General features: G+C 40.4%; 5 protein-coding genes and 1 long non-coding RNA gene across 10 annotated transcripts; 1 reads left to right on the top strand and 5 right to left on the bottom strand.

Annotated features, from left to right (window-relative positions):
• Positions 1-3229: 3229 nt before the first annotated feature.
• LOC137850184 (uncharacterized) lies at positions 3230-14614 on the bottom strand. Of its 2 annotated transcripts, none has more exons than XR_011092337.1 (3): positions 14051-14614; positions 6446-6531; positions 3230-3328 (listed from the first exon to the last, which is right to left on the bottom strand). It is a non-coding gene; the product is annotated as an uncharacterized lncRNA (long non-coding RNA). The 2 variants fall into 2 exon arrangements; XR_011092336.1 differs by lacking the exon at positions 14051-14614 and adding an exon at positions 7830-8197.
• A 28909-nt stretch (positions 14615-43523) lies between these two features.
• PSMG1 (proteasome assembly chaperone 1) lies at positions 43524-50254 on the bottom strand. Its single transcript, XM_068687909.1, has 7 exons — positions 50082-50254; positions 49882-49991; positions 48305-48456; positions 47855-47917; positions 45701-45899; positions 44705-44841; positions 43524-43709 (listed from the first exon to the last, which is right to left on the bottom strand). Exons 1-7 carry the CDS (start codon positions 50219-50221, stop codon positions 43635-43637), a joined length of 876 nt encoding a protein of 291 aa, XP_068544010.1. The 5' UTR covers positions 50222-50254; the 3' UTR covers positions 43524-43634.
• Positions 50255-50825: 571 nt separating this feature from the next.
• Positions 50826-108939, bottom strand: BRWD1 (bromodomain and WD repeat domain containing 1). Of its 2 annotated transcripts, none has more exons than XM_068687783.1 (41): positions 108718-108939; positions 108522-108580; positions 108249-108278; positions 108008-108067; positions 104781-104931; positions 103489-103587; positions 102768-102928; positions 101952-102173; positions 99047-99147; positions 98180-98250; positions 97099-97199; positions 95514-95554; positions 93140-93238; positions 92338-92488; positions 91581-91715; positions 90148-90276; positions 88661-88886; positions 88046-88228; positions 86545-86728; positions 85581-85665; positions 84697-84837; positions 82634-82719; positions 81566-81761; positions 80556-80672; positions 80340-80447; positions 79851-79975; positions 79662-79744; positions 79099-79210; positions 74618-74679; positions 70766-70921; positions 70362-70482; positions 68406-68531; positions 67684-67762; positions 66384-66428; positions 65626-65769; positions 64379-64531; positions 63923-64092; positions 62511-62749; positions 61363-61554; positions 59948-60922; positions 50826-54324 (listed from the first exon to the last, which is right to left on the bottom strand). In XM_068687783.1, exons 1-41 carry the CDS (start codon positions 108776-108778, stop codon positions 53180-53182), a joined length of 6924 nt encoding a protein of 2307 aa, XP_068543884.1. In that variant the 5' UTR covers positions 108779-108939; the 3' UTR covers positions 50826-53179. The 2 variants fall into 2 exon arrangements, with proteins under 2 accessions (XP_068543884.1, XP_068543895.1); XM_068687794.1 differs by having other exon boundaries at positions 62511-62746; positions 108718-108938.
• Positions 108375-125344, top strand: GET1 (guided entry of tail-anchored proteins factor 1). Of its 2 annotated transcripts, none has more exons than XM_068687953.1 (5): positions 108375-108491; positions 119772-119937; positions 121371-121438; positions 122310-122424; positions 123678-125344. In XM_068687953.1, the coding sequence occupies exons 2-5, from the start codon at positions 119814-119816 to the stop codon at positions 123749-123751; spliced, it is 381 nt and encodes a 126-aa protein (XP_068544054.1). In that variant the 5' UTR covers positions 108375-108491; positions 119772-119813; the 3' UTR covers positions 123752-125344. The 2 variants fall into 2 exon arrangements, with proteins under 2 accessions (XP_068544054.1, XP_068544045.1); XM_068687944.1 differs by lacking the exon at positions 108375-108491 and adding an exon at positions 118236-118396.
• On the bottom strand, positions 111533-118103 carry HMGN1 (high mobility group nucleosome binding domain 1). The gene is made up of 6 exons (XM_068687968.1): positions 117784-118103; positions 117489-117521; positions 117357-117386; positions 117205-117255; positions 114620-114751; positions 111533-112517 (listed from the first exon to the last, which is right to left on the bottom strand). The coding sequence occupies exons 1-6, from the start codon at positions 117796-117798 to the stop codon at positions 112470-112472; spliced, it is 309 nt and encodes a 102-aa protein (XP_068544069.1). The 5' UTR covers positions 117799-118103; the 3' UTR covers positions 111533-112469.
• Positions 125284-140880, bottom strand: LCA5L (lebercilin LCA5 like). Of its 2 annotated transcripts, XM_068687808.1 has the most exons (7): positions 140682-140880; positions 137238-137752; positions 135579-135716; positions 134087-134180; positions 130188-130297; positions 129783-129915; positions 125284-127478 (listed from the first exon to the last, which is right to left on the bottom strand). In XM_068687808.1, exons 1-7 carry the CDS (start codon positions 140878-140880, stop codon positions 126901-126903), a joined length of 1767 nt encoding a protein of 588 aa, XP_068543909.1. In that variant the 3' UTR covers positions 125284-126900. The 2 variants fall into 2 exon arrangements, with proteins under 2 accessions (XP_068543909.1, XP_068543918.1); XM_068687817.1 differs by lacking the exon at positions 135579-135716.
• Positions 140881-144179: the final 3299 nt, after the last annotated feature.

Here is a 144179-nt window from a genome sequence, read left to right as displayed (position 1 = left end):
CCCCTTTCCCTTCAGTCATGCCTTCCCTGCAGCTCTCAGTTTGTTTGCCTGGGTTGCCATGGGGAGGCCGCGCAGCGAGCCCTGCGCCACGGCACAGGCGCTGCGGTCACGCACCTACCCGGGGCTGGCGGCTCCGAAACCATTAACACAGGCGTTCTCGCTCTCCTTTTGAGCATCTGACTCCAACGCAATGCAATAAGGCATCACCGCACCTTCCCTCCTTGTAAAATGTTTTCGGAGAAGAGCGTGCCCGTAGCCATGCCCAGCAAAACCCAGCAGATTCTGCTTTCTCTTTCACGCCGCTGTGCCAGCACTGAAACGTGGGGGCTTTGAATCCTCCCAAATTCAGGGGTGTCAGCAGTGCCTCGAGCTGCTGCAGCTCTTGGGGAGGTTTGGGGAGGGGGATACACGTGGGATCTCCCCATGGCAGGGAACCTAGCAGTGCTGTGGTCGTGCTTCCAGCACACATCACCTTGCAGGGAAATAAACGCCTCTGGTGTGTGCCCAACAGCAGCACTGACAAGTATTTGCAGGCAGGGGCTTGCAGCGCTCGCTTTTGTCACCCTTGCTCTATTCATAGGCTGCTTGCGGGAAACACCAGCCTCCTTCGTGCCCTCCTTCACCTCTGCCCGTGCCCTCCCAGACGTTTGGTGCCTGCAGTCACTGTGCTGTGGATGCAGCACTTTGCCTCTCGGTGTCTGCTGCCCGGTGCCACCCGTGCTTTGTGGGGTGCCTGCAGTCCATCACCTCCTAATAAATGCATTTTGGCACCTCCTTTATTTGTGAGTTTAAGCATTCCTGTCTGCAATAAACCTACCTTGCTAGACCCACAACGGTCTGAAGGCCGTATTTCCCTTTCCTGCGGTGTTCAAACACGCGGCTTGGCACCTGGATGCCACACATTTGTATAACACCTCCTATGTTTGCAGCACTGTGCAGACATTCATTGCCTCTCCCACCTCACCAGTGAGGTCGGCAAGCAAATATTATTCACTTTTCTCACACAGGAGGACCGGGACGAAGTGTAAGGGGCTTGCCCAAGCCCCCACAGCTCAGTTTCTGCAGGCACTCTGGGGCTCTGGAGCCCCTGTCCCTGTGCAGGAGTGCTGTGATCACGCTCGGCCCATGGAGCTGCTCACACCTGGAGTCCATCCGCGTGGCTGGCAGAGGCGTCTGTTCTTCGTGAGCTTGGCTGCCGGCACAGGGCATCATGTGAGCATAGCATGAGTAAGAAACATTTCCTGCCGGAGACTTGACTCGGGGCTGCTGTTTCACATCCACCAAGCACGCTGTGGAAACACCCAGCTCCTGAGAGCGTGCCCAGCTTTCTCTGGCCAGCCAGCCTGCGAGTGCCGGAGCGCAGAGTTGCAAAGGCAAGTGTGAAAAATGTGCAGGCTCTTTCCAGAGCTCGTGGGTGGTTTCACTGCCATGTGGATGCAGACAGTGATCTGAGTGGGGCAGCAGGAGGCGGGGAGGTTGTAACCCCCCAAATCCTGGTCCTGTGCTAGCCCCAAGTGCCAGGCCAACAACAGTTTGTTTCTACACAGAACAGAAGGGGGTTTTGCACATCAAACTGCCTGTCCATTTGAGTCGCTGAGTCTTATTTACGTAAGGATCAGCAGCCACGTGGCTCCAAGAAATGAGGAGAAAGCAGCCGTGGCCGCCCTGCCAACACTTACATGCTCTTACTCCCTCGCCCTGCAGTGGTGAAGGCAGAGCCCTGAACCCAAAGCATCGGGCACAGGCAGTCCCCTGGCTGCGTGGTCACCACAGGGCGAGTGGCTGCAGAAGGAGTGTTTTGTCCTCACACCGAGGACAACTCAGCTCTGCGACTGCCACAGCCAGCACCTGCACACTGGTGGAGGACCCGGGCTCTTCTTCCCGGTGTCCCCCAGGAGGTGGGGAGAGCCCCCAGGAGGAGCTGCGCCTCCCAGCAGCACTGAGCTCTCAGTGGTTTGTAGCTAGAAAGCCTGAATGGGCCACCCCTCATTGATTTTCTAGGGATTGGTTGTTTTTTTTCCTCTCTTGGTGTGAGTTTTGACTCAACACACTTGCGCCGAGTTCACTTTCAATTCAGAAGCTTGCTCTGTTTGTACGTTCGAGGGGCAGGGTTTCTTAAAGTGCTTTATGGGCAACACTCACACCTCACCCCCTTGCCACACCTTTCAGACACATTGCTGCAGCACTGCAACAGCCCATGCCATTAAAACAAAAAAGAGAAAGAGAGGGATGCACCCAAGCATTAGAAAGTTTTTAAGGAGCATTTCAGGCACGTTGGTGGTTCAGCAGAAAATTGGTACCACATCTACGCCAGCTACAAATTTACCTGGCATTCACTGTTCCAGATTCCAGGGCATTATCCAGGCTAGGGCACTGCTTCAAGTTATTAGTTTTACAGCCTGCTAGTAACTACAGAGAGCAATTTATATAATTACGTCCTTGCCACAAAAGAGCTTGAAAGCTGGGTGAAAGGAAAATGGGAACGTATGACAACACTGCTGGAAAAGAGATCAGCTGGGGCAGTGGGACAGCCAGCGGGGTCAGAGAGACCCTTGGTGGAGAGATGCTCAGCTAAGCGGGCACCTCGCTTCATCCCTGCTCCCAGCAGCCCCCCAGTTACCTCCCCTCTGGTGCCACCAGCAGCCAGACACCAAATTGGCACATCAAGCATGCTGCCCACGGAGCAGCCCCTGCTTCCTTTCTAGGAAATGCTCTCGGGGCTCAGAAGGAGAGTTCCTGGAGGCTGAGGAGGAGCCCCTGGGGTGTCTCTGGGGACAGCTCGGAGCCCCCCGTGTGGCCCCGGTCACCCACATTGCGCCTCCGGGTACCACACCTGCCAACCAAAAGCACCAGGGGAAATGATGAGGGTTTACACTACAGATCTCTGTTTAGGGCAGCGTTAGTCATCTGCTGTGGGTGTGATTCAGGACCAAAGTTAGCTGACCAAACTCCCTATATAGTCAAGAAAGAGACCAAGAAAGACGGGGGTGTGATCCAAAGTGCCTACGCTACATGCCTAAAGTAAAACAGCGTCAATGCTGCCATTGTATACACAGAGGTATTTTAGTTTCTGGCTGAAATGAATTTTCTGTGGCATCTGCAAAAGCAAAACAGTCTTTTAATACTTCATCAAAGTGGTTTTCCTTTTTCTGCCACCAGCAGGAGGTATCACACGTGTTTTGCTGGTATGCACTCACCGCCAATAAACAGCACCACTTTGGCTGTACTTACCAGGTGTTTGTGAAGGTTTTGTGCAGAACCAATCCAAAAACCAGCCCAAAAATGGCACTGCTCTTCACCGCCTCCAAAGCAGGGCTGGCAAAGAGTGCTGCAAGGCAGATCACAACAAGAAGTTTTTAAAAGACCTTAGAAATCCAATGCAAATATACTGACATGAAAAAAAGTGAGGGCAACAACAAAGGTGCAAGACCCCTGCAAGTTCCTGTGAGCTCAGGTCATGGCAAATAACGGGAACAAGGGAAAACCCTGAGCAGCCACAACCACCACGCAGGTGATGGCAGCAGAGCCTGGAAGGCAAATGCATCCGGGAGATAAAGAGTTAGGATTAGTGAAACACAAACGACAGAACAACTGAATCATAAGTACATCTGCAGAGACACAGGTCACTTACTGCCAGCTGTCAAGGAACTGCGTAAGAAAGAGCTACTATCTTTAGTTATCCATCATCTGTGGAGGCAGAGAAAATGATGCAGTGATGCAGCAGAGATAGACAAGGGTAAGTAAGCATCATAAAAAGTTCATCCACCAGGGAGGAAGGGGCAGGCTGTCTAACCTAACATTAATATTGGCAAAGTAACAAGCCATTCAATTTCTGGGCATTTCTGAAGTTACAAAGAGCACAGCCAAAACTTTGACATGTTCTTATCAGTTTTCCTAATTCCCTTGTTTCCTCCTCCATCAATCACTTTCCTTCAGACTGTGTTGCAGATTCTGGTTCTCCATCCCTCCCCATCCCGTTAAGCCCGCTTCCTGCTGACTGAAGATGCTTGGGTGTTTGTATCAGACAGCTCACCCAGCGATACCACTATTTTCTCTTTGGAACAACCAAGCCTCTATCTATTTCCAAGCACACTTTCATGATCGAAGTGATGCAATCTTCCAGTTAGCATCCATCAATTGTTCTTAAACAGTTCACTGGGAGTATTTGTTATTGGCAATTAAGCTGTGTTGCTCACATAAAATTGCATGCCATTGTTTCAATTTCCTGACCGGAGGACAAGGTGAATAAACTCAGTGCTAATATTAACAGTGTGATTTTCCATTTGCTTCTGCAAGTACTTGTACCTGGAGCTTTGAGCTAATTGCTCTCTGAGCCACCATGATAACGTGCTCCAGCTGACCTAATGGATATGCAAATGGAAGGCAAGAACAGTTAAACAAATTTCCTTAGCCATATGGACAAGTATGAGTGGGTTTTCACTTTACTACTAGCTACCCAGTTCTCCGTCCCTACAGTTAGCTTGCTTTCACACATGTTGTCTTCCTAGTTCTTTTCTTTGTACAGCTTCATCTCATGGCCATTTCCCCTTCTTCCCAGATTCTGCTACTAACAGTAAAACAGCAAACCTGCTGCTTTACCCATGCTGCTCTCGCGTGGTCTGAGGCAGGGCAGAAGCGATGCCTGCCACGCAAGCAGACGATCTGCATGACCACCAGGGAACTTCTGCACTGCTTGGCTGGCCTGGCAGCGGGCTCAGCACCAGCCCTCAGCCCATCAGCAGCAGTCATGCTGAGCTTTTGATGCCTAGAAGCTGCTTATCTGATGTGTCCACACCTAGGACCATTTTGTCCTTTCCACAGGGGTCAGTTGTAAAGATAAGCCTGGCAAATTTTCCTGGATACTTTCAGTAAAAAAAAAAACGCGGAGGGGAATTTTCAGAGTTGAGTGTTACTATAAAGGAAATGTCCTTTATTTCTTAAGGGAAGGGGTGTGACTTGCGGAACAAATGCCCTTCAGCTAAACGTCAGCACCATGAGCTATCAGCAGGCACCGCGTGTTTTCAAGGCATGCGCCACCCCACCAGGATTCCACCTTCTGCCCATGCAACAAGCGGGAGCTCGCCTTTGTTCACGCGGGACGCTCTCAGAATAAACCTTGTGAGGCAAGCACGCCTCTGGTGCCGCTCCATCAAAGCAGGATCTACACACACACACATACACACACACACACCAATAAATAAATAAATAAATAAATAAATAAATAAATAAATAAGGTTAGAGTGAAACTCCACGCATATCACAGCATCATGGAATGTGTGAGGTGGGAAGGGACCCCTGGAGGCCACCTGCTCCAAGCCCTGCCCAAGCAGGGCCACCCAGCGCAGGCTGCCCAGGGCCATGTCCAGGCAGCTTTTGGAGATCCCCAAGGAGGAGCCCCCACAGCTCTCTGGGCAGCCTGTGCCAGGGCTCCTCACCTGCCCATCACAGAAGCGTTTCCAGATGTGCCACAGCCGTTCTAGTTGTATCTCCTTTCTGGCTTTCAGAGCTTGGCAAGGTAGATGTATTAAAATAATAGCCTGGTTTTCATAGCCCTGCTGTCACAATCACATCTAAATAGCGTCTGGGGATACAATACTATCTCTTTATATCTTTTATGATCTCTTACCACAGCAAACACAACATGCAGAGATATATAATAGGCCTAATAATAGAAATCAGGAACTTGAGCCAGCGATGCAAATCCCTAATGTCAGGAACAGCCCGGGCACTTTACAAGATGCAAATTTGCCTCGTGTTCCTGCAGCCAGGCAGTTGGCTGATGACTGGGGAGCCAGGCAAGGGTTTGGAGAGGCCTGCGCTGAAATTTCCAGCACAACCACAGCTTCCTGCATGACCTTAATCTAGTCACTTAATTAATCCTGTCGATCTGTTTACAGTTGGTAAAACAAGAATGCATGCTTTCCCTATCAGAGGGTGATTACGAAGGTAAAATCCCTTAATTGCTGTATGGAATGAAAGGTTTTGAGGGCTCTGGCAGCCTCTGGCAGGACCGTAAACACAGATTTCACCCCTGAGTCTGCAGGCACATGTCAGACAAATGGGCTCACAGCCAGGCAGAGCCGCCTGTTTTGGGGCAGTCGGACGCTGTTTTGGTTGGAGCTGCCACGGATTTAGAGGCAGCCTTACACCCCGGCTGTTCATCGCTGTTTCTAAATCAGCATAGCTGTGCCTGTGCAGACATCTAGTTTTAGGAGAGCTGTAGAGCTACAGCCTCAGAATTAACAGTGTAAAGATTAGTTAAACTGTTGCGCCATCTATGTTTGGACAAGTCCCGTGTGAGTATGCTCAGCCACCCCTGATGGGGCACAGCTCTCACCAAAGCTTATCTCCAGCCACCAGCTCATAGCAATGAGCTCTGGGGGCTGGCGTGGGTTTGGGGCGTCGTCCTTGTGTTGCGGGGGCATTCACATTTGGGTCGGCAAACCTGCAAGTCTCCAGCGATGCTGTGATGTTCCTTCAGCTGCCAGGATCAACATCAGGGAAGGTCCACGAGGCTCCATGCTTGGCCATCTGCAAGGGATAAATAAAAACCTAGTCAATAAAAGCAAAGCTTGTCACAGACACCGAGGGAGTTCTGGCTGCTGCAGGCAGGAGAATCAGCTCGTCATTCCTCAAAAACAAGAGACACCCAAACACATTTTTTCCTCAAACGACTGCCCTTTTCACCACTTGCTTTTTAAAGCGCTGTGGTTTCATGCTCCATTTTCTGCACTGCCAGCCATCCCTATTTTATAAGTCTGCTTCTTTTCCTTGTTGCCCCCTCTGCACTGTCCTCCTCACAGCTGAGCTGCTATCACTACAATAAGGCCATACTGGAGATAACAGAATCACTGCCATCAGCAGAGGTACATAACATCCTTCCAACAGGATGGTGTAGGGGGGAAAAGGGTTTCAGAATGAACATTTGGGTTATTTCTTTCTTACAAAAGCTTCCCACTGGATTTTCACCCTAAAAAGAGGTGATTCAGATCATGGTACCTGTCAATGCCTCGTTTTAAACACACACAGAGCCTCTTAGAGGCTCACACCACGCAAACTCCAGGCTAACCATTTGCAAACACAGTCACTGCATTGGCACTCAGCAGAGGAGCTCTTTGTCCCGGCCAAATGAAGGGCTCTGCACATACCCAGAAGTACCTGTGAACACCACCCATGCAGCCAGCTACTGTTCTGCGTGCACATTAGCAGCCTGAGTGTGAACCTGGCTCTGAATTCAGCAATTCTTTCGCTTTGCTTCTGTTGCTCCTCCTTCAGTGCTTTCCCCTTCCCCTTCTCCCAAAGGAGGGTATGCGGTCTATTCACCAGCTTGTGTCCAAAACTGGCACCTCTTAGAAGAGCAGGTAAGTGCCAAACAGAACCAGCCTCTCTGCTCCAAGCTCCAATCCCTCTCCTCCACTTCCCTATCTCACCCCCATGGCAAACCCTCAAACCCAGTCACTTTTGTTTTTGCAAAAGCATAATTTGATCCCACTCCTTCTGCTCCTTCCTCCTTTCCCCAGTGGTTATGACAGTCATGTAGTCTGTCGTGGGTCACAGAGACCCACTCCCAGACCTCAGCAGCCTCTCTGCTTTACACACAATAACCTCTGGAAACAGCACAGAAGATGATTTTGCGTCAGCAAAGAGATTTCTGGACCGTGTACAGGCAGCAGCTGTGGTGGCTCCCATGCAGGGCTCTGCCCGTTCCTCCAGCCATGAATGGTGTGCTCCAGATGCCTCCAGGTGGAGAGAGAAGCTGAACAGACATAATCAAGACCACAGTTTCAAACTTCACCCTTAACTGGATTTGGTCTCATCCTCACGCTTACCTCTGCTTTATAGGCCCCTGCCAAAGGAGTGCCCCGCAGCTGAGTGCTGGAGTTGCAAACAAGGCAGATTTCCCAGGGGAGTTTCCCAGAGGTCCAAACAGCAGTGAGATATCCAACCCTCAGTGGCTTTCAGCCCTGCCCATTACTCAAGCGTGGTGCATTTCAAAGCATATTTCAAAGAAAGCTATCTTTCTGGAAAGGTACCGAGCTGTTAACTATCCGAAGTTGGTTACAGAGTGCGGGGGGGAGTTTGCAATCCATTAATGACTCCAGAATCACTCAGCAGCAACACATCCGAGGGAGGTTGGGAGATATATGAGCTGCTTGTGAAAACTATTTTATTGTGAAAAGTGTTAAAAGCATCCTTTAAACTGCTCCTCCTTGGCAGGTTTTATTAGCAATTCATTTCTGTCGCACCTCAGGTCAAGCTACTGTGGATCTTGCAGCGATTTTTTTTTTTAAACGTGTTTGTGTTTAATTGGTGTCTCAAAGAGTGTTTTGAATCCTGTGCATGCCCAGCGAGCGGCTGTCTGGCTCCTCTTCCAAGTTGGCCTCCACAGGGAAGAGTGAAACTTAACAGCGTTTTGCTTCATGTGACTGCAGTTACTAAAGGACCACTGCCACACACTGGCAAACTTTGAAATCTGTGTTTTCTTAACATCCCACTGACGTTTTTTTCCATCCATCATCTCTGCTTCCCCAAGGATTTGAGTGGAAACAAAAATTTCTCTTTTCTTAGCCGGATTCCTGCCTTTGCCTGATTAAATTAGAGGTGCTGCACAATCTGCTCCGCAGGTGGCACCAAGCTTCATCACCACAAAACCTGCTGGTGCGACCTGCAGTGGAGCTCTGAATTTAGGCAGGTCTCTGGGCAAGCAGGTGAGGGTCTTCTGAGACTTGTCAGCTCCTGAGAAAGTCCTGGTGCTGTACCACAAGGACGGACCCAGTTCAAGGATAGCTTGCTACCGAAATCTCCCTCAGGCTTTCAGTGCTCTCTCTGTACAACTGTTCCTGAGAATATGATTGAACTTGTCCTGAAGAAGATGTTAACACAGGCTGACAAGAAAAACATCACTCAGGCTTTGGGTTCAGCTTGTGCCGACACATCTCAGGCATCAGGGAAGGCCGAATCCTGCCGTGACTCCTGGCCCAGACAGCTGGGGCTGGGGTTTCTCTTCAGCATCTCAACTCCATCATTTTGTTCTTCCTCCAGCTGGGTGTTATCACTGACACCGGCCTAACACACAGATCTGAAGAGATAACTCTGCTCTCGCTTTTATTAGCCAAAGCAAATGGCTTATAGTCATGATTACAGAAGTTGGTATAATTGCTTTTGATATCCCGATGTGTTGTTTCCATGAGATTATTTCGCTTTATCAGTTTTCTAGCTGGACTTTTTCCTTCCCTGAAACAAATGTTCACTACCTTTCGTCTTGCTGATAAGAGTTCCTCAGAGCTGTCTGCTGAGTGCTATGGTCTGCAGAAAAAGCTCGGTCAAAACCTAGCGGAAGTTAACAGGACTTCAATGGAACTGAGGTCCACTTTGAAATATTGTCACTTTGACTTCTATTTTAAAATAGTTTCGGTTTCATTCTGTAGTAATCCTGGAATTCTTTTTGTTAACCTCAGATGACCTATCTGAGGCTGGCATCACTTCTTTGACCCGGTTGGGAGTTTCTTGCTGTCTCTGCCACCATCAGTCAAACAGAACTGCTTAGAGCAGCACCTCAAATCTGCTTAAAGCTGCTTCTCAGGTAGAAAACCTTTCTCCTTCTTCAGTAGCAGTAACATAAACAACTATTCAAGGAAGCTATTGACAAGGAGGAAAGCTGATGAGAAGAATGGTTTCAGAAGAAGTTATGCCCCAAGAACACCAGCCTAGCTGAGAGGCCTCCTCATGCATCTGGTTCAGTACAAGATACAGTGAAGTGCAAAAGGAATGAGCACCTAAAAAAAACAAAACCAACCCCCCAAAAAAAACAAACAAACAAACAAACAAAAAACTAGGAGGTCATGCTTCTATTAATCACTCCTAAAGACTTACAATGCTGGAAATTTATTTCATTTGACTAAAAAGTTGGTGCTACCAACACTGTTTCAACCTTTCCACTTTTCAACATTTCTCACCTCGAACACCCGAGCATTAAAACACTGACTCACAGTTCACCTACCACGACTCCTTCATATACAGATCCCCAAAACTGAAGCTGATGCCGTGAGACATGTTTGTTGTGTTGGTTTTTTTAAGCTAAATGGTCACATGAAACTTTTGTCTAATAATTGTGGTCAGTTATAGCCGCTGTGACTTTGTTGTTGTTGTTCCAACATTTTTATGACAGCAAAAGACTTAATATAGAATCAGCCCTTCAAGCACAGAAAAGGTTTGCTCTTGTACATCTCATATTGCTCACCATGCCTGCACTACATATTGGCAAAACATTTTTGCCAGCGTGTACTGCCTGCAGCCAGGGGTTTGGCCAGGGTGGTTACCCTGGCAGAACTTTTAATGGCTAAACAATGTCCCAAAGCCCTAGCCCCCATAATTACTTCATGGAGGCAATGAAGCTTGCATGCTTGAACTCTGTGAGTGGGTGTTTTAGGGAACATGAGTAGAATACAGGCTTCTTTTTCCCCTCTGAATTTAGTGATTTCAAGCGGATATTCAGTATTTTTCTATAGTACGTATAAAGGCTCTTTTGCTGAAGACTGTAGTTTTTGCTATTTGAGTTTTTTTTCAAGGAGTTGGAAAGTAGAAGGTTCTTCTTTTCTGAAATGTCTAGCCTTCAGGGTTTGTTGCACCAAGTGTCAGACACACACTACAAGCCTTTCAAAGGAGAGGCTGCTGCATGTTTTGTGTGTGTGTGTGTTGTTTTTTTTTTTTCTACATTGTTTGTACCATGTTTTCTAGTCCATTTTTTTTTTGTATCAAGTATTTCTTACTTCTTTTAGAAGAATTTTAGCTGAAAGACTTTCTTTCATTTTTCACAAGTTTGTGATACAATCACAGTGTAATAGGTTGCTCAATTAATTAGATCTGCCTAGTAATTTAAGTAGACATTTTATGGAAAGTCCATTTACTTTAGAAACCCCTTAAAGTCTGCAGCCAATGGATCAGTGAGCAGTTTGTCATGGAGCATCAGCATGGTGGGGCCTATTTCCTCCAGTAGCTCAGACTTCAGTCAGAATGGCAGTGAGAGATGTGTCCATTAAGATCCAAAGGGCTTTGCCCTAAAACACTCTCAGACCAAACCCAAACTGCCTGACTGGGAGACACAGTGAGACTGTCTGTCCTTTCCTTGCACTGGGAGAGACAGCAATCAGTGCCCCTGGACCATCTAGGACAAGCAGTGGCTGAGAAGTTTTCTCAATGAGGAGAACATCAATGCATCTGAGAAATCTTCTGGTTTGGGGTTTTCAGGTGATATTCACTGGGAAGCATTTTTAATACTTATCTACATGTCAAAACGTCTACTCTTTTGCAGGCCAAGGGACCTGATGTAGGCTTACCCAGTGGCTTTACTGCTTGGCCTGTTGTTGCTGTCTTCTGTACTCCTCAATAAACTGTTCAAAATTTGTGAGTGCTGATGGACGGGTGCCTGCCAAAGAAGTTCATGCATTCATCTTTTCCTAAAGAGCAGCAGGGCATAGGCACAGCTCTCCGAACTGCCACGGGTGTCTTCTTCACCCAGTAACCATGCCATGCGGCAAGAACGACCTCCTGTTTATCTTCTCGTGTGAAGAGCCAATCTCCTCAGGTTCACACAGTATGCATGTTCCTGATACAGCCCAGCTTTCCCTGGCTTGGATTAACTCTGCATTCCTCAGAGCAGGAGCCCTCTGTCCCCAGTACCACCCAGCCACACAGGGACAGAAGGGTGACCACTGTGTCCTGCCCAGCACATCCAGTTTTCCCATGTCCCGTGTAGCAACCTGAGGCTACCTACCCTGCTCCAGCTTCTCCTGAACACCTTCACCTCTGTCTTAATTGCACTCTGTTTTACTGCAGGATCTCTTCTTGCTCTGTCCTTGAAAGCATCTGAAGTCACTTACCAGAGGATGGTGCCGGAATAAGTGTTCTGACCCAGCAAGTGCTCTTGCAATATTGTTACTGAACTTAGCAGCCAGTAAATTCTGCCATAGTCCTGCTCTCTGTCTCTGCTGTCCGCTTGCCTGCTGTGCTAATTTCTAGCCCTTTTTGTAGTTTCACAATCTTACAGCATCCAATTTTCCTACAAAGCTCAGAAATCCTCCTGCCTGTCTGTGGAGAAGACACTAAAATACCAAATAACAAATTATTGTTGCTACGTGCTGTGCTAAGAGCGTCCTCAGCATTTCCTGGGGCGTTTTTATGTCTGAATTTTAATTCCCTTTATTGAAAGCTGCTTGAAGCAGAAAGCATGTTTGCCCTCATTTCTCACCCCAGCACCAAACACAGTACGTGCCCCTGTGTAACTGTGAGGGGCCGTGCAGGCTGGAAGCAGGAGCTCTCATCTCCTTATTCACAGCTCCAACTCTCCGTACCCATCTGGAGAAGAGGCCCCCAGAGCTGGCTGCAGCTCTGGCAGCTTGGCCAGACTGCCCTCGTGTGTTTTCCAGCTCTGCTTCTTCTCTCTGGCCTCTGTGGCCTCACTCCAACCTCACAGGGACAGGTCCTCACCCCTGTCAGGGCAGCTTCAAGCTTTCCCCAGTACAGGAGCCAACAGGTAGATGCGAGCCTCACGCTTTGTCCCAGGAGTCTGTCTAATGAAGGAGGAGGCACTTGCATAGAGCTCTTCTTGGGAGGGGGCTTCTTTCTTCAGTGCTTTTTAAATTTTTTATGCTTTGTAATGAGATGCAGTTTTCTGGAGGGCGATGTGACCGTGGGACCACCTTTCATCTCAGCGTGCTGGTGTGCAATGTTTGGAGGAGCCGCTTGCTTTTATTAGCCTACTATTCATAGCTCTTCTGCAAAAGCAAGCCCTGCACGGCCAAACTCAACAGAAAATATTCTCTTCTGGAAACCAAAGCGTTCTCCAGTCTTTGTGTCTATTTACAGCCAAAAGATCAAATGCATAAATTAAAAGGGTAGGTAGAGGCTCTGAAGGGTTTGATCCAGCCAGGGCATTCGCACACTGTGTATATGTATTAAGGATTTTTTTTTATTTTTTTTTTTTACGGGAAACATTATTTTTCATGTCTGACTTTTGCAGTTCCAGTAAGATATTTGAAAATGGTGGGAACAGTGTGACACCCCCTCACTTTGACTTGCTCCCCTGGTATGAAGCCTTGGCATTTGGAGATGGCAGGGAGGAAATCCTGGAACAGGACCGAGAGCTGAACAAACGCACAGCTAACAGCTGCAGGATTTAAATACTGTGAATGGGAAGCATGTCTCCAGAAAGTCTCATGGGCCTTTATCTGAAGGAGATATGCCTGGAGGTGGTGGCCATGGGGCGTCATTTGGGGATTTTGTCCTCTCCTGCTGGCGTAAGCTTACTTTCTGCCTACAGGAATCCCAAAGGAGCACCCAGGGCTGGAGGCTGGTCAATAAATACTACCTTCAACATTGGTGCTTGCTCTGTGCTGAAGCAGGCTGGAGAGAGCGTGCCGAGCAGCTGAGGTCCCCGCGCTGGGAGCCAGCCGTGCTTCCACACGCAGCCACAGGCTAAATGGAAACCAGACGGGAACCTCTCCAGCCCCACAGGGCTCGCCTTCCACAGGGTCTGCAATTAATTAAGACTGAAGGGGAGGTTTTGAATAACCCCTTTGTGGAACAAAATACACACAGTCTAAACCCAGCTGACAAACACAACAAAACTGACTTCATGGTTTCTTATGAGAAAACCATTAATGGCTGGAGAAATGAAGAAACACTTTGTTCAAGTCGCTGGTGTGAATGCAGCATATTCAGATTACAAAGCCATCCTGCCCTGCTATAATAAATATCATATAGCTTTATCCATGGGTAACCAGGTATATAAAAGCCAGGAATAACACATTAGGTCTCAAGTTAGCATACAGTACCTACTATTACATTTTCATGGAGCTCACTCACAAAGAGTCAGCATTTCGACACCAGTCAGTGCTTCCAACTCAGCAAACACCAACGGGACGGTCACCTGATACCTGCCACGGCTCTGGCCTGCTTTCAACTCTTTGTTCCTGCTCTCCTCTTATGTCAATGCTCAAGGGAGAGGGGGGGCTAAGCGCTAAAAGGTTTAATAAAGAAATATCTCCTTTACCTCGGTGGCATGTCGTCTTCTTTTCCACTTTGGTGTACGTTAGAGCCTGCTGATGAATAGTGACAGGTTGCTCAAACAGTCAGGCGGGAAGGACTAGGAAAAAAAAAAAAAAAGAGAGATGGTATTTGGGGAAACATTTACAGCCTCCAGACCGCAGTCAGGGTGAAGTCTGACAGCGTGTGCTGTGTGGCGGGTCAGAGCAAAGGCTGTAGCAGGCTCCTCTCCCTGTATGGGCCATGAAAGCTGTACTCACCACAAGTTTTACTTACTGCCAGCACCCGAAAGAGTCTCACAGGTGTCCCAGCCTGGCTGTTTCCTCTTGCATAGGCTGGTTAGCCACTCTCCATGATTCCTGTGAACCTGGCAGAGCACTGATGCACCCAGGGCCAACCATAAGAGTCAGCCTACTAAGCACAGACCCAGCAGGTCCTGGTCTGTTCTCATGTCACATTCTCCCATTATGCATTAGTACCCAAAGCCCCCGTTAAAAAAAAAAAAAAAAAAAAAAAAAAAAAAATGTTAGCAAGCATCTTTTTGCCTGCATCAACCCCTCAGCTCTGTATATGTTCCTCTCCTAAACTGCAGACAACTGAGCTGGAGATGAGACTGCAAAACCCATTGCTTTTTGAGGTCTGATCCAACCTGGGAATCCAGGTCCCTTGTGGGAAAAGGCTGCCACCATGCCAACTGAGCATTTCAGGCACAAATCTGGATATTTTTTTGTAATATCAGTGTTAACATCCAGAAACACAGTAATTTCTAACCTTTTTGTCACAGTCCTGAAATGAAAATAATTTCAAATCAAACAGGTTCAGATCAACACACAGCCCTCAGGTTTTCAGAAAAACAGCACCTTATTTTCTTCCACAGTTCTGCAGCAGTTATCTTTGGCTGTCCATGTTTGTCTCCACCATTCCAGCATGCCAAGTGGGAGAAGAAATAGTTGTTTTAATTCCAGAACATAAAAAGAACCCACTGAAAAAAAATAAAAATAATAATCCTGTTTCTACTTAATGGACAATGGAAACCTTGCCTCATGTTTGACAGCATTCAGGAGCCTGAACAATTCAATACCTGAGGTAGTAAGTGTGCAAATTCAACAAGTTTCTATGGGCTGTATTGCAAAGTAATTAACCACTCCATAACAAGCCCTCTTTACAGACTTACGATTTGGGTTGTTTGCTAACTTTCTACAGCTGTCATCCAATAACTTCAAATGAATTTGGTCCCACCTCTTCACCTTTTCCTGTCATGCTACAAGACTAACTGTTCTCCTCAGGCCCGTTAGCAACAAGATGATCAAACAACCGTTTGGGTAAGCAAGATGTGTTGAAAGTAACCATGACCATATGTCATAAGCCTTCCAGTCAGAAGAAAGTGGCTCAACATCCCAGATTTGACCTACTGAGATCAGGAGACCACATCAGAACCATCACCGGCCCTGTGGTTCAGTACTCACCTGCCCACAGGGTTCTGCCGTCTTTTCTGATGGATGTACAGAGCTCTTCCCTTCACACATGGTAGGAAGTGGTTTCTCCCTCTCTCTCCCTCATTTCCAATGTGTGATCATGAAGTCCGTGGTTTATAAACAGGTTCAGGTCAGGTCTTGCCCTCCTCCACGAAGTGTTGTAGGGATGAGGATCTTTTTTATGGACTCACCAGCCTCAAAAACAACTGGAACTGCTAATACAGGCTTTACCACCTTTGGATTTTCAGTGTTCTCCTGGTCTCTCAGACTCTTCTATTGAGAGACCATGAAGTTTGATTCAGAAAGATGACTTGAACAGTATGGGTGGGAATCACTGCAAGAACTGAAAGACCTGACTTTTCCCTTCCCCCAAATCATTGCAATATTACTGGGTACATAGGTGGCCTTAGAAAGACTTCTCACCACAAGCTATTCATGATTTTAGATTTACAGAAATACTAGAGATTAAGTCAAGCTTTCTCTTAAGATAAGATCGTAACTTCAAAAGGACCACTGAAATCTAGACAAGGTAATCACCCAGACTGAAGCAGCATATATCCAAATGAACACAAAACCCCTTGGTTCCCACTCCTCTCAATAATGCAGGCTTGGTCTTTAGGTCATTTAACATGGATGGTTACATCTCCCACCTGTGGACCAGGTGGCAGGACCATTGACACCACTCTAAATGTGCAAGAGACCTTAATTTCAGTGACTTGTCTTCTCAAGCACTTAAACAAGTTGCAATTAACTTAATGCACAAATTTCCCCCTCCTAAGGTTTCTCTCATTTCTTCATAGCTGACAGGGTGTTCAGCTCTCCACAGCTCCTGTCAGAGCTCCCCTTCTTCTCCCTGGTTACTTTGGGTCTTAGTTTCACATTATGATTTTCTGCTTTCATCCATAGGATAAGCTACCTGTCCTTCCAGCCCAGCTACTTCCTTAGGCCCTTCAGGAAATACTAAGGAAGAGGCTGTTTCTTCTCACCCCACCTCAACCAAACCACAGGCTACTTCTTAAATATCCATTCTGGCAACCACAAGACCACAGGAGCTGTGTCCTCCCTGGCACTGACCCCAGCTCCCTTTGAGCGGATCATTGCATCATCCTCACCTACTGTATGCAAGGACCTACTCAGCGTTTTTACCTTGTGCTGTAATTCTTGTACGTGGTATGAGTCAATGGGATGCATGCAGCCTTGAAAAAGACCAAAGAACCTGCCACATCTGCACATTCAAAACTTTAAAAAGTTTCTGAATAGACTTTCTTCCAGATGTACCACAGGTGTGATGATCATCACCAAGTAAGCTACATGTATTTCTGCCTAACATTTCTAAGTGATACCTGTACATGAAATTTCTCATCAAGTCCTCTTCCACACTACTGAAAGGATAAGCTGTGTTTGCTCTGCTCAAACTTCACAGAACAGAATTTCCCTTTTGCCAAGAGAGACCAGCACAGCATGGAGCAGTTTCCTCCAAAGAACAAGATGGGCAGAGCTAGGAACAGCTGGAAAAAGAGGGGTATGAATAGAAATTAAACCTCAGGCTTAATTATGTCCTCCAGTAACAACATTTACAGTAACTTGGAATTTTCTCTAAAACAGATTTGTTAAAAACATCAACCACTTTGTTAAAAAGATAATAGAAGTTATCATGTCAGAAAGATAATACAGGATATAATTCTGTTCATATGTAGACCTCTTTTTTCACTGAAGAGAAAATTTCTTTCTACAGCCCACTGCCCCCACAAAACAGGAGAATGAAATAAAGAAAGAAATGGAAGAACCTAGTAAAAATGTAGTAGGTAGAAAAAGAGGGGAGAAAAAGAGAGTACTCTTTCACCAATAAAGTTATCATGAGACAAAACAACCTTTGCAAAAAATTAATAGTTGTAGTCTGATCAATTATTATATATAGGTGGCTGTTGGATACTGAAACACAATAAAAACCTTTGTGGAGAAATGTGGTGGATAAGGCCTATTTTTAAAAGTCTCTGGCTTTGAGGTGATCAGCATAAGGTACTGTTACAAAATCACACTAAAAAAAAAAGTGAAAGGGTGATTAGAAGTTCCCAGAAGTCAGGATCTTTTTTAGAGTCTCAAATACAAGATAATTTAAAATTAGTATCAGTACGTTGAGGCCATTGTGACAGTCAAGGTTTTAGTCACCACATTGTTCTTTCTCTGTGTGTCATGCTCTTTCTTCATTGTTATTTTTTTTAAGACATAAGCCCACACATAGATTTTGTCCAAAGTACTACCAGTAGTGCATAAATGTTGTTTACATTTCTATAAATGGAACAGTTTATTACAGCAATTTTTTCGTGATTACTGCTCTGCACAAGAATGTTTTCAATGTCAAAGCAAGAAGGCTGATGAAATTCTGCTTGAAAGCAATTCCTATTGTACATGGAGTATAAAAAGAAAAAAAAAAAAACAAAACACATTTCTTAGCATTTTAATGATTTGATAGTGTACTAAAGCTTAGGTCTGAACACACAACAAAGTGCAATGACTCTGCCCATTTGAAGCCAAACAAAAGACCAGGGTTGTTAAGGAAACAGCTACTGAAACTCCCACTGTAAGACAGATAACAAGGTCATGAGATTTCCTGTTCACTCCATGGACCTGGAGACTGCATCATCCAAAGGGCCCTACTGAAGCTCTCATCTAGGAAGGGCATCCACTCACCAAACCTTTCTTCTTGGATTCATTGTAGATGGCCATGGCAAACTCCTCTGCAACCTTCAGCTTCCAGACTCCAAAATGGAGAGTTTCAAAACTCAATTGGAGAAGAGCTAGAGCAACCTGATCTGGCTTTACAGTTACTCATGCTCAGATCTGGGGACAAGTCCAGAGGCCCCTTTGCAGCCAAAACTCACCACGACTTCATCAAAACATTTTATTTTATTTTTCTATTGAATCGGTTAACATTTGATCCCAAATCATAGAGGTCTTCCATTATGTTGAAATCACTTTTTTCTTTGCCAAATCAACACTGGAAAAATGCTTTGCAACCCTACCAGTAAAAAAAACAGAAGAGGAATATGACATTTGAAAATCATAGAGATTAACTGAACACCTGCTGTCTTATTATAACGGAGGAAGAAGTACTGTGAAATGCATGTAACTCTAAAAATAGGAAGGGACTGAAGAAAACCCATAAGATATCCTCTGTGTACAATTTCTGAAAAATACACTCATTATCTGGCTAGAAACTTCAGCTGTCAGCTAAATACGATGTGGGTACAGGAAAAAACAACTCAGAACTTATTCCTCTGAGAATCTGAAGAATAAATATCTGCATCTTTCAGAGCTTTTTGTACTCCCATTTACAAAGTTCCTATTTACTCCAATAGCCAAATATTCTCAAGAAATGCATATTTATTGGAAAAAAAAAAAAAAAAAAAAAAAGCTTTTGCTAAGCAGGTGAACACCAGGATGAAAAGCTATTGTTTGTGAGTTGCCAGTAGAGCATGGTGAGCTGAATTGGAGACCTTAATGAACATAGCATCAAATCAAATAAAAGAGCAGCAGAGAACTTAAATCTGCTACTGTTTTGGTCTGGGTGTTTTAAGGTGTTTTATTAATTGTATTTTATTTTTAAGGGTCCTTGCAACAGAAATGCATTCACCCATATCTTATTTTGACCACCCTTGGTAAATTAAGCACACTATACTCTTGTTTCCACATGGAGATTACAGTTGATCACATGCTGGTTTCCACCTGTCCATAATCTGTGCCATATTAAATCAAGTTCACTTCATACACACAAAAGTAAAGAGCTAAATCTCTCCCACAAAGTGTTAAACATGGGTAAGCCATTTTTGGTTTTAGCACAACTAAGCTCATTGTTTCCTCCCTGTTTGGCAGTCAGACTCCCTCTGAAGTGCTCCTCAAAGCACCCTCTTTCAGCAGACACCAGCCTTTGCTCTGCCCAAGTGGACAGTAGAGCAAGGGTCGTATTTCTAAGGTTTCTAGGGATTTCATAACTACAGATATTGTAGCAAAAAATAAAAACTGCAAAAGGCTTCAAGCATGAATCTCATGGGAAAGGTTAGATGCACAGTAGACTATAAGCAAGGGGAAAAAAACTCATGCCTGAAAGCTTCTGGGCTTTACTCCCATTATCTCTCCTTCTAATGAAAAGGAGTGTCCCCACATCGTGCCTTTGGCACTGTCACGATAACAAGGTTATCTGCCACAATTCACGTTCAAGCTGGAGGTGTTGGTGTCAAGGGATGCTCCAAGCAGGGCTCAGCACTTGGCGTGCCAGCTGCCCTGTTCTCACACAGCCTGGCTGGAAGAAGGGAGAAGAGCGAGGATTTCCTTTGCAAAACACCTGCGGGTCTCTGGACTTTGAGAGCTGCCTTGAGCAGCAACTGTTTAGCAGTCAGGTTTGAAATACTGTACTTTACAGATTCAAGTAAAGCTGCTTTTATAAAATGCTCAGGGAGCAGGAATGACATATACTGAGTCACTTGATGCAAAGGCTCTCCTTAGATTAAACCATCAGACCAGAAAAATGTATGTATTATCCAAATCAGTTACTAATCTATAGCACCAGATGAGAAAATTAATTCATCCATTAATCAGCAGTTTACATCCCTTGTAATTTCTGAAGAAAAAATCCACCTTTGGCTGTCCCCGGAGCTGTCCCCATGTCCAGATCAAATCGTTGGGGTTGAGGCCCCCCTGAGTGTCCAAGCTAAGCCTGTTGCTCCACCGCCTCCTTAAAATCTTTTGCCTTTTAGCTTTGCTCAACCCATCAGTAAGCACCCAGCCCTCTATCAGGAGCTGCACTACATTTCTGAAAGTAGCCTCAAAGACGTCAGGTTTCTGACATCTTTTGAAGACAAATGTCTGAGCTCTGAGTTACTTACTTACGTGTGCTCTTGTGCAAACTGGGACACTGGAGTAATGTGTCCTGTTTATATCATCTGGCTTGAAAGAAGAAAAGAGGAGAAGGAAGAGAGGGTACTGCAAAAAGAAAAAACATCTTAACACTGTCCAGGTCCTCCACCTTTCTCTGAAAGAAATGCAGTGATGCTGGAGGGCTGTGACATGTTGTTTTAGCTCTCAGATAATTCTTATCAAGCTCTTGGATCAATTTTCTTCCACGTTACACAAGGGAGAAAGTAGAGATGTTGCCTTTTTTTCTCCCAAATCTCAAGGTACCCATTTAAAACCAGGCAGAATTACTTTCATATTTCTCTATTATTATTTTTTAAATCATTCTTTATCTCCTTACACACACACACAAAAAAAAAAAAAAAAAAAAAAGATCTATGTGAATTCTACTAATCTGCATGAGAAAAGGAGCTCACCCTTCCTAGGTTCCTACGGTAGACTTGCTACCCATTGTAAACCCAAACGCACCCTTCTGGAGGTACCCGCTGTCTTTGTTTTCAGGAAGAATGATGGAAAAAGACAGTTATTAAGATTTTATTACTTATTCCACGAACAAGGGACTGGATTCCCTTGAAGAGACAATAATCTTCCCATTGTGCATCCCACTGTGCAAATTACAATATTGACATAAAACAGGAAAATGACTGTCTCTTAGACAGACTGAGATCTTCCTGGTCCTGTGCCTGTGGGATAAAGTAACCAATCTATCTTATCATCTTATGTAAGCTGGAGATCTTGATGGCAGAGCCTGACTCCAAGCTAGATTCCCGCTACCTTCCATGGATGGAGATTATAGAAAAACAATTTATAGAAGATTAATCATCCTATCCTGAAACCAGTGTCTAAAATAGATGGGATTATTCACTCTCTGGAAGTTCCTGTCTCCCTCCTTTGACTAGGGAAGGGTCTTTACAGGAAGCATCATAGTAAATAACAGCCATTTGTTGCGACAGCACAATCCTATTCTACACTACCAAAACACCCATTTAGTGCCATGACTGCAGGGTTTCACGCAGTGTTTCCAGGCAAATTGTGGTTTTATGTCACAGCTGGTCCCAAAGGAGGGGCTGACTGGTTGCACTTCTGCAGGGCTCCAGCTGAGTCAAAAAAAGTAGCTCATCAACAGGTTCCCCCACATCCTGGTGGCCAAAGAAGTTTTCCATCCTTTTATGGCTATAATGTGCACTTCTCCCAGGCCTTGTTTTCTAAAAGCAGGCTGCGTGGTGGTCACGCCACCCACCAGCTCAGCGGTCAAACTGTCTTTCAACATTCTGGGGGAGAGAGCTTACATCCTAGCATGAAGAGTTTACACGCCAACCAGAAGAGTTTCTCCAACAGTCAGTAGAGGTGCTGATGGAAGAAAAGCAAGAGAACTACAAGAAATGTGTACTCCCTTCACCCACTCTGCACTTGCTGCCTTTTTCAGGCACAGAGGTTGGGTTGTAGTTATCATGAGATCCGTGCAGGATTCCCTTCCAGACATCTCCATTTGCAAAGGCAATGGGAAAACCCAGCAGGAGTAGGGGTGCAGGATGGATATTCCAGTACCTGCCTTCAAGACTGAAGCATCCTGTGGTTCAGTGGTCCATGAGGAAGGTCATGAAGGTCCTCTCCTCCTGGAGGCACTTATCTGCACCCAACCAGTGCCAGTTGCTTGACCTGCAGAGGAAAAACCCTGAAAATATGACCTCTTAAGGGGTCAAACTAGGACATGACTAAAATTTTCAGTTTACTTTTTTTTTTGTTTTTAATGCTATGATTTTTGAGGAACAACACTAGTGCATAATCCTGTCTCCACCTCCCTAATGGGTTTATTTTCATCCCAAAGTCATATTACCCTTTGGAGGGATCTCTCACTCCTCAGATGACTATCCTGAGAGGAGAGAAATGCAGCGTGAGAGAGACCAGACCCAGACCCACCCTTAAAGGAACAGCACAGTCAGCATTTTATCAGCCTTTGAAAGCATTGCCAGTTGGAGAGGAACATAAAATAAAAGTATTTTTTTTAAGAGCTGGAAGAACTGAGTAACAATGAGGTCAGACTGGCTCCAGAAAGCATCAAAAATTACTAAAAAAAAATGAAACAAACAGACCGCTTGAACTCTAAACCCACAAACACTTGCACATCAGTAATGCGATTTGTGACTAGTCTCACTCAGGAACTTTCTAGCATGTGTAAAATATTATGCGTGTAGAATATTCATTGTAAAATAAGTATGCTTTTAGGTACCACACACTTAAACATAGATTTGTAATGCAGAACACCACCTCACAGAGCATCCTAAGACTGTACCTGCCGGCAGAGAAGCTTCCAAGTTTCACAACAGCTGTATTCTCTGAGAGAGGCAGAAATTGTTCTCTTCTGTTTGTTATTATGACAGCTATCCTCCCTGGAGAGGAAAGGTTGTTAAAGAAAGCTCCAAGACCAGGCCAGGCCATGGTGAACCAAATGGAGAAACATTCTGCAGCCTCATGCAGCTCCCAACATGGTTCCCCAGCTAGCTGGGCATAGGACAGATCCTGAGCTATCAGCAGAGGACAGAGCTCACTGCCCCTTTGGCTCAGATGGGGTAAAGTCAGCCCCAGGCTACCAGATTAACAGCACCCCCTGGTATCCCAGGTTAACAGCATCCCACGGAGGGGGGGAAGCAAGCCTGCACCACTGAAAGCCAGAGACTGTGCTCCTGCTATTAATGTTGTGTCCTGCACAATGCTCCACACAAACACACACACATATACATATTTTTAAAGTTTGTCCAGCTGTGTACAGCATAAAACTTTCCAGGGAGACATTCGGCACGGAGGAATACTGTAGCCTCATTCACTTCATTTAAGGTCTCTGTTGCTTTCCCGTCCAAATAATACATGTACAACTTCTAAATTGGTTAAAAAAAGCTGAATGGAAAAAATAAGGGAAGGAAAAAACTCACCCCACAAAACCCTGGGTGAAACTTTAGCAACCAAGCTCCAATTAAGACATGCACGAACCATTTAAGCCTGGGCCCATTGGGCTCTATGGATTACTGTAGCACCCAAATTTTTCCAGAAATATCAGACAAGTTTACCACAGCAATTAAGCTGTCTACCATCTGTAAAAGATTTACCCAAGAGTTTTCTTAATGTTTTTTTTCCCCTGAATTACGTTTAACTTAATTCTTTCAACATTTTGCCTATCACTCAAGTCCATATACATTAAGTATTGCAGAGTTGGCTAGATTTTTGAGGGCAACTTTTCCTTCTAAGGATTAGCTGTGCATTGGTGCGCTGAAATTTTATATACAGAGTAACACTCTGAATATGAATTATTTCTTGAGAAACACTGTGCCTATTCTTGGGAATGGAGAAGTAAAAACTTTACTAGGAATTTCAGCCAAGGAACTGAGATTAACACCCTTTATTCTCCTCCCAAATGGTGAGTTATTTTCAGAATCCTAGACCAGCCTTGAGCTTAATGTCTCCGTCGCACTGTATTAAAAGTGCCCTACAAGTGAATAAGCTCACTCACAGAGTGACAATGAAAGACATGGATCATGGATCTGAATTCTTCAGGGCGCTGGAGAGAGTTCACATTTTCTCGGCAACATTTAGTGCACCTTGCAGTCCAAGAAAAACAGTGGTTAGAGAAACTGAAGGCTATTCTTGATGTTTCTCTTCCATCTAGACTGAGCATTAAATGGTTATTCCCAAAGGTCTAACACTTGGGGGGGGGCTCATTTTTCTCTATGGAAACTATTTGAAGGCACCTTTTTTAGGTGACTCTCAAGATGCAGATTGCTTATATGAAAAATAACCTGTCTACACCAATTTATTTTCTCTTATTTATGCTTTTATCGCAGCTTTTGTTCTCCCATCATATGCCCAAATATTGAGTCTCCTAAAATAACCTCTGAACAATTAGCCTATTCACAATTAAAATGCAGCAGGGGATGACCTTGACCTTCTTCTTGTCACATAAGCATGGTGTCCTGTTTGGAACCTGATTTTGACAGAATTGGGAACAAATGTATGCTGCTTCTGTGACTCCGCAGAACCATAAGATTAGGTCAGGCCTTAGAGCAATTGAGAGTATAGACCAGAGCTTTAACAATGCCCAGTAAATGACTATGTAACTGAGAAGAGTTGCAATTAAAAAAAAAATAAAAATAAAAATAAAAATAAAAAATAAAAAGCTAAATCCCTTACCTAGGTTTTGCAGAGCCTTTTAAGTCCCTGAGTGGCAAGATATAGCTGTAAAATATAAAACAATCTGTTGCTGCCCAAAGCTCATATTGAATTTTGGGATGGTGGTTTTACATGATTAAAAAAAATTTGTCAGTCTCAGTGATGCTCTGCATTCATAAAACTACACATTCCTGGCTTCTTTCAGTTTCTTATCATACATTGGTTTTTGTTTTCTGAATTTAATCTGGACAATTGCATCATCTAGTCATGCTTCCAAGGAAAGTACCCGAAATCACAGCAAAGATTGACCCTGTGACCCATTATGGATGAGTGACTCTGAGACCATGGCACTGTGTGGGTTCCTGGAGCCGGGGCTGAAGCCCTGCTGGCCACAGGCCATATTGGGCTGCACAGAAACTGATGGTCCCTCCTCCTAACATCACCCCATTGCCCAACCTGTACTGCCTGGGGGTGTGGAGGCAGGAACTTGGTGTAAGGTGGTGGCCCCAGCCAGCCCCTGTCAGCAGCCACAGGGACATGGCCCAGGGCTTAGCCACACCTGGCTGGTGCACACTGGCATCACATCTACACCAGATTCAGGGCAGACAGCTCGCTCTCCCTCTGGAGCCATCACCCATCATTTCTCCATCAGGAGCTGTCACCAGCCCCTTGGCTATGAGGGCTGGGAGGTCTGTGCCGTGGTTGTGCTGGACAGTAAGCGTCAGACTTTTTACAAGCTGCACTGCAGGGCAGCAGAGAGAGAAGCCTGACTGACATATATCTTCAGTCAGGGTGCTGAAAACCACCCTAACAGTACATTGAGCACTATTTGGTTAAGCCTTGGTACTTTCTGTGCCAAATAGACATGCTTGCTGCTACGCCTCTCAGCTGCTGTTTCTCCTCAGGTTATAGCAGAAGTGCTGGTGAAAGAGGAGCTGACACGGATGCCCAAAGGTTTCAACCAGTAATGTTCTTCGCTGTTTGCTCTTCCCCCTGTACAGAAAGGAAAATTCACAGCATGAAAATGAGGTGTCTGTCCACCCTGCTTCACACGCGCTTTCAAAAATATCGCTGCTATTAAAAACAGTGTGTGCTAGGCACTAAAAAAATTACAATCAGCAGGGTGGTGTTGATTCTTTCCATTCAATTTTATTAAAGCCCACGGACCCAGCCCTGATCCCACGGAACAGGAGGCACAAAAACCATGGACAAAGCGCCAGACAGGCTGTGTGAGCACAGCTGCCCCAGGGAGCCTGGGTGGCAGGAGGAGAGGGGCAGCAGTGAGGGGGAGAAAAGAGGAAAAGGGCGGCTGTCAGGATTGGGAAGAACATAGGGTAGCAACAACGGGGAGGGGGAAATTGTGGCCAGGAGGTCGGGAATGTGTGGGAAAAGGAGGAGGAGAAGGGGTAGACTGAAAGCAATGCTGGAAGAGGGGTGAGGCTGCCGGGCAGGCAGGAGCTGTGTGACAGGCATGGCATGGAGGGGAGCAGGCCTCAGGCAAAGGTCTGAGGTAAAGAGGGAGGAAACCAGGCACTACCAACAGCAGGCTTAAGGCCCGTCACCCCTCCCTGTCACCCAGCAACTTTGGAGAAATAATTTCTGAGATAGTTTGCACATAGCCTCCCTCAGGTCACTGCTAAAATATTCAGTCCCTACAAAGGGACTGGATCAGGGCTCAGGCAGGTGGATCCACAGCAATGAGAGCCCTGTGGAAGCAGCCTCTGGGCGCCCTCTTCATCCATCCGTCAAACACATGCCTTCCTTTCCTTGGTCACTTCTCACAAGTAACTTAAAGTGATCCCACAGCTCCCTGGAGCCACATCCATGATCCCAGATCCCTCCTCCTGAGGCACAGGACTGCCAGCACCCACCCTGCTGTACTTCAAAGCAAGTGGAAGAGCAGCCAGTCATGGTCTACTGCTCACTTTGACTCATGTGAGAAGGTGCTGCCACCAGAAGACCCAGACACACAACCAGGAACAAAACAAAGGCTTGGAAGAGTAGGTTCAGAACCATTTTCTCCTGAGTATCACCACTGAAAGAGGGAGAAGGAAAGTAATGCACAGAGTCCCTCTGAGTGAGTTCAGCTTCCTTCCCACCAGGACAGGCTACCAAACATGTTATCTCCACTGAAACGTCCATAGTCATCTTCCTGCTGGTTTCTGAGAACTCTGCAAACATTGCCACCCAAAGAGGCACAATGAATACATTTCCAGCATCAGATTTACCTTGACCCAGAGGTGCCAGTCCCCTCAGACACTTCCAGCAGATATCTGACACACCAGAGTGAGCCCTTCCTGGCCTCTGTGATTTCCCAAAACTTGTTTCTCTCTTGGAAATGATAGAAGGAACAATTCCATAATTGTGCCACTGACTCATCCATTTCTTACAGTTTTGGTTCACTAACAAGAAGTGTAACTGCTACATCCTTATATCCAAAATGGTCACAGGACCCCTGAATCACTTTCCTTCCCTTGTCCTTGCTTGTTTGTTGTTGGCCAGGCTCTCATGGGAAGGAGGCAAACAGTCTCATACCTTACTCCAGTGTGCAGGCTAAGGAAGGGCCACATAAACACCGAGCTGTGAGTTACCTGCTGTACCTCAGAGCAGAGCCTTTCTTACGAGACAGCTCCTTCAGCTCCATGGAGTCACCCCTCATCTCCACCACAGCAAGGTCCCAGTTCAGCAGAGCATTCAGACCATGCTTATACTGAATGGCAGGCAGGAGGTGAAGGGAGGTGGAGGGACCTTATGGGAGAAAGGAATCGCTGGCTTTCCAGGAAAGGGCTTAAAAACAGAAGGACATAGTAAGGGCAAAAATAGAATAAACCATCTTATGCAAGGAGGTGAAGGGAAAGGAGGTGTGTATAGCATGAATGCCCAGTGAGTAAAGGCTGAAGCTCAGCTGTCATTCCTGCCCATCCCATTAGACCTCTATGTGACTTGAAATGTCCTGGCCACAAAGCCCAGCTGCTACAGCTGCCTCTCCCTGCCTCTCTTCCACTCTGTCTGTACGCTGTCAATTTTATGCACTTCTGCTCTCTCTGTATATCCCAAATATAAATTTCCTGAATCCCCCGAGAGATACATTCTGCCTCAGCTTTCAGTGGTCTCTGTGAGCAGAGCCTGGCTGCCAGGCTGCAGTCACTGCAGAGCTTCCACTACACCTGAGAGACCAAAGACCTGAGGTCTCTGAATACGGCACACGCCAGAGGTGCCAACACTGCTGCCAAACCTGGAGAGGCAGCTTCCAAACAGCACCCACGAGGGGAAAAACTGATGCTAAAAATCCCCCTTTGCCATGTCAACTCAGAGTTCATTCTCCATGCTCATCACAAAAATCACTCTCCAGTTGCACGGCAGCTTTGTCTGTGTGCAACGAGGACAGAGGTTATGTCCTTGGACATCAAGACACATCCTTTCACAGAGATGGGCCCCAAGGAGGCTTGCTTGTTCAGGTTCAGTCTCCACTTCTGCTCAGTCTGTGCCATAAACACTTGCAAGACACTAACCTAGCTATAAGCCTTTCCCAAGTTTTACTCTTACCCCGTTTGTATGCATATTTTGCTCAGCATCTAATTTTGTGGGACATTCAGGCTAGATATCAAATATGTAATGGGCCCATTTGAAAAAGAAAAATTACAGATAGAGTCGAAGTGCCTGTGAGTGACTAGCCCTACATTATTTGGTACAACGCAAAATCTTTACTGGTTTTGCTGTAGGAAATTCAAGCAGGAAAGCAAAAATAATAATTTCTAATATTGGCTTTCAGTTTCACTAGGATGTGATTTGCTGTAAAATTGACACTTTGCAGCAAGCAAAAAATTAACAAAATAAATCTATAATCAGCCTAATATGCTTTATCATAATATGCATGCACAAGCACACTTAAGCATATGCTTATCCACAGGCTGGAGGCTGGCTATTTGAACCCGTTACATATATTATTTTTAGCAAGAGTTAAAATGCTGTCATTGAGGGACAGGTTGTTTATTTTTTTCCTCCAAATGAAACCTCTGGCAAAAGCATATAAATAAAGCAGGTCCTATTTAATTTTTTTCTACTTTAAATATAACTTCCATGGGAATGCACCAAATTCATTTTGGGAAGGATTAGAAATAGCATACTTATGCTAACAGCAGCATTGTTCAAAAGCATAATCTGTAAAACCAAAAATCCAATGTGAAAGAAGTTGCTGGTTAAAATATCATTACATACTGTAGGGAAAAAACAAATTCTTTGACTTACAGATGTGCATTGAAAACCACAATCCCATTTTTCTACCAGCTCAGGCCATTTCCACAAAGAACATGTATCAGCAAAGACCCAAAGCCAAACTTAGGGTAGGGAGCAAGGATGGGGGCTTTGCTCAGCTGTGGGGTCTCCCCAGCACAGAGCTCCATTTAGAGAGACACAAGGGTTTAAAGCAAAGCAGCAACTATCAGAGCACTGAAACTCCTATGATGTGGCAACACTGCCATCCTGCTTCCTACTGATTCCTGCTCTTTTCTCACAGCATACCAAAAGATGTCTCAGGCAGCTTCTCCAACTACAAAAGTGCTAAGGGACTTTGTGACTCCTTCACCCTGCTAAAATCTCCTTGTGCAAGCAGCAAAGAAACATCTCACTATGGAAAAATAAATAAATAAAGATAAAAGCCCAAAACTTTAATTTCACAGTTTTCTTGGTGCAGATACACTCAACTATAAAAACTATTTCAAAATCTGTTGTTCAATTTCTGGGTTCAGCTTCAAGCTCTATAAATCAGCTTACCACTTTATAACTGAATTAACAACAAATAATGAAATGATAATTAGCTCATCTTGTAACTTAAAATGGTTTATTCCTGTTCTTTTCCTTAGATTAAACATAATGGAAAAGGCTAAAATCACAGGGGAAATAAATCATTGGATCAAATTAGACTAACCCTTCTCATTCTGCATTCAGTGTTTTAATGATGGCAGAGAAGGAAACATGCAACACTCTATATCTGTCCAGGCTCTCCCCTGCAACGCAAAAATATTAATCCCAATGAACTGTTATTCCAATTTGCTCCTATTAAGAAGGATGTTTTCTACAGGCCAATGAAACACGCATCCTGTTGATGAAAATGAGAAAAAGAATGGATGAAATCTCCTGTTGTGTGTTCCCAAGCTCCAGGAAGCTGCCATCCAACTTCAGCACAGGTCCTGCAACCAGGAACATCCACTAACACTGCTCCAGGAGAGCTGTGAAGCCCAAAGTGATCAATGGGACGACCTAGTTAATGCAAGTGTATGATGCAGAAGGAAAGGAAAATAAGGATGGACACTGCGCCTGTTACCTGCACATACATGTAATATTTCATAGAAGCCTCTGCATTTTTTCTTCCAGAAACAAAAATAAGCTGGACTGTGAAAAAAAATAATAATAAAAAAAAAATAAAAGGTGAGATGTAAGAAAGGAGCAGCTTGCAAGGCAATTGTGAAAAACAAGTAACAGCCGTAATGAGGGAGGAACAGAAACACTTCTCAAAGAGAGATTACAAAGGATTGGAAAGACTAAAAAGGTTCAGAAAAAAAGCTTGAAAAGGCTTACTGAACACAGGAGCTGAACAAGATGAAATAGCAAAGCGAGAAAAAGGAGATTTACAAAGGGAAAACAAACAAACAAACAAAAAAAAACACTGTTTTTCCAGGTTCCTGTAGATCGGGCGCATGGGAACTGCTGGTGAACGAGCTTAGTCTCTGGTACTTGTTTGTACCTGACTGTCCCAGACCCAAAGCTTGTTTTTCAGTCCCCTCAGTTGTCACATAAATGTCCACATTGAAATGGTCTTTACCTGATGAAAATTGTCTATGTGCTAGATGCTTCAGGAAGGAAGTCTCTATTTCCAAAGACAAAAAACAAGGTAAAAAAAGCAGACATAGGCACTAGTCTTGCCTACTTGGTTGCCTCAAGTTTCCTACAGTTTTGAACACAAATTGTGGCTTAGAACCCAATATATGGTGGATTTGTTCAGACCCAAATTATCCAGTAGAGCCCTCTCTCCCTTATCTCCTTGTCCTCCCTCCTCGTGGACCCGACTGGATGCTTTTCTGCAATTTGCACATTCACTAATTACCACAGCCAACTTCCCTGGTGGCGCAGCACCACAGGCCCCTGACACTGGGCAGGCCGTGCTTGCACCCACCCCAGGGCCTCACGGTGGTGGCACCTGTGGCACTGTCCTCCTCCATCCCTCCCCAAGAGCACAGGGCACTTCAGGAAAACAGGAAAAGGAGTTTTGGGGTGCAGACACGCTGCTTTCGCCATGGTCCTTGCCAAGTGCTCGATGGCATTTTGTGTCACCCAGCACCAGCGCAGCCAAAGGCCCGCTGGACATGGCCGATGCCATTTTCACTGGAGTGTTGCTACTCGCTCCTTCAGCATGTGTCTGCACGCTGGCTTCACGCTGCCCTGCGCCTTCCTTCCAGGCTTTCTGTCCCAGTCGGGCTTTCCTGCCATGTGGCACTGCTTTGATGCCTCCGAACCCGGCTTTGCTCTGCAGGCAGGGGTCACAGAGAGTGCTTTTTCAAAGCATCCTTCGCGTCAGCCCCCTGACAATGACAAATCTTGGTTTATTGCCTCTCCTAAGGCCTCACAGTGCTTCCTAACAGACATCCTAGCAGTATTCTCACATCCATCACTCTTGAATCCAGATGTAAAGCAACCACGGAAAGCTGTACACAGCCATCAAACCATATGAACGGTTTTATAACTACTGGCAACCCACCACACATTAAATATTGGATTAACATTCAGCAGCTCTGCTGGTGCTTCCTGCGCTTTGGCAGCACGCTCTCCCTGGTTTGTCACACACTCACAGAATGGCCTAAAACTCATTTTAGGAAAAAATCCCCAAATGGAGGTCTTCCTTCTGCTGTGCCTGACCTTCACCCTGCAGCCAGAAGGGAGGGGGATAATGCCACAAGGTCCTAGGGCTGCTGATGCTTTTTACACCCAGGTGCTGGCTGCACCATGCATGGCAGAAGATGCTAAAAGACCCCCGATAGGGGTGGCCACTGCCCTCAAAACACCATTTTAAGAAAGGCAACCTGGTGAGTTTGCTTACACTGCAAGGCTTGGCCCCAGAGGACCGCAGCGTGCTTCCAACACATCCAACTAATTGCAGTTTACATTAGTTTCTCTCTGTATTAGCAGTGCTCTGCTTTCCAAGAAAACCAATTTCATCCATGGTGCTGGCTGGACACCGCTTGCTGCATGAAACCGGAGTGGCTCTTTTCCCCAAAAAGGGTAACAGCCAGCGGAAAATGTGCGGCACGTCACCCCGAGCACCACTACATGCCGAAAATAGTCGGGGCTTCCTCCGCCCCGCGCAGCCTGGAAATAAAACATATGGAGTTAGCACGGCCGCTGATTGGATTTTGATTGTCCTGAAACGCTGCCAAGTTTAAAGTGGAGAGTGCGGCCTGAAAGGAAATACAGTAGACACTAGACAATTTATTTGTTTCTGAGCAGGGACCTGGCTGACAGGCCGCGTCGAAGGTGGCTAACAAGAGCAACATGTTCCCATATGGAAACCATATGGGGAAATCAGCCAGGATCTGAAAACATGGCACAACGTGTGTACCGTGGCAAGGGAAAAAAGCGGCGCGCCGTAAAATCGGTGCCAATCACAACAGCAAATTGCTGATGGATAGTGCTGATAAATAACTGAAATAGTTAACATGCCGGGAGGCTTCAGACAGAGCACTCTCAGGGCTGTAAAGGGAAAACGCAAACACGAGATGGACTCGGAAAGGCAGCGGAGTGATGGCTGGCAGCACCAGTGGGATGCGTTCACCGCGTTCTCCCAGCTCAGCATCGCTGCTAACCCTGCAAAAATGTAAACCTCCACAACTCTGGAACACGAAAACAGCCGAAAGCACAAATATTTAGATGCAGTGAGCCCCGGGGTGCCAGGGGGTGCTGGAGAGACGGGGTCAGGAGGAAAAGGGATGGGGACCGGCAGGGGCCGGCCGAGCCGTGCGCTGGGCGACGTCGCCCTCCCGCGGCTGGGAAGCGCTTGGGAGCCTTCACCAAAAGGCACCTGTGCAAGGGAGAAGTGATCTGGACTTAAAAATAAATAAATGACATTTTAAAACCCACTAAAAACAACAACAACAAAAAGAAAACACTAAAAATGAATACTTAATCTCAAAATAAATTAAACTATTCGGTCATTAAAAATCCCTTTTTGAATTTTTTTTTTCTTTTCACCTTGTCGAGACAGCTGAGTTTTTTCGTGTTTTTTATAGACCCCAAAACACTCACTAGTCCGAGGTTAGTTTGGTTCAGTCACTAAAGCAGAAAAGAAGAAATACTTGCACAGTTTTAACTCCGCGTAGAGCAGGGGAAGGAAATAGCAGCAGAATCCTGGTCAATCCAGTAAGCCACCAAGGTCACATTTTGTGCTGCTAACGAGTTGCTGAAACGCTTCCAGGACAGTAGTATTTCGTACAAAAACAGTAACCAGAGCATTAAAGCACATTACTATATATATAGGTTACACTACCCTCATCTTTCAAGAACAAGACACGCCGTTTTCCCATCTCATGAGCTACTAACCAATTTTTTATTTCTAAAATTTATGATTTTAAAGATATATGGAACAGATTTTTAAAAAAACTTTCTGTGGAAAAGGTATTAGCTTTTCCACATTAACTTGAAGATTTACAGCTTTCCTTTTCAGGGGTGACAGTTTAGGAACTGTTTCACTGGTTCTGTATATTGCTACATATTCACTCCGTGTCTTTAGTATTATTAAGACCAAAGCAGTGATTTTGTGTTTATTAAACTCATATATGACTTAAACAAGGAAGCTGGTCCAAAGCCCACAGAGATCAACAGCATTTATGGTAATTCTGAGAAAACCCTTGCAGAAAAATAATATATTTTGTTACAGTTTTGCCTAGCACCAAACAACCCTTTCACTCTTTTTCAAAGATCCTTGTAGAAAGATTCCTGGAATACCATTTCTGGTGATTTGTCTTGATTATGCTGGGTCCTACAGGCACGTCTGCAACATTTATTTCTATAGAAAGTTGTGCAAACTGCTTTAACCAGAACCCAAGCCCAGGCTGCCCCAGCACACAGCTTGTGTTACATCCCAGGCCTCTCAGATACCTTTATAAATGGGTGGCTCATGCTGCAAGGAGGGAGGACTGGTGGTGGCATCAGCCCCCAGCTGGAATATGTAGTGGCTGGTCTCTAATTCTAGCTTTTTTTTTTAAAAAAAAAAAAAAAAAGATAATAAGAGTGAGTGAGAGAGAGAGAGAGAGAGAAATACTTCAGAAAGTGAGGGAATAGGGGTGGGTCTTTAAAACCAACCTTGAAGCTGTCAGTACCTTACCGTACCAGGAAGTCTGAATTACCCCGGTCTTCTCTTGGCCTGGGAGAGACATTCCCAATTTTTTTGGCACCAAAAATCCTTCATCGTATCATCAGTCTCTGTGCACTGGAGCATTCTCAGAAGCATCAGCATATCTGTTGGTGAGCAGAGCTGCAGGATCCTATTCTTCTTGCATTTCCCAGTGCTCATTCTAGGGGCAGACACTACTGGAAATACGAAGTCCTTCACCAGAGATGTACTCTTGATGAACTTTAGGCCCAGAGGTTTGGATCCAAGATTGGATATACAGATGCCTTGCATGGCCTGTTCAGAGGGTGGAGCATGAGCACCAAAACCAACAACAGGAAACATCAAAAGGTACCACACACATGCACACCCTACTTCAAGCCTGTTGCTTTCTGAGCACCTTGGGTTTGCTGCACCTGGCCTGCACAGGTGGTTGACACAAGCTCGGTGAATGTATCCAGAATTTCTGGATATCCCAAACTAATGCACAAACTCTTCCAATTCTGACTGAACAGATTTTAGAGTGGGTAGGAGAGATTTTTTTCTTTAAAATTGTGTATGTGTGTGTTGCTTAGCTGGGATCCAGTAGACGAAGGGAGTGGGTTTTGCACAGCAGTGACTTGAAGTGCATCAGTGGCATACACACTCACATGCCACTAGTGCTCCCATTTGTCAGACCCCAACAGGCATCTTTAATGCTAAACTATGTAGCCAATACATCAAAGTAGACAATTTTGTTTGTGATGATCTACCTGGTTAAATAAACCAGCCTTCAAAAAAGTAACACATATTTAATTCAAAAGATCCAAAGCTGTAAGTGTCAAAAGGCCTCTGAATATAATCTCAACAAATGTAAATTAATAACTACATGGCAAAAACGCATGTGTACATGCAAATCCATATATACACGTGTATGTTCACATTCACATTCACTGCAAATTAGAACAACAACAAATATTAAGGCGAGTTTTAGCTTATTTCAGGATAAAGCAGAAGTTATCACACATTTCACCATCCCCTTGAGCAGAGCACAGCTATAAGATGAATGTTTATTTCAATTGTGCAAAAGTTTGTTTTGTTTTAATGATAGGACAGGAGAAGTCTGCCCCATCCCTGTCTCCAGCTGCAAGCAATTTTTGCCTGTGTAACACCCATGCTCCATGAACAGAAAGGTCACACGGAGGTGGAAATCAAATCTTCTGCAGGAGAAGCCAACTAGACGTATCTTCATGAGATCCAGCAGTGGTGGCACTCATGCTGTCTGTCCTCCAGTCAGATTTCCAGTGGCCACCCGTGATCGCCCCCATTAGTATATTTCACTGACTGGTGTTCTCATTTTCTCTCTAAACTCTTAAAATGTAGCAGAACCGTGAGTTTGAATGAAACAACAGCCTTTGGAGTATTCCACTCTTCTTTTTAAGCAAAACACATCAACTCTGGCCAAAGACATTGGCACCTGACTTGCTCACTCTGGATAAGTTCATGGAGGTTCAGAACAGCTGAGACAATCCAAATACTAAAAGTTATGGCCAAATCATCTTTGGACAAATACAGGAAAAACTGAATTCCCTGTGACCAATTCTCTGTTGAAAGTCCTTTTTCCTACTCCTAATCTTAAGATGAGAGCCACAATATTGTTTCTGTGACTGTACCACACGTTCCTACTGCAGGAAACAGTGGCAACAGGCTCCAAGAGGCAGGGATGGCACTGTGCGGGTGAGGAGCCCTGGCACAGGCTGCCCAGAGAGCTGTAGGGGCTCCTCCTTGGGGATCTCCAGAAGCCGCCTGGGCATGGCCCTGTGCAGCCTGCGCTGGGTGGCCCCACTGGAGCAGGTGACCTCCAGGGGTCCCTTCTCACCTCGACACTTCTGTGATTCTGTGCCCTACCATCTGCTGGCCATCTAACATTTCATCTTTGCATTTAATAGCCTTTGATCAACTTTTGTCTTTCAAGAGTTTGCCAAATCATTCAGCAAACAGCTTGAATCTTCTGGCCTCTGCACCTTGCCCTGCGGCAGGCTGGATGGTGTCTGAAATGCAAGGAGGGGACAGGAGAATGGCAGAGAAGAGTGGACAGGTGGGAGGTGGCAAGCTGGAGAGGAGCAACAGAAGAGTGGATTGAATGCATAAAGCAGGATTTATCCCAAGCTGAAGAAGTCAGAGGTGACATTTCCTATGAGAGTGGCTGAAGGAGTGAGTAGGGTCTTGCCCTTTGTTTATTGCTGGCTTAGAGACATTTACTGATTTTCCTGAAGCCCTAGCTCTTAGGCACAAACGATTTCATCAGAACCTCAATTTTCATCACAGAGAAAGAAAGAAAAAAGTCTAGCCCTCGTAGTTACAGGATAAACTCAAAACCTCCGGAGACAAATCAAAAAAGCAAAATGTTTTCATATTTTAGAAGTGACGTGGTGTCTGAAGCAGATGCACAGCTCACACGCTTGGAGCTAGCTGCATCAAAGGAGACTCTGTGTATGCATTTGCTCGTAAACAACATCTTTATCCTTGAAATCAGCACTTAGCTTTGCTCCTAAAGAGACTTGTTAGACAGCCACATAGTACTGTAATGTTTGCCTCTTGCCAGCAACTTTTTCATTTCTGGCTCTCAAGCTCCGACCAAACGAGTAATTTTTCAATCATCAGAGAATGGGCTTGATACTTAAGATTTAATGCCCCATAATTACGTCTTTAAGGTCAGAAAGTTTAAGTGCAATAATAATAATAATAATAATAAAACCTGGGCCAGAAAATAGCAGCTGAGAATGCTGCTGGAACAATAAATATATACACCAAAAAAAAAAAAAAAAAACACTATCTTTTATACACTCAAATAATTTTGTCCAACTGCAGTAACGACCAAAACTTTTTCCACCTCACTTTGAGCACACCTTTAAAACAAACCACAACAATGGACAAAGCTTCCTGCACCCACTTCCTGCTAGGAACCAGTCTAATTCTTTGAAATAAATATGTTTTGGGTTATTTTTGTAAGGGCAATGTTTAATATCAGTCCCCCAGTGTGTAAATGTGTAGAATACACCAAAGATTTAACATCTGCTGCAAATAATTATACAGAGGATCTCAAGTCCTCTATTTTAAGATTATTAGGATATTGTACAGGTGGCCAAATTATTAAAATATGGTCTAAATTCACCACACATGAATTTTCATAACATGCATCGGATCCTGAAGCCTGGAAGCCACATGTCGGCACTAGGAAAGGCGAGGCTGGCTTACTGCTGCTCCGACATGAAAGGCCACTTTTGGGACGTCGCAGCATCCCGGCCGGGGCCACGGGCTGCTCTGCAGGAGCCCTGGGCTGCAGCCCCAGGCAGAGGTGACACAAGAAGTTGTGACATAAGATGTTAGGACAAGAGGCTTTCCTCTCCGACGACCGATCATTCCAGTGAGCATTGCTTTCTCTGCCCCATGCCGATTAAGTCAAGACCCTTACCAACTGACCTGAATTTTAGGGTCCAACGTGAGGTGCGTGCAGCAAGGGTAATGCAGGATGAAAACACCACAGCCAAAAAAAATGCTTTTGATCCTGTTCACAAAGCACTATAAAGGACTGAAAGCTAAATAAATGTGATGTTATAGCACCCTACTTACTCTTATGGAGCAAGGCTTGGTATTTATTTCCATTATGAGTGAGCTGCTTCCCCGTGGATGAAGAGCTGCCGAGACAGTGCAGAGCTCTGGGGACGGCTCTGGAGCGTTTGGGTCCCATCTGTAAGGAAGTACGTGATTCACACTGGCACACACGTGAAACCCACTTCTGCAGCCTGTGGTTTCACTGGGCTGCTCTGAAGACCACAGAAAGCGTTTTTTAGCACAGGAAATTTTGCACCTTCTTTGGGGGAAGCACTGGCTGTAGTGCTGCCAGGAGCAGACGCCCTCTGCCCCACAGTGCAGCAGCACATGCCATTACCTGCAGCACCAACTGAGCTGCCCGGGTCTGAGACCTCAGCCAGAACAGCTCCTGTTTTATTTCCTAGGAGCAGGCAGGTGTCTTTGTGACTCCAGGTGATCCCTTCGAAGGCAGGATGTGTGACCAGGAGAAGGAGCTGGGATGCTGCTTGGTGAGCCCTGTGCTCTGAGTGCCCCTACCATGAGCCCTTCCATTCAAATAAAAGGTTTTTTGTTTTTTTTTTTTTTTTTTTCCAGCAGGTGTTATAGTCTGAATGCATTCAGGGTAACTACATCAAGGACCAGACTCTTACAGCCTGATGGAGAATAATGTCAGGCATGGCTGAGCCTGAATCAGAACTGAGCTGAAAAACTTCTTGGAAATAAACCCGTACAAAATCTGGGAGAAGTCAGCGCCAGAGATCAGATTTTTTTTTTTTTCTTTTAAATGCAAATATTGAACTAATGGAAAAGGTTAGTGAAAAACTAAAATTTACGTGAGCTCTAGAAAGCAGTGTTGTCACAAATGAATGCCACAGAACCAACCATCCTGCCATTTTGATTTCTGACCTTGTAGTCACCTCCACATGGGCATGCTCCAGAAAAGCACACAATAGGGCTATTGTCCAGGAGGACACAAAACAGAGCATTTACAGTTATAACCAACAAAGTCTTCAATGACAATTATCCCAGACAAACCTGCAACCCAAAGTTTCTTTACGTGCCAGGCAGGGTGTCAGCTGGGAGCCTTGGGGATTCATGCTTAATTTTCTTCACTCCTAAGACCTCAGCAACAAGGGTTGTAGGAGCAGAAGTCCACATTCACAAAGATAGAAAACGTGCTTACCATAACACGAGTGTAAACCTACATGTTAAAAAACCCAGAGATTGAATTATTTTGTTAAAGTCTACGAAAATTCAATAGTCCTGAGAAACTGATCCCCACATGCACCCTCATGCACCTCACAGTGAAGTGGATGAAGTGCAAGCCATAGGGGAAGTTGCTGAATCGCCTTTTTTTGTATCCACTATTGCAGAGCATCTCCTCACACGTGGCACTGCAAGACCACCTCAAACGTGCTCGTTTCCTGCCACTCTACAAAAATTACCAAACTGATGGAGCCCCATGGGGGGCTCTCAATTCCTGTTTCAGGTGAAAATTTGGTACCTTTGGTACCAGCACTTCCCAAGCAGCACATGAAAGACCTGCTCGCTGCTGATGGCAACTGCAGGGTTCACTGCGGGGGCACCCCAGGGTTTAAGGGTAGAAATAGCCTGGCACGGTACTTTGCACTTGCTCTCTGTGCTTATTCTGTACTAAAAATATCTTTCTCAATCCAATTTGGAAGGGAATTAAGCTGAGCAGCACAGAGGCCTCCTCTCTGACCTGTCAGGGTTCCTCAGAGCCAGCAGGGAGCAGCCAACGCTCCTTGCCTCCTGCTCCTTCCTATTTCACAGCAACCACCTCAAATCCCAATTTTATAGGATGATCATGATTTTTCAGCTGTGCCATCTCTTTTTCCATACCGCTGTCTCTGCTCTCACACAACTGCAGCCCTTCTACCCACAGACATTTTTTTAACTGAGGCTGTGTACTCCCCACTCATCTGTTTGGCTGTGATGCTGCTGCCCACAGTGGTGGTGACTCTTTTGCCTTCATTCTGCTGTTAATTCTCTACAGAGCAGTAGATGGCTTTAAAGAGCTGGTGGAAAAAAAAATATACATTTATATATATATAAAATATATTTGGTAGATCATGAAAAAAGGATCCAAGTCTGAATCAGACCCAAAAAAAAAACAAAAACAGAACACCTCAGGTTGTACAAAATGCTTCAAAATGCTTTTATTTTAATCTTTTTTATTATCTGCAACATTTCAACCATTTTCAAGTTTCACTACAATAATTCTGTTCCTCCTTTCAGAATCCTGATCCAGCTTTATTCCCACAGCTCATCTTGCAAGCACTCAGGACGCTGGCAAACCAGATCCCAGGTACCTCCACTTGACCCCCCTCAGCATGCCAGGTGCCCTTCACAAGGCTCGCCCAGCATTACACAGAAAACTTGCCTGAAGCAGAAGAAACAAATTCCTCCTTCAGCCTTGCCCATCTGTGACACTGGACCTTTTGAGCACTCACTTGCTTCAGTGTCAACAGCACTGCCTCAGTGCCACCAAAGGCTTGGGCTCCAGCAGGAAGGTTTGGGCTTGTTTCTGCTGATGAGCCACACGAAGGAGAACTTGTACACTATGTCAAGTCAAAAATGAATAATGAGATAGCGGAAAGGTCAAGGAGAGCAGTTTGTTCCAGCTGCATTTCAAAAAACTACAGCAATTTTATTACTGGAGAGCTGCTGCACTGTACAGGAATACAAAAAAGATGGGGGAAATGAAAACAGAGAAATAGTTGTATTACTGCTTTGGGCTTTCAAATGTGGAGGTTTCATAACAAATTGGAATAAAAAACAGATTTTTCTGTCTTGAATACTGCATTTTAAGTATCTGTACAGTCCTCTACTCTCCATCTGTGCTCAGAACTGCACAGACACCAATAGCGAGGAGCCTCACCAAATATCCCTGCAATTCCAAGACTCATGCATTAGGTCGGGCACACCACCTTTGAGTCAGACAGAGCCTTTGAGGAAAGAGAACATTGCTGTCTACCAAGTGTATTCGCAGCATGATAAAGCAGACCAGACTCGAGAAAAGACTGTGACCTTTGTTTGGAAGACAACATTTGTCAGCAGAGGAGAGCTTGATGTTTACGTGAAAAAATGTTGTCTTCTAAGCCACTTGCTGACATGAAAAGTGGAAAAAGAAAACTCTTCAGTCTAACAGTTTGCCCTATCTGATTTGACCACTTGCATTTAGCACAATGCCCTAAGGAAACAAGTCCTGGGCGGCCACATATCAGACTCGCAGACAAAAATCCACAAGTCACTTCTTCCCCCAGAGCTTCCAAAGCCATCAGCCACATTTGATAAAAGAGTTCAATGTTCATACATTCTTGCATGTATTACAAAAGCCAGTACCTGTTATACACAACAAAAACTTATTGTAGGCTCTAATTTCACCAGAAAGCATATTCAAATATGAGAAAAACTTTAGTCACTACTCAGATCTTAGGAGATACTTGAATCACTAGCCCTGATGCTTCTAGGTGACTTAAGGGGGAAAAGCTGAGCTACTTCATACATATGGAAAAAATAGATTCAAGTCAAAGTATCTTCTTGCACTGTCTTTTACTACTTATTGTGTACCAGAAAAGGTTTCAAATTCACACAGTGCAATCCAGCCCGCACAGATAAGGGACCACTATTACTGTCTTTGTTGTTGATGTGGACACTAGGATCTATTGCAGCCCTAGGGGTGCTCAAGGCCAGGCTGGATGGGGCTTTGGGCAGCCTGGGCTGGTGGGAGGTATCCCTGCCCATGGCAGGGGATGGAACCGAGTGGTCTTTAACAGGCAAATCCAACTCTATTGTTCTATGACTCTAAGAGAGAGAGTGTGAGTTACCATGTGCTGTGAACGTGCCCAGACCAACCAATCCACACCAGGGAGAACTTGACCTCACCTGCAAGGTCATCCACAGAAACGTACCCGGGTGCAGAGCGAAACCACTAGCCAGAAGGTGTCTAACAGAAAAAGCATCACACCCCAGGTAAATGTTCCCACCTACAGAGAGTGATCACAGCCTTTGGCAGAATGCTTCAAAAGCATAATTATTCTAGCTTCAAAGCATACACCAGTTTTCAGCCTTTTAATTGCCAAACTGCTGGAGTTTTGCTTGCTACTTTTATTCAAGGTTTTCAAGAGTGTTCTCACATTTCAGCGTAAGCCCCAGTAGTAAAAGCTGCATGATACTTCCATGGACATTTTAAACACAGTAAATTGCATGGGTAATAAAAGCAATACTAGAAATACATTTACAGTTCTCTAAGAGCCTGCATATTTTTATTAAAGATTTTTCTTGTTCAGTACTTTTATTTTTATTCAAACACGTTCAGTATGCAAGACAACAGTGCAGCTAACGTGCGACTCTTTCAGAGCAACAGAATTCCCAACTTAGATTATGCGTACAAACAGATTTTAATTAAAATGCTGTGTAGAAATGGAAAGAACAGCAGGAACCATGTCCTGCACTTCATGGTTCAAGAGTTTATTTGAAAATACAGTACCATTTAAAGTAACAGTTTCTTTGTTAACTAGTTATATTAACGGAAGCTGAAATCATGTTTTAATAATCTTTATATGGCTAACAATAACCTACTACAGCGGAAACTGATAGAATATGCAGTTAAAAGTTTCAAAAAACAGAATTCACAGTGGGTCTGTTGAAGCCAGGAGTTACTTTCATCAGTGGATATTGACTCCGCCAACCATTTTCAAACCAGGAAGGATGACAGCTCCACGAAGGGAACACGCACCGTTCAGAAACTTCCACTGGACATCCAGTGTAAGTTAAACGAAGTAGAGAACTCTGAAGCCGCTACCCGTATTGCCCAAAAGGACAGGTTATGTGCAATTTGGAGATCGCTGTTCAGTGACTGCACCAGAGACACACCTGGTAGCAACAGAAATATTTTCTTAAGCATCTTATACTTAAATAAAACATTGAATTAAATAGCATTTTCATCAGTCAGAAATACACGCCAATCCTAATAAACAACTTAAATATGCTGTATAAATTGTCATAAACTTTCAGGACTTTTGAAACAGTTTAGAATTTGAACTTCTACTTTTCTCTGAAAATCACACCTTCAGCGTGAGAGACTTCCTACTATTGACAGCAACTAAAATTATTGAAGTCAAAAGATGAAATTTAAAATTTTAAAGTTTGCCCTGGTGAATCCAGATGAAGCAGCTTGCAAGCCCACCACCCTGTTTCACTGGGAGAGGTTCCTGTCTCTGTCAGAGGTCTGGCAGAAGGGAGTGCCTGTGCCTGCACCCCTACAGCTCCAGCTCAACATCTGAAGTTGAAATTGCCTACAAACGTGAGCCCACAGCGAGGTACTGTAAACAGGAATTGAGGCACCTGAACATGGACACATACCTCTTCCCGCCAAACTTACAGCCAGAGTCATCCTAAACCACTGTGACTTTGTGATTTACTCACTGAATCCAAGACACAGCCCTTCCACACAGGTCAAAAGCTCTGTATTCCTGCCTCATCTGTAAAGCAAGCTTGTTGTCCACTAGGAAGTCTTTAAAAGGTATTTACCTTACTTTACTTACTGCATTTTGTATCACTAGGTATGAAGTCTGTATATGCATACGTACATATAAATAATTCATATATATACACACACACAAAATGTGTAGAAAGATGCAGAGAATATTTGCCTCACCACAGACAATTTTTTAAAGAGGTTCACATATTAAAAAAAACAAAAAAAACTTTTGTCTCAAACTGAAGTAAAAAAGGTGCCCTCATTAGATACAGACAGAATACCTGAATTTCTTCATTTGTATATATAGGAGATACATTTAGATTAGACAATTCCTTCAGGAGGAGAAAAAGATTGCTTACATATGTAAGATATCTTTCCTACATAAAATTGCTCCTGAGGAAAGTCTCCCATCCCCTGCAGAAGAAATGTGTGTTTGTAGTGATGAATTAGAAAGTAACGAAAATGAATTCAGAAGTAAAAATTGAGCAGAATTTATTCCACTTTTAAGGAAAAACTACAATTCCAAAGTGTCCTCTACAGAACAAACTGGAGTTTAAAAAAGTGCAGTCTGTTGGAAGTGTCCTCTTTAGATATAGATATTATTATGAGTTTCATTGGTTGTCAGTAACTTCTTCAAACTCTTTGTGCTTTCAGATACATCCTAGGAAAAGGAAGAGATGATCAGCATTAGTTACACTTCTATTAACGACAAAAGCAAACCAAACAGAAAAAACTCACTGTCAGCCATTCCTATTTTCAATACCAAGAATACCAGTTCGGTCAATATGTTAACTGCAAGCAAAGCTCATGTCTTCTGAATGAAGGTATCCAGAAAACTACTAAAGGCTCCAAAGGAATTTGCAATTTAACAATGCAACAGGATTCCTCAATTTGTGTTCCCCCTCCCTTGTATAGTGGAGGGCCGGTCTGCATTTCTGCTGTTGTTTTCCTCCAAACCTTAAACATTTACGTGCCAGTCTGTTAGACTCACATAGCAGACCTGTAACTCCCAATTCCCACACTTAAAGCTGAAGTACTTCAGTACCTAGAAACCTCTTCTGTCACTGAAATAGAAGTCCAAGTGGCAAAACTGAGGAATGGATTTTGAATCAACTATACTTCAATTAAAAACATTTCATAAAATAGGAAGACATTTGCTTTAATAGGCAGAATGCCACGATTTCAGAGCTGTTTGGTTAGAACAAAACTGCAAAATCATCTTCATAGATTGTCTAGTAAGTCTAGTAAAAATCCGCAGGTCAAAAATTTCCTAGGAAGCTTTCATGTATTTCACAAGGCAGTGAGATACAGAGCGAGAACAGAACTGCCTTCCATATGCATGTAGAATGTCAAAAAAAAGATACATATACTGAGACATTTTAGACACTTACAAAGGGAGCTGTAGCTTGAATAAACACAAGAAATTACTCCAATGCCACAATACCAATGCCACTGCAAGAGCCTGAAAAGTTGCAACAAGTACTATACCAGTAATCACTGTCTACATTAAGAAATTGTCAGTACAGCCTGCACCTTTCTGCACAATACACACACTCACTCTACTGGTGGGGTCACATCACCAGCCAACTAAAATTATTGAAAGAATGACCAAGACCAAACCAAATCTCCCATTAATTTTCCAGTATGAGATTTTACCTTGACTAAATTCTTCAGGGTTTCAGAAGAAAGCAGAGGCTTGAATGCTTCAATCGTAACCGTGTCCAATTTGATGACATCCGTGTAACACTGATACAATACTGCAGGAATCTGCCATACTTGACAGTAACTCAGAACTAAATACAAGTGAAAAGAAAAAGCATATTACATTTAGCAGAGAAGCAGCCTTACTTCTTATGTATAAAATCACACTTGATCTTGCCAGAACTTTAAAAGCATGAAAATTTATCAATTAACAGCTCAGGATCCTGACTACTAGAGCAGCCATCCCTCATTCCCAAGGTACACAAGAAAATAAACTACCAAAAAGCAATAAAATGCAGATCATCTTGCTTCCTGGTAAATACCTTCACTGGAAATTACACATTATTAGGAGTAAACAAAAGTAACATGAGCTTTTGCTAAAACAAAACAAAATCAAAGGGCAAATGAGATGAGTTTTCTTTTTCTAGAAAAATCATCTGCTTTTAGCTCTTGCAAGATAATTTTTTCCTGGTGACACTTCCATTAATTTGGTATTCTATAACAAGTACAATAATAGAACTAAATTTAACTTTTCCACGAGGTCAACCAGTAGCATTGAGGAACCTATTTTAACTTTAAAAAGGAGAAAGAAGTTTATAAGCCTCAAATTGGACATTCTCAGAGGGAAATAACTTACTGAAACACGTTTAGTTCACAAGAAATTAAGATATTCCAAAAAACAATATACAGTACACTTCCTGTAGTTATACTAAATAATTTGCTAGTACTGACATCCTGCACGGAAGTGGTAAAAAATTGTTTTTCAGATTTGTCTGTGTTTTTATGAGGCAATGTAAGATGTTGAATAGTTAAGAATTAACTTTCAAAAAGCTAACTTGGTAGACACTTCATATAATTAACTAAAAATTCTAATTGCAATGGGATGCTCTTCAAAAAAAAATTCTATATTGTCACCAGCAGCACAGTAAAAAAGTGAAGACTGCAAAATACCAGCAGCAGGAAGATCTCTCACTATGTTTGGTTGTTCCAGCAGTGGGCAGCAGACCTGCTCTTTGAATTCTTTCGTCTTTAAGGCTTTCAAAAATGGAGATGGAAGTGTTAACGTGGATTCCTGAGTTTTATAATCAGCTACAGGACATGTTGAAAGAATGGTTACTTGCAAGCCTTCCTTTTGTATATGGCCAAAAACCTGAAATAAAAGTGTTAATACATCAGCCAAATTTATCTGCTCACAGTAACAGTGTAAGAACACAAAGATGAATTTCAGTTTTAGTTCAGGTAGCAAACAGCTACCTTCTGCTCTGGATACCCTCCTCTCCAGATCTGTGCTCAGCAATGAAACCAAGGGGAGCTGGCAGGAGGGCTGCTGCTGCTCAGAGACTGGCTGGGCATTGGTTGGCTGGTGATGAGCAGCTCTGCTGTGTACCACGTGCTTTGTATAGTGTTTTTGTTATTTTTTTCTCCTGTTTCTCCCCCCCCACCACCCTTTTCTTATTAAATTGACCTTATCTCAAGCCACGAGATCTTGCACTTCTCTTTTCAACTTTCTCCTCTATCCTGCTGCAGAAGAATAAGGGGTGTGAGGAAACGGCTGTGGGGTGTTTTGCTCTCTGCCAGATTAAACCACAATGGTTGATTTTGTTGGAAACACTAGCCACTGCACACTTCTGCAAAGCTTCACTTTATGTTTTCTTACTTTGTGATCGCTTACTGAGAAAGCACAGAAATGATCTGATTCATGGAGACTGTGACGATGCACAGTTAATGACAATTTACACAGCACACAGAGCAGGTCTGTAACTCACACTGAAAGCAAAAGAACGACACCTCTGCTGTACATTTAAAACTAACAATGACCATAAGTTCTAAAAATACACAGTAACATTGGCTTGGTAAAAACTGTGTAATTCTTCTGTTCAAAACCACCTACGTTTGTAATAATACATATGCAAACAGCTGAAAAAACAGCAATGGAGAAGACAATGATGTCACAATCTTTCTTTTCTTATACCAATTTAAACGAAGGGGAACATAGCAAAACCAAAACATTTAAGGTCCTAAGGTTTCTAAACTCTGAAGTCAACCACTAACCCCCAAAATTGAATTAAACTATTTGTCAAGCCACTGAATGACAAAAAGCTCATTTTCTACCAACCTGGGCCTGAAATCACTCAATGAAGTCACCCCAGCTTTTCATCCTCTTTGCCCTCCCATAATCTCTCTGGCTGTCTCATGTAATAACCTCCTACAGCTCTCCCCTGCTTCCAAGCAATCCTTCTCTGGTGCCAGCTGCCTCAGCTGGCAGGCCGGACAAAGCAGGCATCTCAGCTTGGGCTGAGGCCTTGGCAGACACGCGTCTCTGATCTCAGACCACAGACTTGCACAACTTCAGCATGATGTAACGGATTTCGAATCAAACTGCTTGCTCATCAGCTCAGTACAGATTCAAAGGAAGGCAGGTTAGCAAACAAACAGCAATACAAAATAAATCCTTCTTCCCTGAGGCTAAGATGTGACCCAAATTCATACAGAAATCAGCACCCAGAAAATTCCCCATGGTTTCATGTTATTAAAATCAATGTGGTGCTATCTGGGGCGATCTGAACAACCAGCAGCATTCGTGTACATGGGGCAGCCCACGTAGCAAACAATGTGTGAAAAGAATGGGATAAACACTGCTTTGGAGGCAGCTTCCTTTAGAGTTCCACCTTGTGAATGAAACAGATCACACCCATTAGTAAGGATGCTTTCTACCATGAGTTTCACAGCATGTTTATCTGGCAGCTGTACATATTAAGTTGTTATTTTTAAGGATGAACTCTCCCACAGCTGAAATCCAGTTGAAACAAGCCGTGGAATGAGATCAGAAAACAGAAAAGGAAGAAAACAAACTCTCCAAAAGATGTAACTGCACAGTGAATTACAGCAGATGTAACTGGCAGCACTAAAAATAAAAATTAAGAAAAAAATCAAAGGATTTGCAAATAGATTTGTTTATTTGTAGAGTACTTGAGAAAGAAAGACACAGCAGAAAGTTATTAACAATGCTGTTGTGTTTAGAAGAGTAGAGAGAGAGAAGAGGCAGATGCACCAACTTAAAGACCCCATTTCAATGCTCAGTAAAAGTTGTTTCACCAGTTATACCTTTTCAAGCCACTGGAACTGTTGATCCTCTGCAACGTAGCAACTACACTGACACAACAAAACCTGAAGGGAAAAAAAGAGGTTGTGGGATCAAGTGGTTTAAAGAGCAAAACATGATCACGTGTAGAAGGTGGTATAACTACAGCCAACAAACAACTTGTTAAATATTTTTTTGGCTTCTTCACCTCTATTTCAACATGAGCTTTTAATTCATAACTGCTGTTAAAACGCTCAGACATGCAATGCATCCTCTTTGTACTGAACTTCCCAGGACAGAACTTCAGGTGGTTTTAGTGAGTGTAACAACCCTTCAAACCTTCTGAGTTTAAACCAGAATATAGCTGCCGTAATGCTTTGTGCTCGGTTTGCTCTGGGCAGGGTGGAGGTTGCAAGGAGGCTGCTCTCTTTTTCAGAAAGGTAAAACGCAGAATTCATGCGTAAGTCACTTACTGTTGGATCTGATATTAATCTATAGAACAGGCAGAAAGAATCTGTAGGGAGGACATTTGTTGTATTGGATGTTCGACACCATTCATTCCACAGTTTCACAGCTCCAACTACTTCCCAACATACAGAATCCAGAATAAAAGACGACAGAAAAGCTGCAAAATAAATTCCGTTAATTTATAAAGAATAAAATCTCTGTTCTACAAATAAGCAGCTGAACTGGAGTATTTCTTTACAACCTTCTCAAATTAAAACGTAATAATAGCGTATTTATTGACCATATCTAGCAAAGATCAAGAATGTGAGTAATCTCATTGTATCAAGACTTTAAAGATAGGAGCAGTTCTAGATATAGGTAGAAATCCCTAGCATCAAAACCGTGTACTACTAGGAGCTGCATTGCTACAATCAGCTTTGATTGTTAGCATACAGTAAGAACAAACGCTACTAAATATTAAAGTATTTAATGCTACTAAATGTTAAGTATTAAATGTTACTACTACATATTGTTAAATGCTACTCTAATATTTCTTGACATACCACATTCAGCAGATTTCTCAGACAAAACAAACACTGAGCCAGCAAGGCAGAACTATTAGGCTGTCTCTAGGAAGCAGACACATCAGTACTCAAGGCTTAATGACAAAAAGGATACTAAATCAAAGATCATAAACCAAATTAGTTCCTGTTAAACATATGACAGGTCTAAAATATGTCTTTTGCTACTTTTAAAGGAAAATAAATAAATAAATAAATAAAACAAAACAAGCTAGTAAGGTTTACTATGGATAAGGATGTCTGTGATAAATATACAGTAACCTTAGAACATCTTTATATCCACAAAGGCAAAGAGCTACTCAGAAGCTCAAGACCATTGCGGAGGGAGAGGAGGAAGGGAGAGGTTGTCCTAAGACTCTGGGCCTAATGAATGAATAGGCACCTCAAACAGGGCAATACAGACAATCATGGAATGAAAAGGTGAGAGAAAGATTGATCGAGAAAAAAAACACGCAAAAGAATCATTGTTCATTAGTAATGAAAGAAAGTGAGGAAGAATTAAAGTCAGAAGTATTCACATTTAAGTTAGACTTTGCTGAGGATTTTAAAATAAACTGAAACTGATTTTACACGAGGACATGGAACATTTCCAAAAATCGAGACAATAAAACCTCAGAGACCTTCTCACACTCACGTAGTAGGAAGAGTTAATGCACGTTCAAGAGCTTTTAAAGAAAGTGGCGAGTGAAAGAACATTTGCAATTCTAAGAACGCCAACCAGAACATTTGGTTTAGTCAGTTCTAAGCGCTCTGAGGACAGCAGGAGCGAAGGCAAGTTCACGATGTAACTCCAGGCCCTCCGAAGTGCATTTTGAAGCACGGGCAGAAGTGCGATGGCTTACTGACATGCAGTTTTACGACGCTGATAGTCACCTACTTGTAAACACCCGCCTGCACGGAGCTGCCTGCCATTACACATGGAAACACTTCCAAACTCACAAACAACCCCGGAGAGCCGGACACCCACGAGGACTGTAGCCCCGTGCGGCTCACACCGCGGCCGCCCCGCGAGGACCGCCTACCTGCGGCGTTGTGTCCCACGGCGACGACGAACCTGGAGCAGCGCAGGGGCTCGGCGGCGGCTCCCGGCGCGGCTTCTCCCGCGGGCAGCGCCCAGCGCACGGCCACCTCCCTGCGACACAGCCGGAGGGGCCCTGCAGCAGCCCGGACACCGCCGCCAGCTCCCCCCTACCCCCCCCCCCAAACCTCCCCTCCCCGCTACCTCTTCTCCTCCACCCTCCTGCGGATCTCCCGATCCTCGGGCGTCTCCTCCAGAGCCTGCCCCGCCGCCTCCTCCTCCTCCTCGTCGTCCACGCCGGCCCGGGACGGCGCCGCCACCACCTCCCCGAAGAACGTCGCCATGGCCGCCCGCCCCCCTCAGCGCCCCGCGCATGCGCGCCGCGCCCGCAGGGCTCCCCTCAGCGCCACCCAGCGGGCGGCCGTTGCGGCCGTTAGGGCCGTTACCCCACCCCCCCTCAGCCGCCCCTCAGCCCGTTACCGAGGGGTCGCAAATAACAGAGGGAGGTTGGGGTGCAGACGTAGGGCTTTACTTCGGTCCGCGGCTACATGTACAGCGCAAATCTTCGGGAATAAAAGGGATTTCGCCTAACGCTTCTGGGCCTGCGCTTTTAGTACTGCCCGCTGTTGGTGCTGTTAGCCTAGTCAGGTCCTGCTTTAAAAAGCAAAATAAAGAAGAACCCAAACCACCCAAAACAAAGAAAACCAGCATCACACATTAAGCAGCTTTAAATAAAGATACTACTTTTTTTTTTTTTTTTTTTCAGGTCTACTTAAATCACTTTACTTCCCTGAGTACAGCGAGACCAAATAAATAGTGTTGAATGATTGCGGTCACCAGGAAGAGGGCAAGGGGGCTCTCTGCAACACTCAGGAGACCCAGTTCTCCTCAGAGTAACCGTGCCCCGTTTACAAATAAATAAATAAATACACCCAAACTCATGGCGGGTGAACAAGCAACAAAAATCCCTTTACCATTTAATCGTCTCCCCTCCTCCTGGCTCCACAATCTGGGTATAAAAACAAAAAAAATACAAAACAGTATTTGCTTTGCTTACAAAAGAAAGTGTTACGACCCCTAAGCTAGTAATTTCCTCTCAGATAGACAAATACAGAGGCCAGAATTTGCTCTCAGCGGTCTGGGATCATCACGAACACACAGTGCATGAGTGCAGTATGACAGAGAATACAGCATCTGAATGGCAAGAAAGAAAAACTTTTTTAAATCTAAGGCTGAATTATAAATACAAACCTAGCAGCCCAATTTTAGCTGTTTGAACTCAATAAAAATTGTGATGATCACTTATAAAAGCTCTTATACCAGTTTTCATCCCTATATTGGAAGTTATATTTCATAGAACATTACTCGTAAGCAGCTGCTAAACAAAGTACTCAATTTATGGATAACACAAAAATACCAGTTGACTTGTTCTTTTTAACAAAGATGCTGCTAAGAGATAAAACACACAAAGCCACTTTGAAGAGTCAGGTTTCATCACCAAACAGAACTGTGTTCATATTTTATAAACCAACTTAAAGATTTCAAATAAACATGTATCTTGAATGTACAAAATTCTGCTATTATATTAAAGACTATGCACTAAATAAAGAACATTCCTGGGGCAAGAATGACATAAACTAGGTTAATCTTGGACTTCATACAGAAGTTTTAAGGAAAAAAAATAGTACTTCTCTATACTGAGATGACATTCTAGATCCAAAATGCTGTGATGGTCAATGCACCTTTTGGCACAATGTCAGCAACACTGCTGGAGACGTGGTTCTCACTAACTGCTGGTAGGCAGCATTTGGTCCTCCTTTTTCCATTACTTCACTGCCATTTGCATAAGCACTCATTAACAAGTCTGATTATGAAGCGGCACTAACTTTTTCCCCCCAAAGCCCTTCGAGATACTATTACCTGTCCAATCTGCTATAACTCACAAGCTTGCTAGTTCAGTTAAAATGAGCTGAGTTAGGACAGATCTAATACTCTACCATATCCCCTATTGAACAAGGAGATCAGGAATCGCATGCATCAGCCATGTGAGAAACTGAACCAGCAGAGGAGAGGCAGGAATCCTATAGCAGAGTGGGACAGGAGCTGAGATTGCCAAGCACCTCATGTTGGATTGAAGGCAGTGACCTGGCAGCTTCAGCCAGCACAGCTCCAGGGAAAAGCAAGGGAAGAATTTAGAGGTGCTACACATTCTCATTTGATACACAGGCCAACCAAGAATTTATACATTTTTTCCCTGGAGAAGTTTTCTCTGATCTCCTAAGCAACAATTATTTCTTGACAACAGCAGCCACCTCAAGCATTTCAAAAATTGGTAGATATACTGCAACAGTCCAAACTGATATGTTTAATCAACGCAAAAATCTAACATTAAAGCACTTAGAAGTTTAAATATGGAAGAACAACGGAAATATAGCAAAAAGGTCTGGAATGTAAGAATCCTGCACCTCAAACTTTTCACGCATAAAAAAAACAGAACAAGTGTTTTGTTGGTTTTTCTATTTTATAAAGAAAACACACAAAAACCCTTAGGCCCAAGAGTTCACCTGCATTTCATATTCTTAAGTTTAGTTTACAGGATAGAAGTCACATTAATGATAGTACTACCTGTCAGCATAAACCCTCTCTTCACCAGCACCAATATGCCTTTTTAATTGGCAAATACACTTTTTCACTGGTAACTGGTTCTAGTTGTATGTTTTCAATTACGAGTGTACAGAACATTTAGCATCTGTACTAATACAAGCTGTAATGTTGTTACCTTAGTGACTGCTCATTACGCTTTTGATGCAACACTAGCATCCACCGGATTTTTATAGTGTACATTATTATTTATAAGCCTGTTAATATTGTATATGATTTCATACAGCATTAGAGATGTTTGAAATCAGTTCTTGAATGTTGTATGACCTAGGTAGTATTCCATTGCAGCACCCATAACAATAATACTCAACATACTGCTATTAACCTGTTGCGCAGTGTTTTAACTTTTTTTTTTTTAAACTCTTGTTATATGTAATAAAATACCAGTAAAGACAAAAAAAATTGCCCCTATAATGAGGCACATTTTGGCATCTGTGCTAAATGCTGCTACATGGGCAGGCAAGTGCAAGTCAAAATATGAAAAGGAGAAAGTCATGATCTAATCACATTCATAACTTTTTCATAGAAAAATATAAATATATTCCCTGAAATGTAGGACAAGGAAGAGCCAGCATCCGTCGTGAGTTCTAGTGCTATTACCATAAAAAAAAAAAAAAGTGGGCTGGCTTTTCCTCTTAAGGTTACGTTTCACGAACTACGTCACCTAAACCTCTGTCATCGTCGTCGTCATCGTCACAATCGTCGTATCTCACAGTCCGTCTACCCCTATTTCGAGTTCTTATCTTAGAACGCCGATTAGCTCTTCTATATTTGGTGTAATCCAAATCTTCAGAGTCATTTTCTTGATTAGGTTTCCGACGTTTCCTTCGCTGGGGTCTTCTGGAAGGCTTAGACAAATCAGAATTTTCTTTTCTAATGGTGTCTGTTTTTCTTTTTCTCTTTTTTGTTTCTGTGGCATCACTGTATATACTGTTATCAGTTCCAGAGTCTGAATCAGAAGAACAATTGAAACTGGCTTTTGAGCTTCCTGCAGTCTCAGGTGTTTCCACATTCTCTGATACCGAGCTTTTTTCATCTTTCTTCCCCCCCGTTTCAGATTCTGGTGTTTCTTTTAAGTCATTTAATAATTTTGATCTTTTGAAGCGACCTCTAGATTTTGTTTTTGGTACTCGTCTCTTATTTTTAGTTTCACGTTTACCTAACTCAGAATCCACCTCCTCCTCAGAGTCGCTTATATGATGGTTGTGAGCTGAAGTTGATTGATCAGAAGTTCTCCAGTTTCTCCCGTTTTCTACCTTGTAGTTTGTGGAATCCTCCCCTGAAGAGTGGCACTCCTTTTTAAGAGCTGCAGCACGGACAGTCCTGTGCGTCTGCCTGTCATTACCATCATTCTGCTTCTGAGTCACTTCTACCTCCACCTCAGATTCTGTTTTTTCGTTTTCAGACTCGCTAATATATTTTCTCTTAGGAGCAGATGATTCAGGGCAAGAAAGTTTTTTTCTGCCAGAACACTGTTCCTTCTCATTTTCAGACATCAAGCTAACATCTACCTCTGAGCTGCTGAGCGGTTTCTTCCTGGATGCCGCAGATACTCCGCCATGAAGGTGCTTCCTGTTCTTTTTCACCGTGTAAACACTTTCTGAGCTTGATAACTCTTCCTTTGTATCACTCATTATCTTTATCTTATTAGCTGCCAAAGTGGCACACCTTCGTGGATTTTTTTTCTCCGTCACATTAGACAGCTTTGTATGTTTCTTGTAGTTAATGATGCACGTCCGGCTCCTCAGCACTTTTCCACTTTGTCCAGTCTTCTCAGACGTTGATTCTACAAAAAGATTTAAAAATGCCTTTTAATAACTTCCATTCCTGCAACTGCTAGTTCATAAAGCACAAACACTCCCATGTTTAATGAAATACACAAAAGCATTTTTTGATTTCAACTGCTACGTGCAATTTATCTTAAGCCTTTATTAAAAATACAGCCACCAAGTCCCAAGCATATTTTTAACTCTCAGGATTAGTGTTTTGCTTTGAGATGATGAAAGGGTTGTAAATTAACATTCTTTAGCATCTCTAGAAATTAGCTTACAAGTTACCTAGCTTAGCAAACACCTGCTTTCACACTACTAATACTTCCATCATTAAAGCTGTAATTTTCATACCAAAATTACTTTTCAAAATGAATTATTACACTTTGTAGACTCTCTGTTCAAAAAAAGATTTCATGCAGATACTAGTCCTGGATGGATTTCACAGTTTTAAGTGCTTTCACATACAGAGAAAGCACTTAAACCATTCAGTTCCTTAGGGACTTAAACTCAAGAGTGCTTCTAACAGAGAAACTTCCAATCAGTATTTTTATTTTTAATACAGCACTTGCTTCTTAAGCTTCTTAAACAAATATTCAATCAGTAAATGCCATGAATGATGCTACCAAAATAAATGCTTTAGACATTTTGTATTCTCATGAAAACAGAATTGCTGATAAGACGCAGCCAAAAATTAACACAAGAAGTTCTTAAAATAGATTTGTTGTTTTTTTTTTTTAAATCACTCTTTTGGTAGAAGTGTCTTTGCAAAGTTCACTTTCCTCAAAATTGATGTCTATCTCATATTTCTTTGGAGCCATTACTGATTTACTGATTTTTTCACCAAGATAGGTAAACACGGGCACCATGAAATCATCTACATTATATTAGCCTGTCACTTCAGAACGAGCAGCTGATTTTGTTCTAGCTCAGTCTCATTGCCTTTCATGATTCTCTACCTGTACTCTGCAAACAGGGAAAAATCACAGCCGCTCCTGCGTACTCCTTTGCAGAAACGTTGGCAAATGAATTACTTTTTCAAGGAAACGTTTAGGGAAGAGGAGGGAATGCTATAATTACAGATGAAAAAAGCTCATCTTGCTAATGCTGCTCAACTGTTGGAACTAATGATCCAATGTCTTTTGAGAATGACAGCTCCTCAGGCACTGGAACAGTGGCCTGAGACAAACCTAAGCAAGGTTCAGTTCCTTGCTCCTTCTGGCCAGCTTACTGCACTCAACACTGGCAAGGCATTTGGTCTTTTTGTTCCCCAACACATCACCTGTCAAGCTAGGATAGGGCAACATTTTCCCTAAATTCTGTCAAGAATACATGCAATTAAGATGTTTTCTAAGAGACTGGGAAATGATTTAAGTTAAAAAAAGTAATTGGACAAATACAATATGTCCAACTTGAATGCCAGTATTAAATATCTGTTCAGATGCCAAATCTGGTCTTTAGTTGAAGGTAGATGAGTTTATTTACTACTCACATATCAAAATTCCTTCTTTTGATATTCCCAAAAGTTAATTCGTTTACTGCCTGTTTTAACAGCTTCCAGAAATTACACGTATATTTTACTAGTATTTGTACTGTGTGGTTTTATGGCCAAAATGTAACACACTGCTGAATACTGCATAAAAGCTGAACTAATTCACATAAAAGAAAGTGAAGAGCTGAAACTTAAATTATACACTGTCTTCCAATACTATCACGTAGACAAATGGCTGCTGCTCATAGCAGTTATTATATGAAGTAAGGCTGAACAGGCAGATGTAAGATATTTAATGTGATAAATTAAGCCTGAAACAGGAAAATATTGTGAATACTAATAATGGTATATCATAACATACTAGTGGTACACACATTACTGGTTCAGAGAAACATTTTGATCAGTTACTAAATGTGGAAATGTATAACCCAACTTTAAGATTTAGATTCCCCTATAACTGCTTTGACACACTCCCATTCTATAAGGGCAATATGGAAAGGTGCAAAGGACAGCATTCAGTATTAAGGCCAGGCAAAACTTAATCCCCTTTGGCCACCTGAAGAAAGTATTGTTTAAAATCTTAGATATCATCTGGAAATATCCCAATAGAATCAGCTTTAAAAGAAAAAAACTGCACATGCAAAGATTTTAGCCATTTTTCCACAGAGAGGTGTTTATAGGTTCATACTTTTAAAACAAAAAGCTTTACCGTAACAGATTATGCATATTTTCAAAGTTTCAGCAGCTAATTCATAAAACCAAGTGCAAGACTAAAGGATAGAGCAACATTGCAATCTACCCAAGAGAGGAATCCAGTCTTTCTGCAACACACTACGAGAATATTAAACCTATACTTTGTACACAAATTGGCAGCAAATTAGTAGAAAGCTTTTCCCCCTCCAGTCTTTTTCTTTTAAATTAAAACTTGTTATTAGAATTAAAATCCACTCTGTAGTAATTTCAACATCCCCCCACACCACAGTAGTAAAAGAAAAGCTTGCATCAGCTTAATGAAACTTTACAAAAAATATCCGGAATTAAATGCTGCAAAGGTACAAGCAGATTGCGCAGGCAGGAAGAGGGAGGATCAAATAAAAAAAAATTCCATTTATCGTATGAACTGAGAGCACTTTTACAAGAAAGCCACCAAGATACTAAAGCCTTGTCCATCAAGTTTGCAGCTGTGATAAGGAACACTGGTGTTCTTGCCACCAGACCAAACCTGGTAGTGTGGGCTGCAGCACTGGACAGAAATATCCAGCCATCCCTTGAGTCATACACAGTCATATATTCAAATAAATGTATTATATACATACGTAAGTATTTAAATAAAAGCATGCATGTACTCCAGCAGTACCTAATGAGTAACTTTCACAGGTACAAACAGGTTTAGCTTGTTATTTCCAAGCAGCTATCAGCCTCTCCAGAGAGAGGCATGCACACACCAGTTTGGCAAACCACAGTAAACCAGGCTGTGCTAGCAGCACGTCTGCTGTACCTATTATCTGTTGAGGATTAAAGTGGGCATCTGCTAATATAAAAATAGTTTGTTTGACTACCTGTGGAAGTACCCCAAAATAAAGATGAAATAAACAGAAATGGAGAATAAATGTGGTTTAGTGTAGACATCCAAGTCTATGTACCAGTTCATATAAAGGACAACAGTTCAGCAACACCATGCAGCGAACACTTCTGGGCATTTCCTTTACTTTGGGAAATTGCTTGTCAGGAACTCTGTACAGACAATGACATATTCCCCTTTCACATGAGAGGTCTCCGCTTCAGCCCTATATTTTTAACCATCCTGGTGCCCCACATATTGGAAAAAATGGTGTTTTTTTTTCTTTTTCTCCTTAAGCTAGCAGTATGCTGAGCCCTCTTCTCAGATAACCATTGTTACTCTACGATGAGACCCAACCCATACAAGTATTCAATCACTGTATTTTATCCTTATTGACTTTTAAAGAGCATAGTTTGTCATCTTGTAGAAACTTAACAATGCTTGCTCTTGCCCCATATTTAACTTACATTTAAGAATTTCCTAACTTTAGATGGGGCCTCTTCATTTAATCTAAGAGTTTTAAAAGGGCTTCCCCTTAAAAATGTTGGTAAAAATGGCAAAAGAATAATCCACTGCAAGTGCAGTTCACCATTTGGGAGGTTTCACATGGCAGAGAAGTTAAACATTTCTGTACAAAATAAGACTGTTCTATAAAAAAATGCAAAAATAAAGTAAAAAGTATGTAATTTATTCACTAATTCTTATAAAAGCCATTAGTAATTTTATGATAATGTAACAGATGCAGCTCATTAACTATTAATACATCCTTGACAGTGGCACCAGTTACAGACTAAAAATAATGCTGAATGTGTTATGATTGCTAGTTTTACCTAATAGATGAACATTGACTACTAATGAAGCTAAAGGATAAAGTAGGAAGAAATGCATTCATCATCCAAAGGAACAGGATATTCACTCTGACCTGAAAACTGATGGAAGAGGAAATCAAGGAAGTTTAAGAAAAAAATGTGAGTAAGAGGAGTTCTGCTCCAAGTTATAGCTGGAAGACAACATAACATCACACCCCCAGAGGTAAATGGTACAACACAAGAGAAGCTAGAATTTAACCAGAGTGTTAAAAAGCTGGCAGGGAAAAAAAAAAACAACACATTCTCAACAAGCTTTAACCACTCCGATATACACAATTAAGATACCCACAATACATTCAAAGGGCAACTTTTGAATGAGACCAAACCCTGCAGTCCACACACTGGCTACTCAGTGTGGCAGTTTCTACATATTTCATGGAGAAACATTTACATTAAAAAAAATGTGTAATGAAAGATTTGTAAGTTGACCAGTGTTGATTTCCCCTTAGAAATGCTGTGTTGGACAAATTTGGTACAGAAAATGTTACTGACTACCCACTTTTAAAAAAAATACAAATCTCCACTACATCAAGTATTTGTATAGAAATATCTTCTCTTTGCCGTATTAAAAATCTCTTCATCCTCAAAGGATGCACATCTAGAAAAACTAGTTAGAACAGTGTCATCTGCTTCAGTTAGTTACAACATTGCATAGACACCCATAAACCCATGAAACTCGAGAAACCAAGGAACAGAAGAATCACCGCTGTGTTTGGTAACAGAACCCCATCCACATGCTCTCCAAAAAGAACACCCAAACCTCAGATACTCCTAATCTTAAATGGGGGAGAAGCCAGACAAGCATCAGAACGTTACCATCACAGCATTAAAATGCATCTCTACCTTGACAAGGACACTACCCATCACTGACAAAATCCAAAAGGCAAATTACGTTAGAAATTCCAACGTATGCCATGGAAGTAAAAAAATAATTAAAACGTCTATCAGTTTCATTTTGAAAGATTACAAAGGTACTTCAAATGCAAATAACATGTCTGCTTTAGCACAGAAGTCTTCAGAAAAAAAAGCAATAATCTAAAGCAAGAATTATTATCTTGAGTTTATGGATGAAGTAACAGAACTGTAACTCAGATTTTCATTACTGAAATTCTCCAATCAAGGAGCAGGCTGACGAAAGAGAATGAACTTTTCCTTTTGAGATTTTCTGGTGCCTTGACCTACATGCAATAGCAATATCCTGAAGGTTGCTGTGAATATGAATTCTTAGTTTTGTGTCAACAGCCAGAAAGGTAGTGCTTCTTTAACCGTCAACACACTCAGAGTAATGCTACTTCAACACAGGTATTTTAGCATCAGTTAATATATACTGCTATGTAGGTAAGAAAGTGCAGATTAAATATGAAAACAACAATCATGATTTAATGACAACTTTTTCACAGAAAAATGTATTCCCTGACTTGCTTCAGAACTGCCAGAACCCATCATGAATTCTAAATACCAACAAACTGTCACCATAGAACTGTAATACTTTTCTCTCGGTGCTGTTTGGCAACTCCCCAGTTCTCCTGTCAGCAACACCATACCTTACAATTCACCCTCCCTGATATTTTAGTTCAGATTTTAGGACAGCGAGAAACACTATTACACCATAGAGCTCAAATCCCCTCAGTCATTACCCATTTTAATCCTATGTTAATCGTGTGTTGTTTCCTTCTAGTCACCACTAGAATCAGATGCATTAGCTTTAGTAATTTTACCTTGTCTGAAGATTTTTGTTTTTCCTTTCCTTCTCCTCTTTCTTGTTTTTGTAGAAGTGTCACAATAATTACTGTTATTGGAATTTGTTTCGGATTCTGTATCAGAAGAGTCATTGTAACTGGTACCAGGTCCAGATATTGAATTCCCTGCAATTCTAGATGGCACCAAGGTCTCCGAAATAAGACTTCTCCCATTCTCTCTGCCTTCTGCTTCAGATTCTGCTGAGTCCTCTAAATCACTCAAGACTTTTGCTTTCTTTAAGGGAGCAACAATCTGCAGACTAGTCATTTTTTTGTCATTCCACCTATTTGATTCAGAAGAGACTTCATCCTCAGAGTTGCTCAGTGCAAGCTTATGTGGAGACGTTGACTCATCAGCTTTTTGACTGCTCCCATCCTCTGAATTATGGCTTTTGGCATCATCTTCTGAAGAGTCTTGTATGGAACTTCTCACTTTGGGAGATGCAGAATGGAGTGTCCCACCTAACTGTCTGTGGCCGTTGCTTTCCCAGGTTTTCCGTTTCACCTGCATGTCTATCTCAGAATCTGAACTTCCATTTTCAGATTCACTAACAAATTTTCTTCGTGGAGCAGACGAACCAGGGAGAGAAAGATTTTTCCTCTTGGTAAGCTGCTCTTCCGTTTCTTTTTCACTTTCAGACTTCACACCTACGTCATCCTCAGACCCCTCCAGTAACATTCGCCTGGCTGCAGCTGAGGCATTTCGGTGAGGCAGTTTCCTGTTTTTGCACCCAATACCAATACTTTCTGAGCTTGAAACCTCTTCTTCCACATCACTCATTAGCCTTAACTTATTAGCAGCCACGGTAGCACTTCTGCGTGGAATTTTTCTGTGTCTACCAGTACTATTACTCGGAGACTCAGGTGTCACCACTGACTTATTGTCAGAATCACTTCCATATAACCTTTTCCTGACAGTTTTTCTTGTATTCCCGTTCTCCTGCAGAAGCGTTCCTGTAAAGTACAGGAGGGATTAAAATCTTAAAAGTAAGAGTAGAAGCTTCTTAAGCCTTGTCAAATCTGGAATAGATTCAACCTACAGACAAGATAAATGCAATACACCCCTAGTAGTAGTTACATGGTTTTGTTCTCTAGCAAGAAAAAAATGTTAAATTTTGGATTAATTCTAGCTCTCTGAAAACTAGAACTGCCTTAAGAACTACTGCTTTTACTTTAAGATATAAAATGTTGCAAGACACACCCTCTCAGCAGGGCTTCAGTACTCCTACCCTAAGTACTGAAAAAGATCTGAAAAGTTCAGAAAGTAGTATTTTGAGAGCAACAGACCTACTACTCAATAACACATACACAACACTTAAATACTGATTACACTAAGTTTTATACATACACACCTGGATTATTGTCCATTCAGAAGAAAGCTGCTTGAATCTTACCTGTTTGTTTTCTTTGAGCAGCTCGATTCCTAGTTATCCTACAGTTGATGCTCTTTCTCCTACATACACCGTTGTGTAGTGGAGGTGACACAAGAGCAACAGAGCTTTCTTTGCTTTCTTCCGAGCTGCTTGAAGAGGATGAAGATGAAGAAGATGTAGATGAAGAAGCTAAAGAACCTTCTATTTCACTTTCTGTTTAAAAAAAAAGAAAAGTCAATCAGAATTCTAACCATGCAGTTAGCTTGCATGCCCTTAAGGGCTACGTTTTGCTCATTCAGGAAATCTTCAAGATTTCCTCATAATATTGTTTTACAGTACACTTGTTACCATGCTGTAATGTCTTGTACATCTGAAATTATTAGTTCTACGAAATATACCACTCCACATTTATGAGATTTCTGGCGATAAGTTTCTTTAAGCTGCACTTAAGTTTCAAGTAAAATAGCAGAGCTGCTCCCAAGTAGCAGATTAAAGAGAAGAGAATGTTAAAAAATCCTGAATCATCTGATAGATCCCTTCTTTTACCAGGACTTACATCCTTGTTCTTTGAAAGGAGCTGAACTTTTGCCAAGGTAAAGTGTGTGTGTGGGGGGAAAATGACAGGAAACATTTTATGACTCCGGGATTTATTTATTTATTTTATTTATTTTTTTACCATTTGCTAATTTTGGATTTTAATTTTTATGTAACATGCATGGGTTTATAACCAGTGTATCAAATACACCACATTTTCCTCTCAGATAAGAGGCATCCATTCACCACAACAATTTTCCTAGAAAATCCCCTTGAAGAAATTCTATTATTGTAAGAGTTTGGTAAGAGTTAAGAACATGAAGTAATCATGCTGTTTGTATGTCAACTTATTCTTATCATGTCTTACTCAATTCAGCTTTGCTGTGAATTCCCACAGAAGGCTGTAGAAAAGTACATTTGACTGCAAAATGGATATATAACCAAGACAGCTCTGCTTCCACGTAAATTATGCTAGTAATAAATTTCCGCTTAGGAGCGGGCTTTGTCATTAATAAAATTAAACTACACAGAACTTTTTATAATACCCAAAGATATAAAGAAACACCAGTAGGTAATTCACAGATAAAGACAGATGAAAATCCTCATCTGAAACAGATTTTTCAAACATTTCTTACCTGATGACGGTGCAGAACAGTTTGTTAGTGTTGTAGATCTAGCTTTGCCATTCCTTTCAAAAGATGCCAGGCATACAGAATCAGAGGATTCACCAGAGGAACTATGGTTGTAATTGCTAGCATTTGTTTTATGGCTTGCAACACAGGCTGCTCTACTTGAGGTAGGTTGACTAAAAGCATCTTCCTGCTCAGATTCAATTTTTGCCTGAGACTTTAATGGTTTCTGCTTCACATTTCTGCTGAAAGGGGAAAGTAAAAGCAACATGGGTTGTAAACTATGAAAAAATATCAGCAATTAAGTATTTTTAAAATGATGTTCTCTGAAAGCTTAATTAACCATATACCATATGATTTTACAATTTGGAATGGTAGTTAAGTTTGTGAGCTAACACGGTATGGGACAATTTTGACAAGGATAAGCATTAACTACTTTCATTAAAATAAGTCTACAGTCCTAGTAAAGTTACACAAGAAGAGACTATCTCTAATCAAAACCAAAAAAAGCTAACACTGAATACCTTTTAAGTCTATGTCCTCTTATTGTTTACCAAGATATTGCAACAACAGCCTCAACTTCTGTTGAATTCAGTCTTTTGTTAATTGCACATAAGCCTCAAAGCACAAATTAACATTATTCCATGATAAACTGAGTTCTAAAGACATGAAGACAGCACATTTTTCAACAAAATCTACAGTCTAAAATAAAACGCACATTTGGAGAGGAACTCACTGATTTGATTCTTCCTTTAAATGCATGCTACATGCAATCCTGACATCATATTTGACTAAAGTATTAGTGATCTACATGGGATTATTCCTATCCCTTCACTATCAGACAAAAAAAAGGCTGGTCAGCAGCAGAAAAGTATACGCTCAGTTCCAACAGTTCAGCATGTTTAGTTTTTGTATTTTATCTCACTTCACCCCATATGCAAATTAACAATGAGAATTAATCATGTCACCCAACAGTGGTGTCAAGAGTGTGTTTTCCTTCAAAGGAGGAGATGCATACTAAATTACCAACAGAATGCCACAGTAAATTAACATCTCTATAAATCCACAGGACTACCTTTCTTCTGTTCATAGTAAAGTAACTGCAATACATGCAGTAAGTTTTGCTAATTATTACAGTCAGATTAAACACTGATTTTCCTCACTGAAGTATTTAAAACAAAGCAAACAAAACAAAACCACCCCTATTCTATTTTTCAGTCCTTCCACTGTTTCCTGGGCAGTTTTACCTTACAACAGAACTTCTTAAGCACGTCTATCCTACTGAAAAAGGATTCTAAGAGTTCTCACCAAAATTAGCTAGCCACTTAATAAAACAATTGTTCTCTTTTTCTTATATGTCAGTGAATATGAATATTAGTCAGCTATGATAAGCCTCCACATCTTCATAATTTCATTACCTGAGCATTTTGGTAGGTTGCTGCGTCGAGCTTTGATTCTGAAGTCTTCTAGTATACCTCTGGTTTCTTCGTAGTTTTTCATTCTGTTTTTGACCATTTTTGAAATCTGAAACAATTCTTCTTATTTTCTCTTCAAATAATGCTGACAATCTCAAGGTCATACTGTAAATCTAGGCAAGGAAGTGGTTTATATTAACAACCAAAACTTTCATGCAAGACTAGCATTTCAAAAAATGTAAAAATGGACAGAAAAAGAGAAGTCTGGCACATGATAGACTGTAGCACTAGATAAACAAGACATGCCATGCACAAACTAATGTTTAATATAATTTATTGCACTTCTCACCTGTATCTACTCAGCCAGAAACTTTATTCTAAATACTGATAAGAAAGTTAATTCCAAAATAATGCCTAATTGCATTACAAAAAGCCTAAGAAAACAATATGAACAGCTACCTTGGACTTTTTGTTTGGAGTATAAGACTTGGCATTACTAAATATTAGTCTTATATCTTTGCACAGTTCCATTGGAGTGTCATAATTTCCAGCTTCCAGTGTTTCTTTCACCGTACCAAAGTCCATTGGAGTGTCTATAATATGTCTGTAATCCTAGACAGAACATGAAGAACAGTAATTCAACAAGTTAGAGGAAAAACAACACTTTTGAATTTTACTTCTAGAATTTAAGAGCTCAGGTTATCTTAACCATCAGCTCAAGACACAACAGACATCTAGCAGAGCAGACAGCTAAGCTGTTGCAGAAACTACTTGACTTAGAGTCTACATTAGCGCCTGTGTAACTTCACTCATTTTCAGCATCACCTTCGGAATTTATTAGAGATCATGGTTTAATATAACCTCATGTGCTTGTACATACAATTTTGCAGTTTCCTTTCTCCTGATTTACCTCAGTAACTATTGACTAACAACAGCATGCAAGTTGACTTTTTTTTTTTTATTACTCAGAAAGGGGAAGTAAGACTGCAGTGAATCTTCATTTAATCATTTAATTGATGCATTTTACAATGAGAACTGATCCGGCTATAGAAGAGAGAAATGAAATTCTGGAATTACGTAAATTGCTGAAGAAAGTACACCATGAGGCTGCAGAAGGCCTTCAGCAGCCGAATATTATGTTGATACAAAAGAACCATCAGAGCATAAAGATGTTCTGAGATGCATTTTACACAGAACTTAAGAGAAAATGCAAACCAGACTGGACAGGATCCATACTTCAGAGGTACATATGAACCAATGGCTATATTTTATCCAAATGTGAAGATTCAAAGTGGGGACAGACACCTAAAAACATACTGTGAGCTGAACAGCAGAAAAAATAATAATGGCAGCAGTGAAAATAGGCAAAGTAGTAAATCATGGGACTACAAATAACAAGCTCCTGTTTCACTGCAGTCCATTCATTTATTTTATCATCAGAGTTAACTATTAAAGGCAAAACAAAACTCATTTAACGTATCAGGATATTTGTAGACATTATACTGCTGCTCTGCAATTGTTTTGTACTGTCTCAGTACTTTGATGGATCTTACCCTGATGCAGTCAAGCACCAATGGTTGGGAACTAAAACCCTAAACAAAACAAATAGCTCCAAGAGAAATGTGGAGATCTTAATATGATACCAAACAAACACTAAAACAAACAAATTAATCTTGCAAGATACAAATACTATAACAACAACTTACAGGATATTGATCCAAATCAACTGGCTGCCTAAAAGGTTCAGAATCTTCGCACTGGAAAATTAAGTTCACGAGTTCCATACACTGCTTTTTCCAACAGTTTTCATCATAGCCATTTTTAATGCCTTTTCCTTTTCTTCCCTGTCCCTTGAAAAACAAAGTCAGAAGACACAGAATTTATTACTGAAAAGTCAAAGGACACAAAAGACATTACTGAAACACAGCCTGAAAAACTAAACCTAATAGTCTAACTGGAAATATTTCTGTATTAGAAAATTGTGCTTCCAAACATACTGTTTTTTAACAAACCTTTGCAACTCTACTACTAGAAGATTTTTTACTGATATTTATAAATAAAACTCTGCCAATTCATATAACTTTCTTCAATTTTTTTTAAATACTAAATAAAGCACACAAAAAGATACCTCCTGACTTCTTCCAAATTATTCTTAAGAGATCTGAATAATTTCCATCGCTCAAAATATTTTTTCTTAGCATCTCTGCTGAATAATGCTTTTACTTCAGTATCATATATATAACTGAAACCTGTTAGACTAAATAGTTCTAGTATCAATTTTTTTTACATACAGAAGCATTAAAATAACAAACTATTTAGGCAAAGTGTATCATCAAACAAAAATCTGCTTTATCTACGATTCTTAGAAAACAAAGCATCACTCCCACAGAACTTCAACAGTCTGCTAACCAATCCTGTCAAACCTGAATTGGGAACGATATATGGTAAAGATTAGCCAACTCACTCTTCTTCTCCTATATGATGTTCTTGGACGACATTTCTCATCATCCTGCATAAAATAGAATTATTTATGAAACAATGGGCAATGTTTGCTCAAAGTACCATTGAATTTTACACCACAGTTAAAACAGACTTTTATTGTAATTTCTCTCAATGAGACAGAACATGAGCATATCAAAAACTACAGCACATTGTTTGAAAGACTAGGAAAATAAGATCCTAAAGATGTCCCTCCACTGAAGATTCCTCATTCTAACTCTTGACCTTAATACAAAGGAAAAATCACCATAAGAAGTTGCAAGTTCTCTTTTCAATAAGAATTGAGAAGACACCCACCAGCTTTGAATCCCAATGACTAAAGACCATCAGTAATTCAATTAACAAATAACAGAAGTCACAGAACTGAATTTTGCTTGTCCTGAGTTTAGGACAAAGAAATCTTTGTGATCAAGTTATTTTTGGTAAAAGAAGAACATTACAATATGAAAGTACTAAGATAATGCTGAAGTAGGGCGACTGCTTAATGTAATTTCTTCCCTAAATATTATCCTGAAAGAGAATGCTGCCTCTTTGTGATTTTCAGTAGTCTTGCTGCTGAATTAGAAATCAAAATGTATAAAAGACATTCAGATTTGGTAGTTTGGGGTACGTTGTTAATAAATGTATGGTATTGAAGACAACAGGCACTGTCGTTATGCAGTGAATGCTACCTCTGATTTAAGATAAACATACTTCATTATATTCTCAATGAGGCACGTAAAACTGATGCGTGATCATAGCTGGGTATACAAAGAAACTGCAGCGTTTGCTACTGCAAAGCACCACTGCAATAGTCATAACAACTTGCCAACTTTTAGCCTCTTTTATCATTTACCACTCCATGCCAATTTTACCCTTAGCAATAACTAAGGGTGCATATAATTAAAAACACAACGAAAGACAGCTATTCATACACTCTTGAAATATTACATTACTGCATATTAAAATGCTTCAGAAACGTATCACTCACAAAACATGGAAGTATTGTTCTATTTGATGGCAAATATTCACAGTAGAAAATGCATGTTTGTTGTATTTCTGAACAAGTATTAATAACTCAAATGTTTTCATTAAAACATCTCCCCGCATCACTCCTCACATTCCTAGTATAGTAAAAGTTTGTATTAGCTGCATAGGCATATAAATACATGCAAGGATCTTTATAGTAAAATTGTTTTTTTTTTTTTTTAATAAATACTTGAAGAGAGTGTTATTTTCTTAACACTGCTAATGCATTATTGCAATTATTGACAAGAAAAGCTTACCAGATCATCGTCATCAAGACAATCTTGTTCATCATCTGTTGTGCTACATAGTTCAAAAATGTTTGTGCAGTCTTGATCACTGTAATGCAATTAGATCTGTTACTGGAATAGCAAAAACATACCTATCACTTCCCAGATTAAACCCAGACATGACCAAACTTAAACTTATAAACTTAAAGACAGTAACAAAGAATCAACTGAAATACAAACTCACAAGGTGATTATAGTATTTCCAAAGTAGCCTTAAATCTGGAAAACTGCTATACTATGAATTTCAGAAGGAGTAAGGAAGGAGGGTGAAAATAGCATTAGAGATCTGAAAGCAGTATTCAAAACTTATCTATGGTAGTTAGACTGCCTACACTAGTTTGTTTTTTTTTTAAATAAACCTCTCAACTGAAGCAAAGTCAGGCACACTGCAAAACTTCTACAAAAGCTGACGTTACAGACTGCCCTCCTTTCAAGTCAGTGACATCTTCGTACTATAAATACCAGTGAACGCTACTATGAGAAAAAGTCAAGATGCCTTTTGCAGAACATTTTGATATTTTCCTAGTTAAAATAATACTCAGGAAGAATTCTGCAACTGATTTCCTACTCTTCTTCCATGCACTGCAGGACAAAGAAAGCAGGATTCTCAAAGGGATCTTAAGATGTTTATGCTCCCCCACAGTTTAAGATTGCAAGCATTCAAGCACTATTTAGATTAAAAAGCCACTCACTTGATAAATTTTAAGAGTTGCGTAGTGATCTTTTTTGCAGCTCTAGCAATAGCACTCCCAGGTTCATTGAAGGTCCTGGCATTGCTTTCAATGTATCTTACTTCCCAAACCAATGCAGAGATTCTCCTTAGAATTTAAAAAAAAAAAAACCAACACACATTGCACCTTTAAACTAAGCTGAAAAATTGTAAAGTTATCCTCCTAGTAATTATGTCTATATTAAACTAGGATATATACATATATATACACACACACATGTATTTTTTATATATATAGATTATATATAATATATAGTATTATATATATAATATATATATATATATATAATACTATGTCCTTTTTTTTAATTGAAGTTTTATTACACTAGCCTCACATGGAAAACTGAAGCACGTTCACAAACACACACAATTCAAGGTAGCAATATCAACAACGGACACCTTTGTTAACTGATTTTCCAACTAAATACTGATAATTCATCTTCAGAAAGGTTGCAGAATTCTAGCAGTCTTTGATTTCATTCCTAAAACTCTGTTAATAAAACCAGCCTAGTAAAGCACTGGCTTTTGATACCACTGAATTATGAAATATCACTGAAATAATTTAACTAGTGAGGATTTCCTTGGGTCTTTAAAAATCTATGCATTTTTATAAAGCTTATATTTGACCGTATTCAAAATGGAAAGAAAAATAGAAGTAGTATTTAACAACTACTTTAATTTACAACACTTATTCTGGAAAGATCTAAAGCAGCTGCCTGTGGAAAAGTCCTCTCAAATGGAACACCAGTTGCGTAGTATATTAATAATGCTCAAGAATAAATAAACACAAGACACAAGCAATTAAAAAAGCAATGAGAAAAGGCCTGACCTAAATAATTTTTTTAAATACACCTATGATGATCTTTTCTGCCTTCCCTCAAATACTTTCTCTTGAGACCAACCAACCAGTCATAAAATAATAGCTGTCCTCTGTAAGACAAACTTGTAGAAACTGCTACAAGCTAACACTATGGAAGTGAGCTAGCACAACTGCATAGCTTCTTTTCTATCATTTCACTTTCCAATTCCTTGTAATTTTGAAGCCATAATACCCCAGGTTTACAACTCTTTATCTACAAAATTTCAAACTATTTCCCAAGTCATTATGTCAGGCTCACTGAGGAAAACCATGACAAATATCTCTCCATTTTATTTACAGATACTCTGAATGCAAGTCCAGATGATGAACACCCTTTAATTTCTATTACAAAAATTGATGGGTGCACATCCAACAAATCAGAATTTTATCAACTCCACACTGAAGCTTTTACCCTCTCTCTCTGTGCTGTTTTTATCATTTAAAGCACTGGTGGTAACATTTAACATTTCACCTCTGTGTTTAGACTCATTTCTGCAAGTACTGTCTAAGAAAGAGCTGAACCCTCTTCAAGTTCAAACTAAGTACAGCACCTCAAAACCTGAATGAAATTAAAAAAGTAATAAAACCATCACTGAAGTAAAGTATTTACTCATTTCAAATAACAAATTTCTCAAAGAAAATGTCAATGTTCATTGCAACTCCGAAAACAGCATCAATATAGGCTGAAATCAATTTCCTTGAGAACTAAGAAACTTAATAAAAATGTATATTAATGTTGCTACACAGTACCAGACCTGGTCTGCTACACAGACCAAAGAGTCTAAATTAGTAACAACTTCGCTGATTTTATTCCAGCTGCACCAGCTGTTTGTTTATGTAGATAGCCAAACAGCAAACACCCACAGAGCTGTTAGCTCTGCAAATCTTCAGTAAGTATTTCCTAAACTACTGCTGACAAAGTACCAGTAATGCTGAATTGAGGTACTGGACTGTTGGTTTTTCAAAATGTTTATTAAAAGAATAAAAAAAAGTTTAGATCTTCTCACAAGGTACAAAGCTAAGACCACATTCTCCCTTGTTTCTGTTGCTAGTACTTACCTGTAAAATCGGTTAGCCAGTCTTGTTCGAATAGTGTTCAGGTCTGTTGGGTAAGCAATCACCGTACAGTACTTGGGATATGTACACAGGTCAACTGGACCAGCAAAAGCCGCAGAAATGTCTGTTAAGAAACAGCAAGATTAACTGAACTATTTTGAGGTTTGTATGCATAGGAAAATTGAGTCAGACTTTTGATTGCTATGGTTTTATCAGGAATAATTATACAATGATGGTACAAAACCAAATCTGAGTACAGAGACAATGTGAGAATTGCACACAAGTGTGTGAACATTTACAGTACTTTATTATAGGACATTTTTAAAGGACGCCATGTATATTCCAGAGACCTGTTTATAAATTTAATGCGAGGAGAGAACTCCCTAAAGCTTAGAGGACGTGCTTACCAAGAGTCAGAAGCTGATCAATACCGCTGATAATCCGTTCACAAGCTTCATCACGAGACCGCATCCCCCACTCCCCTTCTTGGGGTTTGTATAGCAGCTTCTCCATTTCTTCAAAAGTCACAGAAACACTAGCGCCTAATTCTTCAGGCTGGTCAACTGAAGAGCGATAGCAAATAGGAAAAAGCGTAAGCAGCAAGAACACAAAACAAGACAAAATGTTGAATATTCATGATTGTATGAGTATTTAATGAGCATAATCAATAAAAAAAATCTTCCCTTAAGTAAAGTTTGACACTAATAGCATGGGGAAAAGGAAATACACAAAGAACATACAACAACGATATAGGTATAATAAGGAGAATAGGTATAATAGGTACAGAGGTGTAATGGGAGAATAAGGGTATTCTCCTTTTGTGCAGTTCTGAATTTCCTGAAGACTTTTTATTCTCTTGATTTAATTACTATCCTGAAAAGACGACTTCACCTCAGAGTTAATCACATGCTTTTGTTTTAAAATGCATGCGCCCCAGACTTCACAGTATCATAACTTAGTTTAATGAGTCCATTTGTGCCCTCAACCATAAAATATGTGCAAGATAGGCAATACACTGTGTGATGGCCTTCCCAGTATTACTGCGACCTTTAGAGCATTTTTAAAAATGTGTGCTTTGAATATGGCAGATCAATTGAATTTCAAAGCAAAAATTACTAGTAGACGCGTAACGCTGTGATGGATGGTTCCACAAAAAGTCACGCTTCCAAAGATTAGTGCAACTCAGCTAATGCAGAATGACTGAGTAGGTAAGATTTCACCTCTGGGTATCTTTCCCCTCAACTCCGCAGACTGTTTTTTAGTATATATTCAGTCTCAGTTTCTGCACTTTATTTTTTAAAAGCCAAATTCCTCATTTCATTGAGCACTCGAAAAGGAACAAGATCATGAAGGGTCCTGATCAGACACAGTAAGTAAGTTCTTCAGTACATCTTTGTACTGATTAGGACAACTGGAATAGCAGATTAAATTCAGCAGGCTAAAGCATATAGGCTTTCAGCTAGAAGCTAACAGTAGGAGCTTCTATTAGCATCTGAGAGTCTGTCCATTAAAAAGAAAACAAGAAAGATGATTGCTAGCATGAAGACTATAATCCACAAATAGGTTATATACAAATTCTGAAACATATTTCAGCTTTAACTGTTATAGAGACCAAAAAAAAAAAACAAAAAACTAAACTAAACACAAAAGATCTAAACACGTTTACCAGAGATCTTCTAAATTTATGAAAAGGACTGTTTTTTCCTTTGGCTGAACATGTACTAATCACCCAAAGTCTTTTCTAGTTCTTTGTTCATTACTGCATTGACAGAGCCCTAACAACATTTGTTATCCATTCAATAAAAGAGATGAAGCAACTCTTCAAAAAACAAATGAATAAATAACAAAAAGGCACTAGGAAAAGCTGAAGAGAAAGGTGACTCACTTATATTCCTTCTAACTCATCTTTGAGCTGAAACACTTCTGCAATCAGATCTCTTGAAGACAACACTAATAGAAAGCAGCAAGTAATTCTTCTACACTTAAACTTGTATCAAGAAGAACTCTACACCGTACGTGGTACTCCTCTGCATAAGCGCTCAAGAGGGACATTCTCCTGCAGGAGTAACATCCAAAGGAGAATGACAGACTAAAACAAATCTCTGTCCTCAAGAAGCACGGGAAGATCACTGCTTTGTGTTTCTTACAGCACCCTGGTACACACGACAGAAGACTTGTCATAACTTGTAGCACTTGAGTGACCATTTGGTCCACTCTTCAGGAGTAAATGGGTCACAGAGATCTGAACCCTCCGAAGTCAGGTTACAGTGTTCACAGTACAAATAGGTAATACAGACTACAGACAGTCCATACCAGTAACAGTTTAGTAAGCAGGCTGCTGAAAACTGAGTTTTCATATGCACATTTGTCCTGGTCTTGACAACATTGTGCCTGACAAGACAAGACTTGGACATCTCATACTGTATAATCATGAGACAGAATTTATGCCTGCAGGATAAAAAAGGTTATAAATTAAAGTTGTGACCTGCTAGTCAAGTCAATCCAACTTCAGTGTTGCTCTTGTCCCACACGTTTATCTTAGTAAACTGAATAAAGAAAAATTTGAGAGAAGAGTGGAAAACATAAGATGCAATTTCAACTCAATTTGTAAGTCATTTAATTGAAGAAGGAACAAAAAGCAAATGAGAAGGGGCATAACCTGTTTTATATTATATTACTAATACAACAATGCTTTCTAGGAAAGCATAAAACCTTTCCATAAGAGCCTTATTTCCCTACTAAATAAAAGAAAGAAGTTGCAATTTGCCTCTGATATAGCCAGTAAAATACAATGTTGTTACATAATACTACCCAGATTTAGCTAAGTGTCTGTAGGATGTCTCTACCATTACACTGTCACTATAGCAATTTCAGAAATTCTGGTTCCTTTATGATATCAAACTTAAGCGGTTAGGAACACTACATTTTATATTTCAAACACAAGAAGGGAGAACTTCATCATTAATACTCTCATAACAAGCAACTTAAACCACCATATAGAATATTCAGAAGAAATTGATGCTGTTTGTTCCGTCAGCAAAACATAAATATTCTGACCAGTTCATATGTAAGGCTTGTTATAGAGCCTCTAACAATCATACATGGTAAGCATTAACTAGATTATGATGAGTAAGAATAAAATGGAGCTTCAGGTTTGAAGGAGGCAAATGTTGGCGATGATAAAATGGAGTGTTTCAACTAAATCTGTGGGGAAAAGAGAACACAATCCTGCTGACTCCTTGCTTTACATAAACTGAAATGTGTAACAATTCTAATTCCATATTTTTAATCCAGACTATTTTGCAGCATTTCTCATCACAAGATGCAACTGAAGCAGCCAGCTCATACTTTAAACATTGGACAGTCAGGTGGCTACTGAGAACATAAAAATGTGTGCAACATAATGGCATTTTGTTTATATATGTGTATATATATAGATGTATATATATAAATATTATAAGCTTTAATATCATAATATCATATTTATATATCATAAGACTTTCTGGCATTTGGGAAACAAGCTAACTCCTGGCAAAGGTGATTAGGAAAATTAATAAATATCCTTTTGACAGCTTATTCAACGATTACTCTCTCAGTATTTTACAAACTTTCCTCCCTTCTCCCAGCTCTTATCATTATCAACAAGCATTGGAAAACTGAACTGAGTAAGACTCACTGCAGTGAAGATCTTAAACCAGGAATCCAATAATTTCTTTTAGAATTAATTTGGATTTGACCAATAAACCTTGCAAACCGCTGTTTTTAAAAGTGCCAGTTAAAATTTGCTGACTGGAAATTATTTCATATATATTCTTTCCTCCTCCTCCCTCCTATACTGTACCATATTACAGGTAACTAGCTTTTTGAAACTTGGAACATTTTTAAAACTTGGCTTTCAGAAATATCAGGCTTCATTGTATTTCAACTATTTCCTTCAAAACTACTTAGGAAGATGGAAAGTTTCAGGAGAAAAAATAGAGATATATTCAAGATATTTAACCAAACCTGAAGTGAGACTATCTTAATGAGCATTCTTGACTAAACACACATAAAAACCCTGCTTATGTTCTTGAAATTTCAAAGGTAACTATTGAAACACCAGTTCCACCTGCTTTGTAGACGTGCATAGTGGATACTGTACTCAGATGATTCAGTGGCAAGAGTTGCAAGAAAGGTAATAATCATCTAAGGTCCTCTACCCACATATTACAAAGGGTCTGGAAAGAGAGAAGCACAAAATTAAGTGAATTTCTACCTACCATTATCAGATATTGGCTCCATGTCCCATGGACTAAGCTTTTCAACTTCACCGTTGTCCCATCTGATTCACCAAGTTAAAAAAAAAAAAAAAAACATACAAGTTAACATTACCTTGAATTAGAAGTATTTCCTCTGAGCATATTTAAAGAAATTCTCCATCACTGCTATGTTTAGGCATTAATAAAATAAACTGCATTAGTGCATATTAAAAAAGCATCAGTTAGTAACCAATTGTTACCAAAAAAAGGAAATATTCTTCATAACGAGTTTCCAACTAAAATTGTACTCCTGATTTTGGCTTTGCACAGCTTATGCAATTTAAAAGAAATCAGTATTACAAGTCCTGTATCAAGAAGCTGGGTAAGAAAAAATAAACCATACATTTGGAAAAAATGAGAACATCAAGGGGAAGACACCAGGAAAACAAAAGGGGAGCAGACTTTTTTTTCCCCCCAACTACAACAGTAGTTGTGCAAGTCTGTGGAATGTTTCAGAGAAAGGAAGAATAAGAATTGAGGTATTGGGTGTATTAATATTTCATTATCTAAGACATATTACATTAAGACAAAGAAGAATAAAGTGTAGAAACTAAAGTTAAGAAACTGGAAGCAAAAGCAGAGTTAATATTAACAGAGCAACTGCATATTCACTCTGACATTTAACTATTATAGCATGAACATAATAGTGGTCTCCCCAAATCACAGAACATTTGGGCAGACTTTTACATGCTTTTATCAACATCAAAGTTACCAATGAATTTCAGTATTTCAAACATAAGAAATGGCCTAGTGGATCAGCTCAGTGCCCTGTAGGTCCAGCTACACCAGCAACCCGTCTTCAAATGTATTAGCTGGAGACCATGTGATCCAGGTACAAGTGCATTGCACTCATACTTTTAATATTCACTATCACTTCGTTCCTCTAGGCACGTTATTGAATACATCCCACGTTACTTCCTTTAGTATCTATTTTTTGGCTAATACCTTTACCAGCCTGCTAACGCTGCCTGTTTCTGTCAATAAGTACCACAACACTTTCTTCCTCAGGTGTAGCTACAACCAAGAAAAATGTCACAAGCATAAACAAGACTACTATTCCCTCAGATGTCCTATCCAACATACCTGTGCTCAGAATTAAAAAACAAAAGTTCCACATAAAAGTCATTCAGTTGTATGAGATCTTTGTTTGTCCTTTCTTTTAGTATTCTGTTTGTCTACCTGAAATGACTTTCACCTTCTAGAGACTTGGGTATCTCACTACTCATGCTCTACAACAGGCTTATGAGGACTCTAGGTAAAGTTGGTCCCAGCTCTGATTTGTGGGGGAGCCCAGTGCCATTGCTCTAGCCTTAAACATGATTGTTATGAACTGTTCTTTTGCTCCCTATCATTTAACCAGTTTTCAGCACAGAAAAGCATTTACTCCAATGCCATAACACCTTAGCTTCTTTAACATCTCTTGGAGAGAAATCCTGCCAAGGGCTTCTCTTAAAACTAACTGAAACCATATAAAAAAAAAATAAAAAAAAAAAAACTAACACACAAATACTATGGAATAAAGTTGATATGTAAGCATATGCTTACTAAAAAGTCACAGAATTACAAAACGGGCCAGAGAGGCAGAACCTCCTTATAGAGATGCAACACCAGCCAGCTTTCTCCTACATCTGGAATAAACCATGTGCTCAATAGTGTTATTCTTTATGATATACTTTATGTATATTATATGCATATACCAGAAACTGCAGTCAAATACATCAGTATATGCTTCACTGATTGTCCTCCAGAGCCTTTTCTGCTGGCAGGAGCTATAACCTGCTTGTGCACTAATGCATGGTCCAACTGTAGCATAGGTTGCCGGGAGTTTAGAGTTCTCGTTCAGAGAACTGAGTTCTTCACATGCCATCTACCTTTTATGACTTAATACACCTAATTTAGATATTTGGTTTAATACTTCCTGTGTGTTTATTTCAAACTGAAACTGAAGTTTTAGTTGATGCTCTTCATAGTATTTATTAACTAAAACCCCTGCTCATGTAAGAAAACCTCTCCGTTATTTTGGACTGTCCACCGATTCAGGAAAATTTTGCTCTATCTACATTCAGCCTGTTTGATTATTTATGAACTAACAGACTTCTGAAAGCTTGTCTACTGAATTCTACTCTCAATTAATTCACAATACCTCAGAAGTTATTGTCACAAATAAATTTATACACTACTTCATAATATTTTATGAAAGACCCATTCAGTTCTGCTTAAGCACCATTCATCCAGACAACACAATTTATATACACAGAGCTGCTTCTATATAAATGCCTATTTTTATGTGGCCAATAAAGCAAAATGTTCAATTTATACACCTTCTATCTATTTATTACCTACACTACAGTGGTGATGATAATTTGAGATGATGCCTATGTGTGATGACCTGGTTACTGAGAAGACTGACTTTAAATCTATTCAGAAGAATAAATCAGGAGTAAGCAATTTGAAGTTACGTGTCAAGTACTCCCTTTCATCTCATTCCAATGAGGTTTCCAACATTCCTGGTCATTGACTGTTCTGAGGCCATCTTTTGAAGGTTGTTTTTGGTATAAAATCAAAAGCACTTCTATTGTAATAAAGCTCTGATTCAGAAGCAGTGAACAAGTGAGATGCCCAAAATCTGCTGGATTATCAAAATTATGCCAGATTAGGAAGCACCTTAACCCAAATCCTGCATGACAAAGACAGACAACTGATTGCAGTTTTTCCAATACAGAGATGCCTCCTCTCTCCCCCCACAATTTAAATAGATGAAAAATGAAGTGAATTAAAAAATTTCTTTGCATCCAATTTTAAAAGCCTGTGAATGCAAATTAGGAAGCCACTGTTACTGAACCAGATGCAGATACTTTGAAAGACAAGACATAAGATTCTCTAATAAAGTATCATATTTACAAGAAGAGCCAAGAATCCAGCCAAGTTACAAAACCTATCTACACCTGCAAAACACTCCAGACATTTTCATACAATGTTTACCTATACAAATGTTAGAAACCTATTCTAGACAAGTTGAGAGTCACATTCTTGACAGAAGCACCACAAGTTTTGGAAGAGCTCTCTTTTGAGAATGATCTTTACAGAACACTGAATTTCTTAACTATTAAATTTTTAAGCCAACTTCAAAGCAGTTCTGGACTCTCCTCTGTTAACAGCTAGTGCATTGAAAACACTGAAATATTCTTCAGCATTCAAAGAAGAAAAGGGTCTGGGAAGTTGGCTATAGGCTCTTTTTCATAATTAAAAATGTGATACTGAACTGGCCAAAAAAAAGAAACCAAAAACTCATCTGAACTTACTTATAAGGAATAACTGTAATAATATAACAAAACACATGAAAGGTTTACTGTACGTTCCCCACTGCAACATATCAAAGGGTTTGAGATATCTTGTAACAGATAAAAAAAAAATCCTGAGTTCACATACCAGAATGAAAAATGGTGCCACCTTTTATTTCAGAGTACTATTTTTTGTTTTTATTTTTTAATTATTATTTCAGATGACTTTTCCATACTGGGGCCTAGTAGGGAGTCATTTTTCAGCACACGCCTACGTCCAAATACCTTGCTACCAGTTTGAATCTGATGTTCTGGCCTTTCCTGTTCAAGCAGGTTTTTATCCCTACTCTAATACCCCCATATTTGCTCAGCTTTGCCATATTTTGAACAACGCATTTGACACTATATGCCTTCACCTATGCAGTATTATCTCTTGACAAGCAGACTGGTCAAATGGATTTCTCTGTCAGACAGTAGCAGGGGGCTAATTTACCTGCAAGTTCTCCTGCTAAATATAACCCAAAGAGGAAAATGCAGGAGAAATCACAAACAGAATCTGCATAATAGCAAATATGATGGAATACCAGTAAGCAGTGAAAGAACAAGTTCTGTCTTCATATTCACGTAGCAAGCATGAGGATAGAGCAACACTTTGAAACATCCTTTACATGAGGCTCAAATGATGGCTTGAAATAAAGTTAGTTATACCTGTTTCTGTAGGCTCACAGCGCTAACAGATCACATAATACACAAAAGACAGAAGTGGGAAAACTTGAAGTGTGAGAATCATGATATAAGTAACAGGAAAGATTCAACATGCCCTACCCAAAACCAATTGTCAATGAAGAATAATAATTTATATACATTGGAAATTGCATGGTTTGCTTCATGGAAGAGATTTAGCAGTAGTTATTACAGATCATTTGCAGTTGTGAGAGGTCAATAACATGTTCTATCCAGTTGTTCTTCATTTAAAAAAAAGTTGCTTCAAATTCATATAGATTCACATTATGCTAGATTAGCAACCTTAAACCATTAAGAAGTGATAATATGGCCAGTAAAATCATTAAACAACTTTCACATTCTTATACCAATAGTCTAGCTACGTAAAAGGCAATCCACACTACTAATATCAGAAGTCCAAAACCCTTTTATACTTACTTTACACTGTAACACTGAAAATGACTATCTGGATATTGAGGCTGATACGGTTCTTGACCCAGCACTGTTCCAAACCACCATGCATCATCAATAATGGATCGGAACCTGTCAGCTAGAACAACACCAACAAAGAAGTCTGATCCTGTGTTCTATTAACAAGAGTTACTTAAATACGCTTCTTCTCTTTGTAATTAGAAAGCTTTTAACAATGTATTTCAGTTTAAAGTCCTAAAAATACTGATACTCAGTAAAGATGAGACAACCTATTATGCCAAAAAATGTTATGTTAAAACTGTTTGCTACTTAACTACAAAACAACAAAAAAAAGACAACACTAGAACCTCATTTTATGTTTTGAAGACTTTATCTTAGATCTGTGATAACACCTCCTAAACACTTAGTACCAGCACCAGTAGTTTCATACTTCAAACAGGCAGAGGAAACTTACAGAGAACCCTTTGAAATTACAAGCAAATAACTAGCATATCCAGTAATTAGACAAGGATATATATATTTTTTTTTCCTTAGAGTTCTTTTGTCAGACTTTCAGAGAACACACTTACAGGCTTGCCAGTTCCTTTGCCGTGCTTCATCATAGAACTGACGTAATATAAGGAAGTCGATAACATCTGGCATATCATGGTATCTAGGTTAAAAAGAAATTACTTTCAGATGTGTACCTTGGGGTTTTAGGAAGAAGCTTGAAGAAATATATTTTTGAATACTTTTCAGGAAAATAAAGATGCACATACTTGATGGAGAACGATTTGTCTGTATGCTTTCCAGTGGCATGATCTATAAAGGCAAGCTTGAGGCAACACAATGTGGGAGGACCAACCTCGTATCTAATTCCAACAATTTTTACCAACTCCTGATCCTACAGGTAAGAATGAACAGTTTCAGAATGTATTACCCCCTGGACTATGCACAGAACTAATATTTAATAATAGGTTAACCAAACACATGAAATGTACACACATCCAAAATGACAAAAATATTGGCACAATTTTTGAGATTCAGTGGAACACACCCATCGGACTCAGCAATATTAGGACAACTATTTATATTCAGGCTTCCCACATGTAACTCTGAAGCTATTCCGGTAATTGAAGACAATTCTCACTCTTGCATTCATAGGAAAATGTTATAAGGGAAATGGCATAGCCTCAGAAATTAAACACAACACTTTTCATTCACAGACTACTAGTACTGAAGTCACATCATCTTCAATGCAGACCTACCCTAAGGACTACTTTTCTCCAAGGCTCCTTGTGGGGATTCAGTTCGTAAATCTTATTTCTTCTAACTGCTTCAATGTAAGCTTCATGTCCTTGTCGAAAATATATTACCTTAAAAAAAAACACAACACCATAAAAACACAATAGTAAATGTTTCTCTACATTTAGTAACAATAGTAATATGTAAGTAGTATAGGAGATTTTAATAAATATTCTTACCTCGTCACCCATCTGAGGGACAAATGGAGATCTCCGAAGAGCTGTGTCTGTTATCCAAACTGGAGGATGCCAGTCATATGACAGTTCCGAGTTTACTGGTTCTGATGGAGCATTAGCCTACATATTTAAGAGACAGCAAAATTAGACATGAGACATTGCTGACAGGACATCAAAAACAACAATTTCGCAGATAAAAGCTTGAGTTATGAAAGACAGACGTATATTTCTGAAACTTGTTATCAAAATTCATTCAAGGCTTTCCTCAAATTGTAACTGTATTTGTAGTACTCATACCAAGTAGAAGACTTGAGTGAGCAAGATAACTATTTTGTAACTCTCAAGAGAATCAAAGCCTTATAATTTAGATGGCATTCTTGGTGCCCAATAAAAATCTTATCAAGCTGCAAGAAACTATCTGAAGATGGAAAATTATGAGAGAGATCACAAAGTCATTTAAAAGGCCTTGTACACTTATATACTTGACAATATACATCTTCAATTCATTCAGTTCCAGAGGCAGACAAGTTACTTCTGCCCACCCGGAGCATCTTAAAATAGAGATACAACTGGATTCTTTTGAAGCAGCATTAGTCTAGTATCAGAAGCAGCAGCGTAACTAAATAAACCAAGTACTTATTCAGTAAATATTCATATTAAAACAGTTGCAAATAATTTAGAGAAATATTTTGAAGAAAGTGAAAGGATTGAGAGAAAATAGCCAAAAATAATTGTTTCAAATTGAAAGAAAAAAAAAAAGAACAACTATTTAACTTAAAACCTTGAGGAACTTGGAAAAAAAGTAATTTCGTAGTTCACAAAAAATAAAAAATTCAACCCAATCAGTTAAGTATCCTGGATTTTGAACGTTATCAAATTAATCAAGAGCACACTATTTAGCGATAACAACATTCTTGTCTAATGGCAAAAGCCATTACTTCAAGAGTTTCCAGTGATAAAGTCTAAAACCTAACAGAAATCTATTAAAAAGATAGACAACATCAGTTGTATACCCCCTCCTGCTTTTTTGGTCTGGGCTTTTTTCTCCTTTTTCTTCTTCTTCTCTTTGGAGGAGATGACTTCTCTGCTGACACTTCATCTTCTGAAGTACTGCAGTATCTGATAGCTTTCCGTCGAGAAGTCCGTACAGGAGGTTGCAGGTTAATCCCTGCATCAGCAATCCAGTCAGAGTACCTGCTTGAAGAATCACTGACCACAGTGGACAGGATCAGGGAAGAATACAAACACAGAACTGAGTTGTCAACACTTGAGAACACTAAATTCTCTCAGACAAGTATCTGCCAATACAGATTATTGTAGAACGTAGTAAGAGAAGAATTATCAAATTCCTTTGAAGTTTTAAAAATTATTTGATGTTTTACTTAATTTTCTGTGAAAACATAAATTTAAAGCATGTTTTCCACAGTAAAGTCATCCAGTAAATTCTAAAATCAGAAATTTATTCAAGAAAGTTGTGCATTAACTATTTCGGGGACTAGTTAAAAGCCATCCCTACAGAAACATTAAAGCCAAGAGTTACTCCAATTTTTCAAAGAGTTACATAAATCTCACAGGTTCACATTTGTGTTTACCAGTATTTTTTAATTCTACTATTAGACAGTTCTAGAAAGAATATTTAGAGACCCATATTAAAATCATTAAAAATATATCTGTTACTTCAGTTCCAAGTAAAATTATAACCTGAAACAAAAATAAAAATCTTGATTTTGGTGAATATTTTCAACCAACCATTTTCTTGAGCGCAAGCAACTGACTGTTGCTAGGTTCTTCAAAAACAAAAAATAAAACCGAAATCCCATAGCATTAGAAACATGCTAGTTCATCACCATTTTGCCTTACCATCTAGCAAGAAAATCCAGCAAGTAAAAGGATTAGAAATTATATCAATTGACAGAAGCGTTTGGGAAAAACAGAAGACTAAATAATGACAACAGTGACACTGCAGTATTGTAACCTTAAAGTATGACATATGAATCACACTAGAACTTCCATACAACTTTAACTTGACAAAATTTATGTGGAATTTGTGACAGCAAAAGCTAGAATTTGTTTGCTTTTACCTGGAGCTATTAGTGTTGCTTTTCTTGTCACTTCTCCACTCTTCCTCTTCATCAGATGAGCCAGAGCCCTCACTTTCTTCAGCTTCCTGAATTTAAAAATACACATCTGAATCAAACCAAAACTTTCTCACAGCATGTTTTAATGGTTTTCAACATAAAACATGTTCTCCACTCATGTATGCCTATTAGCCAAGAGTGGATCTACCTGCTGTAGCCTGTCTTCACAAAGCTATGCTTTCATCCCCCTACCATATGACAGTCTTAGTGTTTACTAATCTAAGTTCACATTGTTTATTAGAATGAACTAGCTGGTGATTTTGACTGTTTCGAATTGCAAACTGATGCCACCACCAGGTCATATAAAGCATACAATAAAATCTAACTCCCTGGAATGCAAAGGAAGAATTTAACAATTGCATCAGGAACAAATCAAAGAAAGCTGTTACATCTCCCATCCAAACACAGCATGGGTATATTCTGCTGCAGGAGAAACATTTGTATATTTTTCTTTAATTCAGGAGTTTTTTTTCTCATTTTAGTATTAACGGATCAGTAATTTTCATGCATACATTTAAGTGCAAAACTAAGTAGTCCGGACATAGCAAAATATATTACAACATGATCAATATCTTGATTATTGTTTAACATCTACATCAACTTCATGTTTAAAGTTTTCCATAACTGAAGTAATATAATGCATTGCTCATGTCTCAAGCCATATACTGTCAAGAAAAAAAAAAAAAAACAAGATCTGACTTGCAACGTCAAGTTCAATACAGTTTGAACTAGTCCAACAGGATAGTTTGTTCATCAGTATGTCAGAGTAACCGAGTCAACAGTTTCTCCCATAAAACCAATGCTGTTCATACAGCATATAGGATCTTTTATCCTACAAATAGTAGGATTAAAAAAAGCAACTCTTTCTCCTACATCTACCAAAGCTCATTTTCATGTCATTCATTTTCTTGTTTTGATTTTTTAAAGATATTATTTTCATAATACAAGAGATCTCAAAAAAGGATTTCTATAGCTTTTCTGCTATAAGAAGCTTGTATAATAATCATGTGACAAATTCTAAAATTAAAAACACAGAAGACTGGATGTCAGATGTTCTAAGATCGCTTCATATTTACTTAAGTATATGTAGTATTCAAATAACAGTGCACATTGCTCGCTCACTTGTTCACAGCTTGAGTGCTTAGAATTTGTCAGATGCCAGAAGTCTTCTGTCAACTCCCTTCTACCCACTTCCCACATTAAATAAATTTAATGAAAAGTTCAAGTTCGCCTTAATGTTATTTTTTTTTGTTTTTAAAGACACTGGGGCTCTTCATTAAGAGGCCAAGAGTCCTTTTCCAAAGAAAAACATCTTTTTCACAGCATTATCTTATCTCCTGAATGTTCCCGCTTTATTCACCATTCTCCACCACAACAGAGACTAGCCAAAAAAAAAATCTGTCCTTGTCAACTCCTTCCCTCTTTCCCAGTTTGAGACTATTTCCTTCTGTACAAGACAAAACAACTGCAATGCAAGCAGTCATAGCACTCATTCACAACATCTGATATCAGAACGGTCAAAAACCTCCTGTTATTTACAGCAAAACTGTGCTTCATCCCTTAAACTCTGAGCCAGTACTCAGCCAATATTAACAGACTGCAGAAGAATTCCTAGACCATAAAAATTCTTTAAATTTAAAACTTTGCAGTTTTCACAAAGAAAAAGCAAAAAAAAAAAAATCTAAAATCCAAATCTCAGCTTAAGCCAACCTCAGCACTGTACACTGTGTTTTTGCATTGGTCTGTAGATTTGACTTAACAGGTTCTCAGCAGAAATAGCTTAGCCATTTCTCAAGCGACATGAAACATTATCACTATTAAGGCAACTGTAATATTTCTCAAACCTAGTTATTTGTTTACATTAGCAAGAATGTTGCTTACAGAAATTCTTTCCCTAATGTAAGAGGTTTTGTTTACTTCTTTGTTTTAAAAGAGAATATATTTTTATGAAACCTCACTTATTAAGAAACTTGAGTTCACAAAACAGAAGTCAAAACAGAACTTACCTGCTCCATCAAACCAAGGCAGTCCTCTCTCTCCTCATCAGAAGAATCAAGTTGTTCAATGTTATTCCGTGTTCGGTAATTTGGATATTTCCGTCTATGCAGTCTACGCTTAGACTGTATTAATGAAGACTCGGAGTCGCTCTAATTTACGTAGGAAGTACAAAGAGTTACACAAAAATGTACACTTGGCAAACATCTTATGGGGGTCAAAGGGTGTATTAAAGCACTGATTAACATAAAAAGTAAAATGGTCTCATTGCACCACAGCCTCATCACATCACAATTCCTTTTCACAAGAAATAATTGCTCTTTTCACAAGAAATAATTGCTCTTTCTACACTACCGCAAGCAACAATTCATATCACCTGACAAATAGCAAGAATCAAGACCAGAAATCCTCAATTCCTCCCATCTAAGGGAATCATGCAGTACAGCTCTTGCATCGAGTTGTTCTGTACTGCAAGACACAGTGAATCAGGCCACAACCTTACAAAGCCAGGGCAGTAACCAATTGGTCCTTCTTATTGATCTCTTCCAAAAAATAGGAAACGAAGAAATTGTTCAAAGTAGGGCAACTCTGATAAAAATTAACCATACACAAAACATTGTAATCTAAAGTAAAACTGCACAGAGCATCACATTATAGTCTATAATTCTCCAAACACAGGATCTTGAACACTCCCACTTGCATGTCAATGCTTTAGCATGGACCTACACAATTGGAAGCAAACCTTGACCTGCAATGAGCAGAAGATGATTCAGCAGGAACCTTTGAAGACTATACCTTCAGGAAGTGTCTGCTTTCATTTTTATTTTTTTTTTTAAGAGCATGATTTCTCCTAAACCCATGCAGAACACCTGTTTTCCTAAAAGATGTTGCATACCTTTTCAAATGACTTCCTTTTCTTCTCTGCTGCATAGAGATCTCTCTCTTCTTCCCCTTTTGCAATTCGATATTCTTCCTGCTTCCTACAAGGAAGTCAAGAAAATCTAATTCTTTATCTCCTTTAACAACATTGAACTTAAACAGTTCATTCTCTTAAAAAAGAGCTATGTAAAAAGCCCTAATACCTAATTCCATTACATTAATTCCAGACATTAATTATTGTTCATGTGCCTAAAACATAACACAAGTCCTCTCACTTCCAGATAGGGTAAAGAAGTTGGATATTAAAAAAGCCTTCCTCACAAATATCAGAATATAATTAACTTCTGCAACCCCATTTTGAATCTATATTCTTCCTTTTGTAATCTTTCTACCTCCAAGTATTCAACACTGCGAAGGCTTTTTAAAAACTTCAGCGTAGTTGGAACACATCGTGGTTGTATCACTAAAAAGAATTGTTTACATATCAATATTATTTCTCCTTTTTCACAGATGTGGACAGAGTACTTTTGAAGTCAACCTCATTTTTCCATTCAAGAACCTGTGCTGTTCTGAATTTCACAGTACACCTCTTGGCTTTAGCATATCAAGTGTGCAATGCTGCGTCTGGTCATAACGCATTGTGCTTTTCTGAGACTTAGCAAGGGCAATCTCTCCAAACTCTTCCACATATGTGAATTTAACCTACACCCCTTTCTTCTGAAAAAAAGCAAGAATCTTGGATATCTGTCCTTTGAAATGACTCAATATTGAAATGTTGGAGAATCACTCTTTATTAAACTAACTTTCCACTCTTTTTGAATAGACTTCACAGTTAAGAGTTTTAATCACAGCTGTCCATTAAATTATTCTAATTCATACCATATACCTCCTTCAGTTTAGTTAATAACACTAGATTTAAAAATAATAGCATGATACATTCTCTCTAGTCATGTCAGCAGTTTAGTCAGCTGTCTACAGACCTGAGTAAGCTTGGTGGTATTTCTGGTACAACAACTCTTCGTCTCCAAGCCTGAAGGTCTCGCTCAGTAGCCATCTGACTTCGTGGAGCATTTTGATGCATCTGACGCACACCTTCAACTTGCCCACTACGGCGCAGACCAATATTGGGAGGAGACTGGATGTCCAGACTTGGTCTTCTAAAAACTAAAATGCACAAGCAAAAACATTTCTTCTAGACTACACAGAATGGGAAACTTAGTTTTTATCACTAGTAAGAATAAACAACACTTTACATATTTATTTTTTTATTTTTATCTCCACGATACTAGAGCCTAGGAATCACATTTAGGAAGTTATCTGTCTTCTAGAACATGTAGTGAGAGTACACATATGCTTTTTAAATGGTTGTTTCCACTACTACTTTAAAACAAGTGAAAGTAAGCATAATGTGACAGGTGTTCTTCTGAACTATTTCAGGCAGTGGTGAGGTTAGTGATGTTCAAAGAAGCAATCTCCCTGTAGTTGACCATATGTAATTAAAAGTACATGGACACACATCGTTAAGTTTCCAGTTTAAATTTGCAAAGATGGAAGAAGAGACCCTAGTTTGAATAATAGTAAAATACTGGTTCTCTTTTAAAGTTTTTGGAATAAATGTAGTTCCTGTAAGTGACATCTGCATACTCTATACATATTGCTAAAAGCACAGCATTCTACAATAAAAATAATGTTTTTTTAAAAGGAATAGTAAAAAGGCTTTGTTTTGCAATTTAATCACAGGAATAAGAGTGTTTTAGAGAAAAAAAAAACATCTTAACCAGTTACTACTGGCAAGGGAATGTTGGTCACCAAAACAATATCAAAGTTAAAGTCCTTTGGAAATAGGATGGAATAATTCAGTTGGAAGGGACCTACAAAGATCATCAAGTGCAACTGTTAAAGTATAAAGTTAAAGTATATGAATGAGGGGAATGTCCAAACATCTCTCGAACACTGAGAAGCATGGAGCAACCACCACCACTCTAGGCAGCCTGTTTGACCACACTCACAGTACAGAAATGTTTCCTAATGTCCATCCTGAGCCTCCCCTGGTGCAGCTTTGTGCTGTCGCTAAGTGTCCTACATTGGTTCCCAGGGAGCTGAAGTAGGCACCTCCCTCTCTGCTTCCCCTCCTCAGGGAGCTGCTGAGAACAACAAGATCACCTCTCAGCCTCCTTTCCCCCAGACTGGACAACCTGTGTCCTCCGCCTCTCCTCACAGGACATGCCTTCAATCCCTTCTAACAACTTTTCTGCACTTCTCGGGACACATTCAAGTATCTTAACATCCTTTTTATATTGTGGAGCCCTGACCTACACACAATATCCAAGGTGAAGTAACACCAATGTTAAATACAGTGGGAGGATTATCTCATGATTTACCTGTCCAGAAGACTCCAGTGGATTTATTTCAAATCCATTTCACAGAGTAATAAAAATGGAGATAAAACAAGCAGGTAAAAACGTATCAGCAAATACTAACCTCTTCTAGGCGTTCCTTCATTCTGTGGGCCACCTGAAGCAGATTCAGGATCTGCTCCATTTCTTTGATCTTGTTGTAGCTGTAATTGCCTTATCATGCCATCAAGAATGCTGGGCTCCATGCCTTGTTCATCCTGATCAACCGTCTGTTGGCCTATAACTTGTTCAACCACTTCTCCATCACCTTTCAAGTGTAACAGAATGACAAAATGCATGGGTTACCTGACTGATGATGGCAAATGATTTAATCTTTGTTCACATCACACTGAGACACGTTCTGCAACTAAACACAAGAAAAGCTCTGGAAATGATTCAACTTACTTATTCTCAAATGAGACATTTATGGAGCCTAAAACTCAAACACTTTATGCATGCCAGCTCAAGGAGGGAAAAAAAAAAAAGACATTCACTTGAGTTCCTTTTTTTTGTTGTTGTTGTTTAAAATAGTATTCACTTTGGGACCCTTCAGCATCCTTAGTGAATAAAACTACAAGTGATAGTTGTAAACATGCTAGAAAAACAGTGTTTTTATATCACATATCTACTCTCTTCCCACTCAGAATTACTGCAGCACAGCTAAGTTTTGGATGTACATCTTTAGCAAGAACGTTCTTACTTGTTGCTACATATCCAAGTTGAGGAATCAAATGTTCATCTGCACAATTCTCTCTTCCCGGCACCAATCTTTGATATCGTGTCGGATGAGGGTTTCCATCCACATCTACTAAGAAGGGAGGGGGCATGAGATGAGGAGCCTGTTGAGTCTGCTCATCTAGGACATAATTGTTAGAGTCTCGAATAAGTGGCCGATAGTCAGTGTGGAAGAACATCTGATCAGGAATCTAGAAAGAAATGAAGGTTTTATGTTGTCAGTTGGAAAGAAAAAAAGAGGTGTGCTAGAGAACATAAAAGAACAAATGACACTAATTAAAATATCTAAAGCCACCTTAAAAGGTAAAAGGGTAAGTTCTAAATTAGAAGAGTTACGCATCACTACTATAACCTGTGTGTTGCAGTGCTCTCATTTTTGATAATACAGACGCTTTTAGAAAACAATAAAAAGAGGTAACTTTACATGGCACTTAAAACCTCTACACTTTAAACTCAGAATATTTTACATCCCATTCTAATTTTTTCCACGCAATTAAGAAAGTTTCCTTGATTTCCGTGCAAGGAAATCATCTGAAGTTCAACATAAGTTCTCAAAGTAAAGTTCTTTCTTAATCATGCAACGTCCACCAGAAAAGTTTTCTGCAACTGAACAGTCTGTTAAGTCCATGCAGCTGAAGGAAAACAGTTACACAAGTATTAGATCATAGTCAGAATCTTTGCTCCCAGAGACGATGAGCAAGATGAAGAGAGTAAGTTTCAATTTCAGCTAAGAATGTAAAACAAGAAAAAAAATCTTTAAAATGACAAACACAGAATTACCATTGCAACTTTAAAAAAACTGAGGGGGAAGTGAAGAAAAGCATAGGCCAGAACTGCACTTTTGAGAGCTATTTCAAGAGAACAGAAACACATGTTGATACATTCAAAAAAGCAAAGCATTCGATCCTATACACATTTTCCTAGTATTTCAAAGTCAGCAATGTTGGCTACTTATTTACTTTTGCTTAGACTGCTACAGTGAATTTGGGTTTGAGTAATACAAGGTCTAAGGAACTGCAAGTTCTAATAATGAAAATAAAACAGCACATTGTTCTTAACATAGAAACATTCTGCTTTTGTTAATTTGGTAGGAGTGCAGTAAACTTTGTGATACATTCCAGTCTTCAAACATAAACCCATTTTGAGAAATCAGAAATAACAGTAATATGTCCTCAAACAATTAACATGCAAATTAGGAGGCTGGAAGATGAATAGATTTACTTCAGGAAAAGTTTACTAGCTACTCCCCAGAGGCATGTTATGACACTGGTTGTTTCTGCCGTGCCAGGACCATACAAATAAGAAAACTCACAGACATCAAGAAACACGTTATATTTAGATCCACTACACATAAAACTCTTCTTATATGTGATGTTTCAGGGGAATTAACATAGCTAATCTAATTTCAGTTAGAAGCTTAAATAAACAGTTCTAATAAAAAGCTGAACTTACCTTTTCATAAGGCCTGCTACAGCCAAAACCAAATATCAACAGATGCCCATGAGAATCTGTACATGCAAAATGTTGCCCATCTGGTGAAAATTTACAGTCAAAAACAGCACCGTGTCCTTGGCCTTCAATCTAGATTGAAGGAAAGAAACTCAAGACGATTTTATCAAATTTTTTGAGCAAACAGAAATGCAGCATCAAAAATCAGTTATTCTATCAAAAGCAGCCAAGCACTTCTCAGATACCTCCATTAAAGCACAGATAATGCCCTATCACTTCAGTTTATTTTGTCTCCCTGACATATTAAAGTTCTGAATCATACAATTTTAAAAGATGGGCACTAAAGGGTATGGAAAACCTAATGCTTAAAAAAATATATCTTTTTGAGGCTTTTTAGCTGTTAGTATACTAATGAAGAATAAATTGTAGCTAATACAAACTGATTGTTAAACCACTTTGAAGAGAAGTACAGGGAGTCTTAAAGCTTAAGAAAAAATCCCTTCCTATTGACAGTAACCAGAAAAAAAAAAGGGATTACAGAAATTAATATGAACACTGGATCAGACTGAAGCCTCAGAGATGACAACCTACTTAAAAGTGTTAATCAAAAAGCTGTTAAATATAGTGAATATCACAGGAGCTCTCCAAAAGCACTAAGGTTTACATTATCATTTTTAGAACAGTTGAGAATGCCAACACTTGTCTCCTGAAATGGTGATCTGAAAGGGGACCCTTTCATTGGCACCCAACTCGTTTCCATTAACAACAGTTACTATGAATGAGGTGCAAAAAGGTCTCTAGGTCACTAGTAACAAGGAATGGAAGAGTCCCGGTGTTAACTATTAGCAGTATTCACAGATTGGGAAGTGCTGAAGAACAGGTAAAATCAGAATAGCTGAGACCTCAACTATGACGAAAGCAGTATCTTACTTTGTTCCCCCATGCCTCACATTCTTCCCACCTGACTACACATTCTCACAATTCATCTTCCTTGACTCAGAAGCTTATCAGAGCACCCTGACCTGACTCAACTCAGAAGCCCTAGAGTAATGAGGTAGTACAAGAAAGAGGGAAATAATTTTCTAGATTAGTGAACTGACTCAGCTTACTAAATGGTCCAGTAGTAGGCACCTTATTCAAAGTAGAAACTGGAAGTTGGGAGCAGACAACGAAGGCTACATCAGCCTCCTTTTCTGCCACATTATTCTATTAAAAACGGATTTTGTTTACACTGCACCTATAGTTACAGTAGCCATGGAATTCAAAGGTAAAAGTTCTATAAACAAACTGAATTGAATTTTTGCTGGTGTTGCTTTCCGATGAATTGTTTTCTAAAAAGGTCCAGCAGGTATGTCTGTTGATGACAGTTAATTCGCTACCTAGGAACTGTGTGCTGAGAGAAAAAAAAAAAAAAAAAGAGTTAAAAGAAGTCTTACCATGTTAAAATAATGCTTTGTTTTTGTGCCTTTTGTAATGTCCCATATGAAGATGTTGCCGTCATGACCTGCAGACAGCATTATCCTGGAATCAAAAGGATGGGTCTCCAAGACAAATACTTCATCCGCATGACCCTAAAATTCAAAATTCAAGTCACATGCAAATCAAAAGGACTAATCCAAATCAACAGGATATTTACAGTAGAGCCTAAAAACACTGTACCATCCTCGCCTCACACTCAGCTTTTTTTGAAAGTGAGATCCCTACAAGTTGCCTCCAAAAAATATATGGACTTTTAGAAAACTTCACAGCAATTCCATGGTATCTGGATCGCTACCTGGAGGATTAGAGAAGCACATAGAAAGCAGGATAAAACTCCAGGCAGCCAGAAACTTATTATCATTTGAAATTTAATCATTTCCTAGATTCAAACAAGAACTCTGGAAATATGGAGCTTCTGCCAAATCAATGTGAATTACTAAAAATAGGCAAGGCTTTTTATTTGTTCGCTTTTTTTTTTTATTATTCATTTTACTGGAGAGGCACGTTCAACACAGCACCTAGGGAAGTCTTGTTCAAAAGCAGGAGAGAGCTGTTAGTTTTGGTTAAAAAACAGCTCCAAGGAACACTACACTTGCCTTACCAGTCATATAGAGCTTTCAAGACAAATCAGACCTAATAACAAACTCAGCATGCACATGCCATTCTAAGTATGGAAAGACCATGTACTTCAAAAAAGCAAGTAAAATTACATACCACCAAATCATGAAGCAATTGCCCTGTAGAAGAATTCCAAACTTTGAGCAGATGATTATTTACAGCCGTAACAACATAGTTATCATTTTGGTTCCAAGCTATCATGGTTACTTTTGGCTTCATAAATTTGTCCTCTTCTGAACATGCATCACTATTTTAAAGAGTTATACAGGTATGAGATTTTTTTTATTAGCCCAAGCTATCTCAAGCTAGAGAAAAATAACCTATTTTTCAGTGTGAACAATCAGACAAGCTATTACTTCCTTATTTCTCTCACCAAACTACATGTATAGGATACCAGACAGTTCCTCTCAGCATCTAAATTATCTGAAGTAATGGGCTGTCCTTGAAACATACTTCCACACAGTATATTTATATTTTGCATTAACTAAATAACCTACCTCACAAAGACTCTCAATCATACACATATATAATTGTACCTACCTACTATGCCAGAAAGATGCCAGTCAAGTCTCAAGTATTAATAACTCTGTTTCTACCAAAAACACTTTATCTTCATGACAAAAGAAAAACTTACATTTACCTTCCAATCACCTAGTAAAACCTAGGTGTCCACCCCCCCCATCTAATCACCTCCAAATTAGCCTCTATGAAAGGTGATTGAGCTTTCTGTGCCCCTGTAAATCATCCACCCTTCCGGTTTATTCAGTGCTGTGTAATGTCCTGATAAGACCACACCACCCGATCATAACATTAAGTTCTAATTTTTAAGTGTGCTTCATAGTTCTTCAAACTTTCTGACCTCACACAACAGATTAAAACAAGGCAACGCTTCACTTACCCTGGTAATCGATCGGACATATCCAACAAAATACTCCTCCATTCTGCTTGTTCAAAACGCCAGATTCGAGCTGTTCCATCTCTACTGCCACTTATAAACCTTGAAGAAGTATTAAAAGATAGTTAAAAGACTTTGTTTTAAAGTATTTTCAGAGGTACACAATGCTACAACTTAAAATATCACAGTGAAATACTGGCAAAAGTGGTATCTTCGATTGAGTGAGAGCTCTTTACTGTTACCTGTTATTAGCTTTCCTTCCAGAAGCCCAGGAAAACCCCCCAGGACTCAGCACTGGGATGGATTCTATGCAAAATCTTTGTCAAAGATCTGGACGAGGGGATCAAGTGCTCCCTCATTAAGTCTGCAGACAACACCGAGTTAGACAAGAGTGTTGATCTGCTTAAGGGTAGCAAGGTTCTGCAGAGGGAGCTGGACAGGCTGGATGACAGGCTGAGGCCAACTGTATGAGGTTCAACAAGGCTCAGTGCGAGGTCCTGCACCTGGGGCACAACAACCCCATGCAATGCTACAGGCTGGGGGAAGAGTGGCTGGAAAGCTGTACAGAGGAAAGGGACTTGAGGGTTTTGGTCAACAGTCGCCTGAACACGAGCTGACAGAGTGCCCAGGTGGCCAAAGAAGGCCAACAGTATCTTGGCTTGTATCAGGAATAGCACGGCCAGCAGGACCAGGGAGGTGATTGTCCCCTGGTACTTGGCTATGGTGAGGCCGCACCTCAAGTACTGTGTTCGGTACTCGACATCAAGGCCCTGGAGCATGTCCAAAGAAGGGCAACAATGCTGGTAAAGCAGACAGCAAGTATTATGAAGAGCAGCTGAGGGAGCTGGGGCTATTTAGCCTGGAGAAAAGGAGGCTCAGGAGAGACCTTACTGTGATCTACAACTGCCTCAAAGGAGGTTGTAGCAGGGTAGGGGTCAATCTCTTCTCCCATGCAAGAAGGGATAGGAAAAGGGGAAATGGCCCCAAGTTGTACCAGGGGAGGTTTTGATTGGCACAACCTAGAGTTGTGAAGCATTGGAACAGGCTGCCCAGAGAGTAGCGGAGTCACCTTCCCTGGAGGTCTTCAAGAAAGACTTGTAGATGTGGTGCTTTGGGACATAGTTTAGTGCTAGGCCTGACAGAGCTACATTAACAATTGGACCTGATGATCTTAAAGGGCTTTTCCAACCTGATGATTCCGTGATTCTATAAAGAGTTTTTCTGAAGTTGAACATCTTGTCAAAACACTCTGAACAGAGAAGCAACTTCCAAAGCTAAACTCAATTCCCAACTTTATCCTCAACTCTTTCTCAGTTACAATTCTCTAAGCACGTATTTTAAGTAACCTGTTCTGAAACTGCAAGGTATCAGATACTGATGTAGAGGCAAGGACAGATCAGAATAACAAAAGCTGAGATGTTCACCCACAGCTGTGCACAAAAGAGAAGACCATCTCCATAGTCCATGAATCGCAACCCTGAGAAAGACCTCCCACAGAAAGTTTGTGTACTGAGTGTATCATGACTACATGTATGCTCAAATTAGCTACAATTCACTTTAGTAGTATTTTTCAATACTAAACATCTTCCACAGAAAGCTTCACCAAGCAAAAGTGCAAGAGAGGCGGTGCCCTCAAAGGTAATCCATGCAAGTGAGATGGATCAGTGCAACACAACAGTACCAAAGGTGACTCATTACAGAAAACCACAATCAAAAGACCAACAGTTACAACTTCTAAGCTGAATACTATTAGCTTTCTTAGTCATAGTTGCTTGGCTTTCCAAAAGAGAAAGGACACAAAAATACAGCTGCAACTGACGTTTGCAGATGGAAGTCTGCCCTGAAGGCTAAAATCCCTATTTTCATTTGTTATAGGCCAATTAGAGATCAATTTAGACAATGCTCTGAATTTAAAGTATGAAGATTTACAAATGGAATTTATGCCACCTTTTTTTTTTTTTACCCCCCAGATCAGCTGTAAAATTGTTGAATTCATTTAGCTAAAGAATAATAGTAAGATAGAAAAATGAGGATTAAAACTTATTTTAGACCATCTGCATTGCATTTTCACTGCTTCAATATTTGGATCCAACACTTGTTGAAACCAAAAGGGAAGGAGAAGGAAAAGGAGGTTTATGAAGCCACAAATGCACCAGGTATTATAAGAAGTGGCAATATTCCTCCAGATAAGTACAAATTCAACTAGTCTGAAGAGAATGTTTCAAAAAGATTAACAGAAAGTTGAGGTGCACAGCTGCAGCTTAACTACACTCCCCTTGGATTAGTCCAAACCTGACCTTTAAATTCAAATAAAATAAAAACACTTAATTCCAAAGCAATGTATTATCTGTTTACATTTGAGCATCTTTTAACATACCTATCACCACTGTTAGAAAACTGAATGCTGTCAACTTTGTCCTGTAAGAAAAACGGTTTGTTAGAAATTATAAACATGAAATACGGTTTTGACAAAAAAATCTGAAATAAGTTGTACAGTATGTATTTTTCATTATAACAGCTTTACTGAAGCTTGAGCCAAGCCAACAGACTTACAAGAACTCACTAATCATTAATGCTGTATTTAAAATGCAAGCTTTACAAAAATGTTTCTTTTAAATGTGACATATAGACAGATTAAATAACTATCCATTAGTAGCTTGGCAGATAGTTAACTTGCATTGGAACATATACTTCCAGTCCTAAACCAATTATAATCTAGAGAAACCCATTGTTCCCTCTCCTACTTACATATTCCTTAAAGAAATGTAAGATTGTATAATAAAAACAATAGGAAAAGCAGATACCACACTCAAATTGGTTTATCTTACAGAGCTGGAAGTCTCTACAGATAGAATATGCATTGATCAAGTCATACCACTTTAAACTCAGAGTTGGTATTAGAAAAAAACTATCAAAGCAAACAAACTAAGAAAGGGGAGTATTTGAAAAGCTGCCTTTGAAAGAGATTTAAGAGTTCAACTAAATCTAAATTCCCTGTATTAAAACTAAAACTGTGTGGAAAAAAGTTAACTGTCTTAACTGATGTTCTGTCACAAAGAACATCTAAACAGTACAGAATTCTGCAGAGATTTTAACTCATGTGTTAAAAATATACCTGGCAGAAAAGCTGCCTTCTCATCTGAAATACAGAATCATTTTACCAAGCTATACTGGCCTACAAGCAGAGCAATACAAATAGGTGTAAGTGACATTATCCAGCACCCTAAGAACCCTACTAATGATCAATTTTACATTCTTATGTTTACATTCAAAAATGACAACGGAGAGCAAGATTAAGACACATTAACAGTGACAGCTGTAAGAAACAAAGTTAAATACTCAAGTTAAGTGAAAAAATCTAAGCATAAAATTATATAAATGTAAGGACCCAAGTCCTATTCATGGGAAAATTCACTGCACTGATTGCATAAAAGACACATTAAAAAATATTTTTTAAAAATTCTTTGAGCATCAAGTACTGGAAAGAAAAAATAAAACGTTACTCAAGCTTCATGTGAATGCAAGCCAAGTTTCCCTTAGATTTTTTAGAAGGCAGGATCTGCTAGACTAGGCTACAGAAAAAAAAAAAAATAATGGTTCTGGAAAACTCTGGAACCTCAACCCCCAGTTAAAGATTTAACAGAAAATGTGTCAGAACATAAATACCTGCATAATGAAATTCATATTCTCAGTATACATACTTCCTGTGTACATAATATAATAAGTGGATAGGCACACTCGCATCATAGAGAGTAACAACTGAGCAAACCACACAGTTTAAAATCAGAGATTCCTGCCACCCTTTAAAATGGTCAAGTCACATTGAGGTAACCGGCTGAAATCTATGTAGGTTCTAAAAATACATCCAATAAAAACATTATTACACATTCACTAACAAAATTAACTTGCTACTTTAATACTGCTTTAAGTGACTAACCAGTAGATTTAAAATTCTTACGTACAGCATGACTCTCCAATTCAGCTATTTTCTCAGGTGTTTCAGAGCCAAAAAAATACATCCTTATAACATGGTCAGTACTGCCAGTTGCTAAAAACATACCACCTGTGGAAAAAAAAAAAAACATCAAGCTACCGTGTAAGAAAATTAAAATAGATCACATTTCTCAGATTCTTAGTTCAAGTAACTAAAAACTTCCACTGACATACAGATGTGGAATGAAACCTCCCTCTCAGCCCAGAAAGCCTTCTCAGACATGGTAAAAACAAACAGTCATGCTCAATGTTACAAAAATTTGAAAATATGTAACTAGAGGAATGCTGAAATATCTACCACCACTGCTTGTGCACACCGATGTTAGATTATAGGGAATATAGCCAATCGTCAGAATTATCTATATGATAATTCTGTAGCACGTGTGTCATTTGTGGCCTAAGAATCGCTTCACAACCGTGTGGAAGTATAGGTACGCCAGGATAAGCAGACCAGTGCAGTACAACAATATTATCATCTGCTTCTTGGCTCCTGCAAGGGTAGTCCAAAACATTTTTGTTGTGAGGAGCTAACAAGCTACACTTTGAGTTGCATTTCATTTCTGTTCCCAAGTTCCTTCTGACATTCATGCTGTCTGGTACAAGCAAGCATCCCCACAAAAGTCACCCACGTGATTAGAATGAAAGGAGGCTAGAAGCAGGACTGAAGAACTTTTACAGATATATTTACGGATTCTTAAGTAAGAAGGGATCTTTATGACAATCCTTGCATACAACTGGCACAGAATCAGGAGTCAAATATAAAAATCCAGTAAACACACGCAAAGAGCAAACAAGCATCAGGTTGACTTTTACTTCAGCAAACCACCAATGGCAATTCGAAAATAGCATCACTTAGTTCCACGGTCTTTCACCGTCAGCTAAGGCAAGACATTTAATTATGTCCCAGGCGAACAATCCACCTATATACAATTACATAGTACATGGTGGCTGTGCTTGTATATTTTAAAGCTGTCACAAGAAGAGTATCGTAGTACGTGCTCATGGAGGAAGAGAAGTCACAGTGCTAAATTCTATCTGCACATTACTTACCTACGCTGAATGAAGAACAAAGCATCTGAACTCCTGGCCTAGGCTTCTCTGTGAATTTCACTGGCCGATTGCTACAAAAAGAAGAAGTTGCTTGAAACAGGACTCGTCACTCAACTTAGCTTTGCACATAATTTCAGAACATCTTTGAACATCTACATAACAGGTACTCCTTAAACAACAACACCTGGGCATCTTGTGCAGGAGGATGAGCAGAAAGGTTTGCTTTTTCAAAATTTCTGTACGCACACAAATGGTATTTGAAGCCCACACATCCAGCAGCTTATGACTCTTCCTGCAAAATGTTATTATCCAGCAAAGATAAGATGATATGCCAAAGAGTGTGTATTCTCTCTCATCCTGTGAGAAGTATGATTTATCCCCTCCAAAACATATCCACGAGGTACTGAACTCGTGCTTTTGCATTACAAATCACCAGTGGAACTTCAAATAAGGCCCTCTAGGTTTTGTTACTGCAGAACACCAGGCAAATTCATAACACTTTACAGAAGTAAATACAAGTTTTGCAATAGTGCACAATGTGATTTAAAAGACTGGTTTCCTGTTCTGCCAGTCATGTGCGTACTCCTCCAGTTGACATGGCCATGATCTCACAAAGTAGCTACTAAGAATGACATTAAGCAGAAAATCCAGCAAACTCGTCTCATTTTCCCAGACAGAGTAACAAATTTGTAAAGTGTTACTAGCAATAGTGCTTTAATTATATCACGGATTATTTCCACAATATTTTTTTAAATCACACAAACAAATTTTTGAACTAGTTAAGCCAAAGTACATTTGCCAAAGCACTCAACTTATTTTAATCAGAGTATGGCAGAAGAGGAGTTCATCAACAACCCAGTTACATACTTGAATTTCATGGAATCTGTATCCCATTGCCAAAAGCAAACAGTTCCGTCTGCACCCGTAGAGACCATGTAACGCATGGAGCCTTTTACCATTGGACTAAACTAAAGAGGGGAAAAAAGTAGAAGTCAGAAACACACAAAACCAGACATTTTAGAACTTTTCAGGAACTTTTAAAAATGCTAATATGAAATATTGCATTAACTAAAACTGTTGAATTAAAGTTTTAACTAAAGTAGTTGTTGATAACTGACAATTTTTTAATGTTTCAGATGTAACACCTCCTATACTCTAGACTAAGTTTGTGTTCAATTATTGCATTATATAACAATTCCTTCACTGCTTTGGTTTGGAAGTTTTAACTAACCACAAGCACTCACTAAAAATTTTTGTCAAAGAAGTAAGAAGCAGACAGAGCACCGGAAAAAAAAGTGAAAGCAGATTTCCATAGATATGTTTGCTTTTTAAATACTGTAATTAAACAGAGCCTAAGGTATGAGATAGTCTGAGTACGTGTAACCAAGCACATACAACTTCATAGGAAGTCTTCATACATGCTTAAAACACTTTTATTGCTGTGCACAAAGCCACCCTTTCAGAAAGCTTCACATGATGAGTCGATTAAATTGTTCATCAATTACTACTACCACTATATTTTTTTTAATTGAACTGCAAAAGCTGGCAGGTAGCCCCTCTTCAGCCCTCCTGTAAGCCTGTTCATCTGCTTGGCAAACACAGCAAATATGGATAATGAGATGCTGGTTTATCTGATAAATAAGTAATTACAAAGCCCAAAACAAGACAGAGTCTAAAGGGCCACCAATAGCACAAGGTATCAAAATGCTTTCAAATTTAAATACATAACATAAAATCATAGAATCACTGAGGTTGGAAAAGGCCTTCAAGATCATCAAGCCCAACCATTAGTCTGACCTAAGTCCAATCAAGAAACAACGTCCTTCATCATCACATCCACCCGTCTTTGATACCCTCAGGGATGGATGGGGACTTCACCACTCCCCTGGGCAGCCTGTTCCAACTTCACAACCTTTTCAGTGAAGAAAGGTCTCCTAGTTTCTAATCTAAATCTCTCCTGGAGCAACTTGAGGCCATTTCCTCTTGTTCTATCCCTTGTTGCTTGGGAGAAGAGACTGACCCCCACCCTGCTACAGCCTCCTTTCAGACAGCTGCAGAAAGCAATGAGGACTCTCCTCAGCTTCCTCTCCTCCAGACTAAATAACCTCAGACTAAACAACCTCAGCTACTCCTCAGAACTTACTGGTTCCTAACACATTACACTAAGCATCATTGCACTTTTGAAATTACACAGCTTTGACAGTAACACAAGTATCTGATCACCAAAGCTGTAAGAATGACCTACTGGACCAGAACAGCCATCCACATAAACCAGCACACCACATCTCCAGGAACTGACACCAGGGGGGCACAATGTCACCCAGAACATCACCCAGTGTCACTCCAGTTCCAACAAGTCAAACAGCACAGGTAGAGGGCTTGGTGGTTGCCTGGGAACAGCTCTCAAAGTATTCTAACAAACTGGCTTTACGTGTCTTTCAACATCAAGGTAGTTCATCTACAAAATTATAAAAGCTAACGTCGGGGGGATTCAGCACTACCATCTTTCATTTAGTGTCTATAAGCGAAGACGGATTCTTGTCTTCACATTAACTATTCAGGAACTTCAAGGAAGCAAGGAACCTATTTTTAAATAAGTAGGTTTCTCTTGTGGTTTCAATTTTTGGCATCAATATTTAAATGTTCAGATCTTAATATACACAGTAACACCAAAATAATTTTAGTCATGTAAAAACCACAGAGACATACACAGTGAAATTTATTTGCCATTCACATGCCAACTGTCATGGTAAACAGAACATCAGTTCCTTGCATTTGGATGTGAGCAAGTAAGAACACTTGGTGAACTACTTCTTAACCCAGTAACAGCAACCACAAAGTACTTTTCTCCACAACCTGGACACGAGGCACTGATTTTCCTCTCAAAGAGCTAATGACCCAAAGAAAAATGGCTGTATTCATGTCAGCATGTTTCCCAATTTCAACAAGCAACCAAGAAAAGTGGTTATTTCCCTACCAATATGATAGCTAGCTAATCTTAGGGCATCCCACCAACCTAAATCCTACTACCACACCTGACTCTAAAGTCAGATGCAAAAATCCCAGCCCCCTCCCCCAAATGACTTTGTGTTTTCTACAATTTAAATACCTTCAAACCTTCCATACCATGCTGTCAAGTGAAACTTAGCTTTGAGTCTCATGACCTGTCTGCTTCTTACAATCCATCCACATCTTAAGAGTTTCTACATGCTGAAGCACGAATAACTAGGTTGCATGTATAGTCCTCAAGGCCAAGAGGACTTTTTAAGATTTAAGCCGTGCACAAAGGTTTTCTAAAAACCTCTCCAGTCACCCAGTGGTCTGGCTGTCCTCACAGCACATTGGCACGCTGGTGCTGTGTAGGAGTGCCAATTGAACAGTAAGACAGGAGGAAAAAAAAAAAGAAGCAAAACCCCAGAACACCCAAGGGGTATATTCAGTCAGAGCCGAAAACTTCACATTCAAGTACAAGTACTAAATTCTGCTTATGGACTCCTCTTTCCACTTCTGTAAATTTACCACTCACTTATTTGTATGCAAGTACTGATTTTTACTTAGAGAATCTGCAGTACTTACTAACAGAAATAAAATTAGCACTAGGTCAAGTTGTGTTCACTGTTTTATTTTACAAGCCTGCAGCTTTACTTTCAAATACTTTTAACATCTAATTTGTTCCACATTAAGAGAGCAAACATTGTTTGTTCAATACAACTTCTAATGCTGCACAAAGTATGTACCGATCAGCAAATGGAAGGATTAATGCAAAACATACCTGTAATGAGGTAATGGACCCTGTGTGCCCGTGGAGGACAGCAACTGGCGCACAAGTCCTCAGACACCACACTCTGATCATTTTATCACAGCTTCCAGCTGCAATCATAGTGTTCTCATAATTGACAGCCATGTCAGAAATCTCTGCCGAATGTCCACGTAACGTGGCAAATAACCTGCCATTATGAGTTGACCAGATCTTTACCAGACAGTCATCTGAACCCTAGAAAGAAATATTTATCATGCTTAGCAAGGAGTTAAAAGGCATTCAGGGTGTTTAGGTGTTCTTTAAAGAACCTGTGCTTTTTCAGAGCTTGGTAAGATTACAAATCTGTTTAAAACTCTGTATACTACTTAAAACTGACAAAAATAACATCATATGACCCATACTAAGAAACAAAATTTTAATTATGGTTCAAGATTGCAGACCTGTGCCATATAAAGCAACAAGCCTGGACTAAATTTGAGGAGATTCCTTACAGAAATGGCAAGGACCAAAAAAAGGACTGTAAAACAATTTCTCTTCTACCACTTTATGAAGAACATGAAAGATGCTGAACACACAACTACATCACTGAAGAAAGCTCCTGCATCTGTACCTAGTCAGGTACTGACAAGAAGTACAACTATTTCTTAGATGCTTCTGACCTTTTACTTTACCAAATCATCACACTTCAGCACTGAGACGGAACTCATCAGCTCTACTTTAACAGTACTGATATCCACCTCAAGAAGTTTTAGCACAGCCTGCATTTCAAAGTTCTTTCCCTAGCATCCAACTATGATTACTTTCAGATTCAGATTTATTTCAACTCACAGTAAATATTCTATGTCCAGTCCTATCGAACGCAACACAATACACAGCAGAAAGATGGCCAAGAATCCGTCTGTGCATCTTTACGTGCTGATACATGCTTCCTGGAAACGAAGTACTGAACTTTGCATATCCAGTTAAATGCTTTGCTCGATATACTTCCACTAGAACACAAAGAAATCAAAGAATTAGCATATTGACATGTAAAACAGGTCTACTCTAAAACACCATTATTTACCTTCAGTAATACATTACTTAAGGATTTACTACGAGTGACTTTAATACTTCACAAAGTCACGTTTGTTGTTTATTTGAATTTCCAATTGTTTTGTGTATATAAGCATGAGAGTACTTTAAACTTGGTTGAATCCAAACTTCTGCCTCTAAATATGAAGTGCTAAATGTTATCTTTATTTTCCATTGGCTTTCTATACGTTAAATCACACAACAGCCCTTCCATCCAAAGGTGAAGGGTTCATAAATACTTGTTGGTTTAACTACTGAATACACAGGCTTTATTAAGAGACAGACCTCACCTAGAGGCTACTATCTCACTAGTGCTGTGGGCAGGCCTTTGCACCTAACTCCACCGAAGGCATACAAAGTTCTCCAGATAAGCCTCCAGATCCAGCTGAGGTGCAATTTTCAGTGTCATAGCAAGACCCATATCAAGATACACCTCATAAGCTCATATCAACAGAGATGGATGTTGAACAAGGCTTACCAAGATTTGGTGGTGCGCCATAGTTTACAGGAACTTCAGGAGGTCTTCCTCTATGAAGAGCAGCAAATGCAGAGCCCTTCCAAACAGTGTTCCTGCAATCTTTAAAATCAAGTGGAAGTTTGTCACAAGCTCATGATAAAAATGCTGTTCAGAAGGTCTTATACACAGTATTAAAATAACTCCAAAAAAAAATTAGAAGACTGAAAGCCCCCAAACTTTTAATGAACAGTAAGGCACCAGGGAAAGGGAGAGAAAAATTTTTATAATGATGGAAGGGAAGGGGGGAATAAGCTTTGATACTACTTCTGAATGGTGACACCTCTGCAATTCACATAACGCAAAACTTTGTCTGAAATTTAATACTCATTTTCAGAGCAAAAGTATTTAAGAAAAAAATTGTGCAAAATATACAGCACGTTTATTAACGTGAAATTATCAGACTAGACAATCTCAAGAGCTCCCTTCCAATTTTGCAATTCTGTGATTCTTAACTTTACCACAAAACCATTTTGACTCACTCATGTTGAAATAACTGCAATCCCAACTCTAGGGATGTAACAGTCACTGCATCAGTGTACGTTCTTTAAAGCAGTTAGAACAGATAACTGAAGAACAACTGCATCCAGTGAACTAGTCCCACAACACAGTATCTAGCTACCCAACAAAACTTTCTACAAACACATGAACATGCCCCTCTCTCCCAAAATGATCAAAGAGGCAAATTTTAAGCCAAAATCTACTCTGTACATATAAAATAAACCACATGCTTTTGTATTGCCAACCATTCACCTTAAATTATGGACATGGACTTTCTTTCTGCATACGTACAGAATTTGCATGTGCTAATTTTGATGCCATTTGCATTAACCAAGAAAACTTTCAGAAAACTGGTTTTACTGCCTCAGATTTGCACTGAACACAGTACAACAGCAACCACAATCAAAAACCACAGGGGCCAGTGTGCTACTCAGCATGCTGGGAGAGGGGAGAGAAGTAGCACCTGTCCCCTGATGGTTCACTGTATTTACACTAACACTAAAAACTGGCAACATTCAGCACTCAGAGTAACAGTAACTCTCGTGCTACAAGTTAAAACTTCCTTTTCACAACAATCAGCACGTAGTTACCCTATTAAGACATAAATCACTGCTGTTCTGGTTCCTTGAACACAGAGCAAAAGTAGCATGGACTGCTTTGGTGAAAAAGCTCACTGCCTTTAAATAACCCCAAAATCTTTACCAGGTACTTATGAAAATGCATCATACCCATTTCAAACAACAAACAAACCATACCTTTTGCTGTACGTAACAAGGACTGCCTCCCTGCACCAAGCAAGGAATTGACTCTCGAAATGCTGGGTGGTATCTCTTTATCCAGTATTGGGCCAATACGCTTGCAAATTTGTAATAAATGGTCTGGAGCCACATGTTTGTTGGATAGCACCTGACAGATATTAAAGTTTTAAACATATATATGGGTACAGATTAACAGAACAGATTAATCTAAAAGCATTAAAATTCACATAAATATTTAAACAATGTTTAATATACCCAAATTCAAATTACAAAACAACAGTTCTGTGAAGTTCTCATCTACTGAGCTAAGCAAGTGCTCTTCGGGAATGGGAGAGCTGTAGTAAAAACACCTTCAGTAAAATTACCTACTGCACATCAGTATTTTACTACAGAAAGTCTGCAATATTCTTGTATATGGCAACCATTTATGTGGCACCCTACAACGGGTGTCTTCTAACTCACCCAATTACTTCTTTATTAATAAAACTCAGGCACTTTAACTCAAAATCATGAAAAATTTTGTTGTAATCAAGCATGAGAATTTATGCAACTAGTACTTCAGTGCACAGTACTTGTTCAGTAAAGTGCAGTCTAGTAGGTCTGAGTACAACATAGTTTCCTTGAAGAACCAGTACTACACAATATGAGACTGCCGTGCTTCCTTAAACCAAGTGGATCAAAACAATCATCCGTCAAGTCGAGGAGAACCCATGTTATTTACATCTAGCAGTCTAAAAATAAAAATAAAAATACTTCCCCGCATACACCCAGATGCCTCCATCAAGAACAGATTTGTGGTTTGGGGTTCCCCCACCTGCCCCGGAGGTCAGTCAGAAGAACTCCTAAACTAGCGATGAAGTTAATCACAGTAATGCAGAACTTAAATGCGCAGAGTTTATACAGACTTGAGTACACCAAACCAAGAGGAACATAACTTTAAGCTGCTAGTGGCAAGCCTGAATCAGCAGGTACAAACATACCCATGTACTGTACTCTGTGATCGGGCCGCATAAGAACCAGCCAGAGCCAGAAGCCATGCTGCTGCTCCAGCAACAAGGCAATTCCCTGACATTCAAGAGAGACAAAGGACCACAACATCGTCTGCATGTGGCCTCTTGCCTGTGTTGCTGAAAACACAGGCAGAACTAGCTCATGATGCTACTCCCTCAGCCTTGTGACTGAACATAAATGAGAAAAGTCTTGATAAGGCTGATCCCACAATCAGAAGGGCATGAAAAAAATACCATGTGCTGCCAAGTAAGATTTGCTCAACAAAAAGTTGCCCAAACGTAAACAGAGTATTGAGAACAATATGATTGAAGCCACAACCCAACATGCTTTAAGAATTAAAAAAACATGTAATGTACAAAGTCTGGGGGGCTTTAGGGTATATTCCTCAGGAAGCAGCTGGTAACACCAGTGAAACAGTTAGCATTACTACACAACCAAACATACTGCAGTAAATCAGCTCAACAAACGGTTATGGTTGATTATGAGAACAAATATAGTTGTTAAGGCTATAAAAATGCACTTCTTCGTCATTTCTTTCTAAATTTTGCCTCTTCAACTGGCACAGAGTAGTACCAGCCAAGATATTCAAGACAGGACGCTCAGCATAATCTATGTCAAGTATTATAAACCGTTCTGCTTGCACGCCATCATCAGGAATCACTTACAGAAGCATGCTTACCAAACCTAGCACCTTTTTAAAAGTAGCTTTATTCAGATTCCGGAAAGATGGTTATTTTAAACTCTTGCTCCTTTTCCATGACGAACAAAAAGGAAAAGAAATAATCATACCACTTGATTGTTACTTATCTGCAGTCAACGCAAATTCAGAGTGAGACAGGCAGGACAAGAGGTTCCCAAAGCACCTCAAAAGCAGAATCTAATAGTTTCATAAGATGAATTTTGAGTATTCTGAAATACAATTATCCTGCATAGATACTTCTTGTGAATTGTACAGGGAAAAGAAGTAGAAGTGGCACATATTAAAGAATTCATCTGAGAACTCTATATGCGTGAACACAGGAAACTCCTGAAGTCCCAGAAGAGCTGGGGTCAAAAAACAAACAACCAAGCAGAAAAACAGACAAAGCCCTTTTAAACTCAATGCTACTTTCATGTCTGCTAAATTCAAGTCAGAGCTTGAAAGTATTCCTGTTTAGCAAGACTTGGCCTTTTAGTGACTTAAAGCATTAATTTAAGTCCTCGTTTGCTCAACTGACCACACTGACAACTAAAAGAAATGGAATCCAGTTTATCATTTTAGGCAGCAGTTAAATAATTAAGAAAACGTTATACACAAAATATCATTCTCTCTCTACACAAGCACTACCCAGAAGCATTCAAGTGTTACACTGAAGGGACAGGGGATCTAACTGTAACAATACACAAGCTGACAGGTAAGGGAGAAGTCCATTAACCTGGAATGCCTAACCGGGGTGGGTGGTGAATAAACATTTGTCTAAAGAAAACACAAGAACAATAAACCAGCACAGAACTACAGTAGCCAGGCACCACCAGGCCATCACCTCACAAGGTTCAAACCGCCAAATACATTCTGCAACTGAAGAAGCAGATAAACAAACCGCCAAGAAAAAAGCAGGTTTCCATTCTGAAACGGGATGGAAGAAAACATTTGTTGCAAACAATATCGGCAGCAGAAGGCATTTAAGTACATGCCACTGAGAGGTCACTTGTATCTCTGCAATGTTTAGAAACAAAGCTATGACCAGAAATAAAGTGAGTGGCCAGAGAAAGAGAGCATGCTCGTAGGGAACCACAACTGCCAAGCCTTGATTTCTGAACAGCGGTTTCATTTCCTAATCTGTTGAAGGGGACCGATGAAGGAAGACAGGCAGAAAATAAATACCGTCAAATCAAAACGTGCTTGACAAACTTGCTCGCGAAACTCTGAAATGAAACCGTGCTGCAGATTGGCTCCTGCCCGTCTGTAGGCAGCGGCATGTACCACTGCACAACGCCAAGCTCCACCTCTACTATGTAAACAATATCCTCAATTTAAACCACCACTTGTGTTTTTGTTAGTCTAATGTATAGACATCAAACGCCTTTTCCACCAGGGACTCCAGCGCCTTAACAGAACAGGCATGAATCTGCAAGTGAAAGCTTTGGGCCTACTTTTAAAGGTTTAAACGTCTTGACACCAGCGTTACCGTGCTATTTAAAAGGATTTATTTAGAGGAAAAAAAAAGTCTTACCAATTCTTCATAACTTCTGTAATGCTCGTTTCCTTCCCAATCCAACCGTTTAGGAAGTAACTAAGCAGAGGAAGAAGAAAATAAGTTAGAGGGGACTGGGGGGGGGACGAGATCACATCCACAACAACAACGTGTGTGGAAGGGGGGGGGGGGAGGGGGTAAAAAGTTGGGAGGAAGAAACCCGAGCGACTTAAGAAGCTTTTCTACGACAGCGAGAGAGCGGCGGGGATTCCACACAGACCTGGTGCTGCTCCAGCTCCTGCACCAGCACCTGCGGAGACACGGGAAACAAGGAGAGGAGAAAAAAAAAAAAAAAAAAAAAGGCATCAGCGGGGACGAGAGGCCGGGGGGAGGGGGCCGGGGCTCGTCAGGCGGCCGCCGAGGGGCGGGGGGACGGGGGTACCGGCCGCTCACACCTCCCCTGCAATCCTCTCCGCAGCAGCCACCGAACGGCCGAGGGCTCCGAGCGAGCGTGTGCGCCCAGGTGAGCGAGCGGCGGCGCCCCGGTACTCACCTCCAGCGCTCTCCGGCAGGGCCCGGTGGTCAGGAACCGAGCTATGAGGAAGTAGAGCTCTGCGGGAGAGACGGGGACAGACACAGAGACACGGGGAGGGGAGGGAGGGGGGGGGTGAGGCTGAGCGGCGGCGGCGGCAGCGGGAAGATGGCGGCAGGGAGCGGCGCCGGCTCCCGCCGCGCCCCGCCGGCGTTACCTGATTCAATGAGCGGCACGGGCGCGCCGCCGGAGCTGGAGGAAGGCGAGGGCTCGGCCATGGCTCGCTTCCCTTCCTCCCTCCCTCCCTCCTGCGGGCGGGCGGCTGGGCTCAGGCGGCGGCGGCAGGCGCGGGCCGGGCCCGGCTCGGCAGAGCCCTGTCAGCGCCCCCTCCCCCTCCTCCCCTCCTCCCTCCTCTGCTCTCCCCCGCCCCCCGCGCTCGCTCTTCCCCCACCCCCCCCCCCGCGCCTAGCGCAGCCTCAGCGCCGCCATCGCCGCCTCCGCCTGCGCCACCCGCTGCCGCCGCCCCGCCGCCTCCTGCGCCGCGCCGGGCGGAGGGGAAAAGTAGTCCCGGCTGCCGGCTAGGGCGGTCGGCCGGGAAGGAAGGCGGCCGGCGGGGACCGAGCGCCTCGCCGCGGTGAGGCGGGCGGCGGGGGAGCCGGAGGGGGGAGCGGGACGGAGCGGCGGCGGGAGGGAACCGGAGGGCAGGGCGCGGAAGGATCACGGCCGCGGGGTGGTGGTTATGCGGCTCGGCGGGCGGGGCCGTTCTGTCAGGAGCGGGCGGGGCCACGGCGCGCGCCGGGGCGGTTGCGGCCGTTAGGGCGGTTGGGGCGCTGCGCTCGCGCGGCCGGCGCCCTGTCAGCACCGCGGCCCCTCAGGGCCGCCCGCACGGCCGCGGGTGCCGCAGCGCTCGGCAGGGCGCTGCCGCGGGGAGTTACACAGCCCCCAGCCCAGTTCTCCACACGCAGGGCTGAGAGCCCCTGCCAGTACGCACAACTCCTCGCCCTCCCGGCAGCTGAAGCGCTGTGCTGTGCTGTAACATGCTGACACCTCAAACCGTGCGGATAAAAGCCGGAGTAGCCCCCGCTTCTATCACCTTGCTTTTCATGGGGTGTGACTGCTTAGCTTAAAATTTCTTCCACCTTGAGTGTTCTGCTTGTGGTGACAAACACTGCTTTTTTGGGAGCTATCATTTTTCTCCCCCTCTTCTCCAAAGCCTGCCCCACCAGCACCTCTCTTTATGGGTAAAGCTGAGACCCCTTTCAGCCCTGAACTACAAACTGACATAGCGTTTCCACGTTCCTGACACAACTACCCCGTTCCTTCCCTTCTTTCAGTGAGACATTTCCATCCTGTGAAAGGTGGGCTGCCCCCGATTTACCTGATTGCTGAATCCTTTCACTTCCACAATAAAATGAGATTTAACTTTGTCCCCAAGGGTAAATATTAGGGAACAACCATGACAAATATGTTTGAGAGATGTTGGAAGTCAGCAGGGTCTCAACATTAGAGACTCAAAACACATGAGAAGTAGGCATTCAGTAAGAAGGTAAAAGAGGTTATTTCAGGATACTCACCTGCAAGTTTATTACTCATTTAACTGATGTTTTTGACCTGGTAAAAACACAAAGAAAGCAAACAGGCCACATAAGCAGCCATTGCACCCTACTACTAAATTTAACAAATAAGCATACGGGAGGTGTTGTAAGCAGTAGCATAAACTTAGTTCAAGCCTTTTAAAATACCACAGAATCTGAAGGCAAAGCCAGGTGCGTTCTGCTAGGAGCACGCCTGTGACAGGATTGGACCAGCAGCACTTTGTGGTCCAGTGTAGGAAGACATCCTCTGTATAAGCTGAGGGAAAACTCATCTTTTCTTAAATAGGTAAGAAGTAAAAAAGGTAAAATGCTTTATTGTATGAAAGCAGGTGAGAAATTACTCAGATGAAAGCATTCTTTGAGAAAATAAGTTAGAGGTGAAACTTGTGTGTCTTTTTAGAAGTAACTCTTAGAAGATGGAGACAGCACCAAAAATGAAGAGAACACATACTTGCAGGTGTTAAAAGCATAAACATCATCAAGAGGAAAAAAGAAGAAACAAAAACAAAAAAAGTGTTACTTTTTGATCTTGACTCCTCCCAAGACAAGGTTGACAGCTGACTGGCATCACGCTGATAGGGTAAAGCCCTGCTACTACACACAGCTGCAATACAGCAAAATGAAGTGTGGCTATGGGGGGGAAACAATTGCACTCTGGGGGAGCAGAAGTGATACTGTCAGAGGTTCTCCCAGTCATAGGTTTCATTTTTTAAGCTAAAGTAACATACACTTAATATGCCCCCTTCTGATGAAAGGCTGTTAATTTATTTTGAATACAGTGAGGGAGAATCAGGGCAGTTCTGTACTATATGAATGAGCTCTCAGCATGGTTATGTTTTTACTTTTGTTTGAAACCACGCTCTGTCAACTTGCAACCCTACATAGCAGGCACAGTTGCTCACACCATGGTTAGCTAACCTAGCAGATCACCAGCATGAAGTCTTCTCGCTCTTCACTTGCTGCTCCTGCCTGTACTGTTCCCCTGCTTTTCTTCTACGGGTTCCACCGCATGACCCCAGCTAGCTACTTGGGGAAGTTCACAGCCTAGCTTCATTCCCCTGACGAACAGGGACATCAACAAAACATCAGATGTTTTAAAGTCAAAACTCAACTTTTCCCCAGAAGTTGATCAGGGAAATTCCAATGCAATTCCAACACATTCCAAAAGAAGTTCCAATACAACAGTTAACACAAGAGGATTGCTTTGCACTTCTTCCTCAGAGAACACACGAGCGAGCACACGGGCCATCTCTCAGATGGCAGACAAGAAGATCTGATGCTGTTTTTTTAAAAGCCAAAGCAGCACCACTACACTATCAGCTTTCAATCTCTAAGTCCACTCAAGATTGCAACTACAGTTTTCTACTTGCTGCTCACTGCCTGCGTTACCACCAATCTCATGGAAAAGCATGGGTTTTACCAACATTAAGAATACAGTTAGGAATCAAAACCAGTAGGTATTTATTTATTCATTGTTTTCCAACAGAAACACAACATGTTCAATGACTACACCACTTATACTGTGAGTTGTCATAGTCAATGCAGGAGCTACCGAAACATCCTTTCTTAATCAAGATGTATTTGGCTTTTGTTTGGTGATCACAGACACTACAAACAATTTTACAATTGTTTTTATTCACATAGGGTTTTTTAATCTAAAAACTATAGGTTTTTTTTTCTAAACCTGTTTCAAATACTTTTCATCTGATCACTGTAGACAAGCTGTCCTTGAAAATAGGATGTGAAGTGCCAGCTGACATTAAGTCTACCAATCAGAAACTTTTACCTATTCAGCATTTAAAGTAAATATCTCCAATCTTTCACACCACAATTACAAAGTTGTTGAGAAAAATCAAGCTGTACCTACCAAAAATAACTTTGTCACAGATATACATCACTCAGCAAGAAATCCAACACTAGGGAGCAGTTTATTAGGTAAGCAATTCTACTGATGGTACAACCATAGATAAATAACTACAATGTTAAGACATCCTCAACATATCGTTACGAACTCTGAAGTCTAAACCTGTGTTATGCTTCATTTAGTAGGATAGAAAAATTGTCCCTCACAATCTGTAGAACGTGAAGCCCCATCAAGACTTCAAAAACCCCCTCCTTTATGGAACATTCCAGTAATTTCTGGTTTCATAGAAAACAGACAACCAGTACATGATTTTACCACTTAAAAAAAAGCATTTACACGTATCTAAATATGTAAAAAAATGGGTTGGGTTGGGATTCTCTCCTTTTTAAAAATGTGTTTTCTACAACTACTAAAAAACTTGCATTTACAAAATAGTTGATAAAAATATTCCTCTGAATTGTACAAGAAGAAAAGTATAAGGACCACCAATCGAAGACTTGGTACCAGATGTTAGTCAGACTTAGCTTCTTTCTCTACTGCTGCATCAGATGCTTGGGTCTGAAAAGAAGGGAGAAAACAAAACACTTTAACGTGAAAAATTTCTAAGCAATGAAGTCTTTTAGTTCATAGCATTTTTTATGTGCAATTGAGTTAACTTGACATACAGAACAACCATGACTTGTTTCTACACACCACGCTTTGTAGTCTTAATTAATCGGTGCCATGATCTGCTCATGTCTCTTGGACAATAACCTACTAAAGCCAAGCTTTCTTGAAAGACCTTTTATCTCAGATGCATCAGTGTGGATTTCAGAATGTTGTTATTGTTACTACTCAATATGTGCTGAAAAGGATTTATTTTTTTTTTAAAAAAAAGCCTATTTCAGTAATTACTGCCTTTATGAAAGGATTTTTTTTTTTAAACTTTAAAATCCTTGTGTAAAACTGTGCTTAGAAAAAACATTATAGATGCATTTTATGCACCCAAGTGCAGCACTGAACATTTTCAAATCTTAGTACATTTTGAGGCGAGCAAGATTCAGTACCGGATGGACCTAAACATCACTTTGTAAAAATACACTGAACATAGCAGAGCTACATGATTTTTAAGTCAAGCTTCTATATACTGTACTTCAGAACAAGTTCGTACAAACTTAATTGATGATAATTGTAACCCCATTTGTATTGGAAAACTCACTGCTTTGCAACATAGTTTAAAAAAAGGAACATAATATTATTGTCAACATTAAAAACTATGCTTAATTTAACTATTCCAAGGCTTTGCAGCACCAACAGGAGAAGATATTATTTAATCACAGTACTACCAAAACAGGAACCCTAACACCAGCTGTCTTCACTGCCACCTGGGGGAACGCTTTGGAAGGTACAGTAACCATTTTTCCCCACAGGCACCACACTCTTTTTATACTGTAGGAATTCACTGTCCATCCAGGACACTAAATTAACACCAGCATCACTGCCTGTATTGGTTGATAACAATAGTACTTAATGTTAAACTGGATAGGCTGCCTTGTCTGGACTTGGGTATTTTATTAGTTCATTAGTCTTACGTTGGTCACCCCAGTCAAAATCACAGAAGATGTGCCCCCAAAATCATCATCCATTCCTTAGGCTTAAGTCATCTTTACACCAGATGAGAAACATCACCAGATTTCAATTTGTTATTACTGACATGCCACGTGCACAAATTGAAGGCCTGAATTACGCAACTGTGACAGACAACAAGAGCCACGTACAAACTCCAGCCTACCAATGAATTGCTACTTATAGCATCTTTTCACAAACATCACACTCTAAGTGTGCAAATAAAAAACATTACTCCAAGCAAATTATCCTGCATGCTCGAATATCAACCTTCCTTACACACAAAACCCCAAAACTATCTACCTAAAAAACAAATACACTTTTCCCCTACTTGAAAATACATTTGCACACTGAAAAAAAAGGAAACTTAATACACAAACTAGACAAGAAGAACAAATCACATTTAAATTTAAAACAAATCCTCTGAAGTTGAGACCAAACTCAAATGACTAACTGAAGTGAGCAAGGCAGTCAACACCACAGAAACCTCAGAGTAATTCTAAGCCTACAGGAAAACTTGCTTTATCCAATTGTTAAACAGCTGCCGCAGGAGGCGCTGCTGCTCCCTACAAATCTCATCCTAAATTTAAAAATAAGAGATGCCCATCTTCTAGAAAAACAGTAGTTTGAAGGATGTTTTAAGTTAAAATGATCACTAATTCCAAAAAAAGAACCACAGCCATTTTAGCAAGGTATTACAATCAAGACTAATTTGGCACGTTCCTCAACAACTATTGGAAGTTCTTGCACCTTTTTCTACCATCCCTGCACCAGCCTTTCCCTTCTCCCATCTGGCAAAATTTCTTGGTGAAGGATATTACTTTAGTAAAATTCTCACCTTTTTTCAGCATTTCAGGGACTGTTACCATATCACTGCAACTCTTTTTTGGGCAACAAGAATTTACCTGGCTTATCTACTAGTGTTTTGATAACCTTCTTTCTTTGCACAGAAATAGACTCTAGTAAAAGAACTGCATGTGTTTCTGATAGATGTTTAGGTAACCAGTACAGTAAGTTACTCAGCTGTTTTAGAATAAAGAATACAGACAATTTACCTCCTCACTTTTCGTTTCCCCATTTTCTGCAGGCAAGTTGTCCTTTGTCTGTTCTTGGTTTGTCTCTTCCATCTGTTTTCCTTTAGGCCCCTTTTTCCCCTTTGACTGAGCTTTCTTGTCCTCAGACTTATCCTACAATTAAATCAATCTGCAGTAAGTAAGTTCATATAACCTACAAGGTAAACTTTGAAAACAATTAAACAAGAACAAGATGGACTTGCCAAACAGCAAGAGCTGTAACCAACAACCAGTGAGCTAATACACAGTTGAATTGCAAAAAAAAGTCTCTTCCAAACTACATACAGACAATCCCTATTCCGTGCAGTCAGTACATGAGAGAATCAAATCAGGACAAGATAAACCTCTCCTTTTCTCTTCCATCCCTCAACCCTGAACAGCACACATTATGACAACGTTAGGCTCACAGAATCTAAAACCACCGCACCGTACAGTAACTAAAAGCACTGCTTAGAGCGGTACAAGCCCATCTGGAAAAACCTATCAGAAAGAAAAATGGTAGTACTTAATTCTAGCGGCATGACAGAACAATTTGTCTTATGTGCTTTAAGTTCTTGCCACAGAGCTAAAAAACCAAACCAGCAGTGAAGTCCTTCCACTTTGTATATCACATCCTCTCTACCTGGCATCACTGCTGTTAAACAGACTGAGAAAAGTATTTGCTCAAGCTATTTTTGTATAAACCTGTAACATATCCTACCAGATACTCCTTACAGCAGCCAAATGCTACAAAGTTTGCCTGTCCCTCAGATGATCCTCAAAATATTTATGTCAATTAACACTGACATAGGAGCACTGTTTTCGACACCACCTGTCAAACACTAGCATCACAATTTAATGATACTAACAAAAGTTTTACGTAAATGACAAACTAGCACTTTTTCTGGGCAGGTTCAATTTGAGTAAGTGACGAGAATGTAATGCACTTATACTTCTAAGCTGAAGACTACTATGCTGATCTCCCTTAAGGTGCATCTCTAATCCCATTAAAAATACAGTGTGCACTCCACGGAAGGATATTCTTCAACTTATGCCCTATTTTATTGTCTCCGACCTAAAATCCACTCTGATAAAAAAAGTGTTCTCATTTTTTTTCATTCTACGCACTGCAGAAACATGCAGCTCTGATTAGAGACCAGTGGGTCAGATGTATTCCATACTTTGTGAGGAACACTTCGCACAAAAACAAAAAAGCATCAGGCTACTGGGCTACTTTACACAACTTTTTACTAGCTGTTTAAATACATTTCCTATTCTATATGTATGTGTATGCAAAACATTGTCTTCATAATACAATTTTGCCAAGTGATTGTAACCATTGAGCAAAAGTTTTAGGTGTTTTACACTGCTGGACACAAACATGCAGTAAGGTACACACATATACAGAGGGCGCAACGTAAAAGAACAAAAAAAACACTGCAGCATGTTCTATCCACTAACTACACTGTCAATGTCCACAGAACTTCAGAAATGCCCTTGTATTGCTTTCAGAAAATTATTTATTAATTTTAAAATCCTCCAGAACACAGAGATGAATTAAAATACACTGAAGAAAAAACACAGTAAAAGTAGTAAATGCTTGGACTCAGTATTACAAAACCAGGTATCAATCTCACACCACACAGACTCTGTGTTTCAATTTTCAAAATAGCAGTCTCCAACTAGTGGCATCAGCAATTAGATGCACCACTGAGAAAAACACTTGAAAAAAGGAACTGAAAAATGGAAAGCTTTCAAAAACCTTTTGGCTGTAAACTCAGAGAATAGGAGCACACCAATATTCAATCCATTGGAAGGAAGGTATAGTACTGACCAGTTGAGCAGAACCATAAAACCGAAGACATCAGAAGGCCCACAAAGCAGAATTCTGTACTAGCGTCCCTGAAACACTATAAGCCATACATTTGACACAGAACTCAAACCAACCCCCCTTATAATCATAAACGAGCACACAAAAATGCATACACCAACATGCCAATAGATACAGAGCCTCTTCATTTATTTAAGAATAACATTTTCCACCTCAACTATTGACCAGTTCAGGCTATACTGAAAAATTTGGAAGATTATGCTAAGCCACAAAAAGATACACAGAGACACAAAGCTTGACTACTTGAATGGAAGCGTGGATCTTTTTCTACAGCTTGGCTAAGTACTTCAAATGTTTTCCTGCTGCAAAACGCTGCTTTAATTTGAAAGCATATTCTATCCCCTTCTGTTTGACAGCAGCAAAATCCAGTTCTGTGCACAGCTGTCACAATCAGCACCAAAATACCACCTAGCAAACAACAAAGCAGTGCCTGTGTTTCTCTGCAATACTTTGAGTGTTTTACAAGGGCCTAACCAGGCAGGATGTCATGAAAGTGGCTGGTGCACCTGTAGGTCCCACTACAAGTACACCAAACCTATCCTTTAGCAAAAGGGGCAATCCAAAAGGGAAAGGGATAAGATGAAAAAAAAAGTTCAGACACCAGGCATCCATGGTGTGAGGCGGGAAGGTCCCCATGCGCCTGCAGAGCCAACCGGACCACCACCTCCCCTCCCTCCCTTCTTCCCTGCTCTCTCACCTTTGCCGCCAGCTTTTTGGGTTTCGGCTCTGCTTTGGCAGGAGCGGGTTTCTGAGGAGACAACAACGCGTCATGGCCCGGCCGCCAGAAGCCGCCAGCCCTCCCTTAGCCCCTGCAGGGGCCGCCTCCCACCTCGCACCCCCCCTACTCACAGCAGACAGCCGCGCCGACCGCCTCTTGGGCTGCGGGGAAGAGAAGCACAAAGACCCGCGGCGTCAGAGCCAGCACCGCGACCACCCCCCACCCCCCCCATTCACCCCCAACCCCCCCCATGTACAACTCACCTCCTCCGCGGCCTCCCCTTCGGCCGCGCTCACCTGCCAACACAAACACCGCGCCTCAGGCGCCTGGGGGCGGGGCGCGGCCTCACCTCACGTGACACCGCCCCCCCCTTCACCCCCTCACCCCCCTTAACCCCCCCCTTTGGGAGCAGAACCTTCCAGACGCCGCCGTTGGGCGCTGCTGAGGGGATTTGGGGAGGGAGGGGGAGGGGTTGGGGTCGCTCCGCTCCTCCCTCAGCCGCCTCTCCGCGCCCCGCAGCCCCCCCCCGGCCCTTTTCTCCCCCCCCTATGGCTTCACCTTTCTCTTCGGCATGGCTCCAGCCGCAGCCCCGCGGTGCCCGCTCCCTCCCTCCCTCCCTCGGTTCTTTCCTCCCCCTTGCCCCGCTGCGCGCCGGGTGCCTCACGGCGAGCCGCTGCGGCCGCCCGCCCGCCAGCCGCGCCGCGCAGGGAAGCCGCCCCCCCCCATCCCAGCAGCGCCAGCGGCGCCGCAACAGGATCCAGCCGGATTGGAGGCGGCGGCAGGAGGCGGGTGGGGGGTAAGAAGGAGGAGGGGGGCGCCCCGCTCCGCTCCGCTCCGCTCCCCGCCCGGCCCTGCCCCTGCCCTGCCCTTCCCGCCGGGCTGACCCGGCCCTCCCGCGGGGCGCCCCTCAGCGCCTCCCGCCGGCTGCGCGAGCGGGTTGAGGGGAGGGCGGGGCGGCCCCGCTGATTGGCCGGCCGCCGTCACGTGGGCTCGGCCGCCTCCCGCCGCTCGGCCCCTCGCGCAGGCGCTGTGGGGGGTTTTTGGCGGTGGAGGGAGGAGGGGAGGGGGAGTGGCTCGCGGCATGGCGGAGAGCGGCGCGTGGCTGCTGGTGCTGAGCGCCGTGCTGGGCTGCAGCGCGCTCAAGGTGCTGCTGCCCTCCTGCTCCGCCGCCGTGAGTGACGTCACCGCCCCGCCCCGCCGGCCGTTAGCCGCCATTTCGTTGCTGAGGGAGGGCCGGGGAGGGCGGGGGGTGCCTGTGAGGTGGGGGTGCCCCGTGAAATGCTCGGGAGGATTGACGAGTTTCCTTTCTGCTCCTATCAATAAATCGGTGTTATATGGGGTGCTGCATGCTGTTGGATAAGGGATAAGAGTCCTTTAAAGCGTAAATTAATGGTTCTTTGGGAGTCCGCTCGGTGTTGCCACCCATGAGTAGTAAAACCCCCAGCGCTCTGCTGTGGTTGGTGACAAAGTAATGGTCTGGTTGACTGAGCTACTGGTAACGCGACTTCTGGGAAAAATGGGCAACTGTGTTGAGAAAGCTAGGGATAATTCCCAAACAACTGGAGGGGGAGAGATGTTACATCCCTTGTGCTTTTCATCCCGAGGTAAAAGAGTTCATGAACCAACCTCATGAAATGAAAGTGGAGAAACATTTTTATTTTAAAAAAAAAAAAAAGAGAGAGAAGATGATTGCTAACATGATGCATTATTGCATTTTCACATTTCTGCCCCTGGAAATTCATTTATTTTTTTTTTCTAAAAAAGTATAAGAAGATTGTGTTTAAATGCTTGGGTAAGATGTAGAAAGAAATAGCAAATGGGAATCTGCATTTCTGCTCTTGAGACAGCAGTAAGATGCTGCACCAGAAGGATCACAACTCAAATTCAGTTCTTGTGCTTCTGAGAGCCCAGGCTGTAATCTGTAATTGAGAGGAGTGGTTCCCAGTTTCTGAGCCTTATGTAATTGGTGAGGTCTGAAACCAGGCTCCTGTGAATAAAATTTGACATGTTAATTAGTTCAGACCCGTGCTGCAGTTCCTGAATCTGGAAATGGGAATGATGAGTATAAGGAGCATTGGTGGAGCTGGGGCGAGTAGTGATGAAAAGGACTGCTTCCCTGGTCCTGCAAGTCTGTGATCCAAGAAGTGCAAGATGAGAATTGCAAGGAGGGAAGGCAGCACTTTGGCTCAGGATGCAGGGACAGGGTCCTGGGTGGTTCAGAAGGTCTCAGAAGGCAGCATCACTGAGAGTGGGGAGATGAAGGCAGAAGTAGAAAAGGCAGTTAACCACCGTTAGAAAAGTTGAAAATCACTGCTTTATGGGAACAACTTTCTTTGACCCTTTTTGGTTTGTTTCTTAACTGAGAGTAAGATTTTTTGTCTCTTAGAACATGTTACACTTGTAAAGGTTTTCATGTGTATTGGTGAAAGGGTCTTGTTTTATGGGGGCTTTTGAGTACATAAATATGAGATAATGATTTATACATACTGATAGCAGAATTCTGGAATAAATAAATAAATAAGTGGTATTATTTCTTTATTTTTTAGATATCCAGGTTGTTACAAAAGGATGCAGAGCAGGAATCCCAAATGAGAGCTGAAATCCAGAACATGAAGCAAGAACTCTCAACCATTAGTATGATGGACGAGTTTGCTAGATATGCCCGTCTGGAAAGAAAGATCAACAAGATGACTGACAAGCTTAAAACTCATGGTAGAGTGCAGTGTTTACTCCCTTTTCTACTTCCTGAAAAAAAAAATAATTTTACAAGCATGTTTTCATTTTTAAGTATATTTCTCTTTCAACTCTCCACCTCTCCTTATCCATCTCCATTGTTTCCCCCCCCCCCTTTTTTTTTTTTTTACCCTTTAATAGAGCATGGCTCTGTATTTATTGGTGAGGGAGTAATTTAAATACAAAATTTTTCTTACAAGGATTTTTTTCATCCTTCTCAGTAATGCCTATTTCTGGATCATGTTTTGAATAATTTGGCAAAGTCCTTTGCCATTAACAAAAGTAGTGTAGTAAGGCTGCATATCTTCATTGCAAAAGGATAAACTGCTTGGTTGGGGCTGTTTGGTTGCTGTGCTGCAAAATGCTGGAGAGGAAGTGTTGATCTGTAAGGTAACCAGACAAGATCTTTGCTGTCATTTTGCAATCCCGTTTGACCAAACACAGTGGCTTTTATGATAAAGCTGTACTGGTGTGGCTCCACTGGGATGATCCATTATCTCATGGCAGAAAGTACATGTAAACCTTTGGCACCAGGGCTTTTGTTCTCGTCTTTGTCCGAACTCACTAACTGAACTTAATAAGATAGGAGAATACTTGCTTTGTCTGCCTCTTCTGTGCAGAATGCCGGGATGTTTATATGCTTCTTGCTCGGAGAAAGGACAGTCTTTACAACTGGCGGTTTTGGATTGTTGTCAGTAGCATTATCCTTTACCAGTAATTTCAGTTAAACTAGATTTGAGGAGTATACTTAGCAGCCAACAACATTGTTCTAGAAAACTTCAGGGCACCGTTATGTTTGAAGATGTGCCGTCTTCACTGGGCTTCTCTAAGCAGGTCTGGGGTTCTGCCAGAGAAGATGAGTAGGCATGAGAATTTTGGATATTGAATCTGGCAAAGATCGATTCAGTGCAGGAATAGTCTTGTTGTGAATAGGCTTTAGCTGTGTTCCTGAATGAAATAAGGCAACAAGTGCATCTGCTAAAGCCATCATTCTCCCATTTTGTGAAAGGGGAAAACTTCTGTTATGCTCCATCTAAAGAAGGTTCTTAAATTAGACAACACAGTGACTGCTGTCATTTGGGAGCAGCATTCTTCATTACAGATGTCATTTCTCTGTCCAGGATTTCAGTGTTTTGCGACTCTTCATGGTATCATTAATAAGAAACTCGTATGTGATATGGACCTAGCACTTCTTTACTTTCAGTATACCTATGAGTCCTTTCAAAAGAGATTTGTAAACAGTTATGTTTAAACTGATGTTTAACAGTAACGTGATGTGATGTTTAAACAGGTATGTGATGTTTAACAGTAATGTCCTTATTTGAATACTGTAATATTAACAATTTACTAGTTTTATGTAAGTATAATTTACTATTATACATAATGCAGAGTAATATTTTTTCTTTCAACAGTGAAAGCACGAACTGCCCAATTAGCCAAAATAAAGTGGGTTATAAATATTGTATTCTACATCGTACAAGTAAGTAAATATTTTATTACCAGTACAAGCTACGAGCTAAATCCTTGGCAGTGTTACAAATCTCTTCTGCATTTACTGGCTGTATAGTTCTGTGTCAGTTGTACAGGTGTTTGGCATCCCAATGACACAATGCATACCAAACCGAAACAGTTTCTTAGATGTAGAAAGGGGAGATGCTGCTGATAGGGTCTGGTAGTTGTGGATGAAAGGCATTTGGGATATCCTTGAAGCTCTGTTTTTCTACTTTTGAGATGACAAGATAGGAGTTTGTCATAGCTCTTCTATCACTGTTGTTTTGTTTTGTTTGTTTTATTTCTATGCAGTGTTAAAGAGACAGGAAAGTTCTGATACGTGTATATGTATATTTTGCTTCTGTTTTTGAAAATGTAAAATGTGCTTCAGCTGTGGACGCAGATCTCCTTTTACAGCTGCCACACGTTTACGCACAGTGCCTCAGCAGATTATCTCTGTAGTTCAGACTTGATGCCAAGGAATTGTCAAATAAGGAGAAGAGTGCTTAACCTGAAAATGTATTTTGGGTAATGTGAAAGCCAGTTGGATTCCTAGCAGACAAGGATTAGGGCTAAAAACAGTCATCAGAATGTAACATTTTGTATTACTATTTTTATCCAGGCTAGATTTGCCCCAAGGTCTTACAAGAAAGCAGTAGCTTTTAGTGTCTTACTGCTACCTGTGTGTCAAGTTAAGGTCATACCAGTTTAAAAATATTTTGAATTTGTTTGAGAATAATGTATAATATCAGAGAAGCTATATTCTTTCATTAGAATTTGAGATTTACTGATGCAAAATAGCAGTAGGAATCTACTTTGATGTGTATTGTTACTGAAGCTAACAAAAATTTCCACTCTAGGCTGCCCTGATGATCTCTCTCATTTGGAAATACTACTCTGAGCCAGTTACAGTGCTTCCAAGCAAATGGCTCGCTCCAGTGGAGCGCTTGGTAGCCTTTCCTACTGGGGTGGCAGGTAAGGACATTTTACAGGGTGTTTTACTGTAGAAAACATACTTCCCAAGCCCATATGGATGCCAAGAATATAATGGAGCAAGCATGGACTCAAAACACTGCTTCTGCACATTTTGTAATAGCAATGTGGGGAGTTTGAGACATTCTTTGCCATGTGTTCAGATCTCGTTTAACTCTCAATGAAATGGTATATTGGTCTTTTTTAGATCTTCTCAAACAGAGCAGCTTTATCTTAATATGGAATACGCTCTTGAGAAGATTTCAGAAATATGTTTATATTAAGGAGTCCACTGAACTAGTGGAACTGGGTTTAAAAATGGGCAAATACTTCATAGGTCTGGATCACTTACGTGTGTTTCTTATAAACTCCAGAGGTTTCATAGCAGTGAGACCCTAGAATGATTGAGGTTTGCTCTCCTCCGGTTGGCACTTTGTGTCCTCTGTTCCAACCCTTTTTCTCATAGCATTTTTCATAGAATCATCACAGAATCATAGAATATCCTGAGTTGGAAGGGACCCCATTTTTATTGCATTTTTACTTACTTAAATCCTTCTCTTTTGGTCAGTTTGACAAATTAATGATCAGAAGAATATTATGAATTGTAGATGCTGGTTTCTGAGTGAAACGTGTGCTGGCTGTATGCCAAAGGGATAAATAGAGAGGCAGAGGGACAGGACAGTGTAGTACGGCAATCTGCCATGAAGCTAAAATGCTGCTCATGAATCTTCGAATTAGGCTTTTAAGATCCAGCTGCCTTAGAATGAATTCCATATTATGTTGTTGTTGTACCATCTTTAATAGCTGTCTAAGGAATCGTTTGTATCCAGCATGCTGGATACTGCACAAGATGAGTCTGCTTCTGTGCAGGGTAGAGGAGCAGTTTCTGAACTCTCTAAAGTTTCTGAATTTAGGTTCCAAAGTGTTCTGTTATTTACCATGCCTTTGATTTCAGTGACTTAAGCATTTTTTCTTAGGTACACAGTGAAGGTTTTTAAAAGTTGTGGGTTGTATATACCACACTTTGGCTCACAGTCGTGTTATTTGGTGCTCTTCTCCCTAGCCAGTCTTCAGGCTTCCTCAGAACCAGCGTGGGGTTAACTGCTGTCCCACATATCTAGACAGAAAGATGCTCTGTTCCCATTGACCTCAAAATTCTACATTTCATGTTTGACACTACAGGGTTGTTTTCAGAAGCTGGCGTGCTTTAGGGTTACTGATGCAATAACTTCACTCGTGTTTTGTATCTCTTTCAGGTGGTGTTGGAATTACCTGTTGGCTTGTGGTTTGTAATAAAGTTGTCGCTATCATGCTTCACCCTTTCAGCTGAAGAAATCCCAGTAATCCATGGAGTCCTAAACTACATTTTCATTATTGCTGCTTAAAAAAAAAAGCATTTGTCTTTTGTGACAGACCAGCTCTGAGATATCTTTTTGTTGCTTCAGTCAGGTATCAGTCAGCATTCCTTTTGATATATTGATTTATTTGATTTTTTAGTTTGTTTTTCAGTTTTGCAATCAGCAATGTTCAAAGAAAGGCATTGCTATTTATAAAACCTCGCTTTGACAAGTATGAACGATTATGGTTCTGACATGAATCAGACTTGTCATGGCATATTCACCCAAGTCTAGAAGTGTTTGATTTTTATAACTGTTAAGGTGGAAATGCACTGGCAGTAGAAATTATTTTTGGAGCTTTGTTCATTCTTTGCTGTATAATATGGCAGTTTCACCCAAAGCTGGGTTTGCACTTGGTGATGTGGTTCTAGGTAGAAGTTGTAGGTGATCTGGTTGGTTTAGAGCAAAACAGAATTTATTTCCTCCTTGGTTTTTGTTTTTCTTAGTCTAGAATTGGGGTATTCTCAGACTGTCTTAGAAAATACTACTGATATACATGCAGAATCAACCTTTTATCTCTTAAGTGACTTTCTCAGTTGCCAAATACAGAACAGCTGGCAATTTTTTCCTCACAGAATTTTAAAATTCATTGAACACTTGAACTTTTTCCTACTTTTATTGATAACTGATCTTTCTTCCTTGACATTTCTTCTGCTTCCCAAACAGCGAGTATCACTGATAGTGCTTCCTTCCATGTTTTGGGAAGAAAGGTCTAGCCAACCTTCTCAAGCTCCACATTAAGAAAGTAAATGACAGTGCTGTTCCTGCGTTCCTGGGACCTACATTCCCAGGGTTTCAGCACGTATTAATGACAGTCTGGGACAGTCCAAAACAGCTATGTAAATGTAAAAAGGCAAATGAGTGATTTAACTACCTGAAGTAGTAACAGAATGCTAGCGAGCAGAAGGAGGAGGTAAAACAATTTTCTGTTTCATAGTAAATGCTTCTTGCTGTATAAATAGGTAAACAGCCACGACATTTTGAATATAAGGAGAACAAAATTCTTCCGGGTACCATGTCTGTAGAACAGGGATGAAGCTGTGCTACCTCCCGTGCTGCGGTGCTACCCACAACCCTGCCTTTGGGGTTCCACAAGACAAAGCAGTGGTTTTATAAAGCTCTTCTGCACCTCCCTTTTCTGATGTGAGCCTGAACAAAACTTGATGGGAAACCTTCCCTCTTCTGCTGGGCTTTGGGATTCTGGTTCAGCTTCCCACTCTGTACAGTGTTGTGTTATTCCAGGTCCTTTGCCTTCCTGCAGGAAGGCATTAGGGCCCCTCCATAATTAGCATTGTATTTAGAAATTAATTCAAAAAGTCATAATACAGTTTCTGTGTCTGTGTATATGTACGTGAAATGTTTTGATTTTTTAAATGTTAATTATTGATTTTTTTAATATTAAGGTTTATATTTAGCCAACAGAAAACTGAATGCGTTAAATATCAACAAGAAAAAAATGTCAGGATTCAGTCTGTTATGTGTAATGGTGGTTTTATTCATGAAATAAAGCTGTTTGGTCCATCTCAGGTTTTCTAATCAATGCTTTTTTAATGTTACAGTTTTCCTAAACAAAACATGGCACAAATAGAACCCACCTATGTTTTTGCCTAAGGAGGTACTGTTGGAATCCAAATCCACAGATTTTTTATCAAGTAGTCAGGACAGATATTTCTAACTGTGACACTGATGTATTTCTGACTCTAAAGATGTGAGTAATGGTATTTCCACTTAGCTTGTTAGAGAGTTTAACACAGTGAAGTCAAGAAAAGCACTATCTTTTAAAATCTGAATGGTGTTTGCTCTTTATCCACACTTAGCATGAGGTAATCAAACATGCAGTGTGGTGGCAGCTCTAGTCAAACATTTGAGTAAGGGCAGAGAGGTTTTTTTGACTTAGACAATACAAACAGGATTGTTGCTGTGCTTGTTTACTCTTGACTTTGGTGGCAGCAAGAAATACATTATAGAAGTATTAATAGTGCATAATGCAGTCAAAAGAGTGTTTTTCCTTTAAATCACTTTTTAAATCTGTACACTGCACAGCTCAAGTACTACTTCAAAAACTTCAAAATTGAAGAAAAGTATGCTTCGAGTAGGTTCAGATCAAAATATCTTAATAGCCTTTAAAAGCTTTTGTGGTGTGTTTTTTTTTCCCTTTATGTAAAATTCAGTAAAAAAAAATACACATTTTTTTCCTAGCTTACATTTTAGCAAACATCTCATGAATTACTATGAGGAAGAAGACATAATCCTCCTACCCTCACTTACATAACCTCAAACACGAGATTTTTAAAGGCTTTTAGAGAATTGGATATGCCTGACTTCTCCAAAACAATACTTTGCTCTTGTACATTCATCTTTGGATGTCAGCTGTGGAAGTTTGCAGGCAAACTGCTTTGATAAGTTTGAACAGTGGAAAAGAATGAAGCTTTAGAGCTTTATAATGCCAGTGAAAACAACGTAATAGCAAATGATTATGTGTGAATTCTGGAAGCTAGTTCAGGAGTGAAGGAAATAAAAAAATAATTTCTTTTAGTGCGCTGTTGGTATTAATCCGGTAACAAACCTTCTGAAAGACTACAACTAGCTAACAAATAGTCAACTCCAAAACTCAAACTGCAGAGAAAACACACACAAAAAAGGAAATTTCCCAAAAAGGACCTACTTGGACACCTCTTAATAACAGGTAAATATGTCATATTTGGTAAGGCACTCATGGTTGCTAAGGTGCATACATGTGCACAAAAACTAAAATAATGTTCTGCTGTGACAACTGATTTGCCCATCTTTTTTGAAGAATCATTGAAAGAAATTCTAAAAAGTTGAAAGATTTAATATGTTTTATGACATTAGAAACATTGTTTCATTAGGTTTAAAAGATTTAAAGTGCTGTGTGTTTTAAGAGGAATGATATTTTGATGTATTTACTGAATATCAAAATAATTTGTGTATTCTTATGAGGTGTTGGACACTACATTGTAAAGTAGTGTTGGTGGTTTAAAATTTGGCTTGTGTAGTCATGCATCCCTTCACTGCTTTCTCTCTCCTCTCCTCTCATGCTTGAACTTGAATGGTTGTCTTTTCAAACACAGCTTGGCCCAAAGAGCTCTTTCATAAGACTCTTTTTCCTCTCCGCGAATGTCTTGTGAGCACAGCCTTCTGCTTCAGCTAAACTGTCCCTCTGCCTGGTTTTCGTGGCTTTACCAAAAGATGGTTCATACAGCCCAAATGGATTTTTCACTTTGGAGTCAAGTCCTTCGCTGCAGTCCTGACGTGCATGTCTGTGGTTGCAGTGCCTGCACTTCCTGGGTTTTGTACCTGATGTAGGAATCCCATGGTGCAAATTTTCAGTGGCTTCTGAGAACATGTACTGTTTCTTCAGCCTAGTGGGTGATTTGTTTCTTGGACCTGGAGATACAAATTTACTCCCTGCCTTCCCACTGTTATTTAGTTGTTCATCTAACTTTTTTTCTTTTTCATATTCTTCCACTGCATCTTGCTCTTGACTGTTCTCTTTTACACTGTCAGTTAGAGGAGCGTCTTCAGTTTTTATTGTCTTTTTCAGTTCCTCTTTAAGAAAGTCTCTCTTTCTTTCTTCTTGTTTCATAAATTCCAGACGAGTGTGTTCCTCTGTCAGTGGTTTGTCTTCCTCTAAATATTCTGAAATGGAATATTGTGGTTTTTAGGAATGTTCTTAAATTGGCTAGGATCACAAACTGTCATGAAGCATTAATGAGAGCACATTTTACTTCGTTATTTCATTTCTTAAGTTGTTATTGATGGCTCTTCAGCCTTGAGGGTTGTGACAGTGCTATTTCCTAATACATATAACAGGATGGAGCAAGATTTAAGCAAGATCATTTTCACTGACCTTTTCCATGACACCTAAATGAATTAGCATGCAAATATAATCCGTATTGAATATGTTACGGTTTCTTAAAGGCTAAATATAGTAGCAGTATAGTTATGTACAAAGTGTCAGGGAAACCACATGAGATCTAAACTCTACTTATCATTTTATTACTATAAAATGGAACTTAAATATAGGTATGGGTTTATTTCCCTTAGTGGACAGCATGCTTCTTGCAGAGAGCAAAATATCTTGTAGTTTTCTAAAATATACCGGAATTGAATCCACTTTTTAATGGCAAAGGTATGTGTCCACTGAATGCCTACAAAATGCATTTCTCTGCTACAGGGGACAATTTGTAATAGCTCTGTGCTTTGGAGAGACTCAAAGAGTACCTCCAGAATGAGGCAGAGTCCAAGCTTAAAGGACAAGTAGGTAGTTGCAATAATGAAAATAACTAAATAAGATTTCAGTAAGTCAGTCAAATACTGGCAGTGGGAGAAAGCCAGAGGAGAGACCGGCAAATGAGAGGTAAGAGAGTTTTGCAGTCAGAATCAAAAGACCTGAGTTTTCTGTCAGTTTTAACTGACACTACACAGGGTGACTTCAGCTATCTGCTTGGGTTCATGTGTGGGCTCTGGAAAGGCTTCAAGCTGAGAGGATAGAACAAAACGTACAGGAGTTAAAGCTTTCCAGGTTACTAGCTCTGTTACTAATCTAGTAAGTGACCTCACCAACCTGTTAGACCTCTGCAAATGTGTCGCCATTAGGTCACATCATGTCTACTGTTTGTGAAGTATTTAGCATGATGGCACTCAGATCTCAGTTGTATATAAAACCCTCACTATAAAAATATGTATCTGTATATATTTTTAGAAAGAAAAAAAAAAAAGAGTGAGCCAATGCATCTGTTTCTTTATCTGTTTCTTCTGTTCTGTAGAGTCCCTTTGAAATAAAGTTCTTTATACATGTAGATAGTTCCTCACATACAGTCTTGTCCTGGTTTCAGTTAGCACAGAATTAATTTTCTTCCTAGTAGCTGGTGGAATGCTGTGTTTTGGCTTAGGATGAGAAGAGTGCTGATAACACCCCAATGCTTTAATTGTTGTAGAGCAGTGCTTATACTAAGCCAAGGACATCTCAGCCTTTTGCTCTGTCCTGCCAACGGGCAGGCTGGGGGTGCAGTAAGAGCTGGGAGGGGACAGACCCAGGACAGGTGACACAAACTAGCCAAAGGGGTATTCCATACCATCTGACGTCATGCTAAACAATATATAGGGGTGGCTAGCCGGGGGGAGGGGGCCGGACTGCTCGGGGTTAGGCTGGGCATCGGTCAGCGGGTGGTGAGCAATTGCATTGTGCATCACTTGTTTGTACATACTATTATTACTTTCGTATTATCACCATTGTATCATTATTGTTATTATTGTTATTATTATTTTGTTATTATTATTTTCCTGTCTTATTAAACTGTCTTTATCTCAACTCACGGGCTTCACTTTCCATTTCTCTCCCCCGTCCCAGAGAGGGAGGGGGGAGGGTGAGCGAACGGCTGCGTGGTGTTTAGCTGCCGGCCGGGTCAAACCACGACAAGTCTTTATATGAGATCAGAGTCGATGGCAACGATTTACATAAAATCTATTTACAGTGATCATTGCAATGCGGAGATACTCCCAGCCCTTGAAAAACTGCTCTTTTCCTTTCTTAGCAATTGATCGTGAGACAGAATTGATCTGTTGACATTCACTATGATGAAGATTCACAACCAACAATTTGAGATCAGTATTTGATTAGTGGGAAGTTAACAGGGAACCATTAACTGAAGTATATTTTTACAGATGAAGCGCTGAATTTTTACCAACATCATCAGGAACTGCTTTTAGAAGTACATCAGTATAATGATGCCTTATACTGTGGAGCTGATCTGCTGTCAGTGTAGCACCACCAGCAGCTGGGTTTCAGCAACTTTTAAAATTTACTGCTTTGTAGAGCTAGTTACTGACACTCAGGTGCCAACTAACAGCTGGCAGACCCATGTAACTTAACCAACATCACCACGTCATTCAACTTCTGAAAAGATCAAAGGCGTTTCCGAGGAAAATACTAAAATGTACCTCTATGCCTTCTACTGAAAGGTTCTGGCTTTGGTATTCTCTTGGCTGATTGCTTCTCGGATTTCTGTTGGGCATCTGTGTATGCTTCATTTGCTTTAGCTTTTTGGTTCTTATCTCCTGAAGGCTTTTTCACCTACAATTGACAATTAAAGGTAAAATACTGGGGAAATAACTTGTTTAGTGACTTTCTAAAGAATACGATCGGTGTAATACTTGTAAAAAGACTGATGTTTTCTGTTAAGTTCTTTGTATCACAACTTTTGTCCTAAGTATTTTCTGTAATTATCATACAAAATGCACATCACAAAAAGTTCAGATGACTGATAGGTCTGATACCAAAGCTGAGGAAGAACATACAATTTATTTGAGAGTTTAAGCAAGGGATTGGATCCAGATCTTTCATACCTCCGATAACAGAATTGGACTTTTTTCTGTTTCCTGAGTCTGGTGCTGTGGCAGCAGCAGTGATCTAAAACTCCATTTATCTACTTGCACTGATGTGTTTCTGCTGAGACCTATTGAAAAAAGACAATCATTAGAAACACAGCAGTTTCTGGAATTACATCATTGGTATAAATAAAATATATGATTGATGACTAATATTGGTATGTGATCTAGGATTTAAGCATCGTTTTGCTGCATGTCTTAAATTCCCTTTAATAAGGGAATTCTTTCTTACGAATCTGGCTGAAATTGGAACCCACACATAGTAAGAGTTAGGTTTTATTAGTTAACACCTGATGTTAATGAGAAGTTTAAGTGTGCATCAATAAATTAAAATCCCACAACGCATCCTACATTTTGAATATGTATTCTTATATGTATTACTGTGCAAGAGTACAAACAATAAAAAGTGAATAACATAGCTAGTGCACTCTTAGCTGAGTTAGAGGCACAAATGTGCTGTGACTTTCCTTTTCAAGGATGTAATAAAGTTTCATTATCTAAGTTTTCTTGGATTTTTTATTAGAGACTTTGAATTCAGCTACCCAGAAGTTTGAGCATTTCCATCAGTACATTGGTGACATCAGTGCATTGTAAATATACTTACACTTAGATCTACAAATATGTCATGATCAGATAGGACACGTGAAGTCAAGATAAATGTGTCTATAGCCTAAAGACCACATTGGCTTAGTTTGTGTGGTAATATCCTAATGTAAATTTAACAGGTCTGGGAATGTCTCCTACGTTCAGATCTTACAGAGTATAACAAGCATGCTTGCTTTCGTGCCTTCTGACTCAGTTACTCACCTTGCTCAAAGTTAAGCATTTCTATGAGGCTCTGTAGAACCAAACTCCAAGGGCAATACTTCACACTACCTGAAATATCACTGCTATTTGAAAAGGGATTCCAAGGGAGTGACTGAATGCTCCATTCAAATAAGTACCTGAACGGAGTTAGGACGGGATGACAAGGGCAAGGCCAGCATATTGTTCTTTGATTCTATTTTTAGCATAATTTGACCTGAGTACAATAGCTAAGAAAGTTGCTAGCACAGGAACAAGACCGTGACCTTACCTACGTCAACGTTCAATCTTACTCCCAGTTTTGATCTCTGAAATCAGAAGAAGAGTATCCACAAAAACAATGATCTTAACATGTTTGTAGTTTGGTGGTAATAAGGATGTTGATAACTAATTTGAGAATTACTTCTGAAGAAATGGCACTGATGATGTGGAGGGAAACTTTTCTTTTTTGAACCAGTAAGTTTCTTCATAAGCCTTTTGAACAGAAAACAACTGAACATTCCTCAGATCCAGAACTAGGGGGAGCTGTACCTCTAGATGAGCTGGTGTGACCTTCCAGCAACGGATCAACGTTTGCTCTCATGGACAGCAAACAACATTAACTAATTTGCTCAAAAGATCAATTTTATTTATGTATATCGAGCTTTCTGATACCCTATCTTCAGTTCTTCAACTGGAGTGTTAAAAAATGAAGCCCCACAGTTGTTTTTTTCTTTCCTGCTAAGTAAAATTTTTTACAAATGCAGAAAGGAAAATAACTACTTTAAGAGGTAGCTCTTTCCACATCTGCAAGAGGAAAATTCAGGCCAACAGTGAAAAGGAAAAACAATTCTCAGTAATTCCAGTTCTGGGTTTCTAAATCATCTGTTTCCATTAACTGGCAGAAAACGAAGCACTTATTGGGCAAAAATACCGAAACACCAGACAACTTTGCTGAGAACCTATTCACATTGCAAAATATCGGGTCTCTGTTCAGCTAAGCTAACTTAAGTAGTAATCAATGATTTAATAGTGTAACTTAAATAACAATATTGTAAACGTCCACATATGAGTAAATTAAAAAAAAAAAAAAACACACAGAGGGTGATGTGATGCAACTAAGGCTGGAATTCAGTGCTTCACAAAATAAATTTGTCTGACTTGGAATGAGAAGCAGGCATTTCTTTCTAAATCTTAAAACTTGAATTACCAACTTTATGCCTGTAGTTCACTTATCACTAATGCAGGGTAATAGATTTGCAAAAGCAATATATTAGGAAAGAAATAAGCAGTTGACTACAGTAAGACCTCATACTGATAGCATATTTCTAAGAATTCTGGGGGCATGTGCAATATTTCCAGAAGTTGTTTGCTACCAAGTAAATTTTAAGTGCTCTTAAGTACCCAAGTGAAGAAAGTTCCAATTTCTCCTTCAATAAAGAAGCAGGAATATCTAGTATTTTAAAGAGGTGCTTAACCCAGGCAGCTCAATGTTCAAATCATTATCCAAAAGTAAAGGGTATTAAGGTGGCTGTGCAGAAAGCTCTCCTACAGAATAGTGACATGATGTTTACAATTCTGAGTGGGAATTTAGATGTGGGGAAAGTACTAGAAATGTGTTATTTCCTGTATAAAAAGCATTTATTAGTAAAGGTTGGATACTACAACTAAAGTGTATGTCAATTACTAGAAATTTGTAAGTGTTTCCAGAAAACTATCTGCATCAACGTTTTTGTCCCTGCAGAATACAGTGCACATATGGGCAACAAAGCAGTTTTTGGCTTGTATGATTTGTGATTGTTTTCAGCTGCTGTGCCCTCAGGTCAAGGGGTCAGATTCACTTGTCAGAACATAGGTGCTATTTGAGATGCCCCAGAGTATCCAAGGTATCCACATAAGGCTGGCCAACATTACCCAGGAGCAATGGGACTCCTGTGTCCTTCTGGAACAGCTACAGGGCCAGGCACTGTGCTAGGACATCTCAAATGCCACTGGATACCCATAATTAGGCAACTGAATCCCACAGAAGGTACATGTACCTACTCTGGGAATGGGTTGATAGACAAGATTGTGTATGGTAAATAATTCTCTCAAATACCCGTCTGAGTATCCATATGAAGGAAATACTGTTTAATAAAGACTTTTCTTCCTATTGATAGAATTAACTTTCTATTATTTTATTCTATCTTTCTACACTATTTTAAACAACATAAATTTTGTCAATTGAATTAATTGAGAGATTATCCAATTACTGGGTTATTATAATCTCAGGTTGCCCATTTGAATTTACTTACACTAAATAACCAAAAGACTACTAAGGATAAACACTATTCTCTCAGATATGCTGACAGTATAACCATCAGATTATCCTTTAAACTTTCTAAACCTTGTATCTGAAAACAACTCCTATCCTTGCATCCCAACAAAACACAAGTTGCAGAAGCCTCAGTAATGGGCATTGAAGTCTTTCTGCTATTTATAAGCTGCAGGGTTTAAGAAATTTAAAAACGAATGAACAGCTTTTAAAGACCCAACTAAATTCATTATTTTTGGTAATCTAGGGGCACTTTGAAAATCTGTACTAACACTAGCAACTTGCTACAGGGGGATTGGTCATGAGGTGCTTTGATTTAGTGAAACATGTTGTAGGAATTTTAACTCTAGATGACCACTTCTGGCCAAATCAAAATGAACAGCCTGAACAAAAAATAGGCTACAAAAACTATGTGGAGTGATAGCTTCATGCTCTTAAAAACAAACTGGCAAACATCTCTTGATGCAAATAGACACTTAAAATAGCAACACTATTTCAGCGTCACTGTTAGAATACTAAACCTGTGTGTATCCTAAAGGTTATTCATGATGAAAATTGGGTTAAGTATTAAAAACAGGTCATGTATTTGTATTTATAGAATAAAGGAGCAAAAAACCAAGCACTTCTGTCTAAAGTGTATGTATGAGAATATTTTTAGCCTATATAAAAGTACCATATTGGCTTTTATTTTGCCATACACGTCCCAGTTATAAAATACTATTAAGTTTCACACAACTAAGGAAAATGATTATACTCTTACTCTTCTCATGAGGTACTGAATCACCTCTGTCCTTTGGGATTTTAGGCATCCGATTTGCATAGATATTTTTTACATAAAGTTGCCGATCCTTTTCCTAAGAAGAAATGAATACAATTAAGTTTCTAGTATGCATTAAAAAATACTTTTTACCAAACTAATTTTCCTATGCTGGGAGAAAACTGACATCAATTTTGCTTTGTGCCAGATCATTTGGTGACTGTCATTTAATTAAACATAGTCTAATCATTTTCTTTCATAAGCCAAATCAAAATTATCCATTTTTAAGGCTAAGAGCACATCTGTATACCTTTATAACACAATATTCAGAAGATGGAGCCTTCTGTAACATGCCATAAACTTCAGAGGCACACTTTTAAAAAATATTTTGCAGGAGTCCTGCTTCCTGCTTCCATATTGAAATCTATCTTAAAAAAAAAAAAAAAAAAAAAGAGAGAGAGATTTCAGTAACATTTTCACTAAACAATTCTTAGTGTGCAAAAGGACCTGCATTTAATTTGGACATACAGGCTGATCTGAAAGGGAATTGTGTGTCTGGACACCTTGAATGGTCTGAATAAGCCATGTGTCCAAAACTACAAATGTGTGAGTATAAACTCCATTCTGGCACAAAAATAAAGTTAATAAGCATGACTGGTCTTTGTGGTAAAACAATAGAAGGCTTGGGGAATCTAAACATAACATTAAGAGAACTGAACACACACAGAAAACTGTGGAAAACACGTGAAGTAGAAATATTTAGAGAAGTCTTAAGGTGTGAACTATAAAATAATTTGCACTCTGGAACAGTTTTCCATTAGTGTTCCCAGAACTGTGGTTATTCCCATCTTCCACAGTTCCATACATAGAACAGACTCTGTGGCAGGGAATTAGCAAATGCTGTTCAGGGGACGTTGGCACAATGGGTACAGCACTGTACTTTCTTCCTCTCCCAGCAGCTCACTGGTTGCTCAGGTGCAACCCAGGATATTTGTTCTAGTGTGCGTTTAGTATATAAATGTTACAGTAAGTGCTGAACTTGACATATTTCTCCACAAAATATTTGTGTAAAGAACAATCTGGAATTTGAAACAAACATTTGAAATATTTACTTAAGTCTTTTTGTTAAACTTTAGTTTTCCAGGTGTTTGGCTTATTTTGATTTGAAAGTGTTTCTGTAAAGGAGCTCATAAAAAGTTATTAGATAGATATATTGGCCTACATCTATCCAAATGGTAACAGGTTGGTGGGGGTTGTGTGTTCAAATTGCGACACATTAACCTGTTCCAATTAGCTACTGAACTACTATTAACTTTTGACAACAATTTCCGTATATTTTGAGGTTTGTTTTTTTTTTTTGGTAGACTATAGGAAATACACTCAAACAGGAAACAAAAACTCTGTTAATAAATAATAAATGAGGCAAAAAGAATAGATAAAATTAAAGACTTGAATCTTCCTGCAGCAACAGAAACCTCTTTAGAATCTGGAATACCTTAATTTTTTGGTGAAGAGTGCTAATTTCCATTTGCAAGTTCTTTGTAATTATCCCAGCTTCAACAGCTTTTTTACTCTCCTCTGCCAGCTGACGACTAAAGGTGCTATTGTTCAACTTCAGCTGCTTTTCTAGGCTCTTAAAAAAATTACATATTTTACAATATGGATATATTCAGCATGACCATTAAAAAAAAAAAATCAATTCTTACCAGATCTAGAAAATAAGCACACTAATATAATGAAAAGTAAGCTTCTAATTATTGTAAACAGTGAATGACATTAAGGAACATCTCAAAATTTACTTTAAAAATGAGCAAAAACTGGTTTAAAACCTCATTGTATTAAAAAAAAAATATATATATATATTTGGCATTCAAACATAAAAGTTAAGCCTGTACACAAATTAATGAAAACAATAACTTCTGAGACATTTTAAGACATTTCTGTTCACACTGAGATGTATTAACTATGGCATCATAAGGAGGTGTAAATGAAGAGTAGGTACTTTACTGAGTACTTTATCACCAGAACCCAGTGCCATGCACTGAAGTGATAGTTACTAAAATTGTAGGTGGGAACCCAATCCTGCTAGCTTTTTATAGCTTCTCACTGGGACTTCTGTAAATAGAAAGTTTTCAAAACAGTGTCTGAATTCAGCTGTTTATATTTTCTTTCATGTAATAGAAGCATTTCAGACCTAACTGTTCAAATGGTTGATTACCTGGCTCTTTATTTAATTCTGTGAATAATGTACCCCATAGAAAATAGAAATTAGCCCCTGGAGGACAATGGAAATTTCATTCTTCTAGTTTTGTAGTAAAGAGCGTCTTCTTGTGAAAGATTTGTTAAGACTAAAGATGCAGGAAATAAAAAAGATAAAGTGAATGATCTCCTCTTAAACTCTGACTTGGCTTCTACTGCAGTTGCATGAACCAGACGTAGAACCAACCCTAAAATCTACAACTCCGGACTGTTGCCTCCTGCAGCAGCTGCCATCCAGCCAACGGCAGAGAGCAACATTACTTAGTGAAGAGGGGATGTAGTTAAGCCCATGAACACCACATGAAAGGCAAAGTGCATGATCCAGGTAAGGCAGCTTCGGCTGTACAGGTAGCTCAACAGCGGGCAGGTGGGCTCTGCCTGTCACTAACCCCAGGTTTCACCCAGGTGAATCAGGGCTTGGTGAGGTCCACACCATTGCAACTAGGCTGCCCAAGAAAGCCTTGGTAACTCCACGCTGCTGGCAGGAAGCACAGCAGTAAAGCTGGGATTAAAAAAAAATAATTTGAGGTTCTCCACCTTTGGCAAATAGGCATTGCCTGCTCTGCTGAAGATCACCTGCTCCATTGAAGATTGCTCTCCAGCAACATGCTATGCTTCCCACCTAACAGGGGCAAGACAGAGAACTTAAGTCTTAAACATTGTTATTGCCAGATTTAATTAATTCACTCATTACTGACAGATTTTAGAATATTGGAAGGGGACCCCCTACTTCCATTTTTAGTACCTTATACTCTGGATTAAAAAGAATGCTCAGTGTTACAGGACCCTATCAAAATCATCAATGTGACAAGAAGCAGCTAAAAATTTTCCACTGCTCATGCACAGAAACCTCTTCTTTTATACTTCTACCAATACAAACATAGGCACATATTACCTGTATTCTCTTAGTATTCACTTCCATTTTTTCTGTAAGGACTGATAATTTGTGATAAAGTTCCTCTCTTTCTGCAAGAGCCTCATCTTCCGAAAGCATATGCAAGGCCTGCAAAGCATCTTTAGTTTTTAGCAGCTCTGCTTCAACTTTTCTGAGCTTCCTGGACGTGCTTCTTTCTTCCTTCTGAGACATCCTCAGATGTTGCCTTAAAGCTCTCACCTCACTACAATGCCTTGCTAAAAGATCGGGCAAAACCCTTTCTGAATTTTCATATCCACTTATGGCCTTCAAGTGACGCCACTGGAGCTGCTTCAACACCTGGTTTTCTAAGTCTGATGTTCTTAATTTCTGTTGTAAATCAAATATTTCATTCTTCAGCTCTTTAATTTTGTGAACTCTTGCTGATAATATTCGCTGAGCCACTGTATTTTTTTTCTGGGAAATCACATTATTCTGCAGGCTTAAAAATGAAGGATTCTGATGTGGTTTCTTCTTAGCTGGCAGTTTATTTCCTCCTGCATTCAGACCAAAGGAAACTGACATTGATATATAGCAATCATCTGAGACAGCAAAATCACTGTACTTCTTTACTGCTCACATAAGCTCCTATACTACTCATCCAGGCTACTTACATGGTGGTACATTTGACAAAATACCCAAAATCTACACTAAAACACCAATGTTCAAATATCTCATAGACAACTCCATTACAGATTTTATACCTGTGTGTGTATGTATTTATGTGGCTGTACTGAGCTAGAGCTACCTAGGCTCCCTCCTTTCACTCTCAGGAGCCATTTTCATTTGAGAAATGCCATTAATAGCATGGCGTCATGCTCACTTTCCTTTAATAAGGGTAACTAAGTAGGTGTCATCTTCTGGGGCAAACACCAATAAAACTCTGTGAATAATTTAGTGAAGTATGCTTATAAAGTACACAGTACTCCAGTATCAACAGAAACAGTTGTTCCCTCTCTGTAAATATTCACCTAACTCATGTATTCATGACCTGGGGATTGATGAACCAAATGCATCCCATCTAGAAAGATTCCTACAAGCATCAAGAGCAGGACCTACACCTTGAAAAGGGCATGACAGAAGAAAAATAACAGTAATCTACACGTCTGCAAGCACTCAGAAACACGACGTGGTTAAATTTCTCTGCAGCTATGACTTCTAACCAGAACTTTTTTTTCCTACAACTTTTAAGTCAGCTTCAAATTGAACTAGGTTTTTAACCTTTACATGCTTGTAAGCATAGAACAATTAAGCAGTTGTGTATGCTGCTTCTATACAGTAATTAAAAAAAATCTTTGTTGCCTTGCTTTCTAAGTGTATCACTGTCATTTGCCTCTCTGTCTGGACAACGTTCTAAGTGAATTATTTTCATTTTCCTTTCCTGAAATCTAATTAGAATTTGAAAATAGTCAAGGCTGTAAATCTCTGTGTTCTCTTCTTTTTCAGGCACATACTCAGTTTCACTATAGTTCTCAAGGCATTCCAAGCTGTATTTTACTGAAGTTTATAATAGTAATTTATAGATCAAATAACATTGTGAGTATAAACCACACAAGGTCCTAACCCCCAAAAAATGAACAACTGAAAAGGACAGATTTTTTTTCAGAACTTCTGTTGAATTTGAGGGGTTTCTGCACACAAACTGTTTAGGGGAGCAGGCCCTCACTAGAACACCCTGTGGCAGAAGGGAAGCAACATCAAAGGCACAGCGGGAAAAAGCAAAGTAGGACACTGCCTCTGGCAGCAGAAAGCCACAGCCTCGCTCCTTCTGTGACCGCAGCTAGAACAGTGGAAAGCTCTGGAAGGAGTGTTACCTAGGAAGACAGAGGTGAGTGGGACCGTGGCTTCTTTTGGGGGAAAGGTTCTTCCTGCAGCAGCACTTAATCCTGTCTTTCCACTTCCCTGCTGGGGACAGCTAGAACAGCCTATCTGCTCTCTGCAGCTTCTGTCCAGCTCTGGCACTCCGCTTCCTAGGATGTCTTGGACCTGACACTGATACCTGATTTTTAAGGCAGGAAGCTAAAAAGTATTGAAAGTGGTCAGATATATAATTTGGATACAATAAGTAGGCAGGTGATGATGGGGTTGGAATGGCAGGAGAGACTGTAATAGGGGCAGAGCAGTTTATGTTTTCACTTGGGCTTTAAATGAATTAAGAAGGATTACCATGGAGATTCAAGTAAGCAGAGAAGAAATTATAGCAGTGACCTGAGGTCAGTGATGTTTAAGACCTTCTGCAGTGAGCAAAATTAACAGGTGCTGTGAAAAAAAACAACTCATTAGATGTAAAAAACAAAGCAAATATGCAACTATCATGCCTGCATATTCTCTGCAATATGATTCCACTGCAGAAAGACTACAATAAGACCACAAATGCGGTCATGCAAATATTTGTAAAATTAGAACAACCATTACAGTACTATTTTATTTTTTTTCAGAATATAATGAGAGGATGTAAATCAAACTGGAAAATACCTTCCTGAAAAAAAAAAAAAAAAAAAGATGAAAACGGTGTGAAATCTATACAGGTCATACAGGGTAAAAAATGTGGGTTATAAGCATCTTCCTGAGAAATTGACCATACCAAGTAACCATGAACAAACAAAAATAATCACTTAAAATATCCAACACAGCTAGTAGCCAATAATATTTCTGCTAAAAAAGATTTTAAAAACTGGTTATTTTTTTGGTCCTCTAGTTTCATGCCTGTCTGACTTGACACCAGCATGAAACTTACATAATAGAAAGTTATCAGCGAATAGAAATCAGCGTTTCTTCTCTCCTTTTTGGTAGATCTAGATGAAGTTTCAAAGCTTAGGAGGAAAAAGGCCAATGTTTGACATTTTTTGACCTTGTATGCTGGGATTTAGGAAGGTATAGGTCTAGAAATGAAAATATGCAGGATAGATTCTTCACTGTTAACATTTACATAGAGGTGATATATTTGTGCTCTATGGTCTTTCAGTTAAAGCATAAATTTAATTTTTACATAACACACTACGATTAAGCTGGCCAAAACATGGTGTTTTGTGTCAAAAACAACACATTTGTGCAGAAATGTCATTTTTGAGCAACCTTCCTTACGAAAGGCTTTTTCAGATTCATCATCTCATAAATGGTCAAAACCAGAGAAATTGGAATATTTGCAGGAGCTGTTTTAACAATGAGGAATATAGACTATAGAGGCGTTCTTGCATCTCAGGTGATTATCCTGCCGCTTGGATCACTGAGCTTTGTGGAATAACTTGATAAGGAATCCCTACCTCTCTTTCTCCCTTTTCCCAGTGTTCAAAACATGATTTATTATTTTTATTCACTGTCAAAATATTTCCCTTGCCTTTCTAATTACTGAAAAAATGCCAAAAAGGGGGAACAGCCATATTTCTCAAGACAGTTTCATTTGTCTACCAACAGAAAACAAATTACCATTTGGGGAGAAGTTAAGCTGTCCTTTTTTCTTCTTTTTCTTTTTTTCATCTTTTGGTGTTTTCTTTTCTTCAGTTCCTGGTAGTTCTAAAGAATCACTGCTTCCAGCTGTTTCAGAGGACGTCATTGACAAAGCCCTCAGAACAGTTAGCGTGAGGATTTTTGCTTCTGTATTCTCCGCTGCGTCGCATACAATCATTACCTCTGCTACAGCTCCTGCTTCTGATACTTCTGTGCTTTGGGGAATTGTGTGTCCCTGACTTCTCTGCCACACACGGACTTCCTATGACTTAGTATCTTCTTGCACTAAAATGGGGAGGAAACAATCATCCAAGTTCATCATTGTGTTGAGGTAGAAGTCTTAAAAATTAGCCTCTATAACCTATTAGGAATCATAATGTTTATGAGTTGTTTACACTTAAATAATACTTAACAGTATGCAACTAAATTAAGCAGTGCTAAGAAATACTAATCCATTAAAATATTTCTGTAGTCTGTAGGAAGCAGCAGGTTTATTTACAGAAAGAATTGCAACATGAGATTCAATAGTTTTTATCTCAGAATTTACTGTAATACTGCCATATGTTTTCTGAAGGTTTAAGAGAAGGTTTTCTAAAGGTTTATTACTGTTCAAATGTAATCAGATACCACAGTTTGTTTCCAGTAATGTACGCATTTTCTCCATGATTAACATCATTTAAAAGAAGTGCAATTGTATTTATGTTCAATGTCAAAAAAGTGCTTTACAATATTAAAAAATAATTGTTTCTTAAGTCTCTAGATGCCGGATATTGATAGTATTTTTATATTATTTTTAGCTTTCCATTCATATTATAAAAATATCATTTCATCATATTTTTCAATACTTAGATCACAAATCAGATCACAAAGTTAAGTTATGCTTTAAAATAGGAAAAAATCTTAACTGGCCTAGTAACCCTGTAAGCAGATAATGTAGCAGCACATAAAACTTTACAACAGAGTATTTTATGACTGAAATAAAAGTCTTTTTGAACTCTTGTGTGTTGTTTATTTTATCTATTTTCAAACAAAATCAATCAAACAAATTAAAAAAAAATCCTTAAAAAAACAACTTCCCAATGTAATCAAAGTATCTCTGCACAATTTCAGAAGAACCAGTACGGAAAACTCTCCTGTTGCTTACCAAAGGCAATTTTTTCACATTCTAACTACACTTAGTACATTTGTTTGCTTTTGAAAATGCTGTAAGAAATTTGACGACATATCTAGGTGCTCACACAACTCTGAAAATACCACTTGTAATGCACTGTTGTTGTCAAAGATGTGGAGATCTTATTTTGTTTATGTTCTAAGTAGCATTGTTCCTTCCTTTGGGGCTGTCCTTTTCAATAGTCAATTTTCAAATAAAGTGATTATTCCTAATTATTTTTTTTAAAGATAACATAATTAGCATAAAATGTAAAATGCTAACATTTTCTTTTTCTTTGTAAATACGTTATACCTCAATATTTTTTGCCTACCGAGTCTACTGGAGCACAGATCAGTTTGGCAACATTATTTAAACACTGTAATTCTGTTAAAAAAAATATTTCCTGGGCTACACTTCAGTCCCTTTCTTAATATGACCCCAAGACTACCCAGACCATAGTTTTACAAATGCAGAATTCTACCCACTGGTATAGCAAGCTGTATATTTTGGGGGGATTTAGGAGGGAATATCGGTTCCATAAAAGAGATTTGAGGAGAGCTTAAAATGATATTCTAGTTCAGGTAAAATTTAACAAGTAGCTTTATCTTAAAAAAAAGAAAAAAAGGGGGGGGAGAGGGGGGTAATATTTATAGTACATTCTAACTACTTCGTTGACATTTTTGCTTCGTGGTGGCATTTTATTTATAATTAAATTAAATTAGAGGGAAATCAGCAAACTCCCCTTCCCCCCCTCAAAAAAAAAAAAAAAAAAAAAAAAAGGGTAATTTAGGATTGAACAAAGTATTTTAGGTTAAATCAATACCGTTTCCTTACTCTTCATTCCCTTATACAAACTATTCCTCATTATGGGAGATTAGGCAGTGCCCACGGTCCTGCTAAATTTGAGCCACTGCCATAAGCCCTGGCTGATGGGAACCCGTATTTTGAGGATTAGACGAAGGACAGCTTGTTACACAGATTTGTAGCTCTGTTTCAGATTGATTTGGCACTGTCAACACTTTCTGGCCAAATTGTGTTTAAACCAAATAAGCTTAAATTAAACTTGAAATTACTGCTTTGATTTTGTTTGATGAGACGCGTGGGTTGAGGCTCGCGATCCGGCTTCAAAACGCAGACACTGGGAAGTAAATAAAACAGAAAAGAAGAAGCCAAGAGGCGACCTCTGCCCTGCTGGCCGCCATCCCCTATCCCCCCCCCGTACCCGCAGCCCCTCCCGCCGCCATTACCGGCCTCTCCAGCCCATGGGGGCGCCGCCGTTGCCATGGCGACCGGCGGCGGCCGCAGGGCACCCTGGGACTCGTAGTCTCAGGCGGCTCCGCCATCTTCTCTCGCCCCCGCCCCGCGCTCTGTCCCCAGATGAATCCCCGTTCCCCGGCCCCCGCACATATGTGAACCCCACTGATGGGGGTACTGCCCCCACTTTTTGGGGCAGCTGCCCCACACTGGCCTCTGGGGAGCCCCAGTGTGCGTCCCAAAACAGCACAAGGCCCTATGTGAAGGGGGGAGGCTAACGGGGGGGTTTGCAGGCAACGGGGTTGTGCTGAAGCAGGGAGATCCGAGGGGGGAAATCGCCTAAAAATGAAAGCAGCCGTGCTGCGAATTGTGCTCTAAAATCCTTACCTGTAAAGGTTTCTGGGGACAGAGGCCTTGGGCCATATCCTGCTTTCTCCCCATCTCCTTCAGGAGGGGTTTCAGGTGCAAAGGACGGGAGAGTGGCATTTGCCAGTTCTGTCCCAGCTCTGACCGTGTGGTGGTGCAAATATTTAGCACTTTAAGTATTAATTATTAATATCACTATATTTGCAACAGTTTATCAGTACGCTTCAAAGCAAATGACCTCACCACCCTTTCTTTCTAACTCTTCAGGGCATTACTATCCAAATTAACTCATTTGGAAACAGTATGTTCCCAATCACTTGTCATTTTCATTCAGTTTACTAGAGTGTACTTACATACATATTTTCCTGAGAAACAGTCACTCCTGGCAAAAATTTATGTTTTCAGACTAAGTTGTTTATCTACTTTTGCAGGTAAATTTTCTGTGAAAATACCCAATTCTAATTGGCTTTTCCTTTTGCTGGACCTCCTGTTGCCTCTTAAAAGAAGAAAAAATGACAGATGGTGAGCTACAGTAAACAGCAAACTATCCATAGCATTATTTTTAGTTTTCACTAAGGTTTCTCAGGATTCCTGTTCCATATAAGAAATACCACATTTGCTGCATTTTCAGCTTCATATAATGTTTCAAACGCAAAAAAAAAAAAAAAAAAAAAAAAAAAAAAAAAAGCAAAAAAAAAAAAAAAACA

This window comes from Anas acuta, chromosome 1 (assembly GCF_963932015.1).
Source record: "Anas acuta chromosome 1, bAnaAcu1.1, whole genome shotgun sequence".
Classification (NCBI taxonomy): domain Eukaryota; kingdom Metazoa; phylum Chordata; class Aves; order Anseriformes; family Anatidae; genus Anas; species Anas acuta.
The sequence above is the reverse complement of the archived record's forward strand: the minus strand, read 5'-3'. Positions and strand labels throughout refer to the sequence as shown.

What these genes read in the sequence shown, in the direction of transcription:
- PSMG1 (XM_068687909.1), bottom strand. Translation starts at nt 50,221, where the DNA reads ATGGCGACGTTCTTCGGGGAGGTGGTGGCGGCGCCGTCCCGGGCCGGC. An exon ending in GATTAATATCAGATCCAACA is followed by an intron (nt 47,918 to 48,304) that starts GTAAGTGACTTA and finishes TTTTCCCTTCAG; the next exon opens with GTTTTGTTGTGTCAGTGTAG. An exon ending in GAGAGATCTTCCTGCTGCTG is followed by an intron (nt 44,842 to 45,700) that starts GTATTTTGCAGT and finishes ACTTGTATTTAG; the next exon opens with TTCTGAGTTACTGTCAAGTA.
- BRWD1 (XM_068687783.1), bottom strand. Translation starts at nt 108,778, where the DNA reads ATGGCCGAGCCCTCGCCTTCCTCCAGCTCCGGCGGCGCGCCCGTGCCG. An exon ending in ACAGAAGTTATGAAGAATTG is followed by an intron (nt 104,932 to 108,007) that starts GTAAGACTTTTT and finishes AATATCTGTCAG; the next exon opens with GTGCTATCCAACAAACATGT. An exon ending in ATACCACCAAGCTTACTCAG is followed by an intron (nt 85,666 to 86,544) that starts GTCTGTAGACAG and finishes ACTTCCTTGTAG; the next exon opens with GAAGCAGGAAGAATATCGAA.
- HMGN1 (XM_068687968.1), bottom strand. An exon ending in CCAAAAAGCTGGCGGCAAAG is followed by an intron (nt 114,752 to 117,204) that starts GTGAGAGAGCAG and finishes ATTTAATTGTAG; the next exon opens with GATAAGTCTGAGGACAAGAA. An exon ending in GGGAAACGAAAAGTGAGGAG is followed by an intron (nt 112,518 to 114,619) that starts GTAAATTGTCTG and finishes CCTTCTTTTCAG; the next exon opens with ACCCAAGCATCTGATGCAGC.
- GET1 (XM_068687944.1), top strand. Translation starts at nt 118,307, where the DNA reads ATGGCGGAGAGCGGCGCGTGGCTGCTGGTGCTGAGCGCCGTGCTGGGC. An exon ending in TGACAAGCTTAAAACTCATG is followed by an intron (nt 119,938 to 121,370) that starts GTAGAGTGCAGT and finishes TTCTTTCAACAG; the next exon opens with TGAAAGCACGAACTGCCCAA. An exon ending in TTGTATTCTACATCGTACAA is followed by an intron (nt 121,439 to 122,309) that starts GTAAGTAAATAT and finishes TTTCCACTCTAG; the next exon opens with GCTGCCCTGATGATCTCTCT.
- LCA5L (XM_068687808.1), bottom strand. Translation starts at nt 140,880, where the DNA reads ATGATTGTATGCGACGCAGCGGAGAATACAGAAGCAAAAATCCTCACG. An exon ending in TGAATACTAAGAGAATACAG is followed by an intron (nt 135,717 to 137,237) that starts GTAATATGTGCC and finishes AATTTTTTTAAG; the next exon opens with AGCCTAGAAAAGCAGCTGAA. An exon ending in CTCTTCACCAAAAAATTAAG is followed by an intron (nt 134,181 to 135,578) that starts GTATTCCAGATT and finishes ATTTCTTCTTAG; the next exon opens with GAAAAGGATCGGCAACTTTA.